At 42.6% G+C, this 144,179-nt stretch overlaps 4 protein-coding genes, 1 non-coding gene and 2 pseudogenes across 10 annotated transcripts; 3 read left to right on the top strand and 4 right to left on the bottom strand.

The window, feature by feature from the left end:
* Window positions 1-9,886: 9,886 nt before the first annotated feature.
* On the bottom strand, window positions 9,887-9,962 carry TRNAA-UGC (transfer RNA alanine (anticodon UGC)). Its single transcript has one exon. It is a non-coding gene; the product is annotated as a tRNA-Ala (tRNA).
* Window positions 9,963-16,952: 6,990 nt separating this feature from the next.
* Window positions 16,953-43,870, top strand: PIGZ (phosphatidylinositol glycan anchor biosynthesis class Z). Of its 5 annotated transcripts, none has more exons than XM_066240971.1 (4): window positions 16,953-17,162; window positions 20,897-21,039; window positions 38,636-38,846; window positions 41,574-43,870. In XM_066240971.1, exons 3-4 carry the CDS (start codon window positions 38,729-38,731, stop codon window positions 43,127-43,129), a joined length of 1,674 nt encoding a protein of 557 aa, XP_066097068.1. In that variant the 5' UTR covers window positions 16,953-17,162; window positions 20,897-21,039; window positions 38,636-38,728; the 3' UTR covers window positions 43,130-43,870. The 5 variants fall into 5 exon arrangements, with proteins under 5 accessions (XP_066097068.1, XP_066097065.1, XP_066097069.1 ...); XM_066240968.1 differs by having other exon boundaries at window positions 20,812-21,039; XM_066240969.1 differs by lacking the exon at window positions 16,953-17,162 and adding an exon at window positions 17,194-17,685 and having other exon boundaries at window positions 20,812-21,039.
* On the bottom strand, window positions 19,660-20,750 carry LOC136311690 (eukaryotic translation initiation factor 3 subunit J-like; annotated as a pseudogene).
* An 11,882-nt stretch (window positions 43,871-55,752) lies between the features above and the next one.
* NCBP2AS2 (NCBP2 antisense 2 (head to head)) lies at window positions 55,753-56,556 on the bottom strand. The gene has a single exon (XM_066240986.1). It carries the CDS (start codon window positions 56,480-56,482, stop codon window positions 56,183-56,185), a length of 300 nt encoding a protein of 99 aa, XP_066097083.1. The 5' UTR covers window positions 56,483-56,556; the 3' UTR covers window positions 55,753-56,182.
* Window positions 56,557-56,624: 68 nt separating this feature from the next.
* On the top strand, window positions 56,625-66,658 carry NCBP2 (nuclear cap binding protein subunit 2). Its single transcript, XM_066240985.1, has 4 exons — window positions 56,625-56,782; window positions 61,578-61,759; window positions 64,678-64,816; window positions 65,394-66,658. Exons 1-4 carry the CDS (start codon window positions 56,705-56,707, stop codon window positions 65,463-65,465), a joined length of 471 nt encoding a protein of 156 aa, XP_066097082.1. The 5' UTR covers window positions 56,625-56,704; the 3' UTR covers window positions 65,466-66,658.
* Window positions 66,638-143,275, bottom strand: SENP5 (SUMO specific peptidase 5). 2 transcript variants are annotated; one of them, XR_010726830.1, is made up of 11 exons: window positions 143,086-143,275; window positions 116,591-118,131; window positions 104,637-104,742; window positions 104,355-104,493; window positions 103,014-103,061; window positions 100,760-100,837; window positions 76,634-76,771; window positions 73,852-73,935; window positions 72,403-72,446; window positions 71,530-71,580; window positions 70,526-70,562 (listed from the first exon to the last, which is right to left on the bottom strand). XR_010726830.1 is itself a non-coding variant. In XM_066240966.1 (10 exons), exons 2-10 carry the CDS (start codon window positions 118,098-118,100, stop codon window positions 70,452-70,454), a joined length of 2,265 nt encoding a protein of 754 aa, XP_066097063.1. In that variant the 5' UTR covers window positions 118,101-118,131; window positions 143,086-143,274; the 3' UTR covers window positions 66,638-70,451. The 2 variants fall into 2 exon arrangements, 1 of the variants encoding a protein (XP_066097063.1); XM_066240966.1 differs by lacking the exon at window positions 72,403-72,446 and having other exon boundaries at window positions 66,638-70,562; window positions 143,086-143,274.
* On the top strand, window positions 86,907-87,582 carry LOC136312173 (nucleophosmin pseudogene; annotated as a pseudogene).
* Window positions 143,276-144,179: the final 904 nt, after the last annotated feature.

Raw genomic sequence — 144,179 nt, 5'->3', positions numbered from 1 at the left:
CGAAAGAAAAGGGAAGACAAAGGGAGAGGAGGGGGACCGAGGATGGGAGGAGGGAGGCTGGGTCCTCCTCTGGGAAGGAGAAGGCCTCAGGGTTACCTGATTACAGCACAGGCTTAGGAAGGGCTTTAGACCAGGCTGCTGTTTCTCATGTAAGCTTTGAGCATCCATCTAAACTTTTTAAATTACACCCATATATTACTTTGATTAAAATGCAAATTAAAGCAGGAAAATCTTCAAATAGACACAAGGAAACTGAAGGAAAACAAACCATTGTCTTGGCAACTAGAGAGATGAAGGTCCCCAGGGGTCAGGGGCCTGAGAGAGGGGCCAGGGTGGGGAATAGGCCTTGTCCCTCCTGCCCAGCAGCGTCCTAGGGCTCCACCATTGTCTTTAGCCTTTGTGGAGCCATGGGCCCTTTTGAAATTAGAAACCGTAATTTGCTCCAGGAAAAATAATATACATATATGTATATACACAAAATTATCCATATAATTTCTTGAGTCCACAGACCCCAGGTTAAGAGCTCCTGTTTCATGACCAACCAGACTGTTTTTCCAAATTCACCCCCTTTTTTTTGAGGTTCAAACCCAAACATTCAACTGTCTTCTGCAAACCTTCATGGAAATCTCCAAAGTGTCAGGTAACCAAAACCAAACATTTTCCCCATAAATCTACTCTAAGAACTGGGACGTTTCCCCAGCTGTCCAAGCCTGAGACCTGCCATCAACCTGGACCAGCAGTCCCTCAGTGCGGGCTGCGCCTCAGAACCCACTGTGGAGAGTTATTTATTTACTTATTTACTTATTTATTTATTTGTTCGCCTTGTGTTGGTATTTTGTTTTTTCCTGATAAAGCTTACTTATCCAAGCTATTTAATTATAAAAGAAATATACAGTTGGAAAAAGTGTAAACATGGTTAAATAAGTTTAACAGCCAAAGGTGAATTTTTTAAATACAAGAGTCAACCAATGAACGCATAAATAAGCGAACAACACCGTAGAGTTTTTTCAGTCACAGAGCCCTGGCGGCACCCCTGCTCTCCGGACGCAGTGCCTCTGGGCGTGAGCCCCCCTGCTCTCCGGACGCAGTGCCTCTGGGCGTGAGCCCCCCTGCTCTCCGGACGCAGTGCCTCTGGGCGTGAGCCCCCCTGCTCTCCGGACGCAGGGCCTCTGGGCGTGAGCCCCCCTGCTCTCCTGACGCAGTGCCTCTGGGCGTGAGCCCCGCCTGGAGAATCAGAGGGTGGCTCTCTCATGCAGAACATCTCAGCCTCGCTCCAGCCCCACACCCTGTGGCTTCAACCTACAGAGTTCACTTCTTTTGAATAAGTAATTCTTAAACATTGTACTAAATCAAAGGTCAAAAAAGATAATCGAGGAGAATTACCCTCAGAACTACCACCATCTCTCAGTTACACTACTACAGCACCCTCCCTGATGGTCTGCCGGCCTTCAGTCTGACCTCCTCCAATCCTTCCTCCGTAGCCAGAGCAAACGTTCTAAAATGCAGACCCGACTCCATCATTCCCCTGCCTGAATCAGCCCGGTGGTCCCCTCATCTCTCCCAGGATAGAGTGTACACTCCTTAGCAAGACACACAAACGCCGACCCCACTGTAGTCCGGCTCCTGCTTACTTCTAGCCTTATGCTTCTCACTCCCCACCACACCCACGTGAATTAAGTCACAGCAACACCGTAACTCATGAGTCTACTAACAGGCTCTCTGCCTGGGGTCCTTCATCACCACTCTAGTGAGCTTTCTTGGATCATACCTGGCTGGGTAAGTTACCCTTTCTCTCAGTGCCCAGAGAGACCCTCCTGCTTATCTCTAGCACTAGACTAACCACAGCTGACTTTCTACGAAGGTACCACGGTAATCCAAAGTCTTTTCAATAGATGGCGCTGGAAAACTGGATGTGCGAGGGGAGGCGGGGATGAACCTTGAACCTCAACTCACATCATACATAAAAATTAATTTGAATATGGGAGCATTTGAGATTTTTGTTCACCTGCCTATGCTGTTAGCTCAGCTCAAATAAACTTTTATAAAAATTCAAAAAAAAATCACACACACACACAAAATTAATTTGAATATATTATAGAGCTAAGGAAAAGCTAAAAGTATATAATTTTAGGAAAAAATCTTGGTGACCTCACCTTAAGGTAAGCAAAGATTCCTTAGGACAAAAAGCATAAATTATCAAGGAAAATTTTTAATAATTTGGACAAGGTCACAATTAGAAACACTGGCGTTTTACCACTAACAAAATAAAAAGACAGACTTCCAGTCAAGATGGCACATAGGTAAACATAGTATTCTCATCCTCCCACAACCACATCAAAAATATACCTAAACTACAGAACAACCATCATTCAGAACTGCCTGAAATCTGGCTGAATGGAAGTCCTACAATTAAGGATTTAAAGACAAAGTCACATCAAGACTGGTAGGAGGGTTGGAGATGTGGAACAGGCTGGTCACACACTCAGGTGTGGCGATTGAAAGTATGTCTAGGCGATGAAGGAGTGAGGGGTCCCAGCTCCATACTAGGCCCTCAGCCCAGAGTGCAGTGTCAGGAACAGAAGGTCCACAACTTCTGGCTGTAAAAACCAGTGAGATTGTGGCTGAGGAAGAAGGAGGACTGCAGGAGTCCCAGGAAGCTCCTCTTAAAGGGCCCCCACATGGACTGACGGGGACTCCCTCCCTCTGAGCTCTAGCACTGGGGCAGCACCTTGAAAGGAACCAGGGACAAACAGGGAGGAACCGCACAGTGAGCATCAGGGAAAGAGTGACAGCTTTCCGCCAGACGGAAGTGCTGGAGAGGCTGTTCCTTTTCTGAGGCACCTCCACCCCACCCCGCCACCAACAGAGCTGGCAGGTGGATGCCATTTCTGAATTTCCATCAACCTGGCTCACAGTTTGCCCCAGCCAGGTAATTCCCTCAGATTCCACCCCACCCAACTTCTGGGCCCACCCAAGCCATTTTCAGTGTTTTTTCCATACAAATGGCCTGTCGTGATCCATGCTTTGGACTTCTTTAAAATCTCTCAAATAAGCGACGTCTGGCCTCTGCGTACCCCATACCTCTTGCTAAGTGGCCCCAGGCCTGGCAGTAGTGGCAGTTGACCTTGGTTGACAGCTTAGCCTCTCCTGGGCACAAGTAGCAGCCATCTGCACGTCGTTCTGTAGCTCATGCTGGGTGGTCCCAGACAGGGCACAAACAGTGGCTGACTTACACCTCTCGGGAGGTCCCAGAGCCAGTGCACCGGTAGAAAGCTCCGGACCATGCTGGAGTACAACCCTACCACCTCCACAAGTGACACAAGGGGCAGACTCGGTGAGCACCAAAGCCTCACTGAAGCAAGTCCTGGCTGGACGCCTACACGGCAGCTCCTCCACTGCAGTCACAGCCAGTCCTCAAAACTGATGGGCCTTGGGGTCCATCTCTCCCAGTGACGCCCACAGCAAACAAGACTGGGCTATGGCAGGACAGTATACCCAGCCCACACAGGGGCATGCCTGGTGTGCCCAGCTCGGGTGACTGGGTGTGGCAGAGACAATGACTACTCAGAGACCACGTGGAGTGCACGGAGGGGCCTGGGGAGACTGCCACACAACCCCCTATACAGGTGTCATGAGAAAGGTCTCAAGCCCCAGTCCCTACGGGTATTTATTGATACACACGAATAGAAGCAGAAACGAGAATGAGGAAGTCAGGAAGGGAGATTTCTTCAAAGCAGACAAAAAGGCAAGAGAAGTAGCTAGCCCGCCTATTGATTAATCAGAATTGCTGATTCTATCCCTATTATGTGCTGTGGTCAGCGCGTACTGTGTGCAGTACTTTCTATCAGTGATACAGACCACCGTGGCTTTCACCTCAGGGCACTGACCTCTGTCCCTGTTCTGTGTTCCTACTCAGGGCCTCTACAAATGGGGAGGCTGTGCCACTGGGCCCTAAAGGATACCTGCTACACAAGGCCACTTCTCAAGTCTGGAAGATGCAGCAGCTCTACCTAATGCATAAAAACAAACAGGAAAGCTGCCAGAATTCAGAGGCAAAAAGACATGTCCCAAATGAAAGAACAAGAGAAATCTCCAAGAAAAAAAATTATGTAAATAAATAAATAAGCAAAATGGGCCTGGCCTGTGGTGGCACAGTAGATAGAGTGTCAACCTGAAACACTGAGGTCGCCAGTTCAAAACCCTGGGCTTGCCTGGTCAAAGCACAAATGACAAGCAACCAATGAACAGCTAGAATGAAGTGACTACTTCTCATTCTCTCCTTGCTTCTTTCTGTAAAATCAATAAGTAAAACCTGTTAAAACAATAATAAATAGCCTGACCAGGCGATGGCGCAGTGGATAGAGCATCGGACTGGGATGACTGGGACCGAAGTCGCCAGCTTGAGCGCGGGCTCATCTGGTTTGAGCAAAGCTCACTAGCTTGAGCCCAAAGTCACTGGCTCGAGCAAGGGGTCACTCAGTCTGCTGTAGCCCCATGGTCAAGGCACATGTGAGAAAGCAATCAATGAACAACTAAGGAACCACAACAAAGAATTGATGTTTTTCATCTCTCTCTGCCTTCCTGTCTGTCTGTCCCTATCTGTCCCTCTCTCTGACTCTCTCTGTCTCTGCCACAAAAATAATAATAATAATAATAATAATAATAATAATAATAATAAATAGGCTTTGGCTGGGTTGCTAAGTGGATAGAGCATCAACCCAGCATGCAGACATCCCAGGTTCAATACCCAGTCAGGGCACACATGAGAAGTGACCATCTGCTTCTCTCTCCCTCTCTCTCCCCCTACTCTCTCTTCCCCTCACAGCCAGTGGCTCGATTGGCTGGAGCATCGACCCCGGAAACTGAGGGTAGCTCAGTTGATTCGAGCATCAGTCCCAGATGGGGGTTGCTGGGTGGATCCCAATCAGGGCACATGTGGAAATCTATCTCTCCTTCTGTCACTTAAAATAATAATAATACTAGATAAAATGGAGGCAAGCAAACTGCCAGATACTTAGTTCAAAACAATGTTATAAGGATGCTCAAGGAACTTAGTGAGAACATCAACAAAGAAATAATAAGAAATAATAAACATAAAAAAATGGCATAGAGACCATGAAAAAGAGCCAGTCAGAAATAAAGGATACACTAACTGAAATGAACTAATTTACAGAGAAGCAACAGTAGAGTAGGTGAAGCTGAGAATCAGATCAGCGATTTGTAATATTAGAAAGTGCAAAACACCCAATTAGAACAGCAAAAAAAAAAAAGGAAAAAAAAGAATAAAAAAAAATGAAGATAGTAAGGAGCCTCTGGGACAACTTCAAGCACACCAACATTTGCATTATAGGGTGTGAGAAGGAGAAGAGAGAGAGCAAGAAGTTAAAACCTAAAAAAATAATGACAGAAAAATTCCCTAACTTGGTGAAGGAAACAGACATAGTTTCCAGGAAGCACAGAGAGTCCCAAACAAGATTGTTAAGTTTAAGTTAGCTCTTTTAAATCCAGAGCCCCTTTAAAACTCGAATTTCCCTCACCCAACTTTCCACTAGACTAGGGTCACTTCAGTAAACATCTCCCTCATCCAACCTCCCCTCCCCTTAAGCAACTCCCCCACCCTGGGAAGGTTCTGAGAAATGTCCATGGCACAAGGCCATCATGAGGGACCTGAGGGCTGGGAAAGGGGAGACAGTCTGTAACCAAGGCAACAAACCCCCATATGCTAATCTAAGTATGTCCAGGTGCAGGAAACCCCAGGCCAGCAAATTCCTGCAGCAACCCCTATATCTAACGCTCCCTCCTGCAGCTAAGTGCTGACACCCTTTGCTGGTCTCAGCCCACTTGCATCCAGGTGCTTTTAAAATAAACTTCTCTTTTGCCTAACCAGGTGGTATGGCCCAGTAGATACAGCGAGGACCCAGGTTCAAGACCCCGAGGTCGCCAGCTTGAGCGCAGGTTCATCTGATTTGAGCAAAGCTCACCAGCTTGGACCCAAGGTCGCTGGCTGGAGCAAGGGGTTACTCGGTCTGCTGAAGGCCCACAGTCAAGGCACATATGAGAAATCAATCAATGAACAACTAAGGTGTGACAACGAAAAACTGATGATTGATGCTTCTCATCTCTCTCCGTTCCTGTCTGTCCCTGTCTATCCCTCGCTCTGACTCTCTCTGTCCCTGTAAAAAACAAACAAACAAACAAAAAAAAAAAGCTTCCCTTTTGGAACACACAAGCCTCGTGTTTTTGGTTTGTCCCGCAGTTTCTGCCTTTCATTCTTGGGCGGAAACACGGAGGTGTGTGTGCCAGAGACAGGTCGAGGGTCTAACCCCAGCACCGGGGAGGGTGAGGTTTGCTACCCGGGGAGCAATGGGCAGAGGTAGCTCATCCCAGGCTAAGCCCGGCATCCTGCCTCCTTTGCTGATGGAGTTGAGGGGCTAGTTCCCCCTCTCACCACGCCTCCTGAACCCACCCAGAAAGGGAAATCCCTTCCCTAGGTGGAGAGGAACTGAAAACCAGACACCAAGATCCGCCTTCTTGTTTCACCTTGCCACATTCACACCGGGCAACAATCACACTCAGGTGAGTGAATTTAGCGGCTCTTTAATCGAGAACTTTCCAACCTCTCTTGCAGCTCATTCCACTGTCCAGGACGGTCCATTCTAAAAACCCAACGTTGGTCAGGAGTGCATTCCAGGCATTTGCCAGACATTTGCCTCCCGCTGGATTGCCGGACGGGGATGGGACACCTGGAAAGCAGCCAGCCTCCGCTTCTGGTGAGCCTGAGACAATGGGGACACCTGCCTCGTCCGAACTCACATCCCACCGTCCAGGGCGCCCCATTCCCTCCTTGTAGACTGCTAGACACTCACCCACCACATCGTGGGGAGCTCTCAAGCCATCATCCCCAGGACAGCCCCTTTGGGTTGCCTCCAAAAGACCCTCCAAACGCGCAGTCTTACAGCAGATCTCAGACTGTCAGCAAAACGAGAAGGGTCCCCTATGCCCAGGCCTTTTTGCACTCAGGTCACAACCCGCTCTGTGATTCTTGCTCTCCTTCTCAAATATTTCTTCCTCCTTCGATCCTGCCAACCACAGCCCCCCAGCCCCCCTCCTCCTTCTGCTGCCTCTGCTCCTCAAGCTCCTGATTCCCAGGACACCCCCCTAGCCCACCCTTCCCCCCACCCCCACAACCAGAGCCCTCTCCCTGTTCAGTGCCTCCGCTCTCCCCACCTCTTCCCCGGTTTTCCCAGCCACCCACCCTTTCTGCCCCAGCGCATGCCCACTCGAGGATGGTCTTCAGCCCTGCTCCCTCCCCTACCTCAGCCCCTTCCCCATCTAAGAGTGCCCATTATGGGAGGTGGCTGGGCATTGTCCGAGTCCATGTCCCTTTTCCCTTGACCGACCTATCGCAGAGATATACCACCCTAGAGCCCTCTAGCACAGAAGGGCAACTAGTCCTTCACATGAATTTCATTTCCCAATCAGCACTCAACATCAGGCACAAGCGCAAAAACTGGAAAATAGCCCTCAGACTTCCCAACGAGACCTTTAAACCTGGCCTTCAAGATCTTTAGCAATAGAGACAAAGAAGCCCCAAACAACAACTAGCTCAATCTCAACGGTAGCCTCTGCCATCAAGACCTGCAGACCCAGCCCTGGAACACTAAGGCGGTCCAAGTAGCAAAGTCATCCTATTAACGCCCCACCAGATCCTTGCTTTAAGTGCGGCAATAGAGGTCAGTGGGCCAACAAGTGCCCTAATCCGGGCGAACCCCCAGCAGAGTCCCCTCTGCAGAGGAGTCCCCTCTGCAGAGGATGCACTGGGAGTCTGACTGCGGACGAGCCCATCAGGGCAAGGCCCCATCACTTCCCGAGGCAGCCAGCCCATCTCACCCGGACCTCACTGGTCTCCTCGCTGAAGACTGACAGCGCCTGGAGTCAGGTGCCCACATCTTCTGAGCCTTGGGCAAAACTTGATGGTGGCAAGTATGCCAATTTCTTTCCTTTTCAATACAGTGTTAACCTACTCTGTTTTACTAGAGTACAAAGGTCCCCTCCAACAGTCTGCGGTCTCTGTTGTGGGGACTGATGGCCAAATTTCTCAACCCATGTCGACCACACTCCTCCAATACACACTAGGGTCCCTCACTCTCACATACGCCCTTTTACTTCTCCCCTCCTGCCCACCCCCGTTACTGGGCTGAGATGTTCTCACTGCACCCGACAAGCTACTACCCATATCCCCCCCTTATCAGAGCTGCAATAGTGTCTACATTATCAGTCTAGACAGCAGAACCCCAAGAAAAGAGCACACCTCCCTATCCTCTTTCTCACCTCTTCTCAGTTCATCTCTCTCCCTGCCTAACACAACAGGAAATACTTTCCCTCTGCAGTAAGGATGTCTACCTTTGCCTTCCTACTAACTGGACAGGAACCTGTACTTTAACACAGCTCTCTCCCAGCGTTGATACAGCCCCCAACAACCCGTCTCTCCTCGTTCCAGTGACCCAGCAACTCCGGCACAGAAGGGCACTGCAGTGCGTCCCTCTCTTAGTAACATTTGCCATAACTTCAGGGGTTGGGACAGGTATAGGAAGACTAGCCACAGCTCTGCAATGCTTCAAAACCCTGTCATAAGATCTATAAGAAATCCTAGATAATATTGCAAAAAACTTACTCAACTTACAAGACCACACAGACTCTCTTGCAGCTGTTGCCTTACAAAACAGGTGAGGACTAGGTCTCCTCACAACCAAAAAGGGGGACTTTGCCTCTCCCTAGAAAAAGAATGCTGCTTCTATGTCAATCAATCAGGCTTAGTTAGAGATGCAGCTCATAAACTAACTTAAAAGGCAGCTAAGATAAGAGAACGTCAGTCCAACACCTGGGACACTTGGTTAAACAAGATTAATTCATGCGCATGGCTACTCCTTTCATAGGTCCGTATTCCACCTCATACTTGCTCTAATTTTTGGACCTTGTCTTGTATGCCTCTTTTGTCTTTCCTCCAGGACCACTAAGGGCATTTTCAAACCAGTCCACTGGAGAGATTATGTTACTTCAAGCCACCACCCCATACCAGGCTCTGGCCCAGACCTCAGAAAATCACTATCAATGACCAGCCAACTCCCATCCATCCTCTTGCCCATAAATACTTCACCTACCCTAACCAGCAGGAAGCAGCTATGGAAGAGGAGACCTTCTACCCTTTTCCTTAAACAACAAAGGCTGGAATGTTAGGATTAAGTTGGCTCCTTTAAATCCAGAGCCCCCTTTAAAACTCAAATTTCCCTCACCCAACTTCCCACTAGGGCAACTCCAGTAAACATCTCCCTTGCCCAACCTCCCCGCCCCTTAAGCAACTGGAAGGTTCTGAGAAATGTCCCTGACACAAGGCCATCATGAGGGCTGGGAAAGGGGAGACAGTCTGTAACCAAGGCAACAAACCCAATATGCTAATCTAAGTATGTCCAGGTGCAGGCAACCCCATGCCAGCAAATTCCTGCAGCAACCCCTATAGCTAACACTCTCCAGCAGCTCGGGCGGACACCCTTCGCTGGTCTCAGCCTGCTTGCATCCAGGTATTTACTTTTTTTTTTTTTGTATTTTTCCAAAGTGAGAAGCTGGTGGAGGCAGACAGACAGGCTCCCGCAAGTGCCCGACTGGAATCCACCCAGCATGCACCCCAGGGGGCGATGCTCGGCCCATCTGACACATTGCTTCACTGCAACCTGAGCCATTCCAGTGCCTGAGGCGGAGGCCATGGAGCCATTCTCAGTGCCCGGGGCCAACTTTGCTCCAATGGAGCCTCGGCTGCGGGAGGGGAAGAGAGAGACAGAGAGGAAGGAGAGGGGGAGGGGTGGAGAAGCAGGTGGGTGCTTCTCCTGTGTGCCCTGGCTGGGAATCGAACCCAGGACTTCCACACGCAGAGCCGACGCTCTACCGCTGAGCCAACCGGCCAGGGCTTCATCCAGGTGCTTTTAAAATAAACTTCCCTTTTGAAACATACTAGCCTCGTGTTTTCGGTTTGTCTTATAGTTTCTGCCTTTCAAAGATGAACCCAAGAGGCCCACAATAAGACACATCATAATTAAAATGCAAAATGTTGAAGTCAAAGAGATAATCTTTTTTTTAAATTTTTTTAAAATATTTCTTTCATTCTTTTTATTTATTCATTTTAGAAAGGAGAGAGAAGGGGGGTGGAGCAGGAAGCATCAACTCCCATATGTGCCTTGACCAGTAAGCCTAGGGTTTTGAACCTGCGACCTCAGAGTTCTAGGTCGGCTCTTTATCCACTGCGCCACCACAGGTCAGGCCTCTTTTTTTTTTTTTTTAAGTTCAGAAAAAAGAGACAGACCCACAGCAAGGGAGAGAAATGAGAAGCATCAACTCGTAGTTGTGTCACTTTAGTTCATTGATTGCTTCTCATGTATACCTTGACTGAGAGGCTCCAGCTAAGCCACTGACCTCTTCCTCAAGCCAGTGACCTTGGGCTCAAGCCAGCGACCATGGGGTCATGGTCTATGATCCATGCTCAAGTCGGTGACCCTGCACTCAAGCTGGTGAGCCCTCACTCAAGCCGGATGAGTCTGCACTCCAGCCGGTGACCTCAGGGTTTCAAATCTGCGTCCTCAGTATCCCAGGTTGATGCTCTATCCACAGCACCACCACATGGTCAGGTTACAAAGAGAGAAAAGCAGCAAAAGAAGAGAAGTTAGTTACCTACAAGGGAGTTGTTAAGACTGTCCGATGATTTCTCAATAGAAACTTTGCAGGCCAGAAGGGAGTGACAATAAATATTCAAAGTGATGCAAAGCAAGGACCTACAACCAAGATTACTCTTCTCAGCAAAGCTATCATTTAGAGTCAAAGGAAAGATAAAGATGTAGTCCCATTCATTTATCTTTGCCTTCACTTCTCTTGCCATTGGAGTCAAGTTCATAAAATGTTCTTTAAAACCCAGGTCCATGAGTTTAGTACCTATGTCTTCTTCTATGTACTTTATTGTTTCAGGTCTTATATTTAGGTCTTTGATCCATTTTGAATTAATTTTAGTACACGGGGACAGGCTGTAGTCGAGTTTCATTCTTTTGCATGTGGCTTTCCAGTTTTCCCAACACCATTTGTTGAAGAGGCTTTCTTTTCTCCATTGTATGTTGTTGGCCCCTTTATCAAAGATTATTTGACCATATATATGTGGTTTTATTTCTGGGCTTTCTATTCTGTTCCATTGGTCTGAGTGTCTATTTTTTTGCCAATACCATGCTGTTTTGATTATCGTGGCCCTATAATATAGTTTAAAGTCAGGTATTGTAATGCCCCCAGCTTCATTCTTTTTCCTTAGGATTGTTTTGGCTATTCGGGGTTTTTTATAGTTCCATATAAATCTGATGATTTTTTGTTCCATTTCTTTAAAAAATCTCATAGGGATTTTGATGGGAATTGCATTAAATTTATATATTGCTTTGGGTAATATGGCCATTTTGATTATATTTATTCTTCCTATCCAAGAACAAGGAATATTTTTCCATCTCATTGTATCTTTTTCGATTTCCCTTAACAATGCTTTGTAATTTTCATTATATAGGTCCTTTACATTCTTTGTTATGTTTATTCCTAGGTATTTTATTTTTTTTGTTGCAATCGTGAAGGGGATTATTTTTTTGAGTTCGTTTTCTAATATTTCATTGTTGGCATATAGAAAGGCTATGGACTTTTGTATGTTAATTTTGTATCCTGCGACCTTACTGTATTGGTTTATTGTTTCTAATAATCTTTTTGTGGAGTCCTTCGGGTTTTCGATGTATAGGATCATATCATCAGCAAAAAGTGATACCTTTACTTCTTCTTTTCCGATATGGATGCCTAAAAGTTTTTGCTCAGCAAGAGAAACTGATATAAAAATAAACAGACAGCCAACTAAATGGGAAATGATATTTACAAACAACAGCTCAGATAAGGGCCTAATTTCCAAAATTTACAAAGAACTCATAAAACTCAACAACAAACAAACAAACAATCCCATAAAAAAATGGGAAGAGGACATGAACAGACACTTCTCCCAGGAAGAGATACAAATGGCCAACAGATATATGAAAAGATGCTCAGCTTCATTAGTTATTAGAGAAATGCAAATCAAAACTACAATGAGATACCACCTCACCCCTGTTAGATTAGCTATTATCAACAAGACGGGTAATAGCAAATGTTGGAGAGGCTGTGGAGAAAAAGGAACCCTCATTCACTGTTGGTGGGACTGTAAAGTAGTACAACCATTATGGAGGAAAGTATGGTGGTTCCTCAAAAAACTGCAAATAGAACTACCTTATGACCCAGCAATCCCTCTACTGGGTATGTACCCCAAAACCTCAGAAACATTGATACGTGAAGACACATGTAGCCCCATGTTCATTGCAGCACTGTTCACAGTGGCCAAGACATGGAAACAACCAAAAAGCCCTTCAATAGAAGACTGGATAAAGAAGATGTGGCACATATACACTATGGAATACTACTCAGCCATAAGAAATGATGACATCAGATCATTTACAGCAAAATGGTGAGATCTTGATAACATTATAAGGAGTGAAATAAGTAAATCAGAAAAAAACAAGAACTACATGATTCCATACATTGGTGGAACATAAAAATGAGACTAAGAGACATGGACAAGAGTGTGGTGGTTACCAGGGGTGGGGGGAGGGAGGACATGGGAGGGAGGGAGGGAGAGAGTTAGGGGGAGGGGGAGGGGCACAGAGAACTAGATAGAGGGTGGCAGAGGACAATCTGACTTTGGGCGAGGGGTACGCAACATAATTTAATGACAAAATAACCTAGACATGTTTTCTTTGACTATACCCTGATTTATTAATGTCATCCCATTACCATTAATAAAAATTTATGAAAAAATAATAATAATAAACTAAATATTATATAAAAATATATTATTAAATATTTCCTAATATTTAAACTAAGATTTCAACATTATAGGGCTATGAAATAATAAATAAAAATAATTAATAAAAGATCTTTGAAATATTAAAAAAAAAAAAAAGGAAAGATAAAGAGCTTCCTAGAGAAGAAAAAGCTGGAGTTTACTACCACCAAACCAGTATTATATGAAATGTTAAAGGGTCTTCTTTAAGCAGAAGAAAAAATAAATATCAAGAATATAAATAATAAAATGGCAATAAATGCATATGTTACAACAATTGAATCTAAAAAACAAAATAGCTTGACCTGGGTGGTGCAGTGGATAAAGTATCAACCTGGAATGCTCAGGTCACCAGTTCAAAACCCCAGGCTTGCCTAGTCAAGGAACACATGAGAAGCAACTACTATGAGTTGATGCTTTCTGTTCCTCTTCCCCTTTCTCTCTCTCTCTCTCTCTCTCTCTCTCTCTCTCTGTGTCCTCTCTCTAAAATAAATAAATAAAAGTTTAAATTTAAGAAAAGGGTCCTGGACACTGGCTCAGTAGATAAAGCATCAGCCCAGCATATGGACGTCTCAAGTTTGATTCCTGGTCAGGGCACACAGAAGAAGCGACCATCTGCTTCTCCCCATCTCCTTCTCCTCCTTCTCTCCCTCTTCTTCTCCTATAGCCAATGGCTTGATTGGTTCAAGTATGGCCCTAAGCACTGAGGATAGCTCAGTCAGTCTAAACATGTCAGCCTCAGGTGTTAAAAATAGCTCGGTACTTGAGCATCAGCCCAAGACAGGATTGCCAGGTGGATCCCAATTGGGGCATATACAGTAATCTGTATCACTATCTCTTCTCCTCTCACCTAAAAAAATAAATTAAAAAAATAAAATTAACTTTAAAAAAAATAAGAAACAAAATAATCCAGCAGAACAGAAACAGACTCATAGTTTCAGAAAACATTTTGGTGGTTGCCAAATGGGAGGGAGGTTAAGGGGATGGGTGGGAAAGGTGAAGAGATTAAGAAGTACAAATTGGTTGTTACAGACTAGTCACGGAGATGGCTGTAGAGTACAGCATTAAAAAAAAAATTGGCAAGCCTGACCTGTGGTAGTGTAGTGGATATAGCATCAATCTGGGGTGCTAAGTTCCCAGATTCAAGACCCTGAGGTTGCCAGCATAAGTGTGAGCTCATCTGGTTTTAGTACAAGCTCACCAGTTTGAACATGGGGTCGACTGGCTTGAGCATGGGATGATTGACATGATCCCATGGTTGCTGGTTTGAGCCCAAAGGTCGCTGGCGTGAGCAAAGGATCGCTGGCTCAGCTTGAGCCCCCTAGTCAAGGCACATATGAGAAGCAATCAATGAACAACTAAAGTGACAGAACTACAAATTGCTGCTTCTTATCTCTCTCCCTTTCTGTCTTTCTCCCTTCTTCTCTCTCTCTCTCTCTTTTCCTAAAAAAAAGTCAGTATTACTCTAATAACTGTGTGGTGTCAGATGGGTACGAGACTTATCAAGATGGTCGCTTAGTAACTTATATACTGGCTAATCACTGGATTGTACACAAGAAACTAATATAATATTGTATGTCAACTATAATTGAAAAATAAAAAATAAGTTTAAAAAAGTAGAGCCTGACTAGGCGGTGGTGCAGTGGATAGAGTGTTGGACTGGGACACAGAAGACTCAGATTCGAAACCCTGAGGTCGCTTGCTTAAGCACTGGCTCACCAGCTTGAGCGCAGGGTCACTGGCTTGAGCATGAGATCATACACATGACCCCATGGTCACTAGCTTGAGCCCAAAGGTTGCTGGCTTGAAGCCCAAGGTCACTGGCCTGAGCAAGGCGTCACTCGCTCTGCTGGAACCATATGAGAAAGTAATCAATGAACAGCTAAGCTGCCACAGTGAAGAACTGATGCTTCTCATCCCTTTCCCTTCCTGTCTGTCTGTCCCTCTATCTGAATCTCTCTCTGTCTGTATAAAAAAATAGAGAAAAAACAAAATCAAAAGACAAACCACAGTTTGCAATGAACTCTCATGAATTGCTGGTGGTAATGTAAAATAGTATAACCATTTTGCCTGACCAGGTGGTGGCGCAGTGGATAGAGCGTCAGATTGGGATGCCGAGGACCCAAGTTCGAGACCCCGAGGTCGCCAGCTTGAGCGCAGGCTCATCTGGTTTGAGCAAAAGCTCACCAGCTTGGACCCAAGGTTGCTGACTCCAGCAAGGGGTTACTCAGTCTGCTGAAGGCCCGTGGTCAAGGCACATATGAGAAAGCAATCAATGAACAACTAAGGTGTTGCAACGCGCAACAAAAAACTAATGATTGATGCTTCTCATCTCTCCATTCCTGTCTGTCTGTCTCTGTCTATCCCTCTCTCTGACTCTCTCTCTCTCTGTGTAAAAAAAAAAAAAAAAAAAAAAAAATTATACATGGAAAAGAAAAAAAATAGTATAACCATTTTAAAAAACAAGTTGGGAGCTTCTTATAAAGATGAAAACACCATACAACCAAGCCATCCCATTCACTTGTATTTTACCCTACAAGTGAAATGGAAACATATGTCCACAAAAGCACTTTATAGGAATGTTGGAGGCAATTTTATTCACCATATTAAAATCAGAAACAACCCAAATGCCCTCCTTTGGGATCCTGAGAAGATAACCCCCCATCAGCACAGCGACTAACATCCCTACTAATATCCAAACGGATAAACAGCATATGGTATATGCATACAATGGACTACTACTCACCAATGATAATAATACACATAACCACACGGATTATCAATAGCACTACGCTAAGTGAAAGAAACCAGGCACAAAAGACCACATCCTGTATGGTTCTATTTATATAATATTCTGGGAAAGACAAACAATAGTGATAGAAAGGAGATGAGTGTTTCTCTGAGGCCAGAGAAGAGGGAGGATGAAGGATTGACTGCAAAGGGGCAGAAGGCAACTTTTGAGGGGAATGGAAAGGTTCTATATCTTGAACTGAACAGTGGTTAGCCTAATGTTTTCATATCAAGTCATAAAACTGTACATAGCACAGGTTTTTTTGCTTGTTTGTTTGTTTTTAAAGTGAGGGCTACTGTGAACATGAAAAAGGAACATGGGTGACGGAATTCTGCTCAAGACCTTCCCAAAAAACATTGATTTGGGAGGGAGGAAGCAAGGGAAGCCCTCCTCTGTGCCCTGTCAGCCTCACCCAGAGGCTTAGCACGATATTCCCTCGCCAGGGGGCAGTATTGTAATCGGCCGGCCACCACGTTCTATTCATCCGCTACGGGGGTGGGGACCCTGAGGGACCCGGGAGGCGATGAGCCCCACCTTGGCGCGCGGAGCTACCCCTCCAGCCCCGGGGCAGTGCGGTTGGGGCAGCTGTGCGCTCACAAGGCTGAGGGACCGTGACCCGGAGGGATGGTGGCAGCGCCGCGTCTTACGCTCTTCCATTCCTTCCACTGGCATCGCCCTGCCGCCTCCGGGGTCCTGGCATCGGAGAGGGGAGCCTGGGATCCTGGGCACACAGCCCTGACTATCGGATAACCCTGGACCAGTCACCTGCCCCCACTTGCAGAATGCAGAAGGGAAGCTGTGCCTGCCGAGGACTGTTTCCAGCGCGAAATGCGCAGCGGCCAGCAGCTGCCCTGGTGTAACCGGACCCGCCTCTGGCTCTGCCCCTCCAGCAGGGCCTGCAGAAAGACTTGCCGGCGCCTCGTTCTCCCTGACCTCTTCCACTCAATGAAGCAGTTCATCGGAGCTTTAGCAAATCTCTATCCACACTGAACGCAGAAATTTATTTTGAATGACAAAAGAAGTATGACCTATTTTAGTTAATCGTCCGTGATGCTAACAAGGCTCACCAACCGTGGCTCGCCAAGAAGAGGGCTGCTAGGTGAATGAGCTGGAGTGCGGACAGGAAAGAGATCAGTCACTGCCCAGCGTGCCACGGCCCGGAGACGCGGGACGATCCGCATCTTCTATAATCCCCCCCAGCCCGCCATTGGGCCGCGGGGGACGCGTTCGGCAGCCCCGCCCGCCCGCTGGCTCACTCGTTTCCAGCCTCCTCCTCCGCCCCGCCTGCCGCGCTGCGCGCTTTGCCCTATCCCCTTCACTCTGCAGAGAGGCGGCCGCGTGGAGGACTCGCCACCCCGGTCTGGCCCGAGACTCCTCACGCAAGCTCTAGCCTGGCCGGACGCCGCCAGCGCCGCAGGTGCAGCCAGCGGCAGCGCGCAGGTGAGTCGGCCCCAGCAGCTCGGGAAGAGCAGGCGTCCAAAAAAGAAGGCAGCCGGGGTCAGACCTTCCAATGCTTCCAGGGTGGGACTCCCTGCTGGGCTTACTGCAGCCCCGGAGAGGAGGTGAGAATGAAATGCAACACCTGCCAGGAAAAGGACTTGGAGAGCCACTCTCGCCCTCTGCCTCTGGGACGAACCCCGGAGTCTGGAACAAGATCTTGGCCTTGAGGGACACGGTCTTGGCGCGTTTGGAGAGAAGACGCTGTTGATCAGGGACCACCCTCCTCCTTCTACAGCCCCCCCCCCCCCCAGTCTTTATTGATTTTAGAGAGAGAAGAAGGGAGGGGGATATGTGCCCTGATCAGATCGAACCCCAACCTTGGCGTATCAGGACGATGCTCTTACCAACTGAGCAACTCGGCCAGGGCACCGCCCGCAGTCTTTAAAACCTGCTCCAATGCCGGATCCCTGAGAAGGGGCAGAGCCTTGGGCTCGCTATTTTGTCACGAAGTTTAAGTTTGAAGGTAGGACCATTCCTTGGAGGGAGCCACCACTTGGTGGCTGCCATTCTGGATCATACTCGTTCACAGCTGTGTCCTGGAGCCGACATGGTGCTGCACACGCAGTGGGCGAGGGAGAAAGGCGGGGCACCCGGAGACGCCCTGGGCCCTCTGACTCACTTGGGGCTAGGCCAGAAGTCTTTCTTCCATCCCCCGCGCCCTTCCCCGAGCCCTGCGGGTGTGTTTTTGCTTCGTTGTAGCCCTGCCTTGGAGATGGTCCCTCTCTGCTGCCTGCTGTCACACATTCCCCCCGCACACGCGCGCAGGATGGCCTGGTCTGTGGTTGTCAGCACATGCTCCCCTGCCCTACAGCCGAATCCGCGGCTTTGGGTGCCATCCATTTATTCTAAAGCTTCCCGCTCCCCTACCCTCCCAAGACTGAGACCCAGCAGGCCACAGCACCAGCAGGATTTGGACCCCGCTGAGGCAGCTCAGTGTGCATAAATGAGCAGGCTCGCATGCTGATTAGGTTTAGGTGAGTAGTTGCCACGCCCTGTGGTGTTGGCCCTACACCCTGGACACCTGGCCGCTCCTCAAACCAGGCCTCAGCCCTGGAAGCCCCAGGATGAGCAGCAGACCAGTCTCTTTCTAGAGAACACCCTCACTTATTCAATGGCCCATTATAGAAGCACTTCCTCTGGGACCTCGACTCTCCTTGACCGTGGCCCTTCAGTGGGCCCAGCTAGGCGGACCCCAGGGACTGATGGATCTGAATGGATCCCACACCTGGGATACATCAGCCAGACTGGACAGGAAAACAATCAGAAGGCCCCAGTGGTCAGTGCATCACAAAGTGCAAAGCACAGGGTTCTGCGGAAATGGAGTTAAGGAGGACTCTCCTAGTCGGGCAGTTGAAGCAAAATAGATAATGAAGTGACAGCAAGGATTTGAAACCTGGTCTAGTCCAGGGGTCTCAAACTCGCGGCCCACGGGCCGCATGCGGCCCGCCGAACAATTTTGTGCGGCCCGCAGACTAATCCACGAAGTTCAAAATATTTTGGATAAAATTAAGTAAGCCTAGGGGCCTACTTGTATTTTTCATTTCTCTAGCATCCTAGCTAGATATTAGCTTAGTTAACAGCCGTTGTGATGCGAACTACAGTTTCTGGTCGTTTTGTGACACTGAGTAAACTGCATGTACGATTGTGCTTGTTGTACTGATTTTTTTTTTGTTTTCAACTGCAGTGAGAAAAGTGTTGCGTAACAGTTGCCTTTCGTAGACCTAGTGCAACCCGCCAAACGGCTGTGATCTTGCTCTGCAGCCCACATGCTGAGTTGAGTTTGAGACCCCTGGACTAGTCAATGCCAAAGCTGGTCTTAACCTCCCTATTATCAGCATAGCTGGCATAGAAAGCAATGTGAGCAACTGTAAAGGCCACCTTGGAACTCAGTTGAATTTAGTAACACAGCATTGATGCTGAGAATCAGAATGCCACCATCACCAGAGTGTGTCACCACACCCACAAAGCTGGCACTGGGCCCTGGAGAGCTGCTGCAGGAAAGGCCTGCCTCCATGCTCTGGTTTGCCAGGGAAACAATGACAACTACAAAAGTACGGTCTGTCTCACATCTGCTCTCCAAATTCTTAAAACCAAATTTGCATAACCAAACTTCTAGGGAATCTACAAATTGTAGTTGTTTGGATTTTTTTATTATTAAAAAAAAAAAAAGCTTTTATTGCCTGACCTGTGGTGGCGCAGTGGATAAAGCATCGACCTGGAACACTGAGGTTGCAGGTTCGAAACCCTAGGCTTGCCTGGTCAAGGCACATATAGGAGTTGATGCTTCCTGCTCCTCCAGAGTACCTTCTCTCTCTCTCTCTCTCTCTATCTCTCACTCTCTCCCTCCCCCCCACCTCTCTAAGATAAATAAATAATAATAAAAATATGCTTTAAAAAAACTCTTATTTATTAGGGCTTTAAAAAAGTTTTTAAGACAAAACAACTTTAATATTAGGTGCACAATACAGTCTCTTGCTGCAAACTGCTTTTCTTGACAAGTTATGAAGTATACCGCTCACAAAAATTGGAGGATATTTATCACTTCATATGAAGCAGTATAGTTCGAGGAGGTATGATTAAGGCTATATTACTGAACAGTGCTGGTCAATGTTACTCTATTTTTTGCCATGTTGCCACCTTTGTTTCCAATTTAATGACTTCTGCTATAGAATCAGATTAGTTTTTTTTAACTATGATTTAGTAACAACTGGGGTTCCCAATTTTAACCTCTTGGCAGCAAGATTCAAGTTTCCTCATTTGCACATTAGCACCTGAGTGTCCAGGGGTTAAATAGCCAGCAGGAGAGATACTGCACTCCTGATTGTAGCATTTGGCAGAACTGAAAGGAGTGGATGTTGTGCTACATTTTGAAGGGATTGTGGGCAACAGAAAAGACACCAGAAAAGAAAATGTCACATGAAATCTTCATAGTTTTGTACATATTGTCCATCACAATCACCATAATCTGCAAGGTTGTCTTTCATGGAGGTCTTTAATCTCCATCCAGGAACCACACATTTCTTTTCTCTTTTTTCTTTTTTCTTTCTTTCTTTTTTTTTTTTTTTTTTTTTTGCGTGGCTTAGCTTCTCTTTCTCATTACAAAGCACAGCCAATAAATTGGTAATCTTTTTCAAGTCATCAATTTTCAATGAAATACACACCTCTCTGAGCTAAGGCTTCCAAAAAACTGGCATAATACAGTGACTTTTCATACTGTATAATTTTGTCTTTTAGCAATTTTCCAAACTATGAATTCATCTCTTGGAGATGGGTTCATAGTATCTATTGTATACACTGTATTAGTAACACCAAAAGTTCCTTTTGCTAATTCGAGGTCTGATTCTTCCTGTAATTTCTTTAGCTGCAGTTTATCTGCTCATCGTTCTTCTGGTGTTAGCACTTTAGTTTCTTCAGGTTTTTCTAACCTTTTGAAAATTTCTTCTTGTCTTTTGCCATTCTTTCTCTTTTATCTTCTCTGTTATTTTTTTTTTCTGAAAATTTGATTTCTGCTTCCTCTTTCTTTTCCATTATCATTGTCATCCTAGTTAGCCGTTATTTTTTAATTTTTATTTTTATTTATTGACTTTAGTGAGGGAGAAAGAGAGAGAGAGGAACATCAAGCTGCTCCTGTATGTGCCCTGATTGGGCTCAAACCGGCGACCTCTGCGCTTCAGGGTGATGCTCTAACCGACCGAGCTGTCTGGCCAGAGCCACCCTAGTTATCTTTGATGTCCTTGTCAACGTCTTCACCTTCCCAGTGATCCCTGAAAACATGTCCACATCCCAGCAGTCGGAGTCCCCCGCCTTAGCAGCTAAGGTGAGTCACTGGATTTTCTTACAGAATATTTAAAGAGAGAGGAAAGGAGGGAGACAGAGAAAAACACCAATTTGTTGTTCCACTTATTTAGGCATTCATTGGTTGATTCTTGTATGTGCCCTGATGGGGGATCAAACCCACAACCTTGACATATCAGGATAATGCTATAACTAACTGAGCTACCTGGCCAGGGTTCAAAATAGTTTTTTGTTTCTTAGACTCTATAGTATAGGAAGACACTCTAGAACAGGGGTCCCCAAACTTTTTACACAGGGGGCCAGTTCACTGTCCCTCAGACCGTTGGAGGGCCGGACTATAAAAAAACTATGAACAAATCCCTAAGCACACTGCACATATCTTATTTTAATTTATTTATTTTTTTATTCATTTTATGGAGAGGAGAGGGAGAGACAGAGAGGAGAGACAGAGAGAGAGAAGTGGGGGAGGAGCAGGAAGCATCAACTCCCATATGTGCCTTGACCAGGCAAGCCCAGGGTTTCGAACCGGCGACCTCAGCATTTCCAGGTCGACGCTTTATCCACTGCGCCACCACAGGTCAGGCAACATATCTTATTTTAAAGTAAAAAAAACAAAACAGGAACAAATACAATATTTAAAATAAAGAACAAGTAGATTTAAATCAACAAACTGATCAGTATTTCAATGGGAACTATGGGCCTGCTTTTGGCTAATGAGATGGTCAGTGTCTGGTTCCATATTTGTCACTGCTAGCCGTAACAAGTGATATGACGCGCTTCCGGAGCCCTGACGCGTGCGTCCTGCATCGCTGCGCTTTGTGGCGCCACCACATACAGCACACAGGATGCATCCTGTGCTCTCTCACTGACCACCAATGAAAGAGGTGCCCCTTCCGGAAGTGCGGCGGGGGCCGTAGTTTGGGGACCCCTGCTCTAAAAGGTTATAGGAATTGTGGAAGGGACCCCTGTTGTCAAATGCCTTGTATTGTAGGGGCCTGAAGTGACCATTGTGTTTGACAATTGGAAAACCTAGGAGGCTTTTGAGACAGCTGTGTCAGTGCAGGGGTGGCGGGAAAACCAGACTGTATTGGGCAGAACAGTAAACAAGGCGGGAGGAGTGAGTTCAGTGGGTGTGGGTGGTTTGAGGGCTCTTGCAAATGCGAGAGGAGAGAGAGAGAGAGAGAGATAGCAGGTAGAAGGGCACATCCAGTTTCAAGGAGAGTTTCGGTTGATTGTTTTTCTAAGAGAGGTACAGAGCCCAACACGTTTATAGATGGAAGGGAAGGTGCCAACAGAAGAGAAAAGAAGGAGGAAGTGGATACTTGAGGATGAAGATCTTGGAGCTGGTCAGAGGGATGCTCCTGATGAATGGAAAGACGCTTATGATATTTTGCTAAAGTGATAAGAACATATTATGAAGCAAACATTGTATGATTCCTTTCCTGTTTTAAAACTATATTAGATATGCTGAAAATACTCAATGAGTTGTCCAACAGCCCTCACAGAGACAAAATTCAATTCCACTTTGCAAGCAAGGCTGCACCGCTGAGGTGGGGCAGCCCCAGCCAATGGCACAGGCTTGGGCAGAACGTGTCGTAGCTAGAGGGGCAGGAGGAGAGTGAGAGACCGGGGATGGAAGACAGCAGACCTATACTCTTACAGGCTATACAGGCATAGGCTGGCTTGCTCCCTAAACCTAGTGCTCAAGTCATGATCCTAACTCGGCCACCTCCCATCTGCTGAGGAACGGACTGCCAGCAGCTCTTCCAGAAGCAGCTTCAGAGGGCTCCTCATAGCATCTCCCCATCCCATCCGGCCACAGCATGAAAAAAATCACTAATGTGTTCATAGCACAGTCTATTTCTTATGCCAAACATATATATGCATAAACAGAACTATAAGCTAATATGTTCCATGGAATCCCAAGAAAATCATGTGTCAAAATGTTAATGGTATTTTCCTTAGTGATAAGAATTGAATTTAAGTTCTCTTTTCTTATTTTTTGTTTATTGTACTTTCTTTTCCACAACAATCTTGTATTACTTTTCAAAATTAATTTATTTATTTATTCATTTTAGAGAGGGGAGAGAGAAAGAGAGAGAAGGGGAAAGAACAGGAAGCATCAGCTCCCATATGTGCCTTGACCAGATAAGCCCAGGGTTATGAACTGGCGACCTCAGCATTCCAGGTGGACACTTTATCCACTGTTTCACCACAGGCCAGGCAGCTTGTATTACTTTTATAAATAGAACAGAAAACAATGAAGTTGTTTAAAAACATGCTAGTAGAGAATTGTCCTTGAATTATGAAATAAGTTGCTAAAAATAACTAAAATGTTGTATAAAATAATATGTGAGCAGAGCAAAAGGCAAGGAAAACTCAAGCATAAAAGCAGGGGCCTAAAGCAAATAAATAATAAAATCAGGGGCCAAGAGAAGTATGCAGATCACTAAAATCGGATTTGGACTCAAGGACTGGACGCATCTGAGTGTCTGGTTTTGTTAATATCTCAGGACTAACAGGACAGAAGGTAAAGCCTGTGCTCACCCTGAATCCTAATAGGAGACCCCTTCGAAGCTGAGACTCTGTAAGGCTACATTTTCAATATAAAGATGACCTAGAAATAAACTCTTCCATCCCTAGAGGACTACCACAAAAGCTGCCTTTCATGGATCCTGATACTAATCGAATTAGATTGGAGAGGGTTCTCTCTTGAGAATTTGTATCCACAAGCCAGCCCTCATATAGGTTTTTAGCTTGGATTCACATAATTAGGCACCACCTTCCCTCAAAGGAAAAAATAAAACTTAGAGCCAATAATATGATTAAAAATGGTCTCACTACTGACTGGTGGTGGCGCAGTGGATAGAGCGTCCTCCTGGAATGCTGAGGACTCAGGTTTGAAACCACAAGGTCACTCACTTGAGTGCTGGCTCATACGGCTTGAACACAGGTTCACCAGCTTGAGCAGGGGTGGCTCGGCTGGAGCCCCCCTTCTGCCCCCTTCAAGGCACAAATGAAAGGCAGTCAAGAACAGGTAAAGTACTGCAACTACAAGTTGATGCTTCTCATCTCCCTCCCTTCCTGTCTTGTCTTTCATTAAAATAAATAAATTAAATTAAATTAAATAGTCTCAGACTTTTAATGCCCCTAGGTACCTGACAGAACAGTGGAACTCAAAATTTGCCTTCGTCCTTGGCCTCAAAAAACTCTCACAGGTAATGTTCATAAAAAGTGAGCAGTCCCAAACAAAATACTTCACTAAATACACAAATAAACAAGGCAGTATGAGTAAGAACCAGGCAAAACAAGACATCAGATATGGACCCCCCTGCCCTGGCCAGTTGGCTCAATAGATAGTGTCAACCCAGAGTATGGATGTCCTGGGTTCAATTCCTAGTCAGGGCACACAAAAGAAGCGACCATTTGCTTCTCTCCCTCTCCCCCTTCTCTCCCTTTTCTCCTCCCACAGCCAGCAGCTCTCTTGGTTCGATCATGGGCCCCTCACTAAGGATAACTCGGTTGGTCTGCATGTGTCAGCCTCAGGCATTAAAAACAGCTCAGTTGATTTGAGCATCAGCCCCAGACAGGGGTTGCTGGGCGGATCCTAGTCGGGGTGCATGCAGGAATCTGTCTCACTATCTCCCTTCCTCTCACTTAAAAAAAAAGATTTGGACCCCCTCAAAACTTCAGATGTTAGAATAATCAGATATAGTATATCAAATAAGTATGCTTAATATAATATAATAAATAAAAGGGAGCTTTTATAATATGACAAAAGAGCAGACAGATGTGGAAAAAAAATTAATTCCTAGAAGTAGAAAATACAAAATTGAAATGTAAAATTCAATAGATAGATTTAACAGCTGATTAAATACAGCTTGAGCCCTGGCCTGTTGGCTCAGTGGTAGAGTGTCAGCCTGGCGTGTGGGAATCCCGGGTTTGATTTCCAGCCAGGGCACACAGGAGAAGCGCCCATCTGCTTCTCCACCCCTCCCCCTCTCCTTCCTCTGTCTCTTTCTTCCCCTCCTGCAGCCAAGGCTCCATTGGAGCAAAGTTGGCCCTGGGCACTGAGGATGGCTCTGTGGCCTCTGCCTCAGGCGCTAGAATGGCTCTGGTTGCAACAGAGCAACGCCCCAGATGGGCAGAGCATCGCCCCCTGGTGGGCATGCCGGGTGGATCCCGGTCGGGCGCATGCAGGAGTCTGTCTGACTGCCTCCCCGTTTCCAACTTCAGAAAAATACTAAATAAATAAATAAATAAATAAATACAGCTTGAAGGGATAATTAAGGACATGGGAGACAGAACAGAAGAACTTTCTTGAAATGTAGCCCAGAGATCCAAAGATATGAAAATATAAAGTAGAAGCTGACATGGATGATCGACCAAGAAGGACTATCATACATTTCATCATAATTCTAGAGAAAGAGTAACTAAAGAAGAGAGAAGAGGCATCATTTGCAAAAAGAGTGAAGGATGACTTTCTATAAATGATAAAGGACCATAATCCACAGAGTCAAGAAGTCAAAAAAATTTCAACTATGATAAAAAGAATGCACACCCAGAATCATCATAAACCACAGAACATAGCATATTAAATATTAAAATATTAGATAATATACTGCATTTTATAACATAATGGAAATGGAGTGTATAACTTCCAAACTATTAGAAAGATAACAATAAATCAGGAAAAAAAGTCAATCCAAAAGAAGGCAAGAAAGGAGAAACAAAAGAGAGAAAAGGGAATGGTGTTGGTGCCAACTTGGACTTGGTGAACATGTTAAGGACACTACTCTTTTAAGGATTCTTGCTGTATTGGCCAAGAGTTTGCTTAAAGGCTTTAATCACTGTAAAAAAAAAAAAAAAAAAAAAAAAATATATATATATATATATATATATATATATATCCGGATAAAGAAGATGTGGCACATATACACTATGGTATACTACTCAGCTATAAGAAATGATGACATCGGATCATCTACAACAAAATGGTGGGATCTTGATAACATTATATGGAGTGAAATAAGTAAATCAGAAAAAACCAAGAACTGCATGATTCCATACATTGGTGGGACATAAAAACGAGACTAAGAGACATGGACAAGAGTATGGTGGTTATGGGGGGGGGAGGGGGAAGGGGAGGGGGGCACAAAGAAAACTAGATAGAGGGTGACGGAGGACAATCTGACTTTGGGTGATGGGTATGCAACATAATTGAATGACAAGATAACCTGGGCATGTTTTCTTTGAATATATATACCCTGATTTATTGATGTCACCCCATTAAAATTAATAAAACGTTATGTATAAAAAAAAAAGCGAGCCCTGGCCGGTTGGCTCAGCAGTAGAGCATTGGCCTGGCGTGTGGGGGACCCGGGTTCGATTTCCGGCCAGGGCACATAGGAGAAGCGCCCATTTGCTTCTCCACCCCCCCCTCTTCCTCTCTCTCTCCCCCCTCCCGCAGCCAAGGCTCCACTGGAGCAAAGATGGCCCGGGCGCTGGGGATGGCTCCTTGGCCTCTGCCCCAGACGCTAGAGTGGCTCTGGTTGCAGCAGAGCGACGCCCCGGAGGGGCAGAGCATTGCCCCCTGGTGGGCAGAGCGTTGCCCCTGGTGGGCGTGCCGGGTGGATCCCGGTCGGGCGCATGCAGGAGTCTGTCTGACTGTCTCTCCCCGTTTCCAGCTTCAGAAAAAAAAAAAAAAAGCCAGAAAAGGCACGAAGTCTTTGCCACATCTACTGGGAGGATGTAGATTATTCTCAGCACTCAGACTCTCACTATCCCAGAAAATGTTAACATCACTCTGAAAGGATGCACAGTTATTGTGAAGTCCCCAGAGGCACCCTGCAGAGGGACTTTCGTCACACTGATATAGAGCTCATTCTCCTCGGAAAGAAAACCGACAAGTTGTAGGGAAACAGAAAGGAACTGGCCATGGTTCACACTGTCTGCAAGTCATGTACAGAACGTGATCACAGAGTGTTACACTGGGCTTCCGTGACAGATGAGATCTGCGTACTCTCACTTCCCGTCAATGTTGTTATTCAGGAGAATGGTTCTAGTGTTGAAATCAGAAATTTCTTGGGGGAAAAATACATCTGCAGGGTTTGGATGAGGTCGGGTATTGCTTGTTCAGTATCTCAAGCTAGAAAGACAAGTTGATTCTTGAAAGAAACAACTTTGAACTTGTATCAAATTCAGCTGCTTTGATTCAGCAAACCACAACAGTTAAAAACAGGGAAATGAGGAAATTTTTTTTTTTTTTGACACAGGATCTCTTTTACTTAATTTGGACAGTTGAAGCTACATTATTCATTAATTTGGCATTTTTCTCTGTTTTCTTTATTCTCCATAGTTCCTGTCTTTGTAGGTAGAATTGAGAGCCAGATGGCTTACCTTTTCTTTGATCGGTGGACTTGCATCAAGAACTGGTTTCTGAGAGAGGTGGAAGCCAACAGTCCTTGGTCTATTTGAAATTCAGTTTAGTCAAAAAATATTAAGAAAACCTGGGTAAATGCCTGAACCTTCCCAGGAAATTGAACTCTCTTCCGGGGTAAAGCTGTCATATGCTAACAGATTGTAACACTATGTCCAAACATGGAAATGAGGAAATTTTTGAGTGGTGTTTGTGTTTCAGAAAAAGGAACAGTTCAGCAGGCTGGTGAATAAGATCTAAGTTGTCCAGCTACAGAAATAGCAAGATGCTGAATGATTCCTCAGACTTATTTGCGATATTTTAAAGATGCAATAAAAGCCATTTGTGACTTTTTATCTTAAACTGATCATTTTTTAACTGTTTGGAAAGTAAACAGTTAAGTTCCTAGTAAGAAAGTAAAGGCATAAACCACAAGCTAAGGCCCTCTGTGGACTGCAGCTCCTGCTCCTGCCCAAGTTGCAGCCTGTCCTTCCTGCTGGTCTCCCTCCCAGAGTTCAGACTTGCCTGGCAACGCTCCACAAAGGCATAAGCCAATGCCTTGCAATGAATTTTAATGTTATCTCCTACTGTATCTCTTTCTCTGTTCAAGCCCGGACTGATACAGATTTTGGAAGTGATTCTAGAGAAGCAAGATCTTAAGGATGAGTTTTCTGAACAGGTTCTGGGTTTTCTGGAATTGGTTCTCATGCTTGATTAGATCTAAAGGCCTTAATGACTCCACTCAAGTGGTAGGTAAAGAGGATACTAACCATCCACGGAGCGTGCGATGTGGCGTTAGAGATATGAACAGCATCACATTCAGTACTCCTGGCAAGGCTTTGGCGACCATGTATATGATACCTTCAATCATTTTCGTCAAACTAAAAAGTATAATGAGATTGGCTGGTTGCTCTTCATTGTGCTGGACAAACTAGAAAAGAAAAAGATAACACCCTGGCCCTACAGCGCAGCTGGTTAGAGCACCATCCCGAAGCACAGAGGTGGTCGTGCAATCTCTGGTCAGGGCACACACAGGAACAGCGCGATGTTCCTGTCTCTTTCTCTCGCTCTGTCTCTCTTCCTCTGTCACTGAAATTAATAAATAAAAATTTTAAAAAAAGAAAAGAGAAAGATAGCTCAGGGCTTCAAATTCTCAGCTCAAAATCTTCACAAAATGATCCGAAAGCTTCAATGTCTCTCCAGAAAGAAACCCTTGTCTCCTGCAAGGACTGAAATTGCTGAAAACTGAACCCAGAATCTCATTCCGGGAGTGGCTACACTACAAGGCAAATTGAATTTCCAGCCTCAGGGGACGTCCCCTGTTACAGTGAGAATATTGATTAGGAAGGAATGACACCATGAAAGTTGGAATGGAGATGTGAGAAGACAGAGCTGTGGACATTGAGTTCCTGAATTCTGAAGCATCCCGGCCACTCCTGTTTGAGTGAACTAACCCTGCATCACCCGTGGAAATGGTAACGGCCTCTCCTGAGGTAGCTGCTTGGCGAGACAATGCTTATTCTCCTCAGGCCCCACCCCCACACCCTCCTTCGCTCCCAGACCTATAACTAGACTCCAGTCCTAGCAGGTCCCTAAAGATGAGGAACAAAGTATAACCCCCCACAAGGACTGAGTGATTTTCCCAATTTATACCAATAGAAATCCAGGGGACTCTAACGCTGGGATGTTAGTGTAGAGTTATAAGTAAGACCCACTCACTCACCCCAGACGGGTCCGGAGAACATACTTCTCATGGCAACACCCACCAAGTCCAGCACAGAGAAAAAGGACATGACCTTTCATGTAAACAAAAGTCTGGAAATACCTTTATAAAGAAATTTAAAGAGAGTTTGTAGAGATAATGATTTGCAAACTGGGAAATGTAGTTCTCGGTATGAACCAAGAATGCATTCCAAAATGGAGGGGATACGAACGGTTTAGAAAAGCAGAAGTTGCCAGGAGCTGTTGATTAAAGAGATGAGTTGCTAGGGGAAACAAGACCTTAAACTTATATCGGTTGTCTTCTGATTGGTGGGGGCAACTGGACTTTTGATGGCTGGCTGACCCAGTGACCAAGCAAGTGGGGCCATGAGGTGTAAACAATGGGTTAAACATTTATCAAATCCTAGTTTTGGCTCAGGCCTTGGAACAAAAAGTTGTCTTTGATCACACACAGTACAGGGAATACTTTTTGAACAGTGATGCAAGGAGTACAAGTTATTAAACAGTACAATGAGCACAGGGCAATGCTGGCTCTGCAGGCAGTGACAGAGCCCAAAAGGACAAAGTTCTGCTCTGCAGACAGCTTCAGAGCTCAAGCTGTAAAAATCCTAATATCGAGCCACAAATTATGAAATTTAAGTTCTTATAACTCCTTTCTTTTTTATATATATATTTTTTATTTGTTGATTTTACAAAGAGAGGAGGAGGGAAGCAAGACGTATCAACTCATAGCTGTTTCACCTTAGTTGTTCATTGGTTGCTTGTCATATGTGACTTGACGAGGTAAGCCAGGGTTTTGAACCAGTAACCTCAGCATTCCAGGTTGAAGCTCTGTCCACTGCACCACCTTGACCGGGCAACCCCCCCAGGCTTTTGAACCAGCAGCCTTAGCATCCCAGGTTGATGCTGTATCCACTGTCACCACAGGTCAAGCACTCTTTACTTCTTTACCAGTATTTTTCCTAGTTCCTCTGCTCTGACCAGCTTGTCACGTGCCCAACCCTAAATTAATTAGTGTGGCCATGGGATGGAAAATATTATTTGCCTTAAACCATTCAGGATCTCTCCCTTTGTTTAGGGATGGGATCAAATCCCAGGCCACATAACTGATGTCAATCATAAAACAAAAGTAAACTGGGTTTCCATCACCAAAAGTAGTTGCTTGAGAAAAAGAGAAGATTGCAATGTTGGCAGCAAGAATGGCACCAGATGTTATACTCGACCTTGGCTCAGCAACCTCTGTACTTTTTCTTACCTATTCTAGGTAAGACTCAAACTATAAGAATTTGTTGTTGTTTTGTGACAGACAGAGACAGAGAGAGGGACAGATAGGGACAGACAGACAGGAAGGGAGGGAGATGAGAAGCATCAATTCTTTGTTGCGGCACCTTAGTTGTTCATTCATTGCTTTCTCATATGTGTCGTGACGGGGGGGGGGTGGCTACAGCAGACTGTGACCTCTTGCTCAAGCCAGCAACCTTGAGCTCAAGCTAGTGAGCCTTGCTCAAGCCAGATGAGCCTGCACTCAAGCTGGTGACCTTAGGTTTTTGAACCTGGGCCCTCTGCATCCCAGTCCAATGCTCTATCCACTACGCCACCACCTGGTCAGGCTCAAACTATAAGAGTTTATTTAGAAAGTCAAAGAGGTAGAAGTGAGCAGTAGAAGAAATCAGTGTAGGAAACAAGTTACAGAGGCAAACAATGAGGGGAGCTTGGAGCTTAAGAGAGAGAAGGGTACAAGTAACATGCCTGGGGGAGAAGAGGAGGAGGACAGAAAAAGACTGGCGTACTCCAGAGAGGGAGAGCATGCTGGGTCCTCGTCCTTATGGGACCAGGACACTGGCCCAGAGCGGGTCTGCGTCAGGCCAGCCAGTAGTGTGTGGGTTCTTGACTTCATGTTGGAAAGATTTCACAACATGTATCCAGGTGATTTTGAGACTAAATGTATTACAGCTTGGAACAGTGCAATGAAGGAAGGGCTTAGGATAGAAGAAGAAACAGGAGAGAGTCTGGGCAGGCTGCTTTGGCTTTTTAGAAATACAGGAAAGAAGTAGGCCAAGCTGAGATAATATGAACTCATTGAGAAGTAAAAGTCACAGCAACCGAAGTAAGCCAAGGCTGGCTGCTGTTAGCTCACTGGCAAGTCAGAGAAAAAGGGAGCCTTGGAGACAGGCTCAGGGGTTCATCCAGGACAGGCTGCTGCTGCCAATGCCCCACTGGTTGCAAGTCTCGTGAGAACCCTTAGAGTTTAGGAGGAGAGCAAAGACACACGCTTAAGGGAGAATAGTGCGGTTGTGCTCTAGAGAGAGCACTCACTGGGTCCTGAATCCTGAGGCTTTTTATCCTTCTTTGGCCGTGGAAATCCTAGGGGAGGTCTCAGGGCAGGGTCTTAACAGAATACTCATTAGCTTTCCAGGTGTGTCCTTCAATACGTGGAGAAATATTTATCAAAATGTATGCATAGAAGGGTAAGGGTTGTTTTCTGGTTAGTTTCATTTTTAAAGAACTTGATTGAAGAGGGACCCAGACTAAGGCTGATCTGTCCTGGGAAGGTCTGGAAATGTGTGGACCATTTGCTTCTAATTGTCCTTGGTTAGCTAGCTGTGAATTGCTCAAATAGTTTGGCCTTGTTTAATTATTTTGTCTCAGTTTCCCTTATTCCAGTTTCCTGGGAATTTCCCCAGCTTCGTACTGTCCTGCCTCACTCAAGGTTTTTAAGGGTGAGATCTTAGGGGGGTCCTAGGGGAGGATCTCAATAGAATATCCCTCAGTTCTCCAGGCGCGTCCCCTTCAGGGCTGTGGTCTCCACTGGTTGGTCTGCACCAGGGCAGGGGTCATTAGTGCAGCTGGTCCTGTGGTCAGCCGGCATTGCTTGTCTGGTTTTGCTGCTTTTCTAGGCCTGGAGCTGAAACACTAAATAGAGGCCTAGATGTGTTTGATGTGATTCATAACCTTATTGTCTTGGTAGTTTAATGCTTAAGGGCTATTCTGCAGTCTTTTTATTTGTTCCCTCTCTAAAAGGGTATAACCTGCATGACTAGCAACATGCCAGGGGAGGAAAGGTCAGGGCAGGGTCCATACCACATGCCCATCAATATGAAAGGCTGGGGGGTCTAAACTATGTGACCAGCAATAGCTGGGGCAGAAAAGGCTACCCTGGGAGCGAGGTCATTGTTTTCCCAGTTTTGCCTGTTGCTAGGCACCTGGGACTTTCCACCCCGAGTGACTTTCTATCCCTGGCCCATCGCGCTGCTCTGCTCATGTCTGTGTAACTGCCTGCCGCAGAAGGCACAGCAACCTCAGACTGGTGAGTTGTACATGGAAGCTCTGTATACTTAGTGCCCTCCATGCATCAGCTCTTTAAGTCTCCCTTAACCCCATGAGGTTGATATTGTCATCTGACTTTCCCAGTGAGGAACCTTACATTTAGGGATAGAAGCAGCTGGCCCAAGGTAACACAGCTAAAAATGGCAGAGTTGGGATTTGAATTAGGCCTGCAGAACGCCAGAGTTCATGCCCACCATCCTGCAGTAGTATAACTGGCTGCCAATGAGGGAAAATACTGTGACTCAACCCATTGCATCGCAGCACTAAGTTTGGCCTTACCTTGTATCTGAAAACTCCACTTTGCCTGACCAGGCAGTGGCGCAGTGGATAGAGCATCAGACTGGGATGCAGAGGACCCAGGTTCAAGACCCTGAGGTCTCCAGCTTGAGCTCAGGCTCATTTGGTTTGAGCAAAAAGCCCACTAGCTTGAACCCAAGGTCACTGGCTTCAGCAAGGGGTTACTCAGTCTGCTGAAGGCCCACGGTCAAGGCACATATGAGAAAAGCAATCAATCAACAACTAAGGTGTTGCAACGTGCAATGAAAAACTAATGATTGATGCTTCTCATCTCTCTCCGTTCCTGTCTGAATGTCCCTGTCTATCCCTCTCTCTGACTCACTCTCTGTCTCTGTAAAAAATAAATAAATAAAATTAAAAATGAAAACTCCACTTTAAAAGTCAGGATATTCATGGGCTCTGGAAAGACAATCTGTACAGTTCAGCTGGAAAGTTTAAGCAAAAGCTGCAAAACTTATCTTCCATATTCTATGAGGTTTTAGTGAGTATTGTCAACATATGAAATGTCCAAGCCTGTGAAAAATTTTTATAAGATTTTATTTGAGCCAAACTGATTACAATTGATGGAAAGTAAGATGCTCCAAAGAAATGACAGCTTACAGTTCCTTTTATGCATTTGTAATTAAAGAGGGAATTAAAGGAAGATTAAATGAAAGCAGGAGGAAGCAAGGCAAGGGTTGTATTGTAGGACAGTGAACAAGGTCATATGCTGCAGAGAGTGGTTACACCTTGGAGGGGCATTTCTTCTGATGTTTCGAAGATGTGTTAACCTAGATGCACAAAGACAATGGGTAGGAATTTATAATGTATTACAGTACCCCTTTTCCATCCTTCTCAACACCGGCCAGATTCCTGTTCTGTTGCTTCACTTGTCTTGTTTCTTCCGTTATGATATATCGCACTTAATAACAATAGTTGTTTAAGGTCAGGTTTTAAAATCTCAAAGTCAAGTTTGCCAGTTCTATCCCCAAGTGTTGGCAGAGGGGAAGAGAAGTCAGGAAATGGTCACCATATGTATTTCTGGAGGAGTGACAGACTTGTAAAACTTGTTTTTCTATTCATCAGAAATGATATATAGGTGCTGATGTACAGGTCCACTAAGCAATGGGCTCAGATTCTTATTGCTCTTTGAGTCAAGGAAGTAACAATCCCTATCAACAGTTATATAAAGAATAATGGCCTGACCAGGCAGTGGCGCAGTGGATAGAGCATCGGACTGGGGATGCGGAAGGACCCAGGTTTGAGACCCCGAGGTTGCCAGCTTGAGCGCGGGCTCATCCAGTTTGAGCAAAAACTCACCAGCTTAGACCCAAGGTCACTGGCTCAGCAAGGGGTTACCCAGTCTGCTGAAGGTCCGCAGTCAAGGCACATATGAGAAAACAATCAATGAACAACTAAGGTGTCGCACAAAAAACTGATGATAGATGCTTCTCATCTCTCTCTGTTCCTGTCTGTCTGTCCCTATCTATCCCTCTCTCTGACTCTCTCTCTGTCCCTGTAATAAAAAAATAATAATAATGGCAGCATGAGAGATACTCTTGACCTCTCCCCTTGAAATTTCAACAAATTGAACAACTATATGGGAACCCCAGCTGGGCTCGCAGGCACACCTGAAAGATCTGCCACCAAATTGACTAAAGGAAGAAGAAATCTAATACCATAGCTACACAAGATAGACAAGCAGTTCAGAAAGAAAATGAAAAATCTCCAGAAAGCTATCTCAATCACATGGAAACATTGGAGTTAAATGATAACGAATTCAAAATTGAAGTTCTGAAAATACTCAATGAAATGAGAGAAAACACTGATAGGCAATTTTATGAGCTCAAAAAGCAAATTAATGAACAAAATGAGTACTTTACCAAGGAGATTGAAACTTGAAAACAAAAACAGCCTGACCAGGTGGAGGCACCTGACTGGGACACAGAGGACCCAGGTTCGAAACCCCGAGGTCACTAGCTTGAGTGCGAGCTCATCTGGCTTGAGTGCAGGCTCACCAGCTTGAGTGCAAGGTCGCTGGCTTGGGCACAAGGTTGCTAGCTTGAGCAAGGGGTCACTTGCTTCACTGGAGCCCCCTGTTCAAAGCACATATAACAAAGCAATCAATGAACAACTAAGGTGCTGCAATGAAGAATTGATGCTTCTTATCTCTCTCCCCTCCTGGCTGGCTGTCTCTATCTACCCCTCTCTCTGTCTTTTCCTGTCTTTGTCACACACACAAAACAAAGATGAAGAACTCAATACAGTTGTCCCTCGTCTATTGTTCCAGAACCCCCTGTGAGAGGCAAAAATTTGCTAAGTAGCGACCTTATATTTAATTTACTATTTATATATATTTTTAAGGCTTTATAAACTCTCCCCACACTCATAAACCTTTTCCACATTCTTATAAACACTTCCTATGCTCTTAAACACTTTCTACACTCTTAAACTTATGTAATTTTAACAACATATAAAATTCTATATGGGTACTCACCAGTGAATATACAGTAATATTCTTTTAATATTTTTTATCTTGTTTTCATTTTTTAGGCTAGAAAATACTTATTTTACCTCAAAAATAATTAAGATAATAAATATATAAAAATACCTATATACTGCAAAATCCCATGATATAGTGAAAAATCTGTGATACAAAATTAGATATATACAATACACAATGAGTCTGTGAAAAGTGAACCATGATATGGTGAGGGATGAGTGTATATCAAACTAAAAAGCTTCTGCACAGCAAAAGATACCAACAACAAAACAAATAGGCAGCTCTGGCCGGTTGGCTCAGTGGTAGAGCATTGGCCTGGCGTGCAGAAGTCCTGGGTTCAATTCGCAGCCAGGGCACACAGGAGAGGTGCCCATCTGCTTCTCCACCCATCCCCCTCTCCTTCCTCTCTGTCTCTCTCTTCCCCTCCCGCAGCCAAGGCTCCATTGGAGCAAAGATGGCCCAGGCGCTGGGGATGGCTCCATGGCCTCTGCCTCAGGTGCTAGAGTGGCTCTGGTCACAACAGAGCGATGCCCCGGATGGGCAGAGCATCGCCCCCTGGTGGGCGTGCCAGGTGGATCCCGGTCGGGCGCATGCGGGAGTCTGACTGCCTCCCCGTTTACAGCTTCAGAAAAATACAAAAAAAACACACAAACAAAAAAAAAACTAAATAGGCAGCCAACCAAATGGGAGATGATATCTGTAAGCAACAGCTCTGATAAAAGGTTAATATCCAAAATATACAAAGAACTCACAAAGCTCAGCAACAAACAAGCAAACAATCCAATTAAAAAATGAGGAGAGGACCTGAACAGACACTTCTCTCAAGAAGACATATAAATGGCCAACAGATATATGAAAGGATGCTCATCTTCACTAGCTATTGAGAAATGCAAATCAAAACTACAATGAGATACCATCTCACACCTGTTAGATTGGCTGTTATTAACAAGACAGGTAATACCAAATGTTGGGGAGGCTGTGGAGAAAAAAGAGCCCTCATTCACTGCTGGTGGGAATGCAAATTAGAACAACCATTATGGAAGAAAATATGACAGTTCCTCAATAAATTAAGAATAGAACTACCATATGACCCAGCAATCCCTCTACCCCCAAAACTCGAAAACATTGGTTCATAAAGACACATGCACTCCCACATTCATCGCAGCATTATTCACCATGGCCAAGCCATAAGAAATGATGACATAGTTACATTTATGACAACATGGATGGACCTTGAGAACATTATACCGAGTGAAATAAGTAAATCAGAAAAAGCTAAGAACTGTATGATTTCACACATAGGTGGGATATAAAACTGAGACTCATGGACATAGACAAAAGTGAAGTGGTTACCAGGGGAGGGAAATGTGGGGGGACGGTGGGGGGAAGGGAGTAAAGAGGGAAAAATATAAGGTGATGGAAAATGATTTGACTTTGGCTGATGGGTATACAACATAACCAACAATTCAAGTGCTATAGAGATGTTTACCTGAAACCTATATACTCTTATTGATCAATGTCACCCTGTTAAATTTAATTTTCTAAATAAAAATTTTTTAAAAGAGTTATATAAGTAAGTGTCTTAGTCTGTTTGGGCTGGGTGGCTTATAAACAAGAGAAAATTTTTTTTGTTTGAGAAATGGATTATTTATTTTTATTTAGAAATTTAAATTTAGGCCTGACCTGTGGTGGCGCAGTGGATAATGCATGAACCTGGAATGCTAAGTTTACCTGTTCAAATCCCTGGGCTTCCCTGGTCAAGGCACATATGAGAAGCAACTACTATGAATTGATGCTTCCCATTTCTCCCTCCTTCCTTTCTCTCTCTCTCTCCTCTCTCTAAAATCAATAAGTTAAATCTTTAAAAAAGAGAATTAAATTTAGCCTGGCCAGGTGGTGGCGCTGTCTATAGAGCATCACCTTGGGGTGCTGAGGACCCAGGTTTGAAACCTCATGGTCACCAGCTTGAGTGTGGGCTCTTCCAGTTTGAGCACAGGCTCACCAGCTTGAGCATGGGGTCACTGGCTTGAGTGTGGGATCATAGACATGATCCTATGGTCAATGGCTTAAGCCCAAAGGTTGCTGGCTTGAGCAAGTGGTCACTGGCTCAGCAAGAGCCCCCCAGTCAAAGCACATATGAGAAGCAATCAGTGAACAACTGAAGTGCCACAACTATGAGTTGATGCTTCTCATCTCTTGCCCTTCCTGTCTATCTCTCTCTCTCTGCCTATTGATAATAATAATAATAATTTAATGGGGTGACATTGATCAATAAGAGTACATAGGTTTCAGGTAAACATTTCTATCGCATTTGAGCTGTTGATTGTGTGTGTGTCCATCACCCAAAGTCAGATAATTCTCCATCACTGTGTATTTGTCCCTTTACTCCCCTCCCCACTACCACCCTCCCCCTGGTAACCACTTCACTTTTATCTGTGTCCATGAGTCTCATTTTTGTATTCCACCTAAATGTGAAATCATACAGTTCCAAACAAGAGAAAGTTATTTCTCACAGCTCGGAGGGTGGGAAGTCCAGGATCAAGGTGGCAGCGTGGTGAAGGACCTCTTCCTGGTTCAGAGCCAGCACTTTCTGGCTGTGTTCTCACATGGTGGTCGGAGTGAGGGGGCACTGTGGAGGCTTGTTTATAAAAACACTCTCCCTTTCAGGAGGGCTCTACCCTCATGACCTAATCACATCCCAAAGGCCCCATTTCCTGATACCTTTACATCAGGCATTAGGATTTCAGTGTACGAATGCAAAAGGAGAGACACAGACATTTAGACCCTAGCAGTAAGCTCCCATATCTCTGAAAGGTAGATTTCATGATAGGTTCCACAGTGTGTGAAAGGTGGAGGGAGTGATTGAAAACGACAGCAGAATGCAGTGCGTTTTTGCAGAGAATTGGATGAAATCTATTGAGGGTTCCCAAGCTGTCAGAACTGCAAGAGACAGGCTGCCACGCTTGCCTGTGGAGAGGAGCTGTGAGCAGGATTGGGGCTGCGAGACCCAGATTTGGAGGGCACCCTAATCCTACTTGCAAATGTTACACTTACACACTTAGCAAAATGTCACACTAGCAAATATCATATTTAGCAAACAAACATCACGTTTAGAAACTTAGCAAATGATTAGCAAGTAGCCAGGTTACACAACAGAAGTCTCAGTTTCCCCATTGGTAAAATGTCCCAGATTGTGGAAAGAATTAAATGAGATATGCATATGATCTTTCTGGCTCTTAACAGGCACTTAGTAAATAGCAGCTGTTATTATTATCATTGTAATTGTACATTGTTCCATTTTGAGGTTTTGTTTAGATGATTAAATGTATTGTTATTTTCACTATAATAACTAACAAATGTTATCCTTGGCAGATGCAGACCTGTGGATCCAGAATAGCATCTGTAGTAGCTGAGAAGTCATTCTAGGCTCTTGGCCCAGTGTCCTGGCAGCAATTTGGTCTGAAGATGGCGTCCAGGGTGCTGTGGGGCAGCCTCAGCCTGCTCCGCCTGGCGTGGTGTCTCCTTCCACAGTCAGGCTACGTGCACCCTGATGAGTTCTTCCAGTCACCCGAGGTCATGGCAGGTAAAGCACCCCGTTTGTGGTTAAGTCAAAGCAAAGTCTGGATTGGAGCTAACTGGGTATTTAGTGGGGAAGGGGAAACATGTCTGTGCCAATGAGCAGTAAACCCACGAGCCCCTCTGAAATAAGAACTTGGGAGTGAGGACTCCTTCCTGCGTGGTGGCACTGACCTTCTGGACAACACTAATGAAATGCCAGCCTCTTTGATATTTTTCTGCTTGGACCGACAGTACTGGTTATTTGGAGGAAAGGCTGTTTTGTACTTCTCAGTGAAAGAATCCAAGTTGGACTTCCCCAGGAGCGGGGAAAACTAACACAGTGTTGTAATCTGAGATAATGAAACTTTTCTTCTCTAGACTTCCATGAGGGCCGCCGAGGGAACCCAGCTCACTTGTTATGAATGCTCACTTGTTAGTATTTACCTCCTAGGTAGTGTAGGACACATCAGAGAATGGTTGCGCAGGACCTTGAGTCTTTTCAAATGCTGTGGGCTCAAGGCTTCCTCTTCATGGTTCAGTGTGTCTGCTTGAGCTCCCAGCCATCACGTCTAACACCAAGTTTTTCAAGCCATTAAAGAAGAGATGGGCCCTGGCCGGTTGGCTCAGCGGTAGAGCATCGGCCTGGTGTGCGGGGGACCCGGGTTCGATTCCCGGCCAGGGCACACAGGAGAAGCGCCCATTTGCTTCTCCACCCCCCCCCTTCCTCTCTGTCTCTCTCTTCCCCTCCCGCAGCCAAGGCTCCATTGGAGCAAAGGTGGCCTGGGCGCTGGGGATGGCTCCTTGGCCTCTGCCCCAGGCACTAGAGTGGCTCTGGTCACGGCAGAGCGATGCCCCGGAGGGGCAGAGCATCGCCCCCTGGTGGGCAGAGCATCGCCCCTGGTGGGCGTGCCGGGTGGATCCCGGTCGGGCACATGCGGGAGTCTGTTTGACTGTCTCTCCCCGTTTCCAGCTTCAGAAAAAAAAAAAAAAAGAGAGATGGACATGCCCGCTCTCTTATGCATTTTTTTAATAATTTTATTTTTTAATGGGGTGACATCAATAAATCAGGTCTTATGCATTTTTGAGTCACGTACCTTTTGCCCATTTTCATCCCATTAGTGAGAATGTATTACATGACCACACCTACCTGCAAAGGAAGCTGAAAAACATAGTCTTTACACCTACCCAAATGTCCTGCTAAAGAGACTAAGGAAGACGAGGGAAAGGATATTGGGAAGACATTCAGCTATTTCTGCCACAGGCTCAACAAGTAGATTTAACTCGAAAGGTCCAATCTTCTTTTCTACACTTTTTAAAACCTGAACAGGAAAAAGCAGCCAGATCAATCTGATCTTAGATTTTCATTTTCACCTGACCTGTGGTGGCACAGTGGATTAAAGCATCGACCTGGAACGCTGAGGTTGCTGGTTTGAAACCCTGGGCTTGCCTGGTCAAGGCACATATACGAGTTGATGCTTCCTGCTCCTCCCTCGTTCTCCCTCTCTCTCTTCTCTCTAAAATGAATAAATAAAATCTAAAAAAAAAAACTCTTAAAAAGATTTTCATTTTCCCTTTTACCATCTGACATCAAGAGAGAAAATGGCTAAAAGGCTGGAGAACTAAGTAGGAGAAACAAAGAGCCCTAAACAAACCCAGCGAAGTTATCAAGCATAAGTTGTGGGCTTGGAGCTGAGATGCAGGAACTAAGAGTTTGTTTCCTTCACCCCCACTCATCAGAGCTCTGGGACTCGGGGCACAGGATCACAGACCAGGCCCAGGCAGCAAGTATTCTTTTAATTACCTAAGCACTGCTTGAATATATTCTTCTTATAAAAAAAAATATCATAGACAAACTAAGGTCACTTTTGACCATAGCTACAATTGCTCATTCCCTTTCCCCTGCTCACACTGCCTCTGCTGCGTAACAGTCCTAATTACAGCGATGCGTCTTTGACTCTGACTTCGGAGACTTGAAACCCTGAGGAGAGGAGTGGAACCTCCCCCTGCTCCTCCCCACTCACCCTGTGCAGGGCACATTGCCGTCTCCAGTCCCAGGTGTGGTTGCTCCAGCCCCCTTCACAGGTGGGGCCTCAGCAGGGCTGAACTCCCCTACATTCGTTTCTGTTGATGCACAGCAAATCACCACAAACCTAGCAGCATAAAACTGTTCACAGATCTGAAAATTAGAAGTCTGGCATGGGCTCTCTTCTCAGGGCATCACAATGTTGAAATTAAAGTAGGGGGTGAGCTGAGTTCTTGTCTGGAAGCTCTTGGGGGAAAACTGCTTTCCAAGCTCATTCTTCTTGTTGAAAGAAGTTACTTTATTTCGGCTATGGACCTAAGGTCCCCATTTCTTTGCTGGCTGCCAGTCAAAGGCTGCTCTCAGCTCCTAGAGACTACCCACATGCCTTGCCACTGGCTCCCTCCATCTTAAGACAGCAATAGTGCATCAAACCCTTCTCATGGCTTGAGTCTGATGTCCTTCTCTGTCACCAGCTGGAGAAACGCTCCGCTTTTAAAGGGCTCATGTGATTATGTAAGCCCCATCTGGGTTATCTCTCTATCTTATGGTCAGTTGTTCCCTGCAACATAACCTCATCACAAGGGTAAAATCCATCATCTTCACTGTCGTAAGGATTATGCGGGGAGTGTACATTAGGGTGTTAGAAAATCTTGGGGGCCATCCTAGAATTTTGTCTACCATATTCTCTGAGCTTGGAACTAGTGCACCTCTGCTTCTCTCTCTCTGCAGAGGACATCCTGGGCATAGAGGCCGCCCGGCCCTGGGAGTTTCATCCCAGCAGCTCCTGCCGCACGGTGGTCTTCCCACTGCTGACCTCTGGCTCTGCCTTCTGGCTGCTCAGGCTCTGGGAAGAGTTGGGACCATGGCCTGGCCTGGTGAATGGCTACATGCTGCTGGTGGGGCCCCGGCTGCTCCTCACGGCCCTCTCCTTCGCCCTGGATGTGGCTGTGTACCACCTGGCTCCACTGTGGAGGGCGGAGCGCTGGAACGCCCTGGTCCTGCTGGCTGGTTCCTACGTTACCCTGGTCTTCTATACAAGGACCTTCTCCAATGCCATCGAGGGACTGCTTTTCACGTGGTTGCTAGTACTGGTATCCCCCCGCATAGCTTGGAGCGCTACAGCCAAGACGCCTGCTCCAGGCCCCTGGTGGCGCAGCTGGCTTCTTGGGGGCATTGTGGCTGCTGGCTTCTTCAACCGGCCCACATTTCTAGCCTTTGCTCTGGTCCCCATCTCCCTCTGGGGCATTTGCGGAGCCACAGACCCCGCCTTCAAGTCCCTGACCAAGGCAGCCCTGGGGCTCCTCCCAGGAGCAACCCTGACAGCAGCAGTGTTTGTGGCTGCGGACAGCTGGTATTTCTCCAGTCCGTCTGGATCCAGTACCCTTGTCCTTACACCTGCCAACTTCTTGCGCTACAACCTGGATCCTCAAAACCTGGCGAGGCACGGCACACACTTCCGGCTCACTCACCTGGCGGTCAACGGCTTCCTGCTCTTTGGGATGCTGCATGCCCAGGCCCTGAAGGCTGGGTGGCAACAGCTGCAAGTCTGCCTCCAGGCCTCTGTACAAATGGGCTTCCTGAGGGTGCTGGATGCCAGGAACCTGCTGTCCAGCCCCAGATCTCACCTCCTGCTCCTCTACTTCATGCCCTTGGCCCTCCTCTCTGCCTTTAGCCACCAGGAGGCTCGGTTCCTGATCCCCCTTCTGGTCCCCCTCGTCCTGTTTTGTAGTCCACAGACCCACCCTGTGCCCTGCAAGGGCACCCTGGTCCTTTTCAATGCCCTTGGTGCCCTATTCTTTGGCTGCCTGCACCAGGGGGGCCTAGTGCCTGGCCTGGAGCACCTGGAGCGGGTGGTTCATGCACCTGTGCTCCCAAGTGTGCCCATCCATTACACACTGCTCTTCACCCACACCTACATGCCCCCCCGGCACCTCTTACACCTCCCAGGGCCGGGCTCACCTGTGCAGGTGGTGGACATGGGTGGCACTGAGGACCAGGCCCTGTGTCAAGCCCTGAAAAACTTCACCAGACAACCAGTCTGCCAGGTGGCTGGTGGGCCGTGGCTCTGCCGCCTTTTTGTGGTGACCCCTGGTACCACCAGGCCTGCCATGGAGAAGTGCAACTTTCCCCTCAATAGCGAGACACTTGTGTTTCCCCACTTGACCTTGGAGGACCCACCTGCCCTGTCCTCCTTGCTGAGCGGGGCTTGGAGGAATCACCTCAGCCTTCACATCCTGGAGCTGGGGGAGACGCCTGACAACATGACGGAAAGTCTACCGCCATAGGTGAAGGCACCGCCGCACCTTCTGTGTGGGTAGCGGGGCTGGGACAGAGCCCTGGTTCTCTTCCTCTCCTTTCCCTTCCGGAACTCCCACCACTGCCTCCTCGACACACCCCTCAACTGCTTTACCTTCTGGGTGATCTGGCACTCTTTTTCCTCAAAGACCAAAGATCTGACCGGTCATGGTCCTGATGCCAAGATCTCCAGAGAACCTGGTATAACCAATGGCCCTTAACGTCTGTTCCTGTCCTATTCCTTCCAGCCACTGTGATGTTTTAAAGGTATGGTAGATAGCACCTGGTTGTGAAGAGACAATGATCTGCTAATGACATTCCTGAATGACCTCCAGACCTTCCAGGATGCCTTAACTCTTGTGGTCATGACAACCCTCTGGCTTCCTAGACATCTAGAAGGAGGCAGTGTGGGGATGTAGACAGAGCAGGTGGTTCAGATTCAGGGTCCCTGGTCCCCTGGCTGTGTGATCTTAAGAAAGCACCCTCCCCTCACTCAGCCTCAGTTTCCCAACCTGTACAATGGATCAAAGGATCTCTGACGTGTCTGCCAGCCAAGCCTGTGTCATTCTTGGGTCTGCAGTACATGTCTCGTGGCTGGACAGAGATGTCTCTCCCAAGACTCTTTAAGCATAAAAGTGGTGTGGTGGTGTATTTAATTGCACTTTGATGCCTGCTGTCTTAGTGTTTATTACTATAAAAAAAATAAGAAGTAGTTCTGGAGTATTTCTCTATACTCTCTTCTATTCCTGACCCTGAATGGTAGTGGGACATTTCAGCATCTCATCCTTTAAGGATCATTGTCCCAGACAAACTAAACCTCCAACATGCTCCTTCTGAGGGAACTAGAGTGGAAGATTCTGGCAAAGACTGAGTGGTTTGGCTCTGGAGTAAGGGCCACTTTTCCCTCGTTGAGCGGCTGACTGCATGACCCCCAAGCAGGGGGCCCACTAACCCTGTCCTCTCAACACTGACTGCCTTGCCCTACTGAGTTCACAACCTGTGGAAGGGTCTGTGGGTCAAGGCCAGCCTGGGCCCACTCTAGAGTCTTTTTTTGGAAGGCTCTGGGGGAAGACCAGGTAACCTTGAGGAGGAGGAGGAGCTGATGTGGAGGTGGACCTCAGGGAGCCTCGGTCCTTTTACAGATATGCTCCAGCTCTAAGCTGGAAGAAGCGGTCCTTATACACAGATGGCCTGTCCCACACACACCCAGGCCCACTAAGTGCAGCCACAAATAGTGAACAGCCTGGTAGTTCCAGATAAGTAGCCCAAGACTGGTTACATATGTCTGACACCTGTACCTTCAACTTGTACCTGAACTCTGCCCAACTGGACCCAGAACCAATATGACTAGTAGTAGGCTTCAGACCACACCAAAGCTCGACCCATACAAGCAGCACATCCAAAGAGAAATGCTGGCAAGCACCAGACCCTGATGGGAACAACTCCACCTCAAGGGGAAGTCCTTGCAGAATATTTCATACATTGTGATAAAAAGGTTTATTCTTATAGTCAGCTAGCCTGAAGGGTTAACTCCACCCATGAAAGGGCCAACAGCACTCAAGACTCAACTACAACAGGAGGGTGCGTATAACCCACAAGAAACATTCTTGGAGCGTGGAGCTCAGATGATCTGGAAGATTGTGCTACTGAGTGAAACAAGACACTTTCAACATAAAGCCATCATAAAAAGTTTGAGACTCAGCAGATCTACCTAATACACAGAAAAGAAATGGAGATACAAAGGAATATACCCCAAATGAAAGGATAAAAACCCCCTACCCAAGAAAATGAATTAAATGAAATGAAAACAACTGGCCCTGGCCAGTTGGTTCAGTAGTAGAGTGTTAGCCCAGCGTGTGGATGTCCCAGGTTCAATTCCCAGTCAGGGCACACAGGAGAGGGAACCATCTGTTTCTCCACCCCTCCCCCTCCCTTTCCCTCCCTCTTTCTTCACCTCTTACAGCCATGGTTTGATTGGTTTGCATGCATCTGCCCTAGGCACTGAGGATGAATACTGGAGCCTCTGCCTCAGGAGCTGAAAATAGCTCAGTTGCGAGCAGGACCTGAGATGGGCAGAGCATCCACCACAGATGGGGTTGCTGGGTGGACCCCAATCAGAGTGTACACGGGAGTCTGTCTCTCTATCTCCCCTCCTCTCACTTGGAAAAAGAAGAAAAAAAGAAAGAAAGAAATGGAAGTAACCAAAATACCAGCTGCAGAGTTTAAAACAATGGCTATAAGAATGCTCAAAGACCTTAGGGAAAGAATGCATGATCTTAGTGAAAACTTAAATAAAGAGACAGTAAGCATTAAAGAGGAAATAAAAACCATAGAAAAGAATCAATCAGAAATAAAGAATAGGCCCTGACCGGTTGGCTCAGTGGTAGAGCGTCGGCCTGGCGTGTAGGGGACCCAGGTTCGATTCCCGGCCAGGGCACATAGGAGAAGAGCCCATTTGCTTCTCCACCACCCCCCTCCTTCCTCTCTGTCTCTCTCTTCCCCTCCCGCAGCCAAGGCTCCATTGGAGCAAAGATGGCCCGGGCGCTGGGGATGGCTTCTTGGCCTCTGCCCCAGGCGCTAGAGTGGCTCTGGTCGCGGCAGAGCGACGCCCTGGAGGGGCAGAGCATCGCCCCCTGGTGGGCAGAGCATCGCCCCTGGTGGGCGTGCTGGGTGGATCCCGGTCCGGCACATGCGGGAGTCTGTCTGACTGTCTCTCCCCGTTTCCAGCTTCAGAAAAATACAAAAAAAAATGAAAGAGAAAGAAAGAAAAGAAAGAAAGAAAAGAAAAGAAAAGAAAAGAAAAGAAAAATGTCCGAAATGAAAAATACACTAGAAGGAATCAATGCAGGTTGAATGAAGCAGAGGATCAGCGATTTAGAGGACAAGATAATAGTAAGCACCAAAGCAGAGCATCAAAAAAGAGAGAGAGAGAGAGAGATTTGTCATTCCCTTTATTTCCACATTCAATGGTTGATTCTTGGAGATTGAACCCCCAACCTTGGTGTGTTGGGATGATGCTTCAAGCAATCTACCCAGCCAGGGCTGAATCATGTTCTCCTATCTATTCAGCTACCTTATGTTTCTTTATTGGAGCATTTAATCCATTTACACTTAAGGTGATTATTACAATTATTAATTATTATTTTCCATGCATGAGAGAGAGAGAGATGGAGGAACAGAAGGAATAGACAGACAGGAAGGGAGACAAATGAGAACATCAACTCATAGTTGTGGCATCTCAGTTATTTATTGATTGCTTTCTCATACATGCCTTGACTAGAGGGCTCCAGCTGAGCCAGTGACCCCTTGCTCAAGCCAGCAATCTTGGGCTCAAGCCAATGACCTTGGGCTCAAGCCAGTGACCATAGGGTCATGTTTATGATCCATGCTCAAGCCAGCAACCCTGCACTCAAGTTGATGAGCCTGCACTCAAGCTGGTGACCTTCAGGGCTTCAAACTTGGGTTCTCAGCATCCCAGGCTGACACTCTATCCATTGCACCACCACCTGGTCAAGTTAAAGTTATTATTGATAGGTACTTATTTATTGTCATTTTTTCCCATTGATTTGAGGGGGGGAAGGGAGAGAGAGAGAATTATCAACTTGTTTCACTTGGTTGTCCCATTTAGTTTTGCACTCATTGGATGCTTCTCATATGTGCCTTGATCAGTATAGAACCCACAACCTTGGCACACCATGGGATACTCTAGCCACTTCGCCACTTGCCAGGGCACCATTTTATTCTTTATATCTATGGTTCTTTCAATATATCTTTTTCTTTCTTTTTCTTAAAGCAGGGCCTTTAACATTTCTTGCAATACTGTTTGGTGAAAATAAACTCCTTTAGCTTTTTTTTGGGGGGGGGGTGTCTGGGAGCTCTTTATTCGACCTTCAATTTTAAGTAATGGCCTTGCTGGATAGAGTAATCTTGGTTTGGTTTTAGGCCCTTGTTTTTCATCACTTTAAATATTTCACACTAATCCCTTCTGACTTAAAGTGTTTCTGTTGAGAAATCAGTTGACAGTGTTATAGTAGCTCCTTTGTAGATAATTACTTTTTTTCTTTCTGCTTTTAAGGTTCTTTCTTTGTGTTTAATTTTTGGCATTCTAATTATGGTATGTCTTGGTGTAGGCCTCTTTGGGTTCAGATAAGGGCTTACTGTGCTTTCTGAACTTGTATGACTTTTTCTTTCACCAGATTAGGCAAGTTTTCAGCCATTATTTCTTCAAACAGTTTCTCTACCCCTTGCTCACTCTATTTTCCTTCTGGTACCCTTATGATTCAGATGTTGTTACACTTGACATTGTACCAAAGTCCCTTTTGAAAGGAATCAACAAATGAATGTATAAACAAATGGAATGACAAATCTCTCTCTCTCTTTTTCAAATCAATAAATAAATATTTAAATTTAAAAAAAGAAAACATGACCTATATAGATGCTGTCTACATGAGAGTCACTTCAGAACAAAAGATATACACAGACTGCAAGTGAAGAGATGGAAAAAAAATATGCCATGCAAATGGAAATAAAAAGAAGCTAGGGTAACAATACTTATATGTGAAAAAATAGACATCAAAACAGAGGCCATAGCAAGAGACAAAGAAGGCCACTACCTAATAATAAATGGATTGATCCAACAAGAGGATATAACCCTTGTAAATAACATAGGAGCACCTAAATATATAAAGAAAATCTTGGTGGATATTAAGGGAGCAATCAACAGCAATACAGTAATAGTGGGGGATTTTAACACCCCACTATAATCAATGGATAGCTCTTCCAGACAAAAATCAAGGCAGCAGTGACCTTAAATGACAAAATAGATTGAATAAATTTAATTGGTATTTATAGAACATTTCATCCCAAAGCAGCATAATATACATTCTTCTCAAGTGCACCTGAAACATCCTCAAAGATAGACCACATGTTAGGACCCAAAATAAGTCTTAACAAATTCAAAAAGATTGAAATCATATCAAGTATCTTCTCTGATCACAATGGTATAAAACTAGAAATAACTACAATAAAAGAACAAACTGGAAAACATTCAAACACATGGAGGCTAAGTAGCATGCTATTAAAGAATGGGTTAACAATGAAATCAAGGAAAAAATCAAAAGCTACCTGGAAACAAAATGAAAGTGAACATGAAACAACCCAAAATTTATGGAACACAGCCAAAGCAGCCCTGAGAGGGAAGTTCATAGCATTACAAGCTTATCTCAAGAAGCAAGAAAAGTCTCAATCTAACCTTACACCTAAAACAGTTAGAAAAAGAACAAACAAAGCTGAGAGAAAGTAGGAAGGAAAAAATAAAGGTCAGAACAGAAATAAATGACATATATATATTATATGTATTTATATATATTATATATATTTATTTAAAATATTACATATATATATATATATATATATATGATCAATGAAACCAGGAACTGGTTCTTTGAAAAGATAAAAAAGATTGATGAACCTTTAACTAGATTCATCAAGAAGAAAAAAGGATCCAAGTTTTAAAAATAAAAAGAGGTAACTATTGACACCACAAAAATAGAAAGGATTCTAAAAAAGTACAATGAACAACTATATGCCACCAAATTCGACAACCTGGGTGAAACAGACAAATTCCTTGAAACATACAATCTTCCAAAACTGATTCAGGAAGAATAAAAAACCTGAAGAGACCAATTACAACTAATGAAATTGAAGCAGTAACAAAAAAAAACTCCAAGCAAACTAAAGTCCTGGACCCAATGCCTTCACAGGAAAATGTTACCAAATGTTCAAAGAAGAACTATACCGATACTTCTCAAACTACTGTATTCCAAAAAATTAAAGAGGAGGAAAGACTACCAAGATCTTTTACAAGGCCAGCATTATCCTAATTCCAAAATAAGATAAAGACACTACAAAGAAAGAAACTTATAGGCCAATATCCCTGGTAAGCATACATGCTGAAATATTCAATAAAATATTAGCAAGCCAGATCCAGCAACACACTAAAAAGAACATATACCATGATCAGATGGGATTTATTCCAGGGATGCAAGGTTGGTACAATATTTGAAAATCAATAAATGTGATACATTACATAAACAAAATGAAGAATAAAAATCACATAATCGTATCAATAGATACAGAAAAAGCATTTGATAAAATCCAGCACCCATTTATGATAAAAACTCTCAGCAAAGTGGGAATAGAGAGATCATACCTTAATATAATAAAGACCATATATGACAAACCCTCAATAGGCAAAATCTAAAAGCTAAGTTTTTGTTTCCCTTAAGATTGGAAACAAAACAGGGATGTCTGCTTTCACCACTGTTATTTAACATAGTACTAGGAGCCCTAAGCACAGTAATCAGACAAGCAGAATAAATAAAGGGCATCCACATTAGAAAAAAGGAAGTTAAACTGTCATTATTCATAGATTACTTGATATTATACATAGAAAAAACCTAAAGACTCCACCAAAAAACTACTAGATCTAATAAATAAATTTGGCAAAGTAGCAAAATACAAAATTAATGTTCAGAAATCAGTAGCATTTTTATGCAACAATAATAAACTATAAGAAAGAAAAATTAAGGCCCTGGCTGGTTGGCTCAGTGGTAGAGTGTCGGCCTGGCGTGCAGAAGTCCCGGGTTCGATTCCCAGCCAGGGCACACAGAAGAAGCGCCCATCTGCTTCTCCACCCCTCCCCCTCCTTCCTCTCTGTCTCTCTCTTCCCCTCCCGCAGCAGAGGCTCCATTGGAGCAAAGATGGCCCAGGCGCTGGGGATGGCTCCTTGGCCTCTGCCCCAGGCGCTAGAGTGGCTCTGGTTGCAACAGAGCAACGCCCTGGAGGGGCAGAGCGTCGCCCCCTGGTGGGCGTGCCGGGTGGATCCCGGTCGGGCGCATGCGGGAGTCTGTCTGACTGTCTCTCCCCATTCCCAGCTTCAGAAAAATACAACAAAAAAAAAAAAAAAAAGAAAGAAAGAAAAGAAAAGAAAAATTAAGAAAATCTCATTTACTATTACAACAAAGAAATAAGTACCTAGGAATAAATTTAACTAAGGAGGTAAAACATCTGTATTTGGAAAATTATAGGATGTTGAAGAGAAAAATTGAGGAAGATACAAATAAGTATAAGCATATACCATGTTCATGGATTGGAAGAATTAACATTATTTAAATGTTCATACTACCCAAAGCAACCTGTATAGTCCATGCAATTCTTATCAAAATTTCACAGATCTAGAACAAATATTCCAAAAATTTATATGGAACCAAAAAAAGATCCCAAAATAACCTCATCGATCTTGAGAAAGAAGAACAAATTTGGAGGTATCAAAATACCTAATATCAAATATACTACAAGCCCACTGTAATCAAAACAATGGTACTAGCATAAGAACAGGCATATAGATCAATGAAACAGAACAGAGAGCCCAGAAATAAACCCATGTCTTTACTGTCAGTATTTAACAAAGGAAACTAGAGCATACGATGGGGTAAATTGGGAAAATTGAACAAGTGCAAGCAAAAAAATGAAACTAGACCACTAACTTACAGCATACACAAGAATAAACTCAAAATGGATCAAAGATGTAAGTGCAAGTCAGAAAACTATAAAAAACCTAGAAGAAAATATAGTCAGTGCCTGGCCTGTGGTGGCACAGTGGGTAAGGTATCGAACTGGAATGCTGAGGTTGCTGATTCAAAGTCGCTTGCCTGGTCAAGGCACATATGAGAAGTAACTACAAGTTGAGGCTTCCCACTCCCCCTCCTCACCTTTCTCTCTCTTTCTCCTATCTCTAAAATCAATAAATAAAACCTGCCCTGGCTGAATAGCTAAATTGGTTAGAGTATCATTCCAAAGCACAGAGGTTGCTGGTTTGATCCCCAATCAAGGCACATACAGGACAGCTTGATATTCCTGTCTTCCTTCTCTTTCTCTCTCTTCCTTCCTCTCTCACTGAAATCAATAAATAAAAAAATTTTAAATAATAAAATAAGAAATAAAACATAGGCAGTAAATTTTCAGACATCCCTGTAGCAATATTTTTTCAGCTATATCTCCTTGGGCAAGGAAAAACAAAAAATAAACAAATGGGACTACATCAAACTAAAAAGCTTTTGCACAGCAAAAGAAACCATCAACAAAATTAAAAGGGAATCTACTAAATGGGAGAACATAATTGCCAATGATACATCTAATAAGGGGGAATTTCCAAAATATATAAAGAAGTTATAAAACTCAATACCAGGAAGACAACCCAATTAAAAACTGGGCAAAGGGCCTAAATAGATATACTGTATCTCCAAAGAGGACATACAGATGGTCAATAGACATATGAAAAAGTGCTCAATGTCACTAATTAGAGAGATGCAAATAAAAACCATAAAGAGCCTGACCAGGCGGTGGCGCAGTGGATAGAGCATTCGACTGAGATGTGGAAGACCCAGGTTCGAGACCCCAAGGTTGCCAGCTTGAGTGAGGGCTTATCTGGTTTGAGCAAGGTTCACCAGCTTGGACCCAAGGTCTCTGGCTGGAGCAAGGGGTTACTCAGTCTGCTGTAGCCCCACAGTCAAGGCACATATGAGAAGGCAGTCAATGAACAACTAAGGTGTCGCAATGAAAGACTAATGATTGATGCTTCTCATCTCTCTCCGTTTCTGTCTGTCTGTCCCTATCTATCCCTCTCTGTCTCTTAAAAAAATTATAAAGAGATAACACCTCACACTTGACAAAATGGCTATCACCAATAAATCAACAAACAACAAGTGCTGGTGAGGATATGAGAAAAAGGGAACCCTTGTGCACTGTTGGTAAGACTGCAGCATGGTACAGCCACTGTGGAAAACAGTATGGAGTTTCCTCAAAAAATTAAAAACGGCCTGACTAGGCGATGGCACAGTGGATAGAGCATCAGCCTAGGACACTGAGGAGCCAGGTTCAAAATCCTGAGGTCACTGGCTAGAGTGTTGGCTCATCTGGCTTGAGCACGGGGTCACTAGCTTGAATGTAGAATCATCAACATGACCCCATGGTTGCTGGCTTGAGCCCAAAGGTCACTGCCTTGAAGTTTAAGGTTGCTGACTTGAGCCCAAGGTCTCTGGCTGGAGCAAGGGGTCACTGGCTCATCATCTGGAGCCTCCCAGTCAAGGCACGTATGAGAGAGCAATCAATGAACAACTAAGGTGACACAAATATAAGTTGATGCTTCTCATTTCTCTCTCTCCCTTTCTGTCCCTTACTATCTGTCTCTCTCTTGAAAAAAAAAAAAGATATTAAAAATGGAACTTCCTTTTGACCCAGTAATCTCATTTCTGGGATTTTACCCCAAGAAACCCAAAACACTAATTCGAAAGAATTTATGCACCTCATGCTCATTGTAGCATTATTTATAATAGCCAAGATCTGGAAACAGCCTAAGTGCTCATCAGTAGATGAGTGGATAAAAAAGTTGGGGTACATTTACACAGTGGAATACTGCATGACCACAAAAAATAAGGAAATCTTGCCTGACTAGTGGTGGTGCAGTGGATTGAGCATCAACCTGGGATGTGGATCACCCAGGTTTGAAATCCCAAGGTCACTGGTTTGAGCACAGGTTCATCTGGCTTGAGGACAAGTTCACCAGCTTGGGCTCAGGGTTGCTGGCTTGAGCATGGTATCATCGACATAATCCCATAGTTGCTGGCTTGAGCCCAAGTCACTGGCTTGAGCAAAGGGGATGGAGATTAGGTGGAGGTGGCCCATGGTAGGGGAAATGGGGATGGAAAGAGACTTCGTTCAGGGTTATGAGTGCATAATGTAGTGTGCAGGTGGTCTTCTTGAGTTGTACACTTGAAAGCCTGTATGGTTTTGCAAACTAATGTCACCCCCAATAAATTCAATTAAAAAAAAAAGAACTACACCCCTCACAGGCATGCTGCTCTGTGACTGCTGCTAGAGTGTTAGTGCCACATCTTCCTCATGATTCCAATCCCAAGGAAGAGGAAAGTTAATGGTATGCTGCTGAATGTGTAGCAACCTGTTCTCTGGGGCAAAAAAGCCCCAATTTGTACCATCTGCCAATTGCTGTGATGTAACTACTCCCACATGTCTCATTTAAAACTACTAAAATGATGTTACTGAACTCCAAGTTGGGAGGAGATGCCAAGAATCTACTCTCATGAAACAGTATAAGCTGGCCCTGGCCGGTTTGCTCAGTGGATAGTGTCAGCCCAGTCTATGAATGTCCCGGGTTCAATTCCTGGTCAAGGCACACAAGATAAGTGACCATCTGCTTCTATCCCCTATTCTCCCTCTTCCCTTCCCGCAGCCAGTGGCTTGACTGGGTCAAGCATCTGCCCATGTGCTGTCAGCCTCAGGTGCTAAAAATAGCTTGGCTGATTCTAGCCATCGACCCAAGATAAGTTGCCACAAGACAAGTTGCCAGATGGGTCTTGGTCGGGGCACATGAAAGAGTCTGTCTATATCTCTTCCTCTCACTTAAACAAAAGAAAGAAAAAGAAAGAGTATAAGCTGTCTCTAGCACACTATTGGACATTTGCCTCCTTTAAACTCTAGAGATGCACTCGTGAAAATTCATTATTCTTATGGTTTATCTTTCTATGAACCTCTGGTTTGTCTTCCTACCCTACCTCGTAGTGCTTAACATCATCTATGGCAAACGATAAGCACTTATTTTGCAGCCAAGATGGCATTTCAGTCCAGACATAAAACCAAGTGCCACCTTGGAGACACTCAAGACTCTAGAGTCCCAAACTCCTCTGGGCTTCTGCCTCTTCCCTTCCCCAGTCAGGTCCACAACCCCAGAATTCCCTGGAGAAACTGTTGTTGTAGCAGTCCATATAGATTGTGGTGGTCTGAGCTCTAATAAATTTGTCTGTAAAGTGTTTGTATCTGTGCAGCATCAAAAGGTGAATTTGAATCGCCCTGCGGATACAGGGGGTGTGTTAGGGGACCCTAAAAGGCATACTGAGAGACTGCTGTCTTTAGGGAGTGGTGGGAAGAATTTGGTCTGTTTCTTTAGTAATAAGGTAACTAATGAGAAGGCAAGCCACTGACTACAAACACCAGATTTTTACAATGAGGTGGGGAGGCACTTCAGTCACCTCTAGTTGGAGCAGAAAGGACCATTTTCTCTCTGCTCCCAGACTCCTACAGAAATGGAAGGAACTTAGTTCTTATACACTCCTTCCACAAAAAATAAGCAAATACCCTTTTCTCTCGCTTTCCTCCCTTCCTAAATGGCCTAGAAATTTCATTGCTTTCTGCACGTCTTCCTTTTTTTGTCTCTTCTAGAATAGGACAGTGAGTGTGCTTGTTCATGTTGAGGGTAGGGGTTTGGGCTGGGGACTGCTAATATTGTACTGCTCTGAAATCCTCAGAACAATGGGTGGGACTGAGACCAATGAGGCAGACAAGAGAGTAAACAAACTCAGACTCCTCACTGACAGGCTGCAAGGAGAATCAGTAAGTTGCCTCCAATCTGGGAGAAGAAAGATTTTTCCTCTTATGGGAGGAGAAGAGGGTAGGATGCCAAACTAGGACTTTGGTCATTAGGGGACTGCAACTTCTGGCCTCTGATTGGGAAGACTGGAGGGTCAGATGCCAAATCAGAAGTTTGACCATTAGGAAAGTGGCAGACAAGCTACTTAATTCCTCCACCCCCAGGGTATGTCTCCAGCCCTATCCAGCTCCTTGTAACCATTAGAAAAACAAGATTAGCCTGACCAGGTGGTGGTGCAGTAGATAGAGCATCAGACTGGGACACAGAGGACCCAGGTTCAAAACCCTGAGGTCGTCAGCTTGAGTGTGGGCTCATCTGCTTTGAGCAAGGCTCACCAGCTTTAGCCCAAGGTCGCTGGCTTGAGCAAGAGGTCACTCGGTCTGCTGTATCCCCCCCCCCCCCCACTCCCCATCAAGGCACATATGAGAAAGCAATCAATGAACAATTAATGTGCCACAACGAAGAATTGATGCTTCTCATCTCTCCCTTCCTGTCTTGTCTATCCCTATCTGTCTCTATCTCTAAGAAAAGGTTATACACTGCTTGGTTACCAGCCAGTCTAAAAGCTTCTGAGCGGCTTTGAGCTTTCTAGAATGCATGAATAACTGTGTAACCTAATTAGAAGTGATCAGAAATCAGTTGGAAGCCTCAAATGACAGGACATTTCTGTATAGAATGGATTTCCTATCGGGCGTCCACTAGGTGAACCGTATTCTTTAGATTGTATCCCTGATTCTCTAAAATGGGGAATAGAAATCCAGGTTGCTTGTCCCATGGTAGGTAGTAGTCCTAACACCCGGTGGTGGGGGCGGGGGGCTGTGGAAGCAGGCACTGACCGTCAGGGTAAATGCTACAGAGAGCTGATTATGGACTTCATGGACTTTGGCCCTGGAGTCAGACGCATCCCGCTCTGTAAAGGCACGAGCAACTTAAGAAGTAGCCTACACTTCCCCTTATGAAAGTGGTTATAAGGATCAAGTGAGAAGACCCACATAGAGTGCAATTAGCAAGTGTCAGCCGAGTTAAGAACACAGGATGTGTTAAATAGTACTACCACGGGCTTGCCCAGGGAATCCTAATTCATCTTGCCAGAGAAGTACCACACTCATACCCATTTCTCAGCTCGCACATTTAATCAGAGAATTTTGGCATTTGCTGGGTTGTCTTTCCATTCATGATCTCCCCTACTACATCAGGGCAAGGCAGCATGATCTATCACGAGTTTTAGTCCCATTCGCAGAGGACAAACTCTTCCGGGCTGTGGTATGGTCCGTGGTTCTCCATACGTGGTGTATCAGGGCCTAGCCTATCTTCATTTCTGTTAGGCTCTGCGGACCTTCTTCACACACTGTGTCCTGTCCGATCACTGGGCCGCACCCGGGATGTCCGTTTGGCCTGCGCTCTCTGATGAGTGGACCTCTGCAGGCCGACATGAGTCAGGATTCGAAGCCGGCGTGGTGACCGGGATGACTCCTCAGCGCCGAGGCCCGTGTCCAGCCAAGAAGGGAAAGCAGGAGATCTCGGCCGGCCCAACACGGCTTCAGGGGTTTGCGCCAGGGCCCCTCTGGCTACCTGGTGGTGACCCCGGGCGTTCCCGGAGGCCGCGGCGTAGCTCCTGGGTGAAGGTGTCTCTGAAGCGGGCAGCGCGTCGACCCAGGGAACCCGGGGGCCCAGCCGCGAGGCCTCGCAGACGCCGGGCCGCGTCCTGGCCACGCAGCTGGGCTTGCAGCAGTGCAAAGGCTGTAAGCTGCGCGGCACGGCGGATAGGCCGCGATTCTGACAAGCGTTCCACTAGCCGCGGACTGTGCAGCAAGAGGGCCAGCAGCCGCCTCAGAACCATCCTTGGAGTAAGTCGGAACCCGGCGCGCCGCTCCAGCTTCTGATCGGCGGCGCTAGATATCGGACCACATCCGAGTCCGCGCCGCTGGGTGACGACACTGCTGCTCTGGGATTGGTTGGGAATACTCCGACTTTCTGTAACCGTGGCGTGTTTCCGGTTCCGCCACCTCTGCGGCGCCGGTTTTCCCGGGAGTGGCGGCGTCCTCGTCCCCCTGTCTGCACTATGTCGGGTGGCCTCCTGAAGGCGCTGAGCAGCGATTCCTATGTGGAGCTGAGCAGGTACCGGGACCAGCACTTCCAGGTAAGGGAAGCCTACCCCGAGAAGGCGAGGCCCTGGGCCAGAACGCTAAGAATTGGTTTTCTCTTGTCTCATTGTGTCGTTTCGCCTTCTCTGGTTTCCCAAAATCCGGAGACCCCCAGTACCTGCTGGGGAACGGATGCTGAAATAGCGTTTGGATATCACTGAATGTCTCTCTCACAGAAAGGGAATTTGAGGCTCGCTCTGCAGTACCTTTGCAGCCGCTCCCTGTTGCCCCGCCAATGCAGAGGAATTGAGCGGTAGTGGTGGTGGCTCTCGTTTTCATGGGCTCCGCCTCCGTAAGGTCACTTTGAGGTGTCAAAAGGGGTGTCCTTTTAACATCTGGATTATGTGGAGGCGGCTTCCTGACTCAGATATCGGGGCTTTCATTAGCCAAACTCCTCTTTGGCCTGGCGGTCCTACCGAGTTCTAGGCGGTGTGTGGGAGACACAAAGTTGACCCGTCTCCACCTTAGGGAGCCCTCCTCAGTGGAGAGGTGGATCAGCCTACCTAAGCGTATTATGTGTAGATCAGTGATTTTCATCCTTTTTCATCACGTCACACACCAAGTAATTACTAAAGGTCTGTGGCACACCAAAAAATATTTTTGTTGCTCTGACAAAAAATTAGGTATAATTTTGGATTCATTCACATCAGGTGGCTATTGTTGTTTGACAATCTAAGGGAAAAGAGGTAAGTGTCCCTTAGTGTAGGTATTGCGTGTTTTTAAAATTCTTGCGCGGCACACCAGTTGAAAAGCTTGTTGAAAGTCGTTGGGCTAGGTGTTAAGATCAGAGGACTGCTGGGTCTCAGAAAGGGAAAGTTTGAGTCTGGCCTATTTCATAGATTTTGTGGGGAAAGGGAAGGCAACAGATATTCAAGTTGGGTTTTTCGGTATCAGCAAAGTTGGGGGCAGGGACGCCAAGCAGCTTGCTGAAACATTCTGCTAAGCCCTAGAGGGAGAGGGAAGACAGTTTCTGCATTCATAATCCTATAGTAGGGACTGAAAATGGAGACAGGTAATCAACCTAGAGCAGAAATGAGCGGTGAGGGAGGGGCTGTGAGAATTTAGAAAAGGGATAACCCTTAAACTTGGGAAAGGAGGGAGCCCATTTAGAAGAGAATGTGTGAAAGGGGTTATTCCAGTAGCAAAAAAGAAATTTTGTTTGAAGCCAGTTGGATGAAGATTTTAAATTTATTTACTCAGCCAGTTTTAAATGCTTAGCATATGCCAGCCATGATCATAGTTCTCATTACTTTAGAAAGTTCCACATCATAACTGTCTTGAATTTCAAGCATCCTGAAACTAAAAGGAGTCATTGTTTGCTATTATAATCCTCTGCACTCTAAAGCCTGTAGCTTTATTTAGATTAGTAAGATAACTGTCATGCAGAATTTCTAGTGTCCCCTGAATGGAATCCACATTAATATACCATAAGTAAACATGTACTGACACTTAGAACACAGTTGTCTTAAGCCATAGGCTATGTGTTTGGATATTACTTACATGCGAGTGAAGTAGGAAGAAAAAAAAATGCCTCCTGACCATAATTTTAACAAATAAAATTTTATATTACAGCAGTAATACTGGGTTGGCAAGAAAGTAATTTTGATTTTATAGTGTGAAAAAAACTCACTTGTTTTATACAAAGAATAAACTTTAATCAATTATATATTTTCCATTTTGTTCAATGACCTTTTGCCATCTTTCTTGCTTCATGATTCCATGCTTCTAGAAATTTTGGTCCTGCCTGACCAGGCTGTGGCAGAGTGGATAGAGCGTCAGACTGGAATGTGGAAGGACCCAGGTTCGAGACCCCGAGGTCACCAGCTTGAGCACAGGCTCATCTGGCTTGAGCAAAAAGTTCACCATTGGACCCAAGGTCGCTGGCTCAAGCAAGGGGTTACTCGGTCTGCTGAAGGCCCATGGTCAGGGCACATATGAGAAAGCAATCAATGAACAAACTAAGGTGTCGCAATGAAAAACTAATGATTGATGCTTCTCATCTCTCTCCGTTCCTGTCTGTCTGTCCCTGTCTATCCCTCTCTCTGACTCTCTCTCTCTGTCCCCTGTAAAAAAAACAAAAAAAGAAATTTTTGTCCTTATCAGCAAAAACTGAACTAAGTGCGATTTAAGGTCATCATCATTTGTGGAAGTTTTACCATTCAAAGAGTTTTGCAAACTTCAAAATAAATGGTAATCAGATGGTGCAATGTAAGGGCTGTGTGGGGGATGCAACATCACTTCCCAACCAAGCTCCAATAATTTCCCACAGATTACTAAAGATGTGTGAGACTCTTATTAATTATCATGGTGGAACACAATTCCTTGACAGTTTGCCAATTCTGGCCTTTTTTCTTTGATTGCTTCATCCAGTTTCATTAGTTGTTAACAGTAAACATCTGAATTGATCGTCTGGTTTCTTGGAAGCAGTTCAAAATACACACCACTTTGTAGTCCCACCAAATTGACAGCATGGCCTGTTTTTGATGCAGTTCAGCTTTAGATGTGGTTTGTGCTGGTTCATCACGCTTGGACCATGATCGTTTTTGAATGATGTTACTGTAGATGACCCATTTTCATCACTAGTGATGATTCTTTTCAAAAAAGGGTTGGTTTCATTGCGCTTGGATGTATATCGCAAATATTGATTTGTTGTGTTAAGTGAATCTCTCAATTCATGCAGAACCCAAATATTGAGCTTCTTAGTGAATCCAAGACATTTTTAAGTGATTTTCAATTGTTTTGTGCGATACATTTGACCTCTCTGCAATCTCTCAAACAGTTATATGCGATTCTCTTCAGTTATGGCTTTGATTTGGTCATCAACTTCAGTAGGTCGACCAGAATGTTGGTCATCTTTGAGTGAAAAATCTCCAGAACAGAAGTTTTAAACCAATTCTGACACATGCATTGTTACGCAATCAACACCATAAATGTCACATATCTTTTTGTGAGCCTCGGCAGCTTTCTTTCCTTGACAGAAATAAAAATGTATGCTGAAAATGTTCATTTCTGCACTCCATGTTAAAATTGACCCCAAACTAACAGCAACAAAATTATTCACAACTTGCTTCTAAAGTAACCTAAATGTGACTGATACCAAATGTCAAAAGGAAAAAACATGACAAGAAGTCCTTCAAAACAATTACGCTATGACATCCGAAAATACTTTCTTGCCAAACCAATGCAAATAAAAGTGCGCCTTTGTTTTATTCCAAAGTTCTAAAAACCTAATGCCCTGAGACTTTTTAAGGAAGTATGAGATTGGGGATAGGACTGGGTTTATATTCCAGCTACAACTACAGAGTAGCTGTGTGATTGGACAAGTTACTTAACTGTCCTTACTCAGGTGTAAAATGAGGATAATAAATTAGGACCTACCTTTCAGTCCCGAGAATTAAAAGACTTCATACATGGAAGTCTCTGACCTGCAGACCTCATTGTTTCATACTTTTTTTCACTTTGCTCTCTATTTTGGAAATGTTCTATATCACTGTATGTGGATGTACATTTTTCTGGGGTTACATAGTTTTTTACTTATTGAGGTACCATGATTACTTAATCTTTTATTTTTTATATATATTTTTTATTTTTTTGTATTTTTCCGAAGTTAGAAGCAGGGAGGCAGTCTGACAGACTCCCGCATGCGCCTGACCAGGATCCACCCAGCATGCCCAACAGGGGGTGATGCTCTGCCCATCTGGGGTGTGGGACTTCCACACACTGGGCCGTTGCTCTACCACTGAGCCAACTGGCCAGGGCCTCATTTTTCTTTTTATTTGACTTTAGATGGTTTCTCTATTCTGTCACTGAATGTGAACATGAGACCTAGTTCTCTGAGCCCTGTGCTACAAAGCATTCAAAGATGAGTAATGCAAAGTCTTCTCAGAATGAAGAAACTGGATCAGCATTCTGTGTGAACTAGTAAATGAAGAAGGGATGCTCTAGGGAAAGTGTCCTGATTCTGCTCAGCTTTCCAAGTTAGAATAACACTGTGTGGCCAATATTAGAGCCCAAACAGGGTCTGAGGGCCTGAGAGGAGGTCAGCTGGGTAGGCCTTCTATTTAATCAGCATTAACCTCCCAGCATGGAGTTTAGGATTGTCTCCTAAACTCAGAGAAAATATATGAGCATGTAATCTATCTGAGCAATTGTAGTTCTGAACATTCTTTGTGGGAATATTACAGGGGTACCCTATCTCTGCAAATCCATATATTTTTCACTACAAAGGATAAAAAGGCCCTTTCTAATATATTGGTTCAAAGTCTTGAAATTAAACTTGGACAATTAAAGAAGGATCCAGTGCTGAGGATATGGAGGGGCAGGAAAAAGACATGTCACTTGGAGAGCATTATGGTACAGGAGGAGGAGGGCTATATATATACAATATAACTTTGAAGCTGTGGCCCTGTACTAAGCAATCTGGGGGGGCCCTGGCTGGATGGCTAACTTGGTTAGAACATTCCAATACACCAATGTTGTGAGTTCGATCCCTGGTCATGGCACATACAAAAATCAACCAATGAATGCATAAATAAGTGGAACAAAAAATTGATCCCTCACCCCTTCCCTTTCCCGTCTGTCTGAAAACAATAAAAACTAAAAGCAATCTAGAACTTGTTAAAGTGCTTCATGGATTGTGAACATCTTTTGGGGGGGGGTATTTGTGATTGGGACTATGAGAGAAGCTGACTCCCAAATCAGAGTAACTGAAAACTTTTCTCATATTAGGAATACTATTTAAGCAGGACTCTTAGATTGTGTTGCTTACTTTTTCTATATTTGAAATTCTAGGGTAACATTCACGAACAGGAGAAATTACTCAAAAAAAGCTGTACGTTGTATGTTGGAAATCTTTCCTTCTACACAACTGAAGAACAAATCTATGAACTCTTCAGCAAAAGTGGTGACATAAAGAAAATTGTTATGGGCCTGGATAAAATGAAGAAAACAGCATGCGGTTTCTGCTTTGTGGAGTATCCTTTCTGTGTGTGTCATACAGCTGTTGAATGAGGGCGGGGCCTAGAGTGGTTAGTCACCTGTTTTTGTTTTCTTTTTTCTTTTAAATGAGGATATTTGCTAATTAGCATGCCTATACTTATCTCTGTCTCTCCTTCCTTCTATACCTCCTACCCCTATCCAGGATGTCTACAGGTAAATTGTGAAAGTTAGCAACATTTACATTCTGTTCTTAAATCCATGCTTTGTTTATAGTTAATTATTTATTTAAGAAACACAATCTTTCACCTGGCCTGTGGTGGCACAGTGGATAAACCATTGGCCTGGAATGCCAAGGTTGCTGGTTCGAAACCCTGGGCTTCTCTGGTCAAGGCACATACAACAAGCAAGGAATGAACAACTATGAGTTGATACTTCCCATTCCATGATCCCCTCTCTCTCCTGTCTCTATAAAATCAGCAAAGTTTTTTTCTTTTTTTAAAAAGGTCTTAAGAACTTTAAAAAGAACAACACAATCTTTTAAGAAGAATATATGCACATGGAGTTAAAATAAAAATAAGTTAAAAAATCCCTGTACCATTCTAAGCCCAGAAACAATCAGTCAGCAGTCTCTTGGGTGTCTTTCCAGAAGAAATCTTGTGGATGTGTGGTGGCTTATTGGCATCTACTATTTTTCCCCCTTAGAGACTGTTCCATGTTAGCACATGTTGTAAGTGTACCTCTTATTAAAATGGCTGTATAATATGTACCTCATTATATTAGATGTATATAGCTTTATTTTCTTAAAAATTTATGCAGTTTTATATTTATAGGTCAAAACCATATTTGTGATCATTTTTCTCCCTGATACTATAAATATTAGAACTCTTGGATTTATCCTGTTTTTCTTCTTTTTTTTTACCATTTGTTTATATTCTACCTAATTTCCCAGACCACATCTAACATGACTTTTGAAATTTTTTTTTGTGTCCTGAATTATCTGGTTCTTTTGGTTGTGTTTATACTATAAATTTTCCATAAAGGTCTAGTGATCCTTGTGTTTCCAATTATAATCAGGGAAAAGAAGGCTGATATTGTGGACCTAGACAGAGCTGCTCTCTCAAATTATTGTCTTACATTTGGGATATATGGATTTCCCAAGTGCCAAAAAGGTAGATTGTATTTTGGACAGCTAACATCAAGACAGTACCCTCAGTTCCTCCAGTTTGTTCAAAACCCTATCACTTTATTTGTACTTGCCTGGGATTAAATACTATCCTGCTAGCAAGTCTTCCCACATAGAGACTCTTAGTTAAACCCTACTTACAGCCTAACGTCTTATTCAACTTTGTATCAAGAGTCTCCTGGATTTGCTGTCTCCTTTAGGCTTCAAAATATTTCAGACTGTGACATTGCCTGTGATCCCACGCTCTAGCTGGCAATCCTGTGCTCAAGCCACACAAGTTGGTGACCTCAGGGTTTGGAATCTGGGTCCTCAACGTCCTAGTTCAATGCTCTATCCACTGTACCACCACCTGGTCAGGCTCTGCTTTCCCTTTAAGCATGCATTTCATTCTTTCAACAACAAAAAATTATCGAATGCCCATATATGCTAGGCATCTTATAGGTGCTGGACACTGGAATTTCAGCAAGTGTTTTCGGAAGAAAATGTCTAGATCAGCATTTAAGTCTTTCCTTCTAATGAAAGACAATTCCATATGCACTGTGACCTTCTCTTTTATTAAGGTTGTTCTTGCCTGATCAGGTGGTGGCACAGCAGATAGAGCGTTGGACTGGGACATGGAGGACCCAGGTTTGAAACCCCGAGGTCACTGGCTTGAGCAAGGGGTCACTTGCTCTGCTGTAGCCCCCTGGTCAAGGCACATATGAGAAAGCAATCAGTGAACAACTAAGGAGCTACAACAAAGAATTGATGTTTCTCATCGCTCTCCCTTCCTGTCTGTCCCTATCTGTCTCCCTCTCTCTGTCAAAAAATTGGAAAAAAAAGTTTTTCTTGAATATAGAGCTCCAGGTTTGGGTGCTATCAATTCCTTGGCTAAGTGTGCATTTTGTGGCCTAAACCTACCCTGAATATATTATATATATATATATATATAAATATATATATATATATATAAATTTTTTTTTTTTTTTTTTTGGTATATTTCTGAAGCTGGAAACGGGGAGAGACAGTCAGACAGACTCCCGCATGCGCCCAACCGGGATCCACCCGGCACACCCACCAGGGGTGATGCTCTGCCCCTCCGGGACATCGCTCTGCCAGGACCAGAGCCATTCTAGCGCCTAGGGCAGAGGCCAAGGAGCCATCCCCAGCGCCCGGGCCATCTTTGCTCCAATGGAGCCTTGGCTGCGGGAGGGAAAGAGAGAGACAGAGAGGAAGGAGGGGGTGCGGTGGAGAAGCAAATGGGCGCTTCTCCTATGTGCCCTGGCTGGGAATCGAACCCGGGTCCCCCGCACGCCAGGCCGACGCTCTACCGCTGAGCCAACTGGCCAGGGCCATATATTTTATATTTTGCAAATCAAAATATGGGGAGAATGGGACCAAATAATTATTAACAGTATTATTCAGGAAATCAAGATCAATGTAGCCATTGCTAAGTGTCATATTTGACTAATGCTTCTGGACCAACCTCAAACAGTCATGTGCAAACCAAATTATTGTCTAGAAACTCCATCTAGGTCAGCGGTTCTCAACCTGTGGGTCGCGACCCCAGCGGGGGTCGAACGACCAAAACACAGGATGGCTTTAGGCGACCCCTGTGTGTTTTGGTCGTTCGACCCCGGCGGGGGTCGCGACCCACAGGTTGAGAACTGCTGATCTAGGTGGACTAATTTTTACGCATTTTCTTAACAGCCTCATATAGTTGTTGCTTCCTGTATTTCCAAAAATGTTTGGAGAAATGCTATGTCATGTTCCTTAATACTTATACTTAAGGTACTATTCAAGAGCAGATGCAGAAAATGCCATGCGGTACATAAGTGGAACTCGTTTGGATGACCGGGTGATTCGCACAGACTGGGACGCAGGCTTTAAGGAGGGCAGGCAATATGGCCGTGGATGGTCTGGGGGCCAGGTATGCAGGAAGGTTCTGTAGGCTTGGCCTTACCTGGGATTCCAGTCCTAATGACTAGTGTTTTGTCTGTTTGTATTTGCTCTTATGAAAATAACTTTATATCTATAACTTTGGCTTGAAGTGAATCTCAAATCACCCATTGGGATTAGTAAGTTATTTTCCTAACCAATGAAATGGTATGTTTTGTATATTTCCACAGCAGCTATTACTGGATTTTTGCTAGGGGCAAGCTGTTTTACACCTCAAAAGTGTATAGAACAAAAGCAAAATGAACTGTAATGTGTTTTGTTTTTATTTAAAATAGCCTGATTTAAGTACTCTGGAATGTGCTCGTATTGAATGCTGGTGAATGAGTATGTGCGTGATGCTTGGTAAAACAGAACAAAACTCTAGGTTGTCTCAAATAATTCTGCAAGGCAGTTAAAACTTTATATCAGTTTTTTTTAATTATGTGCCTCTTAAATGTTTGCTCACATTATGACATCTGAAAAGGCTTAGCTGTTTATCTGACATATTTGTGAGAGGCATTTTTATTACACCAATCTCTATACTATAACTTGTGTTCTTTTCAATTAAGGTACGAGATGAGTATCGGAAGGACTATGATGCTGGCAGAGGCGGCTATGGAAAACTGGCCCAAATCCAGTGAGCAGGAAGAACCCCATCGTGCAAAACTTAGTCCTTTGGCCTGTTGAATTTGACCATATTACCCAAGGTCTGCAAACCTGCCATTTTTACCAAGGTTTGATCAGTGTCTCTATTGAACCAGAAGCCACTTCATGGTTTTCCTTTGAAAATTATTAAAGGACAAAATCCAAATTGGTCAGGTATCTGGTTACCAGAATGATTTTCTTACTAGGTGAAAAATTGTGTTCCTTGGCAATAGATTTTATCTATAATGTTCATCTATCAGCTAAAAACCATACTTTTTAAAGGAAAATTGGAAAACTTTAAAATTTTGTTTGCCATGTTTGCATCTAAGTAGGTTCATGGTCTACATTGGGGCCGGGAATTACTATTTTAAAACTTAAGTTTTCTTGAGATAAAGTTTAGTAAATGGAGTTTTGTGTATTTTATAGCTTTGCTCTAAATTAGGAACAGATGTTTGACAACTGAATTTATTCCTATGTTGAATTCTAATTTCTAAAGGTAAACTTTTAGGAGAGAACTTCCTAAATAGTTGGTACAAAAGTAAGCCCTAGACAGTCCCAGGGGATACCATCTGCTTACATGCTTTATATTATCAGGAAATCAGGTACAGGACTTGAAGGGTATTTACTAAACGCATTTTTTCAAAAGATGTGTTTTCCTAAAACCTGAAAAAGATGTGTTTTCAAGGCCTGAAAAAAACAAAAGCAAGGGTTGGTTTGAATTACCAAGAACTTCAAACTAAAGGAAGTGGGGGCTGGTATCACTGTCAGTAGGAAATGGGATGAAAGATTAGAGGGCATGAGTTAAAACATTGCTTTGACCTGTTGAAGATTGCTGTGAGGGCTATCAGACTTATCCTTCTCATTTTCAGTGTGATCTTGGGGATGGAGTTGGTATAAAAGAGAGCTAAAGATTGAGAAATGCTTCCCCTCAGGAAATGTGTTTTGGCCAGTTCTCATGTGTAAGTCAGTCTGTCTAGTTTTTTCACTAGTGTGCTTACTGAGTTTCAAGCCTTGATAGCAATGGTATCCACTGAGGGAATCTAGAGTATTTCTTGCATTTGTAAGGCAAGAGATGATTTCTCTCTAATAGTATATTGAACTATTGCTCATTTAAAACTGCTAATCTAGTTTCATTTTCCTTGACATAAGTGACATTTTTTCATCTAACAATAAACTTATCTCCAAAATTCCTGTGTCTCATGAAACTTGGGGCTGAAGTATCTTGAATGTGAACATCTTCAAAGCTATAGTTAAATGTAGATTTTCTCATTAAATTGAAACTGGTTATTTGAGTTTTTAAACTTGTAAGCACGTAGGGAAAAAGATATTTGCAAATATTTAATTTCATGAGGACATACTATTCCTTAAAAAAATTTTGTTTTACACTATAGTTTGAATTTCATATATTTTATATTCTTTTGTAGTAAAACATAACTCAGATTTCTACAGGCCTTAAAAACCATAGACAGTGGTTCTATTTGGAATTGTGTCTTCTGTAACTGATTTCAATAAAGTTGGACCAACTTCTCCTTGTCTGCCCATTTCCTCACCTATAAAGAAAGACATTGGAACCCTCTTTCTCTGTAATACTTATGAATGTACTTTGGGGGAATCTGTGAATAAGCAGAATTTGCATGTCCATTTTCATTTGACAGTGACCTATTATGGTAGTCACTAGCCACATGGAGCATTAAAATGTTCAGTTCCTCATTCACACTGGCTACATTTCAAATCCTACTCAGCCACATGGGGCTAGTGGCTGTTGTAGTAGATGCAAATATAGAACATTTTCATCACTGCAGAGAATGCTATTGGAGAGTGCTGTTTTAAGGGTAGGCTGCTTAGTGCCTATTGGTCACTGTTCGTAAACAAGCCCTGTCATGGCTGGAACGTCCCTGGGAAAAATTACTACTCACCAAACAGCACATGTTATTCAATACAAGAAAACACACATTTATAAAGGTATTTAGTTTATTTTTCAAAAAAATATTTTTGCTAGAAGGTCTGAGTCATTTTACATGATCACAACCTTTAAATAAATTCTTTTTCTGACCAAAGGTACCACTTAAGTGAACAGCTTGTCTAGGTCTGCTTTTGTAATACCCAAATACAATTAGCACTTCTCTGATGGTATTCCCTAGGTCTTAATTGTTTACAGGCCAGGAGGCAGAGCCCAGCACATACAGTATGTGCTTTGTAACTGCAGATTAGTTTGGTTTCTTAACATCATTAAGCAGAGCAGGTAGTCAATATATCTAATTCACACTATTAATACACTGTTTCTCGCCTGAAGGGTCTGATCGACCCAGAGCTCCTAGTTGTCTCTTTAACCCAGTGAACCACAACTGCAGAGAAAAAGGGCAGCTCAACTTAGGCTACTGCTGGCTATGTCCCAGTTAGGTCTGTTACTGTTTCGTTCCAACTATTTAACAATAAGTAGAACATATAAATGCAAAGCCAGAAAAAAAAGGATTCAAGGGGACTTGGGAGCAAGTGCTTCTTTTCCTTAGGAGGTTCCCTTAAGTTGGTTCTCTATAATTCTTGAGAGAGCTTAACTAAAAGCTGAATTAAATCTATATTCATTGCTATACATTTAACAAAAGGAAAAAAATCACTGGACAGAAGCAACTACAGACTGGTAAGTTTGCTGATGGAGAGAACTGGACAGCTTGTTGAAGGCACATCATACGTAGCTTTTAGTTTGTACAAGGCCTCCACTCAACCCCAAAAGCATAAGGTCTGCCCACCTGGTGGGCAATAATTCAGTGCCAAGCTAGTGACAGTAAAACAGTGTCTTCCACCAACAGCCCAGACTATATTTCAAAACTCTTTGTTGCAAGGAAGCAATTATTGCAAACATTAGGACAATGGCCATTCTAATGTAGGACTTGGGCTAAACAGAGTTTTTAACCTAATCACAAGATGAGGGGAAATGGCTATGTATGCTAAAACCAAGTTTCACAAATGCAGAAAAACATTTTAACCAGACTTAAAATATTTGTAATTTAGGCTAAAGCATGCTGAACAGTGCACATCAAGGTGTCCTAGAAAGCTGGAAGTGAATGAGAGACTGAACTTGGACAGCTCACTTCAGGTTCTCTATAACATCGCTGCAAGCCTAAAAGCAGAGATGATGACTACTACTCATGGAGGAAATGGCAACTCAAGCTTTGGGCAGTAATTAAGATTCTTGCCAGAAGAGAGTCCTGTCTCTTCTGCACGCCTCATTCTGCCAGTAAGGAAGTGAGATATGGAGGTCTAAAGTATAAGACAGACATTCTGAATCAATAGCCTGGTCACGGGCTACTTTATATAGCTACCAAAAAAAGGCAAATGTATCACATATAAATTTGAAAAATCTCATTTTGCATACTTATGTCTGAAAACTGAAAAGCTCAAGATGTCCTCCCCATTTAAAATTGTCATCTTTCCTAATGTAGACACAATCCTATCTATAGCAGCATAAAGTGCCTCTAATCTCAGTCTTTTTTAAAGACATGAAGCACAATAACAAATACTGACCTGGTTTTATACTAAGGAGTTTGAATCTGGGGAACTTAGGAAAGTGCTGGGGCTGTTTACAATGTAAACACTGGTGTTGGTGCTTGGAATGTCTGGGGAGGAAACCCTGCATGTAAACGTGTCTGACTCCACCCTCAGTTGCTGGCAGTCAGCCTTACCCTATAACTGCACATTTTAGCTTTTTATTTTCAACACCTAATTAGGTATCTTCTGCCATTTTCTTGGTACATTTCTGTATAAGCTTCTGAGTTTCTTATACAGCTCAGAACAGGTAACTGAGTAGTTTAACATGCATCTTTTATTTCCTTTCAAATACCACAAAAAGCTAGATTAAAGATGCAAGACACATTACACTAACCCTGATGCAGCTAAGTGTAAGGACAGGGCCACCTCTGCCTTTCTCCAGAAGCTGAGGTTCATAGAAAAAAAAGGACTCCTGTGCCAGAGTCTCAGAGTTGGTCAAGCAGAGGCCAAATGAGGAGCCCTGCATATTGCTGAGATCACTAAAGAGAAGATTAAAACACTTATCAACACTTGCTGTACTCCTGAGGAATCAAGTCTTCTCTATTACCTTTCCTCTTCTCCCCACCCACCTGCAAAAGACCTGAAGCCAGTCTTAGGTTTTGAATGTTTATATTTTAAATATGTTTGAAATAAAAAGGTATCTGTCAAATCTTAATTTCTTACGGGAGATAACAAGGGATTATCAACTTGTAAATTACTCTTATGCTGAATTCTCATTTGACCACTTGTGTGACAGATAGCAAGTTTTTTAATGAGTCAAAACCAAAAATCCAGGGAATTCAAAGTTTCAGCAAAAGCCTTGATAAGACTTAGGCATTTATTATAATTCTCAAATGTGCCTCCATAAATAGAACACACCAGTTAGTTTATGGCCACTTCCTTCTCACTCTTCAAAAGGAATGCAACTCACGCTCCAAGACTCAGAGAAGTCAGTGAAAGGTACTGCTGGTAAAAGTTAAGACAAGACTGGCTTTGTCGAAAGAACTCCTAGCTACCCTTTATGCCCAGGGAACACTATTACTCTCAGTTATGTTTTATCAAAAACATCCCACATTTTTAGGTTCTGGGATTAAAATTTAAACCTGTATTTAATTCACATCTAACTAAGTTTCAAAAGCTGCACCAAATCTACTAGGCTTTTTTTTTTTTAATACTCTGCACTGCATGCTCTGTCTATATGCATGCGTTTGGATAATAAATATTAAATATAGGGTGGGGTGGGGACATGTGGAATCCATAATGTTAAAACTGAAACCAAACTGAACATTAAAAAATAGTACATGGTAGCTAGAGAAATGAATAAGGGCTAAAAAGAAACTTGAGGTAACAATAGTGGCCCAATACCACTGATCTGTAAAAATTCAAATAAGTGTTTGGAGGTTCAAGTAACAAACCATCTGCTCCAACTTGGTCAGACTTCCCAGCCTTGCTGAGGGTTAGTCCATGAGCCGGCACTCACATAGCTCTTTGTAAATCCTCTTCCGTACTCGGGGCATGTCTTCTTGGGAAAACTGGAAAGGCTGCTCTAAGGCGAGGCACTTGCAGTACTGCAAAGGTCCCAGAAATTTTAAATGGCATGTGGAGTTACGTACCAGCCCAATTATTTACCAGATGCAGACCTAACGGAATAGAGTCTAAGACAGCATTGTAAAATTTGTTTAAACTTGTTATAAAACATTTACCTCCAAAGTATAGTCAACTTTGGAGTACAGGGTTGGGTGAAAGTAGGTATATAGTTGTGAGTACATGAAACAGTTTATTCTTGTATTATTATTAGTGTATTATTTTTCCATACAGACAACTGTAAACCTGCTTTTGCCCCAAACTATATGGCCTAGGATCTCCTCCAAACTTAATACTGTGAAAAGTGGAAACTGATGAAGAGGCTCTACTTCTCATGCCTGCTGAGAAGGCAGCTAGACCTAACTAGGCCTCTCAGTGAGAATTTAAATTTGTTTACAAACCCCAGACATTAATGAATCATAAATGAGCCCATCTTCCAAGATCTTTGCAATTCTTTAAATTCATGGACAATATGCTATAATTTCATTCATAAATAGAGTACGTAACAAAATTTTCAACAGTCTTTGACCACTAAGGAAATCTACTAATATGAGAAAGCACAGTTTTGAATGTGGCCACTTTTTAAAATCTAGTTTTAACTGGCTAAAGACCATTTGCCACTGGTCAAAAATTATAGTTAATTCTGTAAATGCCAAAGGTCTATGATACAAATTCAGATCAGCCTCCAGTGTGGCTTACTAACAACCTCAGATTAGACATGGATGATACCAATTATTCATTCTTGGCCTTCAAAGGAGGTGTTACTAATCACAACATCTGAAAGTACAGAAACTACTACTTCTCAACCAAAAGGAAGAGAGGAAGGAAAATTACCCCGTTAACTGGAGCTAGTACCATGTACACATCACAGGGACTCCCATCTCTCCTTTCTTAACCCAACAAATTTAATTCACACATTGTAAATTCTGAAAAAACACAGTATTTCTTTACCTGGAGCACAAAGACTCCACAGTCACTGTCATTTTTCTGTTGTGGAATACACTGAAGGAAAAAAACAAAAATGATCATTAAAATAAGACCAAGTACTAATCTTCAGATAAGAAAAATTGTTTTTATGGAAAAATGAGCAAAAGACAGGAAAACTGTCTCTACCCCGGACAACTGGAGTGTGTACCTCTCTGCTATTTAAAATGTTTGATTTTGTGCAAGCATCTGGCCACATGAAAGAGCTATACATCAACCACAATTATAGAAAAAAATTTGCCTAAATATGAGAAATGGGAAAGCAAATAAAATCCTACTTAAAAACTTATTTTGGATAATTAGTTTTGCTATGAATTCCATTAACAATGGAATTATGGATCTGAGAATGTGTGCCCAGACTCTGAATACTCAGTAACAATCTGCTTCACTTCTCTTATTTACAACTCTGTCCTATTCTTTGAAAGAATTGTAATGATAGTATCAGTATGTTTTCAAAACACCTGGTTACTGTATCCTGCTTAAAGTGGGAATGTGAAGATCCTGATTAAATTTAGAATACCTGGATATTCTTGATGGGTAAATTCAGAAAAATTCAAGTTCAATTTCAGTTTGAACTAATACACTGTTATTTAAGACATATAACTTAAGCTTAAATTTAAAATTTAGCATTTGGTTCAGTTTAAGGGTGAACAAAAAATCTTGTTCCTTTGAGTTTGAGTTAATGGTTTGTTTCAAGACTGCCTTTTTAACATTGTATCAATGATCCAGACAGACCTCCAATTCAAGGACTTTGATGGCCTTTGGGGAAGGTCACACCTAGGCTTCAGGTTTCTTATCTATAGAATAAAGATGATGCTTATCCCTAAATGACCTACTTACCTCACAGGCTGAAAGGATCAAATGAGACCACACAAGCAAAAACCCTTTGAAAACAAGAAAGCAGTGACCATAAAATGTCATTGTGCTCACACAGAAGCACTCAGGCCACTGTCTTCCCCAAATGCCCCAAAAGTAGCTCACCCAAACAGTCATTTCAGTATTTCTCTGGATCTATATGGGTCACCTGGAAATAAGAACTAAGGGCTATATATAAGGCAAGAAGCAGATGCCACCAAAACATTTATATATATTTATCTTTTTCTCAATAGAGCTACCATATACAGTGTGTCTGTAAAGTCATTGTGCACTTTTGACCGGTCACAGGAAAGCAACAAAAGACGATAGAAATGTGAAATCTGCACCAAATAAAAGGAAAACTCTCCCAGTTTCATACCTATTCAGTGCAGTTCGATGTGGGCTCACGCACAGATTTTTTAGGGCTCCATAGGTAGCTGTCCCATATAGCCTCTACAGACTCGTCACTGACTGATGGCTTACCAGAACGGGGTTTCTCCACCAAACTGCCGGTTTCCTTCAACTGTTTATCCCACCAAGTAATGTTATTCCTATGTGGTGGCGCTTTGTTATAAACGCGCCGATATTCACGTTGCACTTTGGTCACGGATTCAAATTTAGTCAGCCACAGAACACACTGAACTTTCCCCTGTACTGTCCACATCTTGACTGGCATGGCCGTGGGCTGCTCCGCTATATACGCGGTGTTACGTCATCATCTGCGCATGCGCACATGCTGCCACATCATCCTACAGAAACTGGGAGGGTTTTCATTTTATTTGGTGCAGATTTCACATTTCTATCATCTTTTGTTGCTTTCCTGTGACCGGTCAAAAGTGCACCATGACTTTACGGACACACTATATATCATTAGCAGCTCCTCCAGGGCTGAAATGACTAAACTTATTTGTTCCCAGCAAGCACTGGGAAACAGCAGCCAGATGATGATCACTAAGGTTTTGAGCTAACTCTCAGCTCATTTCACCACCAGTCTAAAAATGCTTTTAGCCTGACCAGTGGTGGCGCAATGGATAGAGCAGCTGGTCCAGAATGCAGAGGTTGCTTGTTCAAACCTCGAGGTCACCAGCTCTGAGTATGGACTTGCCAGCACAGGGTCGCTGGCTTGCAAGGGGAACTGTCTACATGATCCCAAAATTCACCAGCTTGAACCCAAAAGTCACTGGCATAACAAGCCCAAGGTTACTGGCTTGAGCAAGGGGACACTGGTTTGCCCAGTTCAAGGCACATGAGGAACAACCAACATACAACTAAAGTGAAAGCAACTATGAGTTGGTGATTCTCTCACTCTTTCTCTCCCTTCCTAGCTCTCTCGCAAAAACAAACAAAAAAAACCCCAGCTCTTAAAGACATCCACCCCTTTGATAATTCCATCCCCTTAATATGCCTGGGTTTTCAGTTTTATCACATACTTACCTTTGTAACAGCAGTCTGCCAACCCTGAAGAAAATCAGGTCTGTTTTTTTCTCTGGCTTCAGTCAGCAAATACTTTCTTATATTCTGGTTAAAAAGAAACCACAACAGAGGTGTATGTTCCATTAGTTGGTGAAAAATGGAACCTGCCTACATTGGATAGAAGCAAAAGAGAAGGCTGTGGCCCTACCACTGGGCAGAGTATGCATGAATAAGTTTAAAGCTGGAACTCTACTTCAGACCTTCCACTTCATAATGTTAAGGACTTGGACACTCTGTACTCAGGTTTGCACTTAGACTGTGGACATTGATATATGTTGTAATAAGAACTTTTTTTTATTGGCCCTGGCTAGTTGGCTCAGTCAGTGGGAGAGTGTCAGCCAGCATGTAGATGTCCCAAGTTCGATTCCTGGTCGGGGCAAACAGGAGAAGTGCCTATATGCTTCTCTCCCTCCCACAGCCATGGCTCGATTGCAGCAAGTTGGCCCTGGGTACTGTTGATGGCTCCATGGCCTTTGCCTCAAGTGCTAAGAAGAGCTCAGCTGCTGAGCAGCAGAGCAACGCCCCAGATGGGCAGCACATCACCCCCCAGTGGGCTTCCCAGGTGGATCCCAGTAGGGCACATTTGAGAGTCTGTCTCTGCCTCCTCTCACTGAATTTAAAACAAACAAGCAAAACACTTCAAAATTCTTTTTTATTATTGATTTTTAGAGAGAGAGAGTGTGTGGGAGTGGAAAAAGTAATTGCTTCCCATATGTACCTTGATCGGGCAAGCCTGGGGTTTTGAACCTGCGACCTCAGTGTTCTAGGTCAATGCTTTATTCACTGTGCCACCACAGGTCATGCGGTAATAAGAACTCTTTATAAGATGGTCAACTTTTTTAGCAGTAAGTCAACCTGCTGAATTTGAAACTTAAAAAAAATTACTGCTGCCTGACCTGTGGTGGTGCAGTGGATAAAGCGTCGACCTGGAAATGCTGAGGTCGCCGGTTCAAAACCCTGGGCTTGCCTGGTCAAGGCACATATGGAAGTTGATGCTTCCTGCTCCTCTCCCCCTTCTCTCTCTCTCTCTCTCTCTCTCTCTCCCTCTCTCTCTCCTTTCTAAAATAAAATTTAAAAATTACTGCCAATGCTCAACAGGGAAAAAAACTCATGGCAGAAATCATTAACTGAAACTAAATGAAAACATTCCTGTTTCCATATTTTTGAGGACTGATGGTACGGGTATCATTTAATTTGTACAGTTAGAAGGAAACCCATTCTAAATACTCTAATAGAGTCAGATCCACTGCTCAAGTCTCTACCAAAATGAAGCCTATTAGAGTTTCAATTTTCCCATAAACCTTCAACCTCTTCATGCATATCTCTCTCTGCATATCCCTTCTTAGGGTGAAGTCAGAATTTACATTAATTAAATTAACCACTCCCCCTGAAAGTGGAGAAGATGTGTGTATACGTGTGTGTGTATTCACATACATGTATGTATATGTGTATTTTATTTCCATAAACATGCTATACTATATCATTCCTGCAACCTGCTTTTTTAAAACTCAATGTCTTAGAGAAATTTCCATGTTAGGACAGGGAGATCTACTACATTCTTTTTAACTGCTCTGGTCAGTTTAACAGTATGACTATACTGTAGTGTACGTATTTAGCTAATCTGTTGGTAGAACTAAATTTAGGTGGTTTTGATTTTTCACTATTATCCATATGACCCATCCTTGTGTGCAAATACACATCTTTATGGAGTAGATACCAAGAAATAGAATTGGTATGCAATCATTTATAAGGCACTTAGAACTGATTGGAACTACAATTGTTCAAGTATACATTCCACCAGAAAATATGAGAATTTGTTTCCTTACACCCACATAAATGAATACCAACAAAACTTTTCCTAACAGGCAAAAAATATTTGCATCTTCTGTTTTTCTGGTGGGGCTGAGCATTTCTCCATGTGTTTTATTTATTTTATCTTTTATCTATTTCTATTAGACCTTTCTTTTTCTTATTTATTTGTAGTTCTTTATATGTTCTGGACAGTGACTATCTAATAAACCCAAGTATTCCTTCTTTCACTGTTCTACTTCAAAACACTTTAGATGTTCATGCATATGAATTCCGTGATGAGCTGATCAGGTTTCATTCAAAATCCTGTTGGGAAACTAATTAGGATAAAAATTGGTATATATTAGTTTGGGAAGAATTCATCTCTTTCAAATATTGAGTGTGTCTATATTGCCATCTATTCATATTTCCTTAAAATACTTTAGTTTTCATCTTTAAAAACTTCCATTTTTTGCTAGGGCATATTCCTGGGTAATTTCTGGGTTTTTTTGGTTTTGAAAATGGAATTTTTCTGTTTTCAGTAAACATTTCTAACTGGTTCCTGCTAGTGCAGAAAAATTAAGAAACCTACTGAGTTTTTTTGCGCTGTATCCTACCATCTTGTTGAACTCTCATATTTACCAGCAGAATCTCTTGGTTATAATTCATTCTACAGAAGTTATTTTGAAGATACAAGCAAATTTTAGCTCTGTGAGAAAAAAGAAAATGATTTCTAACCATTTCAAAATAAAGTGTTAAGGGAAAGGCATAATGAAATCTGATGAAATCCAAATAAGGAATGTATCTCAGAAACGGACCGAGATTACAGAAAGGTTTTATGACAGAATTTAATCCTCTATAGTACTGACTTATGCTGTTGTATCTAGAATTAAGATAATATGTGGTCAGTCACAAGATAAATGAAAAAAATAAAATAGGCAACATATTAACTCACCTCTACACAAAACTTAAAATGAATGCCTTGGGAATCATAAAATGAAATAATCCGGTTGGAGAGTGTCACAGTAATGAGAGACCAGTGGACTTCCAGGTGAATAGGAATCAACAGAAGACTCTTTTGAAACAAATCCACCTAATCAAGAAAAGAAAAAGAAATGCAGCCATCACCACAGGCTATTCAAATCAACAACTATAAATAGCAACTATCATTTCCTAACCTTTAACTTCCCCAAAATCATAAAACTAGGAAGTTGTAAAGACAGAATTTGAACCCATGTCTTAGTCTGAAGCCCATGTTGTAATTGCTAAGCTATATAATACACAGTAAGAAAACGGATGACATAGAAAGCACCATTTTCCATCTAACCTGCTACATCTGTGCACATTAACTGCTAAATGTAACTTGGTCCCCATTTTTATGCTTACCAAATTTTCATGTGTACATATTTGACCTCAAATCAATCTTATTTAGGAAAGAATCATGGTATTAAAAAAGAGCTATCAGGCTTCTATCTTTCTACAGACTCCTTATAGGTAGTTAAGATTGTGGACTCTGAAGTAAGTCTGGTCAAGTTCAAACTGTGGCTCTTTCATTTACTGGCCAGATGACTGACAATTTTCATAGCTTCTTTGTACTTTGATTTCCTCAATATAAAATACATATAATAGTAACTACCTTATGAAATTGAGTCATAATAAATGTAAAATGCAGAGAACTGTGCTTTAGCACATTATATGTAGCCAATAAACCTATTATCATTACTACCTCGGGTCTTCCAGATGTCACAATGAGAAAAATATCCCTGAAAATACTTTACGTATCCTTTATATCCTAATTCATCCTTTATATCCTGATATATCCTTTGCAAATCTAAAAATAACTGCTATTCCACTCAAAATCCTAGTCATCGATGAAGTAGTATGTGTTTTATAAAAATTTTTACAGTTAATTTCTTTTTTTCAGGTATTTTTCAGGTATTTTAGTGATTCCTTGGGTTAAAACAATTTCAAGGCTATTTTTTTTTCTCCTTTTTCCAAGTGAGAGGAAGGGAGATAGATTCCTGCACACACTCCAACTGGGATCTACCTGACAACCCCCATCGGGGGCCGATGCTTTGCCTATCTGGGGCCAGGCTCACAACTGAGTTGTTGTTTTTTAGCACCTGAAGCGGAGGCTACATGGAGCCATCCTCGGCACCCAGGCTGATGTGCTTGAATCAACTGAGCCATGGCTGTGGAAAGGGAAGAGAGAGGGGGAGGGAGGCGGGAGAAGCCAATGATTGCTTCTCCTGTGTGCCCTGACCGGGAATTGAACCCAGGACATCCATACACCAGGCTAATGCTCTACCACTGAGCCAACCAGCCAGGGCCTCAAGGATATTTTAAACTATATCCGATTCTTAAAAATGTTCTCAAACTTTCCTTGCTTTCTGATATTCAGATAATGTCCTGCTCTAGATGAATCTTCTGCTAATCTACATAACCTTTGGAGAAAGCACTTCAGCACTTGTGCTTTTTCGTTTCTGTATCCCTAAACCTGGGGAGGTGGATAGAAGGAAGTATTAGAAAGAATTGACATTTGGTTTCTTCCAGCTCAAAAACTCTTGACTATCACCTGGCCTGTGGTGGCACAGTGGATAGAGCGTCAACCTGGAATACTGAGGCTGCTAGTTTGAAACCTAGGGCTTGCCCAACTTTCCCACTCCTTCCCCCTATTTACTTTCTTGCTATCCTCTCTCTAAAATCAATAAGTAAAGTTTTTTTTTTAATTTCTGAGTATCTAAATCAAGGAATCATATTTAAAATACAATATTAAATTACACCAAATTTATATTCTTCTCAAAAAAGAAACATTTTTGGGAGGAGCATACAGCCATGCTTTGAGCTTTCTATGAAGAGGGTTTTAACCTCTAGAAGCTGTGGGTCTCAGTACTGTCACTACAAGGAACTGAATTCTGCCAACAACCTGAATGAGCCTGGAAAATGAGAATGCAGTCTGGCTGACACCCTGACTGCAGCCCACTGAGACCCTGAGCAGATGACCCAGTTAAGCCACAGGTGGATTAACTGAAACAGAGACAATAATGGAAACATCTCCGCATATAAATCTGGGTGTCAGATAAACAGACGAATGAAAGTGGCCCTTCACTGTTGTTCCCTATGTGGCCTTTTAAAGATTGGTTGGTTGCAGATTGGAGAATGTATTCCATCCCAGCCAGAAGTTCTAGAGCAGGGGTCCCCAAACTTTTTACACAGGGGGCCAGTTCACTGTCCCTCAGACCGTTGGAGGGCCGGACTATAAAAAAAACTATGAACAAATCCCTATGCACACTGCATATATCTTATTTTAAAGTAAAAAAACAAAACAGGAACAAATACAATATTTAAAATAAAGAACAAGTAAATTTAAATCAACAAACTGACCAATATTTCAATGGGAATTATGCTACTCTCACTGACCACCACCCTTCCAGAAGTCCGGCGGGGGCCGAATAATTGCCCTAAGGGGGCCGCATGTGGCCCGCGGGCCGTAGTTTGGGGACCCCTGTTCTAGAGAGTAGTACAGCGTGTCATCTGAGGTTCCCAAAGCATCCCCAAATACCCTGAATTGGATAACCACAACAGAAATGGAAGGGCCGACATCAAGACCCTCCACAAACACACACAGGCTAAAAAAACATTCAGTGTTTAGTATCTTCCCAAACACTGAATCATACAATTTGAGAAACTCTAGAAACTGAACCACCAAGGTTCCCAACATCCATAACAGAACCTGAAAAGAACCTAACTGGAAGCTCTTTATAAGTATTTAATGATTTTTAAAAAGTAACATTTATGGAAAATATGGAGAGTCCTCAAAACATTAAGAAGAGAACTACCTACCATATGGTTTAGCTATTCTACTTCTGGGTATGCACCCCATGTTAATTGCAACACTATTTATAAGAGCCAAGATAGGAAAGCAACCTATGTGTCCATCAATGGAGGAACTACTAAAGAATATGTGGTGTATATATAGACTGAAATATTATTTAGCCATAAGAAAGAATAAAATCTTGCTCTTTGCAACAACATGAATGAACAGAGAGGGTATTAGGCCAAGTGAAATAAGTCAGATGGAGACAAACAAATACCACGTGATTTCACTTATATGTGGAATCTGAAAGAAACATAGATACAGAGAACAGACTGGTGCTTACCAAATAGGAAAAGGGTTGGGGGGTGGACAATATGAGTGAAGAGGTCAATTATGTGGTGATGGATAGTAACTATATTTTTGGTGGTGATCAATTTGTAAATAGATGTCAAATTATACTGCATACCTGAAATTTATGTAATGTTATATACAGTGTGTCTGTAAAGTCATGGTGTACTTTTGACCGGTCACAGGAAAGCAACAAAAGATGATAGAAATGTGAAATCTGCACCAAATAAAAGGAAAACCCTCCCAGTTTCTGTAGGATGATGTGGCAGCATGTGCGCATGCACAGATGATGACGTAACACTGTGTATACAGTGGAGCAGCCCATGGCCATGCTAGTCGAGATGTGGATGGTACAGTGGAAAGTTCAGTGGGTTCTGTGGTTCACTAAATTTGAATCCGTGACCAAAGTGCAACGTGAATATCGGCGCGTTTATAACAATGCACCACCACATAGGAATAACATTACTTGGTGGGATAAACAGTTGAAGGAAACCGGTAGTTTGGTGGAGAAACCCCGTTCTGGTAGGTCATCAGTCAGTGACGAGTCTGTAGAGGCTATATGGGATAGCTACCTAAGGAGCCCTAAAAAATCTGTGCGTAAGCCCACATCGAACTGCACTGAATAGGTATGAAACTGGGAGAGTTTTCCTTTTATTTGGTGCAGATTTCACATTTCTATCGTCTTTTGTTGCTTTCCTGTGACCGGTCAAAAGTGCACCATGACTTTATGGACACACTGTATTTTACCTCAGTAAAAAAACCAAAAAAGTTTTCTTCATTTTTTTATTTTTACTTTTTTTTTTAAGTGAGAGGAGGGGAGCTAGAGAGACAGTCTCCCACATGCACCCTGACCGGGATCCCCTGGCAACCCCTGTCTGGGGCCAATGCTCAAATCAGCTGAGCTATCCTCAGTGCCCAGGCCAACACTCAGACCAATCAAGTACCAATCAAGTCACTGGCTGCGAGAGGAAAAGAGAGAGAGAAAGGAGAGATGGAGGGGAAGAGAAGCAGATGGTCAATTCTCATGTGTGCCCTGACTGGGTATTGAACCTGAGACGTCTACATGCTGGTTAGACACTCTATCCACTGAACCAACCAGCCATGTTTGAAACTTTTTTCTTAATTACAAAAACAATTTTTAATATAAAAATTAGAAAATACAGATAAAAAGATACACATCAGTATATATCTTTCCAGGTTTTTTGTTGTTGTTTTTTGAGAGAGAGAGAGAGACAGAGACAGGAACATTGAACTGCTCCTATGTATGCTGCCCTGACCAGGGAATCAAACCTACAACCTCCGTGCTGTGATGATGCTCCAACCAACCGAGCTATTTGGCCACGGTTTTTATTTATTGATTGATTTATAGCGAGACAGAGAGGGGAAAGGGAGGGAAGCATTCATTTGTTGTTTCAGGCAGTCACTGGTAGCTTCCCCTGTGTGTCCTGACCGGGTATCAAACCTGCAACCTTGTTTGGGACAATGCTCTTAACTATCTGAGTTAATCAAACAGGGCCTTTTAAAAAAATATAATATTAATTTTCACACACACACAACTTTATACATATAATTAAGAGTGATGTGAGAGCCATATGTATGCTGCCTACATGACACTTCAGAACTACATACCATAAAGGGACAAGGAAAGGTATTTCGTGAAAATGTAAATGAAAAAAAAGCAGGGTAGAAATATTAGTATCGGACAAAATAAACTTTAAGTTTTTAATAAACAAAGACTGGCCTGACCAGGCGATGTCCCAGAGGATAGAGTGTCAGACTGAGATGCTGAGGACCCAGGTTCAAGACCTCGAGGTCACCAGCTTGAGCGCGGGCTCATCGGGTTTGAGCAAGGCTCACCAGCTTGGGCCCAAGGTCGCTGGCTCGAGCAAGGGGTCACTCCATCTGCTGTAGCCCCCCCCCCCCGCCCCGTCAAGGCACATATGAGAAATCAATCAATGAACAACTTAAGGAGCCGCAACGAAGAATTGATGTTTCTCATCTCTCTCCCTTCCTGTCTGTCTGTCCCTATCTGTCCCTCTCTCTGACTCTCTCTGTCTCTGCCATAAATAAATAAATAAATAAATAAATAAATAAATAAATAAAACAAAGACTGTAAGAAGAAGACAAAGATTTTATGTAATGATAAAGGTATCAATACAACAAGAAGATATGGCACTTGTAAACATCAATGCACTCAACATAGAAACACCTGAATACATAACGTAAACTTAACTGGCACAAAGGGAGAGAGTGACAGTATTACAATAATAATTGAGGACTTTAACACAACACTTACCATAATGGATAGAAATAACAAAAAATGTCTGTAAATGACACCTTATACTTACACATGGATTTAATAAATATATACAAAACATTCCATCCAAAAACAACAGTACATACATTTTTTTCAAGTGCATATGGGAACACTCTACTACATGTTAGGCCACAAAAAAATCTTAATAAACTTAAAACTGGAATCATACCAAACATTGTTTTCAACCATAACACTATGGATCTATAAAAACAATTACAAAATGAAATCTAGAAAAAACCCACAAACACAGAGGCTAAAAAAAATGCTATTACATAACCAATGGGTGAAAGAAGAAATTAAAGAGGAATTCAAAAAATATCTTGAGACAAATGAAAATGAAAACACACATTCTAAAATATATGGAACATAGCAAAGACAGTTCTAAGAGGGAATCTTATAGCAATACAGACCTGCCTTAAGAGACAAGAAAAATCCTCATCTAACCTTACACCTAAAGGAACTAGAAAGAAAAAGAGCAAACAAAGCCCAAAGTGGGTGGGAGAAAAGAATAAAGATCAGAGTGGAAAAAAATAAAATAGAGACAAAAAAAATAGAAAAGATGGATGAAACTAAGAACTGGTTCTTTTTAAAAATACACAAATTGACAAACCTTTAGCCAGACTCATCAAAGAAAAAAAATCCAAACAAAATCAAAGCAGAAGTGATAACCAATACCACAGAAATACAAGGGATTATAGGAGAATACTATGAACAATTATAAGCCACCTAATCGTACAATCTGAAAGAAATGCATAATTCATGAAAACATACAATCTTTCCAAGACTGAACCAGGAAGAAACAGAAAATCTGAACAAACTGATTACTAATAAAACTGAACCAGTATTCAAAAAATTCCAAATAAACAAAAGTTCAGGGCCAGATGGCTTTAAGGTTAATTTACCAAACATTCAAGGCAAAATACCTATCATTCCCAAACTATCCCCCCCAAAAAAAATTTAAGAGGAAGGAAAGCTTCTAAATGGGGCCAACATTACCCTGATATCAAAGCCAAAGACACTACAAGGAAATAAAATTACAGGCCAATATCCCTGATTATCACAAATGCAAAAATTCTCAACACAATATTAACAAATCAAATTCAACAAAACATTAAAAAAGATCATACACCACAAAAAAGCAGGATTTATTCCAGAGCTCTAAGGGTGGTTCAATATCTGCCAATCAATCAAAGTGATACTCCACATAAACAAAATGAAGGATAAAAATCAAAAGATCAGCCCAATCAATGCAGAAATAGCATTTGACAAAATTCAATATCCAATAAAAGGTCAACAAAGTGGGTATAGAGGAAACATACCTCAAGATAATAAAGACCATAGATGACAAACTCACAACTAATATGATATTCAACAGTGAAAAGCTGAATATATTTCCTGTAAGATCAGGAAAAAGACAAGGATCCCACTCTCACCACTTTTATTCAACACTATATTGGAAGTCCTAGCCACAGCAAAAAATTGTTGCATATGCTAATAAATTATCAGAAAGAAATTAAGAAAACAATCAATTTACAATTTCATCAAAAAGAATAAAATACCGGCCCTGGCCGGTTGGCTCAGCAGTAGAGTGTCGGCCCAGCGTGTGGAAGTCCTGGGTTCGATTCCCGACCAGGGCACACAGAGAAGCACCCATCTGCTTCTCCCCCCTCCCCCCTCTCCTTACTCTCTGTCTCTTTTCTTCCCCTCCTGCAGCCAAGCCTCCACTGGAGCAAGGTTGGCTGAGGCACTGAGGATGGCTCCACGGCCTCTGCCTCAGGCACTAGAATGGCTCCAGCTGCAATGAAGCAACGCCCAAGATGGATGCCGGGTGGATCCCAGTCGGGTACATGTGGGAATCTGTCTGGCTGCCTCCCCACTTCTAACTTTGAAGAAATACAAAAAAAAAAAAGAATAAAATACCTAGCAATAAATTAAACCAAAGAGGTAAAATACCTGTATCTGGAAAATGGTAAGACACTGATGAAAGAAACTGGAGAAGATACAAATATACGGTCTACTGAAAAGTTCTGTCCATTTTTGGAATAAAACAAAATACAAATTTTTCTTACCGTCAATAAACTTTATTAAATAATATAATTGCCACTATTATTGATTTCTTGCCAGCATGAGGGCAATTTGTATGTCCCATTTTTGAAAAATGTCTTATCTTTTGATGCGAAAAATTAAACCAGTGCTTGTTTGATATCTTCTTAATTTTTGAATTTTTTGCCCTTCAAAAAATTTTGTAAGGACAAAAACAAGTGATAGTTGGAGGGTGCTAAGTCCGGGGAATATGGTGGATGCGACAGAATTTCCCAGCCTAATTCTGCAATTTTTTGACAAGTCCTCAAAGCAGCATGTGGCCTGGCATTATCATGATGCAGTATGATGTTCTTCCTATTTAACATCGCTGGCCTCTTTTCTTGGACTGCTGTCTTTAAATTATCCAGTTGCTGACAATACTTCTCCAAATTGAGCCTTTCATTCGGTTTTAAAAGCTCATAATGTATTGGTCCTCAAATGTCCCACCACATACACAACATTCTCTTATTCAGAGTCAAATTTGGTTTAGAGGTGGAAGGGCTAGGTTTTCCAGGTTCACAATATGCCCTTTTCCTTACGATGTTTTTGTAGGTAATCCACTTTTCATCCCCAGTTATCATCCGGTTCAAGAGTGCTCGATTTTGTTCCGAGCAAGCAGAGATGTGCATATGAGACTCGATCATCCAAATTCTTCTGACTTAATTCATGTGGCACCCATCTTGAATATTTCCACACCAATCCTATCATCCAAATATGGTCCGAAATAGTTTGCTGAGCTGAATTAAGCCTTTCTGCGATCTCCGATGTTGTCAGAAAAGGATCTTGCTCCAACATGGTCTTAATAACATTGTCATCGATCAAAGATGGTCACCCAGAACGTGGCTTATCAGAAAGGTCGAAATCACATGTTTCGAATTTTTCGAACCATCTTCTGCATGTCCTATCAGAAACTTTACCTTCACCAAACACTTTCAATAAATTTCTACATGCTTCTGTAGCATTTCTTCCTTGTTGAAATTCGTAAAAATTACGTGGCGTAAATGAACTTTATCAGTAGCTATGGGTACACTATTACTTCACACATAAGACTAACATGAATCAACTTTGTTTTAGTTAATTTGCTACGTCAGTATGTATACATTAAGTGATAAAAATAGAGAGGCACACACGCGCCAAATAAACATGTGCTTACGTGTCGAAACTTGTTGTGATAAAAACGGACAGAACTTTCCGGTAGACCTGATAAACAGAAGGCTATACCATGCCCATGGATTGGAAGAATATTGTTAAAATGTTCATGCTAACCAAAGTAATCTACAGATACAATGCAACCCTATCAAAATACCAATGGCATTTTTCATAGAACTAGAAAAAATAATCTTAAAATTTATATCCCAAAGACCCTCAATAGCCAAAGCAATCTTGAGAAAGAAAAACAAAGTTGGAGGTACCACACTCCCTGATTGCAAACTATACTACAAAGCTACAATAATGAAAACAGTATACTGGTACAAAAACAGACACATTGGTCAATGAAATAGAACAGAGAGCCCCAAAATAAATCCAACACCCATATGGTCAATTACTCTATGACAAAGGAGGGAAAAAAATATATACAATGGGGAAAAGACAGTCCCTTCAATAAATGATGTTGGAAAACTGAACAGATACATGCAAAAATTGAAACTAGACCACTTTATTACACTATGTAAAAATGAACTAAGGACTTACATGTAAGTCTTGAAACTATTAAACTCCTAGAAAAAATCATAGGCAATAAATGTGTTGATGTCACTCTTAGCAATATTTTTTTTGGATGTGTCTCCTCAGGCAAATGCAACAAAAAAAATTAACAAATAGGACTACATAAACCTAAGAAGCTTTGGCACAAGAAAAACATCAACAAAACTAAAAGGCAACCTACTGAATGGGAGAAGATAATTTCAAGTAATAAGTCTAATAAGAAATTAACACCCAAAAATATATAAAGAACTCACACAGCCTGACCAGTGGCACAATGGATGGAGCATCAGCCTGGGACGTAGAGGACCCAGGTTTGACACCTCGAGGTTGCCAACTTGAGCATGAGTTCGTCTGGCTTGAGAACAGGGTCGCTGGCTTGAGTGTGGGATCACAGATATGACCCGATGGTTGCTGGTTTGAGCCAAAAGTTCACTGGCTTGTACCCAGGGTCACTGGCTTGAGCCCAAGGTTGCTGGCTTGGGCCCGAGGTTGCTGGCTTGAGCCCAAGGTTGCTGGCTTAAACAAGAGGTCACTGGCTCAGCTGCAGCCCCCTCACTCAAGGCACATATGAGAAAGCAATCAATCAAAAACTAAGGTGCCGCAATGAAAAATTGATGCCTCTCATCTCTCTTTCTTCCTGTCTGTCTGCCCCTATCTGTCCCTCTCTGTCACACACACAAAAAAGGGCAGAGGATCTGAACAGACATTTCTCCAAGGAAAACATACAGATGGCCAAGAGACACATGGAAAGATGCTCAACATCACTACAAATCAGGGAATTCCAAATCCAAACAATGAGATACTACCTCATACTTGTTAGAACGGCTACTATCAAAAAGACAAAAAAGAGAAAGTGTTGCTTTCCCCTGGAGTGACTCTGCCCTGAGAATCTGTATTGCGGGACAGTGGTCGTTTATGTCTGTCTGCTTTCTCTCCCATGTAATTGCATGCCACCATGCCATGGAATATTCGATGGCCATGGAAACGAGTCCCCTGAGGCCCCGGGACTCTCTATTTAGTTTTTAACTAAAGATCAACATAGATTATCACTTTAAGGTGGATAATGATGAAAATGAACACCAATTATCTTTACTTACAGTCAGGCTAGTGCAAAAGATGAATTAATTGCATACTGTTACACACTGTGGAAGCAGAGGCAATGAATTATGAAGGCAGTCCAATTAAAGTAACACTAACAACTTTGAAAATGTCTGTCAGCCAATGGTTTCCCTTGATGGCTTTAAAATACCACCACTTGTGGTCTTACGGCTGAAGTGTGGTTCAAGGCCTGTGCATATAGTGGACAGCACTTAGCAGCTGGGGAGCAAGATGCAGAGTCAGAAGAAGAGGAGCATGAGAAGCTTTTAAGTATACATGGAAAGTGTTTTGCCCTGGAAGTGGTAGTAAGTTTCCACAGAAAAAAGTAAAATTTGCTACTGATGAAGATGATTTTGATTATGAAGAGCTGAAGAAAAACCTCCAGTAAATAAATCTGTATGAGATACTCCAGCCAAAATCAAACCAGAATGGAAACTGAAAACCATCAACACCAATTCCAAGATGGCGACGGAGTAGGCAGATGGAACGTTCCACTAGTTTCTTCCCAGGATCAAACTGGAGTTATAACCAAATTTAAGACCAATTGTCCTGGCCTGACCTGTGATAGTGCAGTGGGTAAAGCATTGACTTGGAACACTGAGGCCAACCTGGGTTTGCCTGGTCCAGGCACATATGGGAATGGATGCTTCCTCTCTCCCACTAAATATTTCTTCTCTCTCTTTCTCTCCTCTTTAAAATGAGTTAAAAAAAAAATCATCCTGAAAAAACAACTTAGGATTAAATGAAGAGGAGTCTATTACCAAGGATTCACAGAAGCAGCCACCTTGAGACTGGTAGAAAGGGTGGAGATGTGAAAAGGGCTGCCCAGCTTCCAGGAGTGAGCGGTGGCCGAGGGTCCGGAGAGACATATCAGCTTCAGGTAGGTTTCCCCCGAGAGGTGTGGGTCCTAAGCCCCAGACCAGACACCACAGCCCAGAGTACTAGACTCGAAGAGGTGGCCAAATAGCATTTGGTGGTGAAAAGATGTTAGATTTCTGTCTGCAAGAAATAGACGAGAGATCTCAAAGACGCAAGCACCCTCTTAAAGAGCCAACACAGAGCCACTTACCCAGAGCTCCGGTGGAGAGAGGGCTGAAAGGACTAGAATGGCATGAGGAAGAGTGAAACTGGCGACCCTAGGCAGAGACAGGGTGAGGGACAACCACTAGAACCCCTGTGCTGAATCACTCTCTAGTAGCGCAGTCGCCATCTTTCCTGGGTGGAGCAGTCCCCTCTGTGCGGCATCAGCCTGGGGGAAAGCAACTGCCCCACCCTCGGGAACCTCTCTTACCCCACCCTGTGGAGATTGGGCCCTGCTGAGAAGCAAGCAGCCTTGGCCAGGAAGGAGTGGGCTGAAGACTCAAGGGGTTACAAATGACTGTTTTCTGGCATTGAGTTCACCCCCCTCACACTTTACCAAGAATATGACTGGTGCTTCTACCGCAAGGGTGATTCAGTAGAAACTGTCTGGACTGAGGGCAGACTAAATCTCTGGGTTTCAGAGGCTACACCCACCAGTCCTAGTGGCTACACCCTATTGAGGACTGTGAAAAGTCAGGACAGATTGACTGACACCTGGGGCCCTGGGGTGGGAGGCACACCCACCACCTTCCCTGATGCCTGATTAACCAGCCTCTATACTCTACCAGAAGTTTTTTTCAGGGACCAAGCCCAACAGGCAGCCAGCAGACAGAGGCAGTAGGAAGTAGATCTCAGGGAACATGGGGTCTTTTGCTGATTTGCTCTAGGTCTGGTAAAAGCCAGCATAGGTATGCAGCTTGGTCCTTCCATGTGCAACTAAGCCCAGCAGAGGCAGCTGAAAACTCTGGATTGCGACAGCTCCAAAAAGGTTGCTGAGTGCCCATCATGGGCAGTGTCTTACACTGGGCTGCACCAGGCTTCTGGGTTAAGAGGCCCAGAACCAAAGCATCCAGCGGCCAGCTACAGACAACATCAGAGCAGCACCCAACTAGTGTTACTGGCAGCATATCCAAAGGGAGAGCTTGTCAAGCACCAAACCCAGCGAGGCAAATTCTGCTTTCTGTGATCAGCGCCCACACAGCACCTCACGCACACTGGACGACATAGAGCCTCACCGTCTGCCAGCCCAAGTCCTGGACACCCTGCCCCGCTGAGCTCGAGTCCACAGGGGGAAAGGAGAGAGGCTTAGAGCACAGACATTCAAAGTCTGAGTTTCTTGGAGCCTATTTCTGGGACCAGTTGAGGAGCCTAGACATTTTCTGGGGGGGCACAGTCAGCCCCAGTGGAATACTCAATCTTCCTCCCTGAGACCAGTGACTCCACAGCTGAAAGAACTTCTGCAGAGGTAACTGTCAGCCCCACCCAATCTGAAACTGCTGTTCACCTCGCTGAGGAGAAATAGAATTAGAGTATCCAGTAGTGTTTAAGGGATTAGACTCTGGAGTAGGGGTCCCACTAATGTTGTCAACCGACCTCAGATGCCCTAACCCACCAAACTTGCAACATGTGGAGGGGTGGGTGGGTGAGGCCAGTCTGAGCCCACACTATCGTCTTTCTACAGAAGACTCTGAGGGAAGACCAGGCAGCTGCAAGAGCAGGTGGAGCAGCTGAAAAATGGAGGCAAATCATAAGGAACTTGGACTCTTTTACGGAGCTGCTGTCTACTCTAAGCAGGAGGAATTTGATCCTTATACATGAGCTGGCCCCTTCCACACACACCCAGGCACAGAAAACACAGACACAAAGTGTGAACAGAATGGTAAGCTCCAGACCAGCGGTTCTCAACCTGTAGGTCGCGACCCTGGCGGGGGTCGAACGACCAAAACACAGGGGTCATCTAAAGCCATCGGAAATACATACTTTATTTAAAAATGTATTGTATAATAAATATGTATTTTCCGATGGCTTTAGGCGACCCACACACAGGTTAAGAACCGCTGCTCCAGACAGTGGGTTACAAACATCTGACATCAATGCCCAAACTCTGCCCAAGAAGACCCAGAACCACAACCAGTAGTGGGTGGCAGACAGCACCAATGCTAGACTCAGCTAGCCACAGAAGCAGCACGCCCAAAGGAAGAGTCCAGCAGACACTAAACTCTACTGACAGTAACTACACCTCACAGGGCAGTCACCACACAGCATCTAATAAACATGATCAAGGTTGACCCTTAGCGACAGTCTTCCTGAAAGGCTAATTAACTCCATCCATGAAAGTACCAACAGAATTCAAGACTCACATACAACCGCAAGGTAAATATAACCCACAAGAAACATTCCTACAGCAAAGAGCTTAGGTGACCTAGAGGTTAGTACCACTGAGCCCATCTTCCTCATAAAGACATCACAAGAAATTTGGGAGTTAGAACAGAGCTACCTAATACACAGACAAAATGGGCAGACAAAAAAAAATTGCCCCAAATGAATCAAAAAGAGAGACTCCCCAGGAAACTAAATGAAATGAAAGCAACCAAACTACTAGACATAGTTTTAAATAAAGATTAGGATGTTCAAGGATCTTAGAGTAAGAATGGATGATCACAGTGAGAACTTAAAACAAGGATATAATAAGCATTAAAAAGGACACTGAAACCATTAAAAAAATAAAAGTTAGAAATGGCAAATACAGTATCTGAAATGAAGACTGCACTAGAAGGAATAAGCAGCAAGTTGGATGAAGCAGAAAATGAAATAGCAATTTAGAGGACAAGATGAACGTAAGCACAGATGCAGAGCTGCAAAAAGAAAGGAGACTCAGAAAGACTGAGGAAACTCGAAGAGACCTCTGTGACAACATTAAGGGAAACAACCACCACATCATAGCGGTTCCTAAAGGAGAAGAGAACAAACAAGGGCCAGAGAACTTTTTTGAACAAATCATAGCTGAAAACTTCCCTAACCTGATGATGGAAAAAGTCACACAAGTTGAAGAAGTACAGAGAATCCCATTAAAGATGAACCCAAGGCCCTGCCGGTTGGCTCAGTGGTAGAGCGTCGGCCTGGCGTGGAGTCCCGGGTTCGATTCCCGGCCAGGGCACTCAGGAGAAGTGCCCATCTGCTTCTCCACCCCTCCCCCTCTCCTTCCTCTCTGTCTCTCTCTTCCCCTCCCGCAGCCATGGCTCCACTGGAGCAAATTTGGCCTGGGCGCTGAGGATGGCTCTATGGTCTCTGCCTCAGGTGCTAGAATGGCTCTGGTTGCAACAGAGTAGTGCCCCAGATGGGCAGAGCATCGCCCCCTGATGGGCGTGCTGGGTGGATCCCAGTCGGATGCATGCGGGAGTCTGTCTGACTGCCTCCCTGTTTCCAACATCAGAAAAATACAAAAAAAAAAAAGATGAACCCAAAGAGGCCAATACCATACCAAGATATGTCATAATTAAAATGCCAAAAATAAGAGACAAAGAAAGAATACTGCCTGCCCTCTGGTGGTGCAGTGGATAAAGCATCAACCTGGAGCACTAAGGTCGCCGGTTCAAAATTCTGAACTTGTCTGGTCAAGGCACATATGAGAGTTAATGCTTCCTGCTACTCCTCTCTTTCTCAAAAGAGGGAAGGGAGGGAGGGAGGGAAACTAAAAGCTGCAAGAGAACGCAATTACCTACAAAGGAGCTCCTATAAGGCTAACATCTAATTTTTCAACAGAAACACTTCACACCAGAAGGGACTGGCAAGAAATATTCAAAGTGATGCAAAACAAGAACCCACATTCAAGACTACTTTATCCAGCAAAGCTATCATTTAAAATTGAAGGAGTGGCCCTGGCCGGTTGGCTCAGCGGTAGAGCGTCGGCCTAGCGTGCGGAGGACCCGGGTTCGATTCCCGGCCAGGGCACATAGGAGAGGCGCCCATTTGCTTCTCCACCCCTCCGCCGCGCTTTCCTCTCTGTCTCTCTCTTCCCCTCCCGCAGCCAGGACTCCATTGGAGCAAAGATGGCCCGGGCGCTGGGGATGGCTCTGTGGCCTCTGCCTCAGGTGCTAGAGTGGCTCTGGTCGCAACATGGCGACGCCCAGGATGGGCAGAGCATCGCCCCCTGGTGGGCGTGCCGGGTGGATCCCGGTCGGGCGCATGCGGGAGTCTGTCTGACTGTCTCTCCCTGTTTCCAGCTTCAGAAAAATGAGAAAAAATAAAAAAAATAAAATAAATAAATAAATAAATAAATAAAATAAAATTGAAGGAGAAATAAAGACCTTCTGTAATACAGGTGGCCTCGGTCAGGCAGATTCACATTGGATTTGGGCAAATGAGCGGAAAAATTGTGGAGCCAGAAAGTGTTAGGCCATTCCGTTTAATCAAGTCTCACAACAGTGGACGAGAACCCAACCAAGGGAAACCGCCTCTCAGTCAAACAAATAGCAAAATGGCACCTCAAAGTGGCAGGCAGGCAATCCGCCATCCACAATCCCCCTGAGCACAAGCACCCATAGCCTTACATAGGCTATGCACGTGCCTCTGCCATGGGCTCACACACTAATCAAGCAAAGTGCTTGCAGCCAGTACACCAGCGAGCAAGCCTAACACAGCCGCTTTCCCAACGGCTTCCCTGACAAAAAAGGCTCAAGGAATTCGTTACCACCAAACCAGTACTGCAAGAAATGTTAAAGAGCCTGCTATAAAAAGAAAGAAAGAAAAAAAGAAATAGAGAGAAAGAGGACTGTAGGTCTAAAGAATAAAATGGCAATAAATAAGTACATATCAATAATAACCTTAAATGTAAATGGATTAAATGCCCCAATCAAAAGACATAGGGTAGCTGCATGGATAAGAAAATGAGACGCATATATGTGCTGTCTACAAGAGACACACCTCAAAACAAAAGATACAAATGGACTGAAAGTGAAACAATGGAGCAAATGGAATGAAAAAAAAAGCTGTTGTAGCAATACTTGTATCTGACAAAATAGCCTTTAAAACAAAGGCTATATAGTAAGGGACAAAGGTCATTACATAATAATAAAGGGAGCAATCCAACAAGAGGTTATAACCATTGTAAATATTTATGCACCCAATAGAGGAACACCTAAAATATAAAGCAGATTTTGATGGACAAAAAGGGAGAGATCACAGCAATACAATAATAGCAGGGGATTTTAATACTCCACTGACTTCAATGGTTCGATCCTCCAGAAAGAAAATCAACAAAGAAACAGTGGTCTTAAATGACACACTAGATAACTGAATTTATTGATATCTTCAGAACATTTCACCCCAAAGCAGCAGGATATACATTCTTTTCAAGTGCTCATGGTACATTTTCTAGGATAGACCACATGTTAGGACACAAAACAAGTCTTGATAAATTTAAGAAGACTGAAATCATATCAAGCATTTTCTCTGACCTCAGAGGCATGAAATAAAAAATCAACAACTGAAAACACTCAAACACTTGGAGGCTAAATAGCATGTTATTAAATAACGAGTGGGTTAACGAGATCAAGAAAGAAATAAAAAATTTCCTTGAAACAAATAAAAATGAACATACAACAAGCCAAAATCTATCGGACACAGTGAAAGCAGTCCTGAGAGGGAATTTCAGAGCACAGGCATACCTTAAAAAGCAAGAAAAATCTCAGCACACACCAACTAGCTCAGTGGATACAGCATTAGCCCAGTGTGCAGACTTCCCAGGTTCAATCTCTGTTCAGGGCACACATGAGAAGTGACCATCTGCTTCTCTTCCCCTTCCTTTCACCCTTCTCTCTCTCTTCCCTTCTCACAGCCAGTGGCTCAACTGGTTTGAGCATCATCCCCAGACAGAGGTTGCCGGGTGGGTTTTGATCAGGGCACATGCAGGAGTCTGACTATCTCCTCTCCTCGCACTTAAAAAAAAAAAAAAAAAAGAGGCCCTGGCCGGTTAGCTCAGTAGTACAGCATCAGCCTGGCATGCAGAGGTCCCGGGTTCAATTCCTGGCCAGGGCACACAGGAGAAGCGCCATCTGCTTCTCCACCCCTCCCCCTCTCCTTCCTCTCTGTCTCTCTCTTCCCCTCCCGCAGCCAAGGCTCCATTGGAGCAAAGATGGCCCGGGCACTGGGGATGGCTCCTTGGCCTCTGCCCCAGGCGCTGGAGTGGCTCTGGTCGCAACAGAGCAACGCCCCAGAGGGGCAGAGCATCACCCCCTGGTGGGCAGAGCTTCACCCCCTGGTGGGTGTGCCGGGTGGATCCCAGTTGGGCGCATGCGGGAGTCTGTCTGACTGTCTCTCCCCATTTCCAGCTTCAGAAAAAAAAATAAATAAATAAAAAAAAAAAAAAAAAAAAGAATCTCACCTGACCAGGCAGTGGTGCAGTGGATAGAGCATCAGACTAGGATGCAGAAGACCCGGGTTCAAATCCCCGAGGTTGCCAGCTTGAGCGCAGACTCATCTAGTTTGAGCAAGGCTCACCAGCCCAAGGTTGCTGGCTTGAGCAAGGGGTCACTCAGTCTACTGTAGCCCCCCAGTCAAGGCACATATGAGAAAGCAATCAATGAACAACTAAGGGCCCGCAACAAAGAACTGATGCTTCCCATCTCTCTCCCTTCCTGTCTGTCTGTCCCTATATGTCCCTATCTGTCTCTCTCTCTGTCTCTGACACAAAAAATAAATTAATAAATGATAGAAAATAAAAGTATTTAAAAAAAAGAATCTCAAATAAACAATCTAACCCTGCACCTAAAAGAACTTTAAAAAATAACAATAAACAAAGCCCACAGGAAGTAGAAGAAAAGAAATAATAAAGTTCAGAGCAGAAATATATGACATAGAGGCTAAAAGAACAATGCAAATGATCAGTGAAACCAAGACCTGGTTCTTTGAAAAGATAAACAAGATTGGCAAACCTTTAACCAGATTAATCAAGAAAAAAAAGAAGACCCAAATAAATGAAATTGGAAATGAAAGAGGAGAAGTAAAAACTGACATCAAAGAAATACAAAGGATTCTAAGAAAATATTAGGAAGAACTATATGTCAAAAGTGGACAACCTGGTTAAATAGACAAATTCCTTGAAACATATAGTCTTCCAAAACTGAATCTGGAAGAATCAGAAAACCTGAGTGGACTAATTAGAACAAATGAAATTAAAACAGTGATAAAAAAATTCCTAGCAAATAGAAGTACTGGACCAGATGGCTTCACAGTTGAATTTTACCAAACATTCAAAGACTTAACACCTATCCTTCTAAGCCAGTAGTTCTCAAACATTTTGAAGTCAGGGTGCATTTTAAATCCTACAAATAATTGTAGGCACGCTATATACAAATTTCTGAGAAACATGTTATAACAATTAAGTCAAATATTAAAGAAAAAAATATAAAGTCCAAGCGTGCTTTTATGGTAATTAAACAAAATAAATACGGCAAAATTAAATTTATTTTGACATTAAGAAACATTTTGCCTGACCAGGAGGTGGCACAGTGGATAGAGCATCGGACTGGGATGCGAAAGACCCAGTTTCGAGACCCCGAGGTCACCAGCTTGAGCGCAGGCTCATCTGGCTTGAGCAAAAAGTTCACCATTGAACCCAAGGTCACTGGCTCGAGCAAAGGGTTACTCGGTCTGCTGAAGGCCCGTGGTCAAGGCACATATGAGAAAGCAATCAAGGAACAACTAAGGTGTCGCAACGAAAAACTGATGATTGATGCTTCTCATCTCTCTTCATTCCTGTCTGTCTGTCCCTGTCTAACCCTCTCTCTCTCTCTCTCTCTCTCTCTCTGTCCCTGTAAAAAAAAAAAAAAAAAAAAAAAGATCAGGAACAAGACAGGGGTAGTAGCCCTTTTCACCACTCTTATTCACCATAGTTCTAGAAGTCTTAGCCTCAATAATTAGACAAGAAGTAAAAATAAAGGCATCCAAGTTGGAAAAAAAGTAGAACTGTCATTATTTGCTAGTGACATGATACTATATATAGAAAACCCTAAAGTCTCCGCCAAAACACTACTAGACCTGATAAATTATTTTGGCAAAGTGGCAGGATACAAAATTAATTTTAGAAATCTGTGGCATTTTTATACACCAATAATGAATTGTCAGAAAGAGAAATTAAGGAAACATTCCCATTTCCTATTGCAACAATGAATAAATAAAGTACCTAGGAATAAATGTAACCAAGGAGGTAAAAGACTTGTACTTGGAATATTGTGAAACATTGAAAAAAAGAAACTGAGGAAGATATGAACAAGTGGAAACATATACTTTGTTCATGGATAGAAAGAATTAAAATCAAAATGTCTATACTCCCCAAAGCAATCTATAAATTCAATGCAACTCCTATTAAAATATCAAAGGCATACTTCACCGATCTAGAATATTCAAAAAATTTATATAGATCCAAAAAAAGAACCTGAATAGCCTCAGCAATGTTTAAAATGAGAACAGCCCTGGCCGGTTGGCTCAGTAGTAGAGCGTCGGCCTGGCGTGCAGAAGTCCTGGGTTCGATTCCCGGCCAGGGCACACAGGAGAAGTGCCCATCTGATTCTCCACCCCTCCCCCTCTCCTTCTTCTCTGTCTCTCTCTTCCCCTCCCACAGCCGAGGCTCCATTGGAGCAAAGATGGCCCAGGCTCTGGGGATGGCTCCTTGGCCTCTGCCCCAGGTGCTAGAGTGGCTCTGGTCGCAACAGAACGACACCCTGGAGGGCAGAACGTTGCCCCTGGTGGGCGTGCCAGGTGGATCCCGGTCGGGAGCATGCGGGAGTCTGTCTGACTGTCTCTCCCCGTTTCCAGCTTCAGAAAAATACAAAAACAAATAAAAATTAAAAAAAAAAGAAATAAAAAAAAAAAGAAAATGAGAACAAAGTGGGAGGTATCACACTTCCTGATATCAAGCAATACTACAAGGCCATTGTAATCAAAACAGCCTAATACTGGCAAAAGAACAGGCATACAGATCAATGGAACAGAACAGAGAACCAAAAATAAATCCATACCTTTATTGGTCAATTAGTATTTGACAAAGGGGGCAACTGTATACAATGGAGTAAAGACAGTCTCTTTAATAAATAGTGTTAGAAAAATTGGAAAGGTATAGGAAAAAAAAATAAAACCAGACCACCAACTTTCACCATTCATAAAAATACACTCAAAATTGATAAAAGAACTAAATATAAGTGGGGAAACCATAAAAATTCTAGAAGAAAATACAGGCAGCAGACCCTCTGACATCTCTCAAAGCAATATTTTTGCCAATATATCTCCTCAGGAAAGTGAAATAAAGGACAAAATAAACAAGTGGGACTATATCAAACTAAAAAGCTATTGCATAGCAATACACCAGTAATAAAAAGATAACCCACTATGTGAGGGAACATATGTGCCAATATGTGTGATAAGGGGTTAATAACCAAATTTATAAAGGACTTCTAAAACTCAATACCAGGAAGGTAAACAATCCAATTAAAAAATGGGCAAAGGACCTGAACAGACACTTCTCCAAAGAAGATGTATAGATGGCCAAGAGGCACATGAAAATGATTAGAGAAATGCTAATTAAAACCACAATGAGATATCACCTCACACCTGCCAGAATGGCTTTCATTAACAAATCAGCAAATAGCAAGAGTTGGCGAGGGTGTGGAGAAAAGGGAACCCTCCTGCACTGCTGGTGGGAATGCACACTGGTGCAGCCACTGTGGAAAAAAGTATGGCACTTCCTCAAAAAATTAAAAATGGAACTGCCTTATGACCCAGCCGTCCCCCTTCTAAGAATATATTTAAGAATTCCAAAATATTAATTCAATAGAAGATATGCACCCCCATGTTTACTGCATTGTTTACAATAGTCAAGATCTAGAAACAGCCCAAGAGTCCATTAGTAGATGAGTGAATAAAAAAGCTGTGATATGTTTACACAATGGAATACCACACAGCCATAAAAAAGAAGAAAAATCTTACCTTTTGTGACAGCATGGATGGAGCTGGAGATTATTATGCTAAGTGAAATAAGCCAGTCAGAGAAAGAAAAGTACCATCTGATTTCAGTCACATATGGAATCATAGTCAATAATATCATAAGAACTATGTAGAGCAATAGTTACTAGATTTATCATGGTGATCACTTCATTAGGTATAAGAATGTTGAATTATTATGCTGTACACCTGAAATGAACATAATATTGTATGTCAACTGGTATATATTTTTAAATGTGTGGCAGATTGTATTATTAATCCCAATTATTTGTAGCCCTCCCAATACAGGAAGAGGATTATATAGAGCTTCCTACTGCCATGTGGCTTTAGTGCTCTTCCCAGGGGTAGAAATGTATTCCTGTTATGTGATTTGCTTTAACAATGTGGTGTAAACAAAAATGAAGTTATGTCATGACCAAGCTGGAGCTTCAAGAGCTATCATATGGCCCTGAGGCTGAACTGTCTCAAGATTCGGTACTGCTCCTTCAGCCTGAGCCCCACTAAAAGAATAAAGATGAGAAACCAAGGATCATCTCCTCAGATGCAGGAAAACCATCTGATAAAACTCAACATTAATTTATGATTAAAAACTCAGCAAACTAAGAAGAGGAGAAAACTTTCTTATCCTGATAAAGAGCACCTACAAAACACCCACAGCTGACATAACAAATATTAGTGGATGATTCAATGCGTTCCTCCTAACACTGGAACATGGCAAAAATGTCCTCTCTTGTCAAGTACTTCTATCAACACTGTACTACAAGTCCTAACAATAAGACAAGGAAAAAAATGGCACACAGTTTAGAAAGGAAGAAATAAAAGTCATTACTTTCAAACATGATTGTCTATAAAAATCTCACAGAATCTACAAAAAAAAACAAAAAAACAAAAATACTTCTAGAACCAGTGAGTGAGTTTGGCAAGGTCATAGGAAGGATGCCAGGCCAACCAACATACGGATGGATTCAACTGTATTTCTACATACTGACAGCAAACAATTGAAAGATAAACCATTTTTAATTCTGTTTACAGCAGTTAAATGCTCAGGAATACAGTTTAAAAATGTGTACAAGACATGCACACTAAGAATTACAAAATATTGCTGAAAAAAATTAAAAGCCGAAACAAGTGGAAAATATGCCTTGTTCATGGACTGGAAGACTCGATATTGTTAGGATATCTATTCTCCCCAAATGAACATGCCAATTAAACATAATCCCAACCATAATCCTGAAGGCTTAAAATACAAAACAAAAACAAAGAGATTGGCAAACATTGTTCAATTTCTATGAAAATGCAAAGGACACTGAATTGCCCAAATAATCTGGAAAAGCATGTATAAAGCTGGCCAACTTATACTGACTTCAAGATATACAATTGGGGACATAAAAGGAATGGCAGCAGGAGAGTTTCAACATTTGAACAACTATTAACTCAACAAAGGATTCCCTGCTCAATGCACGAACATGCCTGAGAGATCTATCTGTGCATTGAAACATCTAATGGTGGACAAATGGGAGCAAAGGGGAGAGGTGAGAAAAGGGAAGGGCTGAGACGAGCTACGGACACAGTCCTGTAACAGGGAGCTCAAGCCTGGTGAGGGCAGGAATCCAGTTGTGCCTGATGCTCCCTTCAGATGGCAGGAGCAAAGAGATTTGGTGGGCATTTCTTTGGGAGTGCACTGTATGAGCCGCAGCTGAGCCCAGGAACCTGAGCACAGCACTGGGGTGCAGCAGCAACTGTCAGGAGGTTGGAATACCACAGAGAGAAACAAGACCATGAAGCCCTGCAGCCCTGTAGCCTTCCAGAGCCACCTCCCTTCACCTTTGCTATAGGGTTGTGGAGTATATTATCTTCAACCCAGAGAACTGGTACTACAGAATCACTTTTTTCCCCTGAGAAAAGGGTACATTCTGTAAATAGTTCCTGGCTCAAGACGCAGGGAATACCCTGTGAAGGTCCAAGGTCACCCTTATCAGGAGGGCAAAACAACAAAGAAACTGGCTTGTTCTTCCCAGACCACTCCATTCCTATGCACTGCATCACAGCTACACTGATATGTGTCTGGCTACATACGGTGTCTGGCTGTGGGGGACAGCATGGGGATTTCAGAGTTAAAGCACTCGTGATTCAACACCACCTACTGGAAAATAATAGAAAGACCTTCCATATTAATTTGCTAGAGAAGTGCCACACATACACATATCATTAATCTTGGTACTACTGAGGATGTTTGCAAAGCAATATTCAATCAAGTGTTTTTGTATTCTGCAAAAAGTTATTTCCACCCACAACTACTTAAAACTTACTCTTAATTTTTATAAGCCATCCAGTATAAAAAGTAAAAAGTTATACTATCTCTAGACACTTGACTGTGGAATTTGAACTTATGGTAATTTGTCAAAATATCAAAAATAGAATATAAATGAACTTTTAAAATATTTCTGGCATAGTCATTGAACACAGAGATAAATTAAGATTGAAAGTAACTTAGGGATACTCTGATTTATCAATTTGATAAATTAGCAATCTCAAAACCCAGACAAATTAAGTGTCTTTTGTCCAAGTTATATATTAAGCTAATATTAATGCAAACCATTAACTTCCTGCTCCGTACTTTGTTACAGCATGTTCCAATCAATGGATAGACTCAGTTTTACTAGTGTCTTATCTTTTTTTGTGTGTGTGTGTGTCTTATCTTTTGAACAAGATTTAAAAGAAACAATAAAAACCAACTGTCACATTAAAAAGTCTGTTTCTAATTAACATCATATTGATAATAATGTTCTTATCCTTCCACTCAAAGTGGCTTATCATCTGCATTCCATATTTAGAATAAAAAGAAATAAAGAGAATACCTTTTTAGTCCATCTTTTTACTCCATTATATCCTTTGGTTACCAGCTGTCTATGAAAAAAGCTGTTGAAGAAGTGAACCTAGAAGAGACATCAAATACAAGCACCCAGATTTAACTTAAAAAATAAAATTTAAAAATTCTTGAATATAAGATAGACAGAAAAGTGAAAGGAAGTTTCTTCTTTAAAATAATAACCAAAAATATAGAAAATACATTATATGGTTCACAAAAGATTCTGTTCCAAAACTTTGATTACAATGACCTTGCAACTGTGATCTATAGTTTGAAGTAGAATGGGCAGCAAACAGATTACCTGAATCCAATCAAGTAGAGAAGCAACCTAACAAATTTCTCCAAATCAAGTGATAAAGTTGAAAGAGGCTATGAAAGAATGAGGTAATGAAACCTTGAACTCATGGGATATGGATTACAAAACTAACCTCATGGAGAATGTGAATTTGTTGTCATAACAACTATAAAAAGGCCTTAGCTTAATCATTTCTAACATCGAAAGAATTACTCTGGTGATATGGAGCATCATGTCCTACATCCTTAGCTTTAAAATTCTGGCTTATAAATTAGTGTCAGCTCACCTGAGGCAGTAAACCACTGTGGTCTTAAAAGCGTTTACTAAGTAACTTTGACTCACTTAAGATGATAAAATTATTCTCTTACTGCTGAGATTCTCAAGTTGTGGTCACCAGGCTGCATGCATTATCAGCATCACCTAGGAACTTGCCAAAATGCAAATTCTAAGGCCCTACCCCTGACCTACTAAAGCACAAACTCTTTGAGGCTAGGGCTCAGCAATCTGGTTTTATAAAACTTCAGAGGATTCTGATGCACATTTATTTTGAGAACCATGTAGCTGCAGGGGTCGTCCAAGTTTTCATAAAAATCGCCCACTTTTGCAGTGCTGGTCAACCTGGTCCCTACCACCCACTAGTGGGCGTTCCAGCTTTCATGGTGGGCCAATCGCAGCACTGTTTGGTTGCTCTGCTACCGCCCACCATGAAAGCTGAAATGCCCACTAGTGGGCGGTAGGGACCAGGTTGACCAGCACTGCAAAAGTGGGCAGTTTTTATAAAAAGTTTGACGACCCCCGCTGAGAGCAAGGATGCTCAAACTGTATGCATCAGAATCTGGAATGCAATCTGACAGATTATCCTTATGATTCCAATTTAAAATGCATAACTATTTGTGGAAAGATATGATATACTGTCTATATAAAGTGTTGCAATCTGAGATTCATTACATTATCTGTTTAAAACTATTGGACTTATGAAAGTTTATAAATAAAGTACTTTGAAAGGCTTTGCTTTTTGAAATCAAAGGCAGCTCACCAAGTAATTTGAGTACTCAGAAAGAAATTAATATATTAAATTTATAATATAGTTTTAATTTTAAACCCTGGGCTTGCCTGGTCAAGGAACATAGGAGAAGCAACTACTATGAGTTGATGCTTCCTGCTGTCCCCCTTCTCTTTCTCTCTCTCTTCTCTCTAAAATAAATAAAATCTTAAAAAGTAAATAAAAATAAATAAAATATAGTTTTAATATGTAACTAAGCTCTTAAGGAAGTTTTATAATGTAAGGGGGGTTAGTTTGTATTTGAACTATCAAAGATTAATCCAAGAGAAAGATAAATACTACTTTACCACTTTTTAAAAGAAAGACTAAGTTAAATTTAAAAGCTTAAAGCAAATAGTCACCATTTGTGCATCTCCCACTAAAAACACAGGTTCCTTATCAACAACCGGCCTAACTGGCGGTGGTACAGGGGATAGAGCATCTCCCTAAAATGCTGAGGTTCCAGGTCTGAAACCCTGAGGTTGTTGGCTTGAGCTCAAAGGTCACTGGCTTAAAGCCCAAGGTTGCTGGTTCAATCAAGGGGTCCCTGGTTTGGCCTGAGCCAGCCACCTGGTCAAGCAAGGCATGTATGAGAAGCAATCAATGAACAACTAAAGGTGACACAACTATGGGTTGATGCTTATCTTTCTCCCTTCCTGTCTGTCCGTCTCTCTACAAAAACAAAAATAACACGCGTACCCACTTTGAAACAAGTAAGCAGGAAAACACTAGCATTTCTTATGCAGAAGTGACTTTGTAGAATGCATGTCCAACCCTAGGCACATGATCAAGTCAAAATCTAACCCTTTTTAAAAACCTAAGAATATTAAATACTTATAGTTCCTTTTTAACCTTCTTTTAATATACAAGACTCTCTCTCCTAAAGAAGAGTAAGTTTTCACTTACTTTTTCTGGTACTGCATCCATTATCAGCTCACCGTACATATTAATAACCTATAAAAAGTCAACATAAAACCAGCTTACTAACCCTATACAGTCAATTCAGAACATCCCACTCAGAATAAATAATATTGATACTGGTAACAGTAATCAAACCTTTTAGATAGTGGGGTTAGTGAATAAATCATTTTAGTAAAAAATAATTCTGCCTGACCAGGCAGTCGCACAGTGGATAGAGTATCAGACTGGGATGCAAAGGGCACAGGTTCAAAACCCCGAGGTCACCAGCTTGGGTGCGGGCTCACCAGTTTGAGCGTGGGATCATAGACATGAGATCCCATGGTCGCTGGCTTGAGCTGGAGCCCACTGTTCAAAGCACATATGAGAAAGCAATCAATGAACAACTAAGGTGCCGCAATGAAGAACTGATGCTTCTCATCTGTCTCCCTTCCTGCCTGTCAGTCTCTCTCTCTGTCTCTCTCTCGTTAAAATAAAATAAAATAAAATAAAAAATAAAGAATCCGGCCCTGGCTGGTGGCTCACTGGATAGAGTATCAGTCTAGTGAATGGACGTCCTGGGTTCGATTCTTGGGCAGGGCACATAGAAGAAGCGACCATCCACTTCTCCCCCACTCCCGCTTCCCCTCCCACAGCCAATGATTTGATTGGTTCGAGTGTGGCCCCAGGCACTGAAGATAGCTCTGTCTGAGAGCAACAGCCTCAGGCACTAAAAATAGCTCGGTAAATGAGCACTGGCCCCAGATTGGGTTGCTGGATTGATTCCAGTCAGGGTGCACATGAGAGTCTGTCTCATTATCTCCTCTCCTCTTATCTAAAAATAAAAAAAATAAAAAAAAGAAAGAAAAGAAATAAAGATTCCTTGAGTCCACCCTGGCCAGTTGGCTCAGTAGTATAGTGTCAACCCAGCGTGTGGAAGTCCCAGGTTCGATTTCTGGTCAGCGCACACAGGAGAAGCAATCATCTGCTTCTTCTCCCCTCCTGCTCCCCCTTCTCTTTCTCTTTCTTCCACTCCCACAGCCATGGCTAGATTGATTCCAGAGCATTGGCCCTAGGCACTGAGGATGGCTCTGTGGCCTCAGGCACTAAAAATAGCTTAGTCGGAAGCATGGGCCTCAAACTGGCATCACCAGGGGGATCCAGTCAGGGGTATTGCAGGAGTCTGTCTTTCTATCCCCACCCCCCTCTCACTTAAATAAAAAAAAGAAGAAAAAAAGAAACGAAACCTTGATTCCAAAATATAGCTGTGAGGCCAATGCAGAAGTTATTCTTTTTATTGTCTAACATCCTCTGCAACTTTTCCTTGATGAGAATCTATAGTTCACCAACCTGGTCATTCAGCCAATTCTGACCATCCAGTGTTGCCAGATCATCCATATCCAGCATGTGCTTATTGTAGAAGACACGGAAGTTGCATTTTTGATGTCTGGCCCGATAGTTTGTTATTTCCCTATTGATAAATGGTTTCCTGAAACAGAAAATTTGAAAATAAAAGATTAAAAACAAGAGTTCTACTCAACGTATTGCTAAGTATAATTTTTTAACCAAGGAAAAAGTCATGGATGTAAAGAATTTTTTTCCCAGGACTTAACTTGAGCATTATCTACAAACCTATTAGAAAAGTCTTCATTAAAGACATCTTTCAGTCTTCCAAGGACATCTTTTTCACTGAGTGGGACCAAACTGCCATACTTCTTCATAACCTCGTCTAGGAATCCTTAAATAAAGGAAGAAAGAAAAATTAAGATGGGTAAAACCATTTTCAGCAAAGTCATTCTTCCAATACCTAACCTATCGATACATAATACTTAACACACATTTAACCTATATTACTACATATTTATACTATTAAAACATCTTTTAGCCTGGCCTGTGGTGGCGCAGTGGATAAAGCGTCAACCTGGAATGCTAAGGTCACCGGTTCGAAACCCCAGGCTTACCAGGGCAAGGCACAAACAAGCAATCAATGAACAACTAAAATGAAGCAACTATGAATCAATACTTCTCACTCCACCTCTCTCTGTAAAATCAATAAACAAAATCTTTAGAATAATCTTTTAAAAGTTATGTTTAAAAAAATAAAAATAAATAAATAAATAAAAGTTATGTTTTGTAAAATAATAAAATTAATCAGGCTCTCGCTGTTTCAATCTATAGAGAAATGCTTTAAGGCAAAATTTCACACTGGATTTCTAAGCCAGTGGTCCCCAACCTTTTTTGGGCCATGGACCAGTTTAATGTCAGAAAATATTGCCTGACCAGGTGGTGGCGCAGTGGATAGAGCGTTGGACTGGGATGCAGAAGACCCAGATTCGAGACCCTGAGGTCGCCAGCTTAAGCACAGGCTCATCTGGTTTGAGCAAGGCTCACCAGCTTGGACCCAAGGTCGCTGGCTTCAGCAAGGGGTTACGCAGTCTGCTGAAAGCCCACGGTCAAGGCACATATGAGAAAGCAATCAATGAACTAAGGTGTCGCAACAAAAAACTGATGATTGATGCTTCTCATCTCTCTCCATTCCCATCTGTCTGTCCCTAACTATCCCTCTCTCTGACTCTGTCTCTGTAAAAAAAACAAAAAACAAAAACAAAACAAAAAATTTTCACGGTCCAGCATTTAAGATGGGACAGATAAATGTATCACGTGACCGAGACAAGCGTCAAGACTGAGTCTTAGACAGATGTAACAGAGGGAATCTGGTCATTTTTCAAAAATAAAACATCATTCAGACTTAAATATAAATAAAACGGAAATAATGTAAGTTATTTATTCTGTCTCTGCAGACTGGTACCAAATGGCCCATGGACCGGTAGCGTTCCGTGGCCGGGGTTTGGGGACCACTGTTCTAAGCTATTAACTCATTGTTAGGAAATCGCTAGCTAAAACTAAAGATTGACATCTTTCAGTAGCTAAACCTTGCAGTAGAATCCTATCACCTTCTGAGTGAAATCTAAAGGGCTTAATTACCCAGTTAAATGTGTCTATCACATTTGGTAACTAAAGGAATTACCTTTTTTAAAAAAAAATCACAATTAGAGGGAATTAATTGTTAAGTATCAACTGGTAAAGGTGTGTGATTTCTCATCTCACAGCAAAGGACAAACTCTAAGGCATTTTTAATATACAATTTGACACCATTATTATACTCAAAATAACACTATAAGGTAAGCTTAACTGGTAACAGGTTGTGAAGCATTTTTTTTTTAACTTTTTTTTAAATTTTTTTATTTATTTATTCATTTTAGAGGAGAGAGAGATTGAGAGGGGGGGGGGGAGAGAGAGAGAGAGAGAGAGAGAGAGAGAGAGAGAGAAGGGGGGAGGAGCAGGAAGCTTCAACTCCCATATGTGCCTTGACTGGGCAAGCCCAGGGTTTTGAACCGGCAACCTCAGCATTCCAGGTCAACGCTTTATCCACTGCGCCACCACAGGTCTGGTGTGAAGCGTATTTTAAAGAAGGGAATGAATTAAGGATGACTTCTTGGCCAGAATATCATAGTCTTCAGGTCAATTTAGGTAATATGTACATGAATTTTTCTGGCTTCCAAAATGATTTGAATATACCTAAAAAGGCACTAGGAAATAAAATCACAGCAAATTATTTCTAAGTAAATTCAAAGAAGCTGAAGGGAGGCTGAGATGCTCACTAAAGTGCAGACATGACTTGTGCTATTCACTAATGCTGAAAGGGGAGGGCAGCAGCCTCAGAAGTGGATTTTATGGTGGGCTCATTGGGCCCCAACTTTTTTTTTTTTTTTTTTTTGTATTTTTTCTGAAGTTGGAAACGGGGAGAGACAGTCAGACAGACTCCCGCATGTGCCCGACCGGGATCCACCCGGCACGCCCACCAGGGGCGATGCTCTGCCCCTCCAGGGCGTCGCTCTGCCGTGACCAGAGCCACTCTAGCGCCTGGGGCAGCAGCCAAGGAGCCATCCCCAGCGCCCGGGCCATCTTTGCTCCAATGGAGCCTCGGCTGCGGGAGGGGAAGAGAGAGACAGAGAGGAAGGGGGGGGGGGGGTGGAGAAGCAAATGGGCGCTTCTCCTATGTGCCCTGGCTGGGAATCGAACCCGGGTCCCCCCGCACGCCAGGCCGACGCTCTACCACTGAGCCAACCAGCCAGGGCCTGGGCCCCAACTTTGAAGGGCCCGCAAAACCCCAACTTTACACTTTTTTCTAATGACACCAAGTTTGTTTCATATGCGCAATTTATCATTAATAGTACATAATATTTTAAATAAAAATATGGTTAACATGTATTTTTATTTTCCCTCTCTTTTTTTTTAAGGGGCCCAATATTTTCTTCTGCACCTGGGGCCTCAACCGACCTTAATCCGCCTCTGAGCAGCCTAATCATCAGTCTGACAGTTTAGTCTAGGTTAACATGGGAAAGTAAGGACAACTTTCTAACTTTAAGAGTGGTCTCTGCAATACATCATTTCAAAATGAACAGGAAGGACCACAACAATGTTACTGTCTTAGGAATGGAGTCTTCTGTATGGGGGGGAGGGGCAGAAAAAAGTGTGAAAAACCTATTTAAATCTCCTCCTGTTAGTCTCCCATCACGGTGGCTCCCAATTGGAAAGGCTTAAGAGAAAAGGTCAAGGTACAGTAAACAGCAAAGAGTTCTTTGCTTATGCCTGGTTCTGGTCTAGGCTTTAGGCACACAGAAGAAAGAAAAGGGGTATCACATTCGAGCTTAATCAAATTAGAAGATAAGGGATTTGGGGCTTCAAAAGTAGGAATAGAGCATATAACATTTGCCTACAGTGTTTACTAAACCATATCTTATAGTTATCTAAGCATAACCTTGTATCTACGTGAGAGAATGGGCCCAAACAGAAGATAGAAATCCTAACATTATAAACTGCATTTAAGGAAAAAATTTTATACAAAAATAATGCCCCTCTCATAACAAAAGATTAAACTTGAAGCCCAGCAACCTTAACTGAGATTTCCCAAGGAAGAAAGCAGGCTCATCTAACATGGGATATGGGCTCCAATTCCCAACTAGTTATCACCAGAAACAAGTGTCCTTGTTAATAGTGTTATTTCTGGATGGTAGCCTTTTGGATCTGTACTTTTGTTTTCACTTTCAGGTGATAAATAAGGACTCTTAATGCACAGAAAGGTCCTATCTGAATCTTCAAGGAGAACCCTAGATGATAAGGTCTCACTGATGCACACCATTAACTCACTGGTACCAGAAGTAAAATAGTAACAAGCACTTTTACCATAAGCCGAGCTCTAAGTATATCTCACTTCATCCTTGTAAACACCCTATGAGGCCATTTATCCAGCCCCCACCGCATTTCTGGAAAGGGCACCTCTTTCATTGGTGGTTAGTGAGAGGAGCATAGTTCCCATTGAAATACTGGTCAGTGTGTTGATTTAAATTTGCTTGTTCTTTATTTTTAATATTGTATTTGTTTCCATTTTGTTTTTTTACTTTAAAATAAGATATGTGCAGTGTGCATAGGAATTTGTTCATAGTTTTTTTTATAGTCTGGCCCTCCAACGGTCTGAGGGACAGTCAACTGGCCCCCTGTGTAAAAAGTTTGGGGACCCCTGTGTTAGACAGTATTCCTACTTTACAAATGGAGACAGGAAGCTTAGGGAGGTTAAGCACTTTCCCAAGGACCCTTAACTAGCATATGTCAGAACTAATATTCTGATCGCAGGTTACGACACCACCACAGAAACGGAGCAATTAGCTCTTATGCTATGCACATGAGAAATACAACCACTTGGTTCCCCAACAAAATACAATACACGCCTGACTTGTGGTGGTGCAGTGGATAAAGTGTCGACCTGGAATGCTGAGGTCACTGGTTTGAAACCCCAGATTTGCCTGATCAAGGGCACTAATGGGAGTTGATGCTTTTTGCTCCTCCCCCCTTCTCTCCCTCCCTCTCTCTCAAAATCAATAAATAAAACTTTTTTAAAAATTTTTTTAATTAAAAAAAAAAGCCAAAACTCAACAATAGAGAAGACATGACCTATAAGGATAAACTGAAGGATTGTGCAAAGCCTAAGTAAAAAGCACTATATAATTATTTTAAGGAACACATAGGTCAATAAATGGAGTCTTTGTTTTTAGACAGGAAAACTCAAATATTGTAATTTTTCCCTAAATTACTCTAAAAATGTAACACAATATCAATTAAAAGGACAAAAATGTGAGAAATTTCTTGAAGATTTTGAAAAGAATTAAAGGGGAGCAGTGAATAAGGGACAAGGGAGGAAAAAGAGGGCCTAGTCCCATCAAATTACAAAATTAATCACAGTAATTAAAGCAGAATAGTGCTAATATAGAAACAGACCTAATAGCAGGCAGCATCTTATAACCCTGCAGAGATGAATCAATCAATAAATGGTAATATAACTAGTGACTAAACTTTTCATTCTCAGCTGGAATTCATTTTGGTGTCAAGAACAAAGTAGGGATCCATCTTTATTTTTTCCCAATGGCTAAATGTAAAAATAACACATTAACAACAGTCTAGAAGAAAATAGGGTTGAACATTTTTAAAGAATTAAAACAAGAAGAAGCTTTAATTTTAAGTTTTTCCTAATACATGACCATGAACATTTTAAATAAAGTGGCAGTTACCCTTTAGAACTTTTATGCCCTTATAAACATGTACTTCTTAAACATGTACGTAGCACACTATACCTACTCTTCTTAAAGCTGCTTTTCTTCCATTCATTACATGTTAATTTCTTACCTAAGTCAATTCAAAACAACCTAGTAGTCCATTACATGAGTATTTTAACCAATTCCCTCTTGATGATTATTTATTAATTTTTAGCTCTTTAAATATGTCCTAATTAAAACCTCTGACATATCTTTGTTCTATTATTTCCCCAGACAACTTGCTAAAAGTCAAATTTCTGGGTCAAAAGACATGTATACCTAAAACTTCAAATTATCACTTATGAACTCTGGCCAAGAAGGTCAGCTAGCTAGAGGGTTTTCTGATTACGCCAAGGCTATGGGTTTGATCTCCGATCAGGTCAGCGCACATACAGAAGTCAACAAGTGAATGCATAAATAAGTGGAACAACAAATCTAATGTGTCTCTCTATCCCTTCCTCTCTCTCTCTAAAATCAATCAATAAAATTTCTAAATTTTTCATTTAAAAGTTTTGTTATATATAAGATTTTAGCAGATGAAGTCAATCTGGTATATTTTCATTGCCCGAGTTTCCTATCATGCTTGATTATTAAATTGGTTTCTTTTATTTAACAGCTTTATTGAACTGTGATTCACATACCACAAAATTCAACCTCTTTTATGTGTACAATTCAATGTTTTTGTATATTCAGAGTTATGCGACTATTACCACTACCCAATTCCAGAATATTTGCATTACCCCACAAAGAAATTTTGTGCTTGTTAGCAGTCACTCTTCATTCCTACCTCTCCCCAGTCCTTGGCAACTTTATATTTCTAAATATTTGCTTTAACTCTGGATATGTCAAATCAATAGAATCAAACAGTGCATTACCTTTTTGTATCTGGATTCTTAGCATATTTTAAGGTTCATTCACACTGAAACATATATAATTATTCCATTTTTTATGGTACAATATTCCATTGAATTGGCATATCAAGTTCTATTTATCCATTTGTCAGTTTATAAGCATTTAGGTTGTTTCCACATTTTGCTATTATAAATAATGATTTTGTGTCTTTACTTGTTTCTAATTAAATTTTAATCCATCTAAAATACTTTGTGGCATAGGAATCTATTTCTTTCCCTCCAAAACAGTAGCTAATCTGAGTACAGACTCCTAGATTTTCTTGTTTTCCTTCACCTCTTTTAAAGTTATCTTGTACAAGCAAAACTCAGTACTAATTTTTTTCAGCAACTTAGAGTTTTGCAAAGCATCCAATTTGGGTTTTTGGGTTTTTTTTGTATTTTTTCTGAAGCTGGAAACGGGGAGAGACAGTCAGACTCCCGCATGCGCCCGACCGGGATCCACCCGGCACGCCCACCAGGGGCTACGCTCTGCCCACCAGGGGGTGATGCTCTGCCCCTCTGGGACGTCGCTCTGCCACGACCAGAGCCACTCTAGCGTCTGGGGCAGAGGCCAAGGAGCCATCCCCAGCACCCGGGCCATCTTTGCTCCAATGGAGCCTTGGCTGCAGGAGGGGAAGAGAGAGACAGAGAGGAAGGGGGGGGTGGAGAAGCAAATGGGCGCTTCTCCTATGTGCCCTGGCCGGGAATCGAACCCGGGTCCCCTGCACGCCAGGCCGACGCTCTACCGCTGAGCCAACCGGCCAGGGCCCAATTTGGTTTTGAAGAGAGTAACTTTCTACGCTCATGTTTTATTGGTTAATGCAATATTTAATAAAATTATGAAATGCAGTAAGTAATTTGAAGTGTACAACTGACTCATGATAAATATGTAAATTCACAGCAATGAGCATAACGTGCAGTTATACAGTGTGTCCGTAAAGTCATGGTGCACTTTTGACCGGTCACAGGAAAGCAACAAAAGACGATAGAAATGTGAAATCTGCACCAAATAAAAGGAAAACTCTCCCAGTTTCTGTAGGTTGATGTGGCAGCATGTGCACATGGGCAGATGATGACGTAACACCGTGTATACAGCGGAGCAGCCCATGGCCACGCCAGTCGAGATGTGGACGGTACAGGGGAAAGTTCAGTGTGTTCTCTGGCTTGCTAAATTCAAATCCGTGACCAAAGTGCAACGTGAATATCAGCGCGTTTATAACGAAGCGCCTCCACATAGGAATAACATTGCTTGGTGGGATAAGCAGTTGAAGGAAACCTGCAGTTTGGTGGAGAAACCCCGTTCTGATAGGCCATCAGTCAGTGACGAATCTGTAGAGGCTATATGGGATAGCTGCCTAAGGAGCCCTAAAAAATCTGTGTGTGATCCCACATCGAACTGCACTGAATAGGTGTGAAAGTGGGAGAGTTTTCCTTTTATTTGGTGCAGATTTCACATTTCTATCGTCTTTTGTTGTTTTCCTGTGACCGGTCAAAAGTGCAACATGACTTTATGGACACACTGTATAGGAGAAGAGCCAGTATTCACCATACCATGGAACTTAATATTGCCTACTGCTATAGAAGTCAGTGAAGGGAGCATCTACTATACTGCTTGTCCTATGTTGATTCCTATTCTGATGGCTCTATTAATCCTGATTATTCAAGTTTAGTTCTTTCATTTGTTAAATCGGTCTCTTTCATTGCATTGGCTTTTCTCAGATGTTTTGTGATAAATTCTGGGCTCACTTCTACTTGGGTAATTTGAGTAGAGGAAGGGCTATGACATGCAGTAACTGTTGCTTTGCCCTGAACTATTTTCAATGGGAATGCTGATACTAAGAACTCCAAAAACTGTTCTTAGAAATGGCCGTTCCTTGCCTGACCAGGCGGTGGTGCAGTGGATAGAGCATCAGACTGGGATGCGGAAGACCCAGGTTCGAGATCCTGAGGTTGCCAGCTTGAGTGAGGGCTCATCTGGTTTGAGCAAAAGCTCACTACTTGGACCCAAGGTCGCTGGTTCGAGCAAGGGGTTACTCGGTCTGCTGTAGCCCCACGATCAAGGCACATATGAGAAAGCAATCAATGAACAACTAATGTGCCACAATGAAAAACTAATGATTGATACTTCTTATCTCTCTCCATTCCTATCTATTTGTCCCTATCTATCCTTCTCTCTCTGATTCTTTCTCTGTCTCAGTAAAAAAAAAAAGAAAGAAAAAGAAATGGCCGTTTCTAATTCTTGCCAAGTGTTACAAGTAATGGAGCGGGGGAAAGGGGGCCACAATGTCCTCTCTCCCCATCAATCTCCTGCTCTTCGAATTTCAATGCTGAATGAAACTTCACTACACAGTTTGATTCCATACACAAAAACTATTTCAAAATGAATCAAAGATCTAAATATAAGATCTGAAACAATAAATTATATTTTTCACTCCAAAAGATAGATGCACCTGACCATAAGACACACCTAAGGTTTTAAGGAGAAAAATTAAAAAAAAAACACCTCTGAATCAAATGGTATGTTCAAATATTTAATAAAATACTGTATTTTTCGCTCCATAAGACACACAGGCATTTTCCCCTCCACTTTTTTGGGGAAAAAAGTGCATCTTATGAAGTGAAAAATACGGTACATAGAAGAAAACATAAGTACTAAACTTATGTACCTTGGCCATAGAGAACATTTTATTAATTCGATCCCAAAGGCAAAGGAAGTAAAGACAAAAATAAATAAAAGGGACTATATCAAACTAAAAGGCTTCTGCATAGCAAAAAGGCAGCCAACCAAATGAGAGACGATATTCACAAACAACAGCTCTGTTAAGGGGTTAATATCCAAAATATATAAAAGAACTCACAAAGCTAGCAACTAACAAACAATCCATTTTAAAAATGTGGAAAGGACATAAACAGACACTTCTCCCAATAAGACATATAGATGAGCAACAGATATATGAAAAGATGTTCATCTTCACTAGCTATTGGAGAAATGCACGTCAAAACTACAATGACCGCCCTGGCCGGTTGGCTCAGCGGTAGAGTGTCGGCCTAGCGTGCGGAGGACCCGGGTTCGATTCCTGGCCAGGGCACACAGGAGAAGCGCCCATTTGCTTCTCCATCCCTCCGCCGCACTTTCCTCTCTGTCTCTCTCTTCCCCTCCCGCAGCCGGGGCTCCATTGGAGCGGGATGGCCCGGGCACTGGGGATGGCTCCTTGGCCTCTGCCCCGGGCGGGCGCTGGAGTGGCTCTGGTCGCAACATGGTGACGCCCAGGATAGGCAGAGCATAGGCATAGCGTCGCCCCATGGTGGGCGTGCCAGGTGGATCCCGGTCGGGCGCATGCGGGAGTCTGACTGTCTCTCCCTGTTTACAGCTTCAGAAAAATGAAAAAAAAAAAAAAACTACAATGACCCTGGCCGGTTGCCACAGTGGTAGAGCATCGGCCTGGCATGCAGGAGTCCTGGGTTCAATTCTCGGCCAGGGCACACAGAAGATGTGGGGCTACTACTCAGCCATAAGAAATGATGAAAGCTCTGGCCGGATAGCTCAGTTGGTTGGAGCCTTGTCCCGAAGCACAGAGGTTGCCGGTTTAATCTCTCCCTCGTCAGGACACATACAGGAACAGATTTATGTTCCTGTCTGTCTGCCTCTCTCACTAATATCAATAAATAAATTTTTTTTAAAAAAATGATATATTGCCATTTACAACAACATGGATAGACCTTGAGAACATTATACTAAGTATAACTTAGTATACTAAGTATACTAAGTAAATCAGAAAAAGCTAAGAACTATGTGGTTTCACATATAAATGGGATATAAAATTGAAGTGGTTACTGGGAAGGGAATGGGGGGGGACAAGGAGGGACAAATATATGGTGATAGAAAATGAGTTGACTTTGGGTGATGGGCACACAACACAATCAACAGTTCAAAAGATTTACTAGGACACTATACTATGTATTTTTTTTGTAGTTGCGGGGGGGGGGGGGACTTTTTATACCTACTTAATGGTTGGGCAACTAAAGTGCTCAGAAATGTTTAAACCACCAAGAAGTAACTCTCCTAGCTCCCCAGAAAAAACCATTTATAACAATTTCATATACCGGTCCAGATATGTTCTATACAAATATGTGGACACATATATACATATACTTGTCCTACATATGTGCCTATATATATTTAACAAAACAGCATCATTTTGTTTTACAATTTGCCTTTTTCACTTTATATAGAAAGCTTTCAGTATCAAAATATAGGTCAAATTTATTCCTTAACAGCTTCATAGTATACTATTACTTGGATGTGCCATACTTCATACTTCCATAGAAAGATTTGTTATTTTGTTTGTTTGTTTGTTTGTTTAGGTGATAGGAGGGGAGATAGTGAGGCAGACTCTCACATGTGCCTTGATCAGGATCTACCCAGCAACCTTGTCTTAGATCGATGCTCAAGTACCAAGCTATTTTTAGTGCCTAAGGCTGACATGCTGGTACCAACCAAGCCATCTTTAGTGCCTAGGGCCACACTAGAACCAATCAAGCCACTGACAGTGGGAGAGAAAAAAGGAGAGAAAGGGGACAGGGAGGTAGAGAGGGAAGGTGGGAGAAAAAGATGGTCACTTCTTTTGTGTGCCCTGACCGGGAATCGAACTGGGACATCCACACACTGAGCTGACACTTGTATCTACTGAGCAACTGGCCAGGGCCAAAAGATTTGTTTTGTTTTTCTTAAGTAATGTCCCTGTACAAATATATTTGTACTCTTTTAAATCATGGATACATTACAAGATGACAAATGGATCAAAGGCTGGTAATACCATATTGTCTTCCAAAATGCTTATGACAACTTACTTTATGGGGTAGATTTTGACAACTGGATTTTAAAACATGATATAATAACTTAAAGCCATAGAGTAGATGAATTTTACTATGTAAAAACTAAAAATTTCTGTTAAGCAAAAATATCATACACAAATCAGGGTACTAAGATTTTCACCTTTTGGGAGAGAAAAACTTTAAATTCTTATTTATGACATTTATAGTTTAAATTTAATTTAACATCTTTATAACCAGAATGATGCTAAGGCCTATGAAGGTAGGAATCAGTGTATCCTGTTTGATGCTACATTCTTAGAACTAGCATACTACCTGCTACATTGAAGCTTCTTGTATATTAAATAAAATATAAATAACCCAATAGAAAAATAGGCAAAGGAAAATTATATACAAACAAAAATTAGTCAAGAAACAGAAAAAAACATGTTCAATCTTTAAACTCAAAAACACAAATTAAAAAAAAACTCTCATGATCCATAAGGCTGGCAAAGTTTAACAAGTATAAACTGGTTCAACTTCTGGGAGAATAATTCAATAATACTCTTAAAATTTAAGTATGAGTATTCTACCATCAATTCTACTACGAGGAATTTAACTTATAGAAACAATTGTAGAAGTATAAAGAAGTAGTTTCACCGCATCATGGTTTATAGAAGAAAACAACTGGAAGAACACAAGCATCCATCAATTAAGAATTAAATAAACTATGGGACATCTAAATAATACAGCAGCACAAAGGACTTCAAGAATGTGTAGCCTGACCAGGCAGTGTTGCAGTGGCTAGAGCGTCAGCCTGGGATGCTGAGGACCCAGGTTCAAAACCGAGGTAGCTGGCTTGAGCACAGGCTCATCCAGCTTGAGCATGGGCTCACCAACATGACCCCATGGTAGCTGGCCCAGGTTGCTCACTTGAACCCAAGGTGGCTGGCTTGAGCAGGAGGTCACTGGTTCAACTGGAGCCCCCAGTCAAGGCACATGTGAGAAAGCAATCAATGAACAACAAAAAGTGATGCAACAATGAGTTAACGCATCTCACTTCTCTCCCTTCCTGTCAGTCTTTATCTCACTTAAAAAAAAAAAAAAAAGAAAACAAATGTCTAATGCTTAAAGGAAAATCCATGTGAGGGAGGGGAAAAATATTCTCCTAGAAATGCAAACAGGCAGCAAGTGTGGGCTGGAAGTTGGAGGAGAATAAAGGAAGAGTGCATACCAGAAAGGCAGATTGACAGCTGTTCATCATCCACTGGAGACGCTCTTTGACTGTTCTTCCCACCTCCCACTTGATTTTCTAGTTTGAGTCCACTGCACATCACAGGAGCCTCCAATGGACTTTTACAGTAAGGGTGGTCCAGCAACTTAGAACTAAGAATGTCTTGCTTGAGAGATCCAACCTCCTCCATCTGGCACGAGGTCTCTTTCTGAACAGTCTCTTCGGACACAAGACCATCTACACTATTTACAGACTGATCTACCCCAGACACTGACAATTTTACCCTGTCATCATTGACGGTACTTGTCCGATTTTCCAAACCTAGCGTCATAGTTTCTCTTTCGGTTTCTGAGATAAACACGTTACTGGAATTATGGTCTGACAAGGGGATGTCATGACTCAGCTCTGGAAACTCCCACTTAGGAGAGGAACAGGGTGACTGGTCCCAGGTGTATGTGGCACTGCCATTCTGTTGGTTAGGGAATGCTTCATCTAAACTAAGCTCCTTGCCCAAGAAAGGGCTTCCTTTAGTGTAGCCATCAGGCATATGAGAGTTCTTTCCCTTCACCACAGCACTGTTGTCCATATCCGGAAAGTACGGTTGATGCCGACAAGAAGGGTCTTTAAGTTCTGGGGACAGGAATGAACTACAATTGCCACCCTCACCGTTCTCCCTAAGGGTCTCTTGATGGTCCCCAGTGATCTGCACCCAGCTTTGCTGGGCTTTTCTTAGCTTGCAAACTTTGCTTTTTGTTCGGAAGTGCTGGGATCTGAGAATCCTGTACCGAAATCTAATCATGGATAATTTCTCATACATCATAAGAGAAGATACCTTTATTCTTCTGTGTTGGTTAAGTTGGAACTTTTTCGGAGTCAAGGGTCCCTCGTTTCTGTGTTGCTCCAGCCGTTGGTAGCAGCCATAACAAAAGCGCTTTCGTTTATGGTTGCTCAAGGTGACCACAACTGTGCCACTCTCACCTGAACTCTGGCTCTCCCCATTGAACTTCATGGGAAAGTCAGAAGCCTGCAGCTCCGTCCTAGGTCTGTGACCAATGGCCTGACCTAAAACATTATTTGCCGGTAAGTCAGCAACTGCCTTCAAGAGACTTTTATCTCCGCAGTATTCATGGTCACAGTTCTTCGTTGATGACAGCAATTTGTCTGCTCGGAGTTTCAAGAGGGTCCTTGAGGAGGAAATGAAGTGTTTAGTGCCCTTTTTTTTCACTTTAGAGGACAAAGCACTAACATTTTCAGCAGTGACATTCAATTTTGTCTTAGCAAAAAGGGGTTCATCCTGGATCCACTGTTTCTGGATCTGAAGGGCCTTCCTTCTGCACTGGAAAAGCCTCAGCGGCCTGCTGCAAGTAACTGGCCTTCCCAACTTGGCCTTCAGGATGCACAAGTGCTGGTGAAAGTAGAACTTCTTAAAGCCTCCAAACCCAGTGTTCCATTTCTCAGAAAAGGCTAAGTGGATTCCTTTTCTCCATAGAATTATCCTCTGTTTTTTCATTTTTCTGATGCATAATGAAATCTGAGTGTAGCTGTAAAGAACAGAAAGAACAGTTACATATCTATCCTAAAAATGAGGTAATTATAAATTTATTCACAAAAATATGTTAGAAAATTTTAAAAAAGAGAGCACATGAAATTCAATTTAAGACTATTAGATATAATGAAATCCTACCTAATCAAGAAATTCTCCACAATAAAAGTTGAGGAGGGAAGACATGAGTACTCTTTTTTTCTTTTTTTTACAGAGACAGTCAGAGAGAGGGACAGATAAGGACAGGCAGACAGGAATGAAGAGAGATGAGAAGCATCAATCATCAGTTTTTCGTTGAGACACCTTAGTTGTTCATTGATTGTTTTCTCATATGTGCCTTGACCAGGGGCTACAGCAGTCTAAGTAACCCCTTGCTCAAGCCAGCGACCTTGGGTCCAAGCTGGTGAGCTTTTGCTCAAACTAGATGAGCTTGTGCTCAAGTTGGCGACCTCGGGGTCTTGAACCTGGATCCTCCGCATCCCAGTCTGACGCTCTATCCACTGCGCCACCGCCTGGTCAGGCAAGACATGAGGATTCTTAACCTGACCCTGTTTGCTGTATACTTGCTATGATAAAATAAGTTTTGAGAATCACTTCCCAATATGCAGTCAGTTTCTGATGGAACAGACAAGGGCACGGAGTCAAAACAGAATTTCTAAATGTTAGCCCTGCTTCTCATTTGCTAAGTGACTTTAAGCAAGTCACCCAAATTCTGTGTTCTCATTTGTAAAATAAATAAGCAGGGAGAGGGGACCAGATGCCATTTAAGACAGATTCCATATCTAAACAATTTGTTCCATGTAGCAAATTTTAGAAAGGGCTCTATACAGTCATCCCCAGGCAGATAGACATTCATTATGTGATACCAGTCTACCCTTCACCAATCAGTGACTTTCTGAGTGACTATGCAGGGATAGGACTCTTATCAGATGCTCTCACCCAGTTATGCTCTAAAGTAAATATAAGGAAAAAGAGCCAATGTAGCAGTGTGTGTGGGTGTGTGGGTGTGAATGTCAGGAACACACATATGAAAAATGGTCAATGAAAATGATAGTCAACATAATTTCCCTTAGATTTAATAAGATCTAATATTACCAAAGGCTCTCTAGCCAGAAAGAAAGGCACCAGCCACTGCAGATGAAGTAGGAGAAATACCAGACTATGAATCAGAAAAGCAATATTCTAATTTCAGCTTGCTAGTAACTTATCAAGAAAAGTTGTAGGGGAACTATAAAAAACCCCGAATAGCCAAAGCAATCCTAAAGAAAAAGAATGAAGCTGGGGGCATAACAATACCTGACTTCAAACTCTATTATAGGGCCACGACAATCAAAACAGCATGGTATTGGCAGAAAAATAGACACTCAGACCAATGGAACAGAATAGAAAGTCCAGAAATAAAACCACATATATATAGTCAAATAATTTTTGATAAAGGGGCCAACAACACACAATGGAGAAAAGAAAGCCTCTTCAATAAATGGTGCTGGGAAAACTGGAAAGCCACATGCAAAAGAATGAAACTGGACTACAGTCTCTCCCCCTGTACAAAAATTAACTCAAAATGGATCAAAGATCTAAACATAAGACCTGAAACAATTAAGTACATAGAAGAAGACATAGGTACTCAACTCATGGACCTGGGTTTTAAAGAGCATTTTATGAATTTGACTCCAATGGCAAGAGAAGTGAAGGCAAAAATTAATGAATGGGACTACATCAGACTAAGAAGTTTTTGCTCAGCAAGGGAAACTGATAACAAAATAAACAGAAAGCCAACTAAATGGGAAATGATATTTTCAAACAACAGCTCAGATAAGGGCCTAATATCCAAAATATACAAAGAACTCATAAAACTCAACAACAAACAAACAAACAATCCAATAAAAAAATGGGAAGAGGATATGAATAGACACTTCTCCCAGGAAGAAATACAAATGGCCAACAGATATATGAAAAGATGCTCATCTTCTTTAGCTATTAGAGAAATGCAAATCAAAACGGCAATGAGATACCACCTCACACCTGTTCGATTAGCTGTTATTAGCAAGTCAGGTAATAGCAAATGTTGGAGAGGCTGTGGAGAAAAAGGAACCCTCATACACTGTTGGTGGGAATGTAAAGTAGTACAACCATTATGGAAGAAAGTATGGTGGTTCCTCAAAAAACTGAAAATAGAACTACCTTATGACCCAGCAATCCCTCTACTGGGTATATATCCCCAAAACTCAGAAACATTGATACGTAAAGACACATGCAGCCCCATGTTTATTGCAGCATTGTTCACAGTGGCCAGGACATGGAAACAACCAAAAAGCCCATCAATAGATGACTGGATAAAGAAGATGTGGCACATATACACTATGGAATACTACTCAGCCATAAGAAATGATGACTTCGGAACATTTACAGCAAAATGGTGGGATCTTGATAACATGATACGAAGCGAAATAAGTAAATCAGAAAAAAACAGGAACTGTATTATTCCATACGTAGGTGGGACATAATAGTGAAACTAAGAGACATTGATAAGAGTGTGGTGGTTACGGGGGGGAGGGGGGAATGGGAGAGGGATAGGGGGTGGGAGGGGCACAAAGAAAACAAGATAGAAGGTGACAGAGGATAATCTGACTTTGGGTGGTGGGTATGCAACATAATTGAACGACAAGATAACCTGGACTTGTTATCTTTGAATATATGTATCCTGATTTATTGATGTCACCCCATTAAAAAAATAAAATTATAAAAAAAAAAAAAAAAAAAAAAAAGAAAAGTTGTAGGATGTGAGGGCGATCTGGCTGCAATATGTCACCCCAATGATCACCAGGGTAATTTGGCTGATCTGGCTGGCTAGGCAGGTGTCCCATTCCTCCCTCACCGATCTATATGCGAACCCTACTGAAGCTACTTGCTCGGCTGAAGAGGACGACCTTCCCTGATAGCGGAGAGGACGTTCTTCTGTCAAGGGTATATGAGTACCTGTGCTCCCCTGCAAGAACGTCCAAACAAGCTGTCCAGAAAAGTTGTATTACCTTTTTCTGCATCAGTGTTGTCTGGGGGGAAAAAATACATTTACCTCAATTCCCTGTCTAATCCCATTAAGATGATAAAAATGGGGTTTTAAAAAGGTATAAACACTCAAGGACAAAGATAATAAAAAGGAGACAAGTACAATAAAATTTCTGACAGATAAAAACAGGTGAATGAGTGTTAACAGACTTAACAGACCCAAAGAGCAGAAACTAAGGGGAAGCCAAGAAGCAAGTTACTGGACCTTAGAAAGGCTTAGGAATTACGAAGGCCAGAGTATGAGGGGAGTGCAAAAGAAAGGACTGGCTCAAAGTCCAAATAAAGAACAGCTAGATCCTAATATCCCTTCTCCTACCCTGGCAGATAACCAAAGTTTCACTTTTGGGGGAGGATGACCCAGAATAGAAACACCATGCATAACTGAGGGCAGGGGTACAATAAGAGGATACTGAATTAAGTTTACATAGTGGATTTCCTCCCCAACCTCTTTTGTCACTCAGTTCCCAGAAAGATATACACCCCCAAGGGTAAAAATCTTCCCAGGGGAGAAGGGATCAAAGAGGAAAGATCAAAACACATTGCTATTTTAGGATGCCTCTACTAAACAGGCCTGAACAGTTACTCTGCAATATATCCCAGAGTTTAAGAAGCAATGAGACCTCAAACTACTCCCCAACTCCACACAGCAGGTAAGTGCCCCCCCCAAGATTAGTTTATACTTCAGAAAGTGTAAAATAGAAGCTATGCAAAAGGGGATCCCAGGCATAATTTGAAGATGGAATTATATACTGAATATAAGACCCCTCCCAACACTTTCCTGCTCATCTCCCAGAACCTGGGGTAGTCTGCTTCATCCATCCAAGCAGGACATGGGAAGATCCTTCTCTAAAGAATCTGATTAGTCCACAAGAAAATACATATATACAGATACTCATCCCCCAAAATGGCCCATAATAAACTCCAAAGTTGTTAAGTCCTAGAATTTCCAAACAACTTCTTAGTGATCTTTCTTTTAAAATGACAGGATAGGCCCTGGCCGGCTGGCTCAGTGGGTAGAGCGCTGGCCTGGCGTGCATATATCTTGGATTCAATCCCCTGTCAGGGAACATATGAGAAGCGACCAAGTGCTTCTCTTTCCCTCCCTCTCACCCTTCTCTCTCTTTTCCCCTCTCGTATAGCCAGTGGTTGGCCCCAGCTGAGGATAGCTCAGTTGCCGGGTGGATCCTGGGCAGGGCGTATATGGGAGTCTGTCACACTACCTCCCCTCCTCTCACTTTAAAATAAATTAAAATAAAATAAAATAAAATGACAGGATAACCAAGAATCACCAGAAGTCTAGGGATCAAAGTAGATAAAATAAAAAAACTTATATAGAGGAATTTTAACTTTAAAAGACTAAGTGAGGGAGGGAAGGAGAATAATTGTTTAATGGGTGCAGAATTCAGTTTAGAAAAATGGGAAAGGTTCTGAAGATGAATGGTGGTGATGGTTGCACAACAATGTATCTACTGCCCCTGAAATGTACACCTAAAAATTATTAAAACAGTAAATTTTGTTATCTGTATTTTATCACAATAAAAAACAAGAAGGAAGAAAAAATCAACACAGTCCTCAAAGAGGTAAAAGAAAATTCACTAAGAAAAAAAAATGCTATATATATTTTTTACAGACACAGAAACTTGTCATTTTTATTCAGGTAGGATGTTAATTTTTTTTTTATTAAGGTTTTGTGTTTTCTTTTCCAGAGACAGAGAGAGAGTCAGAGAGATGGATAGACAGGGACAGACAGACAGGAACGGAGAGATGAGAAGCATCAATCATTAGTTTTTCATTGCGTGTTGCGACATCTTAGTTGTTCATTAATTGCTTTCTCACATGTGTCTTGACCACAGGCCCAGACTGAGTAACCCCTTGCTCAAGCCAGCGACCTTGAGTCCAAGCTAGTGAGCTTTTGCTCAAACCAGATGAGCCCACGCTCAAGCTGGCACCCTGGAGTCTCAAACCTGGGTCCTCTGCATCCCAGTCCGACACTCTATCCACTGCGCCACTGCCTGGTCAGGCAGGATGTTAATTTTTTTTTTAATTTTTTTTTTTTTACAGGGACAATGAGAGAGTCAGAGAGAGGGATAGATGGGGACAGACAGGAACGAAGAGAGATGAGAAGCATCAATGATCAGTTTTTGTTGTGGCACCTTAGTTGTTCATTGATTGCTTTCTCATATGTGCCTTGACCGTGGCGTCTACAGCAGACCGAGTAACTCCTTGCTCGAGCCAGAGCCAGGGTCCAAGCTGGTGAGCTTTGCTCAAACTGGATGAGCCCGCGCTCAAGCTGGCAACCTCAAGGTCTCGAACCTGGGTCCTCCACATCCCAGTCCGACACTCTATCCACTGTGCCACTGCCTGGTCAGGCAGGATGTTAATTTTTAAAAAAGGAATAATTATAAACACTTATCTCAGTGAGAATTTTAACAAAAAGAACCAGTTAGAAATGGAAACATAGTAACTGAAATAAATAATATACTAGAAGAAATCAATAGTAGGATATATGAAGCAGAGGACTGAATCAGCAATTTGAAAGATAAGGTAACAGTAAATAATCAGAAGAGAAAAAGAAAAAAAAATGAGGCTAGTTTTTAAGGCTTCTGGGACAATATTAAGCATACCAATATTAGCATCATAGGGGTAAAAAGGAGAAGAGAAAGCAGGCACTGAAAACATATTTGAAGAAATAATAACAGAACTTCTCCAACCTGGCCAAGGAAATAGACATACAAGCCCAGGAAGTGTAGAGTCACAAAGAAGATGAACCAAAGAGGCCCACACCAAAACACAACATAATTAAAATGGCAAAGGTTAGCCCTGGCCAGTTGGCTCAGTGGTAGAGTGTCAGCCTGGCATGCAGGAGTCCCGGGTTCGATTCCCGGCCAGGGCACACAGGAGAAGCGCCCATCTGCTTCTCCACCCCTCCCCCTCTCCTTCCTCTCTATCTCTCTCTTCCCCTCCCGCAGTCAAGGCTCCATTGGAGCAAAGTTGGCCCGGGCACTGAGGATGGCTCTGTGGCCTCTGCCTCAGGTGCTAGAATGGCTCTGGTTGCAACAGAGCAACGCCCCAGATGGGCAGAGCATTGCTCCCTGGTGGGCGTGCCGGGTGGATCCCGGTCGGGCGCATGTGGGAGTCTGTCTGACTGCCTCCCCGTTTCCAACTTCAGAAAAATATAGATAGATAGATAGATAGATAAATAGATAGATAGATAGATAGATAGATAGATAGATAGATAGATAGATAGATAGATAGAATGGCAAAGGTTAAAGACAGGAAGAGAATCTTAAAAGCTGCAAGAGAAAAAAGCAGTTAGTTACCTATAAGGGAGCTCCCAAAGACTGTCGGTTAATTTTTCAACAGAAACTCTGCAGCCCTGAAGGGATTGGCACAAAATATTGAAAGTGATAAAACCAAGGACCTACAACCAAAATCACTCTACCCACCAAAGCTATCATTTAGAATCAAAGGACATCTTATTCTGCCGTCTTAGAGTCTGTGGAGACCTGAAGGGAATAGGACTTCTACAACTATCAATATAAATGTCTGAAAGGCTGACGTCCAAGGCCATTTTGCTGGTTATTAGCTGAGTCTCCAGAACCAGAGGGAGCACAGAGCTCCTCTTAAAATTGAAGGTATTTATGCTCAAGATGAAACTGAATTCTATCTAGGCAAAAGATGTGCTCACGGGTACAAAGCAAAGAATACAGTGACTCTGGTGGCAAACCAAACAAAATTAAAATAATCTGGGGAAAGGTAACTTGTGCTCATGGAAAATAGTAGCATGGTTGATGCTAAATTCCAAAGCAACCTTATGCTAAGGCCACTGAACACAGAATCCATATAATGCTGTACCTCTCAAGGATTTAAACTTATTGAAAGGTAAATAAATAAAATGGTTAAAAAAAAAAAAAAAAAGGAGTCAAAGGAGTGATAAAGAACTTCCCAGAAAAAAAAAACTAAAGGAGTTCATCACCACCAAACCAGTATTACAAGAAATGTCAAAGGAACTTCTTCAAGAAAAAAAATATATATGTGAATAATAGAATGGTATTAAATACATATCTATCAACAATTACTTTAAATATAAATGGATTAAAAGTGCCAATCAAGCCTGGCCTGTTGTGGCACAGTGGATAAAGCATCAACCTGGAACACTGAGGTTGCCTGGGCTTGCCCATTCAAGGTACATATGACAAGCAATAAGCAAGGAATGAACAACTGAAGTGAAGCAGCTATGAGTTGATACTTCTTGCTCCACCCACCTCCTCTCTGTAAAAATCAATAAATAAAATCTTTTTTTTTAAAAGTGCCAATCAAAAGACACAGGGTAGCTGAATGGAAAAGAAACAAGACCCTTAAATATGCTGCCTACAAGAGACTCACTTCAGATCAAAAGACACACACAAAGTGAAAGTGAAGATAACATAACATAAATTTAGGAAAAATCATCCCAGTAACTCATGCTTGGAAGGTTTCAATGACTGATACTGTGTAAGAAATACACAGAGCTTGCTCGAGCTGGTGTCAGGATGTTCATCAGGAATGTTTGAACTGTGGGCCAAGGGAATCTGTTGGACTGTCACTGCCTGCCTGCCTTCCCACAAAAATGAAGCTCTGAACCTTTCAACTAGAGGTCTTCTTGACTGGCAGTCTTAAAGACTACGAGGCTAACTGTGGATATACTCTGATTATTGCTAAGGTACAGGTATCCTGGCCCATTACTACTTCTACCATTGGTTGGGTATTCTGTTTTGTTTATTGATTTTAGAGAGAGGAAGAGAGAGAGGAAGGGAAAGAGAAAGGGAGAGAGAAAGGGAGGGAGGGGGAGGAAGAAGGAGAGAGAAAGAATAGGGATAGGGAGGGGTGAAAGAAACATCAATCCGTTCTTGTATGTGCTCAGGGGATCGAACCCACATCCTGTCTCCAGGTTTGGGCCACTTCCTAAAAATAAACCCTTTCTTTGCTGCAAAAAAAGAAAAAAGAAATAAAAAGATGGAAAAGTGCCTGACCAGGTGGTGGCACAGTAGACAGAGCGTCGGACTGGGATGCGGAGGACCCAGGTTCAAGACCCCGAGGTTGCCAGCTTGAGCACGGGCTCATCTGGTTTGAGCAAAAGCTCACCAGCTTGGACCCAAGGTTGCTGGCTCGAGCAAGGGATTACTCAGTCTGTTGAAGGCCCATGGTCAGGGCACATATGAGAAAGCAATCAATGAACAACTAAGGTGTCTCAACATGCAACGAAAACTAATGATTGATGCTTCTCATCTCTCCGTTCCTGTCTGTCTCTGTTAAAAAAAAAAAAAAAAAGATAGATATTAAAAAGATGGAAAAGTTATTTCATGAAATGAGAGGGGGGAGTAAAAAGCAATACTAAATAAGACAAAATAGATTTTAACACAAAGGCTATAACAAGAGACAAAGAAGGACCCAGCAATTCCAGTTCTGTGTATTTATCCAAAGAAACCGAAAATACTAATTCAAAAAGACATATGCATTCATATGTTCACTGCAGCATTATTTAATTTACAATATCCAAGATATGAAAGCAACCTAACTGTCCATCAATAGATGAATGGGACATACTGTATATACAACGGAATATTACTCAGCCATAAAAAATAGAATTAAATCTTGCCATCTGCAACAACATGGATAGACCTAGAAGGTACAGGGGATCCTCAGGTTATGCCAGTCTCAACATATGATGTTTCAAGTTTAGGACACTCACTCACATAAAAACTTTAAAAAATTGAGATGTGTTTCAGCTTATGCCATCAGTGTCGTACTTATGGACTACATGGGCAAACTATATAGTTTGTGTTTGGGTATAGTGGTAGAGTACGCAGTACATTGTACAGTACAGTATATCTATGTCCTTTTCCTTCTTCTGTGCCTTAGTTGTGTTTTTATGTTCTAGATTATGATTTTACAACTGTTAGAATAGGTAAGTGATTTAGGCTAGGGTGTGTTTCGACTTACATCAAAATCAGGTTACATCACTGTCCTAGGAACAGAACTGTGTCGTAACCCAAGGACCCCCTCTATTATGCTAAGTGAAATAAGTCAGACAGAGGAAAACAAATACCGTATGATCTGACTTCTATATGGAATCTAAAAAACAAGTGAACAAACCAAACAGAAATAAACTCATAAATACAGAGAACATTTTGATGGTTACCAGATGGGAGGGAAGTGAGGAATTGAGTAAAAAGGGGAAATAGATTAAGAGGTACAAATTGGTAGTTACAAAACAGTCATGGGGTTTTAAAGTACAGCATAGGGAATATAGTCAATAACAACGTAATAAGTATGTGTAAGTATGTACAGTGTCAGATGGGTACCAGATTTAACAGTGCGATCACTTTTTAAATTATATAAATATCTAATCACTACATTGTAAACCTGAAAGTATTAAATATTATATTGTATGCCAACTGTAATTGAAAAAATAAATTATTTTTTAAAAAAGAAAAAAGAACACACTGAAAAATGTAGTATCAACCTGACCAGGCAGTGGCGTAGTGGACAGAGCATCGCACTGGGATGCGGAGCACCCAGGTTTGAGACCCTGAGGTCGCCAGCTTGAGTGCAGGCTCATCTGGTTTGAGCAAGGCTCACCAGCTTGGATCCAAGGTCGCTGGCTCGAGCAAGGGGTTACTCGGTCTGCTATAGCCCCATGGCCAGGCACATATGAGAAAGCAATCAATGAACAACTAAAGTGCCACAATGAGAAACTGATCATTGATGCTTCCCATCTCTTTCTGTTCCTGTCTGTCTGTCCCTATCTATCCCTCTCTCTGACTCTGTCTCTAAAAAAAAAAAAAAAAGTAATATCGTATTTCCCCATGTATAAGACACACCCTTTCTCGAAAAATTTGGGGTCTAAAAACTGGGTGCATCTTATACAGTGGTTATAGGGGGTTTTTTACTTGCATTTCCCATTTTTTCGCACTTGTTTCTGTGCTCGTTGTAGATGAATAAAACTTGTTCAATAACTTTATGTAATACATTTTTTTTCAAATTTCAAGCCCCAAAATTAAGGTGCATCTTATATATGGGAGCATCTTAAACATGGGGAAATACAGTATTTATAGTTATGGCTTCTTGTAGCTGAAGTATATGGATTAAAATCAGCCAAGTGAAGAAGTAGATAGGGCAGAGTCCAAAAGTAAGAAATGCAGAGCTTCTAGTTTTCTCTCCTAGGAGCAGGACAGTGTTACACGCCCAGCATCAATGTGTGACAATAAGCAGAGTACTAACAGTCAGGAAAACTCACCAGAGCGCTGATATTCAGAATTTTATTGGGGTTTATAGGCATAACTGTCCACATAACTAAGCTCAGTCTTATGCCTTCTGGAGAGCCACAGACACTGAAGTCATAATTCTCAATCAAACTGGTCTTGCTCAGGCCAGATATAGCTCAGTTGGTTAGAGCACCATCCCAATATACAAAGATTCCAGGTTCAATCACCAGTCAGGGCACATGAAGGAGCACCCAATGAATGCATAAACAAGTGGTACAACAAATTGATGCTTCTCTCCCTCTCTCTCTAAAAATCAATCAAAACATTTTTCTAAACCACACTGGTCTTTCTGACACGGGCCACCCCATCCTAAATTATACTCTTAAAACGATCGGTGACCCAAGGCCCTCAAGCAAATAATCTCTAATCAGGTACAACATTCCAAAGGTTTAGAGAATACCTCCCAGAAGGCAAGGAAAAAGGCTTTCTTTTTCCACAAAGCTAAATTCTTGACTATACAACCACCTTTCATTAAATAAAAAATAAAATATACCTGAATCTCTGCTTCTGTGCCCCCCCAAAAGATATACTGTAATAAAAATCAAAGCATAAAAAGGATAAACCAGAAACTAATGAAAATAATTACCTATAGGGCATGGGTGGGAAGAATAAAGACTAGGAAAATTGTGGAAGGAATGAGTAGGGCGTGGCACTTCTCTGAATATGCCTTTTTGTAGTTCTGACTTTTAGGACCATATTAATGCTTCATTTAAAAAATATACAAATAGTTAAACAGACAGAGGAAAAATACAAAATAAAATACAAACAATAACAAATGAACCTAACTGTATTGCAAATAAATAACATAATCACACTGAAAGAAGTAGACCAGAAAAGAATTAGTCAAAGTGACTTTGGAAAACATTATTTTAGCTGTACAAGATGAGAAACTAAAGGACTATACAAATATTGTAGTTATCAAATTTGTTTTCAAAGAGTAGTGAATTAGTTCTGAAACCACTCTGTCAGTATTCTATTTTTTATTTTATTATTTTTTTGTATTTTTCTGAAGTGAGAAGCAGGGAGGCAGAGACACACTCCTGCATGTGCCCAACCGGGATCCACCCAGCATGCCCACCAGGGGGCAATGCTCTGCCCATCTGGGTGTTGCTCCATTGCAACCGGAGCCATTCTAGCGCCTGAGGCAGAGGCCATGGTGCCATCTTCAGCACCCAGGCCAACTTCGGTCCAATGGAGCCTTGGCTGAGGGAGGGGAAGAGAGAGAGAGAAAGGAGAAGGGAAAGGGTGGAGAAGCAGATGGGTGCTTCTTCTGTGTGCCCTGGCCAGTTATCAAACCCAGGACTTCCACATGCCAGGCCAATGCTTTTACCACTGAGCCAATTGGCCAGGGCCTGAAACTACTTTGTCAGTATTCTAAAACTAAATAAGCACATATGTTGGGATAATTAGATCAAGGTTTTGCACTGCTGAAGTTACACAAAGAGACAAAATGAGATAGCTTTAAATCCATGGTGATAGCCTAAAACCAGAGGTATTCATATGAACTCATGGTGATACATACACACACACACACACACAGAGAGAAATCTAAAAAGTGTGTATACACATATATTCTTTCCTAGCTCTGTCCATTTAGCCTAGAAGCAATAACATCCAGTAGCAATGGGGGCTCTAGCACCCAAGACCTTGGTTTCTAAACATTACTCTCCCTTTAAAAGAAATGGCTAGCCCTGGCCAGGTAACTCAGTTGGCTAGTTTGTCCCAATATGCTAAGGTTCCAGGCTCAATCCTTGGTCAGAGCACATACAAGAAATCAAAAATAAGTGGAACAACAAATTGATGTTTCTCCTTCCACCCCTCACCTCCAAAATCAATTTTAAAACCTTTTTTTAATTAAAAAGAAATGACTGATTCTTGCCTGACTAGCAGTGGTGCAGTGGATAGAGCATCGATCTGGGACGCTGAGGTCCCAGGTTCGAAATCCTGAGGTCATCAGCTTGAGCACAAGGTCACTGGTTCAGCTTGTGCCCCTGGTCAAGGCACATATGGGAAGCAATCAATGAAGAACTAAAGTGATAACTACAAGTTGATGCTTCTCATCCCTCTTCCTTCCTGTCTTTCTCTCTCAAAACAAAGGGGGGATAAGGAAAAAAGAAAGAAATGATTGATTCCAGAGCTGGGGCAGAGGAAGTATAAGATAAACCTGGAATATTATTATAGTGCCAGAAAATAACTGACAGTACAATACTTCTGAAATGTCTGAAAGCAGGCCCTGGCCGGTTGGCTCAGCGGTAGAGCGTTGGCCTGGCATGCGGGGGACCTGGGTTCGATTCCTGGCCAGGGCACAAAGGAGAAGCGCCCATCTGCTTCTCCACCCCCACCCCCTCCTTCCTCTCTGTCTCTCTCTTCCCCTCCCGCAGCGAGGCCCCATTGGAGCAAAGATGGCCTGGGCGCTGGGGATGGCTCCTTGGCCTCTGCCCCAGGCGCTAGAGTGGCTCTGGTCGCAGCAGAGCGACGCCCCAGATGGGCAGAGCGTCGCCCCTGGTGGGTCCCAGTCGGGCGCATGCGGGAGTCTGTCTGACTGTCTCTCCCCGTTTCCCGCTTCAGAAAAATACAAAAAAAAAAAGAAAGAAAGAAATGTCTGAAAGCAAAAACAGGAGATACAGACACTGAAAGACAGGAGGAAGATAAATTAGTACTATATACAGAGAACACTAAACAAAAAAGACAACTGTTAATTTCAGGGACAACAAAAAGTTGTACAAGAAAGAAAAAAGTCATTATAAATCATACTATACTACACAGCTTAGCTATGACTACTGATCTAAACCAGTGATTCTCAACTAGATACCCCATACCACATCCTCAACTTGACATTTAGAATTTTGTGGGGAATTCATAGAATTTGCAACAAAGTCATGCTGGTACTGATGTTTAACGCATGAGGTTAGGAATGTTAAATATTATGTAATGGGTAGGATAACAAAGAATTGTCTCATCCAAAATAACAATACTGACCCCCATAGAGGGAAACTGATTCTAGCCAAAATTATAGTATCGTTATATTGATAGATAGGTGGGAGGGGTACCATAAGAAGTGTTAGTGTATACAGAAGTGAGGAGCAGATGTAAAAGAACTAAATCTTCTTTTTCCATAGTCAATAGATAAAGCCTAAAATAAGGAAATCAATGACATTATAAAAAGGTAATTCAGAGCTGTTAGTCAAATAAGTCTGTAAATATGATGTATATGTTTGCTCACTTTTCCCTTTTGAAATCCTTTATATGTATAAAAACTTGTAAATTAAACAAGCGGGGACTAGCTTATTAGGGTTTCCTAATACGTTAGCCCCAAAACTTTTAGCAAAGGTAATTTCATTTAGCTTTTCTCCTTATCCTAAACTAAACATTTTGTAGCGACAGGGATGGGGGTAGACACTAGAAGATTTGGGAATGTCTTTGCCAGGTATGTAAAACAATTATCACTGTGTTATCTTGTGGTCTTGATGTGTAAGAATGATTTTTCCTTTTAATAGATCCTATAGATAGATGTTGTAAGCTTGTTAGTAATTGACTTTTTTTTTTTTCTTAAAACTGGAAACGAGGAGGCAGTCAGACAGACTCCCGCATGCGCCCGACCAGGATCCACCCGGCACACCCACCAGGAGGCAACGCTCTGCCCATCTGGGGCGGCGCTCTACCACAATCAGAGCCATTCTAGGACCTGAGGCAGAGGCCACAGAGCCATCCTCAGTGTCCAGGCAAACTTTGCTCCAATGGAGCCTCAGCTGCGGGAGGGGAAGAGAGAGACAGAGAGGAAGGAGAGGGGGAGGGGTGGAAAAGCAGATGGGCGCCTCTCCTGTGTGCCCTGGCCGGGAATCGAACCTGGGACTCTCGCACGCCAGGCCAATGCTCTACCACTGAGCCAACTGGCCAGGGCCAGTAATTGACTATTGTACCATGCTCCCTTCTTACCCACCCCAACCGGTATGTGATTTGGTCTATAAAATCAGCCACAGAATGGTAGAGACTGGCTACATGATTTGGGATTGTGCCCCGTGTAGCTAGCTAGCTAATTAATAAACTCAAAAATTCATTTGGACTCGGTGTCTCTAAGTAACTCGCGGATTAAGGTACAATACTTTACAACAATATCATATTTACAAATTTATTTGACCTACAATGGTATTCCCCATTCTTAAGACTGTTTTACCCTCTCCATCCAGATACTAAATCTCTAATTACTATGTACGGAAAGAAAAGGTCACATCTCAAAGTAGTTTATTTATTTATTTTTTTTAGGTGAAAGGAGGGAAGATAGTGAGGTAGACTCCAGCAAGTGCCCCAAACAGGATCCACTGGCAACCATGTCTGGGTCATGCTTGAGTAACGAGCTTTTTTTTTTTTTTTTTTTACATCATTTATTGATTCTTGGAGAGGGAGAGCGGGAGGGAGGGAGGAAGAGAGAGAAAGAGAGAAGGGGGAGAGTGAGAGAGAGAGAGAAAGAGAGAGAGAGAGAGAGAGAGAGAGAGAGAGAGAGAAGGGAGAAGTGGGAAGCATCTACTGCTAGTAGTTGCTTCCCGTATGTGCCCTGACCAGGCAAGCCTAGGGACTTGAACGGGCAACCTCAGCATTCCAGGTCTTACCCACTATGCCTGGGGATACCGAGCTTTTTTTAGCACCTAAGGCTGACTTGCTATTCACAGCGCTCAGGGACTACACTAAAACCAACTGAGCCACTTGCTGCAGGAGGAGGAACAGGGAGAAGGGGGTGAGGGAGGGGAAGAGAAGCAGATGGTCGCTTCTTTTCTGTGCCCTGGCCAGGAATCAAAACTGGGACACATCCATTTGCCAGGCCCACGTCCTATCCACTGACTCACCGGCCAGGACCTGAAAGTATTTTTCTTAAATAGACTCTCACATAACTGCTTATATTTTCTGTCCCACATTCACCTCTACAGTACATGACACCACTAATCCTGAAATTTTTAAAAGGTCCTGAAACACAAATATGACTACTTGTTGATTTTTTTCAAGTCTGCTAATCAGTTACCACTAGCGCATTCTGGCTTTCCAGCTTCCAAAATTTTGTTCTAATTCTCACTGCTCCTATTCTTTGTCACTTGTGTTCTTAAAAATAACAAAAACAAAAATACTTTTCTACTGTTTTAATGGAGTTCTCAGGCTGGAATGGAACTAAATATGTTTGACCAATGTCTTTACATATTATTGAATGAAAAAAAAACCAAGCTGTGGCCCTGGCTCGTTGGCTTAGTGGATAGAGCGTGGACCCAGCAAGTGGATGTCCCAGGTTCAATATTCAGTCAGGGCACACATGAGAAGCGACCATCTATTTCTCTTCCTCTCCCTCTCCCCCTTCTCTCTCTCTTCCCCTCTCAGAGACAATGACTCGACTGGTCCAAGCATTGGCCCCAGGTGTTAAGGATAGCTCAGTTGGTCTGAATGTAAGCCTCAGGTGCTGAGGATAGCTCAGATGATTTGAGCATCAACCCCAGACGGGGGTTGCTGGGTAGATCCTGGTTGCGGTGCATGCAGGAGTCTATTTCCCCTCCTCTAACTTAAAAAAAACAAGTTGCTAAAGATTATGCATGAGCCCATTTTTGTTAAAGTGAAAAATGTATGTATATTTTGAATATTTATAGGGAACAAATCTCTAAAAGAATTTATACCAAACTATTAACAGTATAGACCCACTGTTCTTTTTTTTAAGTGGGACACTAAAACCAGCCAAGCCACTGGCTGAGAGAGGGAAAGAGAGAGAGAAGGGGAGAGACAGGGGAAAAGGAGCAGATGACCACTTCTCATTTGTGCCCTGACTGGGGATCAAACCCGGTACTTCCACACACAGGGCCAATGCTCTTCACTGAGCCAACCAGCCAGGGCTGACCCACAGTTCTTAAACTGGGTGCCAAGGCACCCTTGGATTCTGCAGTATATTCACAGGGATGTCATAAGATATTTCAAATCAAAGGGAAATAACGATATTCTTTACTGTCAAGCACCTAACCAGTTTAAGATAGTCCAGTTTCAAATTAGACCATGCTATATTCTTCTTTTAAACTGTTTTACTGAATTTATTGGGGTGACATTGGTTAATAATATTGGTTTCAGATGTACAATTCTGTAATATATCTATATTCTTTTTGATATCATACTCTGCAAAGCTGGTTTTTGGTTGCTGTTATTTCTTTTTAAATAACAGAATATATACACACTTACACATACACTCATATGTATACATACTGTCCTGGCTGGGAAGCCCAGTTGGTTAGAGCATTGTCCTAATAGGCCAAAGTTGTGAGTTTGATCCCCAGTCAGGGCACATACAAGAATCCACCAATGAATGCATAAAAATCTAGAACAAAAAGTTGATATTTCTCTAATTAATAAATAAAAAACTATTACATGTGACAAAAAATACATTATATAAAAAATATTGTGCAGAAATCAATTTGGAACAGGAAATGGAGGTGTCAGTGATTCCAAAGTTTGAGAAGTTTAGTGCTCAACACTCAACAAGTGCTTAAAAGTAATTGTGGTTACTTAAGAATAAAATAAAAATACTATTTTTGTCTTTCAATGTATGTGTGTTCTTTAAAAACTATTAGGTTGTTAGAACATAATTACATATTAAGTTGTTCAAATTCAATTATTTAAACTGTTAGGCCTCAGGATACTATAAAAAATATTCAGTAAAGGGCTTTAAAAAGATCAAGTTTGGGAACCTCTGGTGGAGGGTATTGTATTTTGTTACTTTATCAATGGAAAAAGCACTTTAAAATAAACTTCTTAATATGAAATTCAAATATATTCTCACTGTGTGCTACCAATTATAAAAGATTTGAAATTTATTCTTTATAATATTAAAGGTAACAATTCCTAAGAAATCTTGATGTTTATTAATATCCCACAAAAACACACATTAAGTCCCCAACAAATTTTGAATTAAGGGTAAAAAAGCACATAATTAAGTCTGACTTGTGATGGCAAGGTGGATAGAGCATCAACCTGGGACACTGAGGTTCGACCCTGAGGCCACCAGGCTCATCTGGCTTGAGTGTGGGATGATCAACAGAATCCCATGGTTGCTGGCTTGAGACCAAAGGTCGCTAGCTTGAAGCTCAAGGTCACTTCAGCCCATGGTTGCTGGCTTAAGCAAAGGGTCACTGGTTTCTCTGGAGTCCTCCCAGCCCAATCAAGGAATGTGTAAGAAGCAATCAATGAACAACGGAAGTGCCACAACTACAAGTTGTTCCTTCTCATCTCTCTCCCTTCCCATCTGCCAGTCTGTCTCTTTCTCTCTAAATAAAGTAAATAAATATTTAAAAGTATATGATTAAGTTCTTAAAAATCATACCCAAAAGAGCTCAAATCTTTCTGATTAAGCCCCTCTTGCCCCTCAAAATATCCTCCCTGAACTAGAGAACACAAACTGGGCTATGCCTTAAAAATTCAAACTAATATAACATATTTCTGGTGGTGGTTATATCACCAATGATGCTGACATTATAAAAATACAGAAGTATCTATTAAATTTCAATTCAATAACTATTTGAGTTTCCACAAATAGAAAAGGTGCTGAGCTTTCAAATATTTGTAGTCTGGCCTGACCTGTGGTGGCACAATGGATAAAGCATCCACCTAAAAGGTTGAGGTCACCGGTTCGAAACCCTGGGCTTGCCCAGTCAAGGCACATAGAGAAGGAACTACACACTACAAGTTGATGCCTCCCACTCCTTCTCCCCCACTTCTCTTTCTCTCTCTCTCCTCTCTCTGAAATCAATAAATAAACTCTTTTTAAAAAATTTATAGTCTGATGGGAGGGTCATTTGGAAAAAGTATTAACAAATGTGATGCATATATAAAAGGTAAAATCCAGAGTACTATGGGAGTATCTGGCAAGAAGGTCAGGAAAAAAAGTCCTCTGTGATGAAATAATTTTTAAGCTGAGACAAAGGATGAGAAGAAGTTACTATGCAAAGGGAACAGATAAACAGAAGCCCAGGAGAGGAAATATAGTTATCCAAGGAACTAAAAAAAAACTTGAGCATCACTTAAAAGAAGAGCTGGAGAGGTAGACAAGGAACAGAAAAGTTAAATGAATGACTCTGTTATTTCACATAAAGTAAGATGAAGCCACTACATGACAAAGAAGAGTTCAATGTGCAGAAAGGCTGGAAGAAGGCCAAAGTAAAGGAAACCCCTATGAGGCTGTTACACATAAACATAGGCAAGGTTCAACAGTCTCTTGGAGAAATCAATCAATGAACAAGTAAAGAACCTCAACAAAGAATTGATGTTTCTCATCTCTCTCCCTTCCTGTCTGTTTGTCCCTCTCTCTGACTCTATCTCTGCCACACACACAAAAAAAAAGAAAAAAGTCTCTTGGATTAAGGATAAGGGAGATGTAGTAAAGGAAGTTGATCTTGAGATTTTTAAGGACAGAAATAACAGAACTGGGGAGAAAGCCTGTATGTGGGGGGTGTTTTGGCATGAGCTACTGGATAGATGGTGGTATAATTTACTATATATGAAACAAATGAGAAAGACAGGAGAAAGGTTATACTGGCTATGCCTTTAGTTTTAGACATGTTAGATTTGAGGTGACTGTAAGATATCCAAGTGGATGTGTACTGTTGTGTAGTCTGGAACTCTGAAAAGAGGATACCACAGTAATTCCAGTTTAAGTCATCAGCTTATAGTAACCAAAGCTGCAGAATAGGATAACCTCACCTAAGGAGAATTTGTAAATAGGAGAAGAGAAGGCACCCTAGGGCACTCTCCTGAGGAACTCCAGGATGGAAAAGTGAAGTACAGTAAAAGAAAAAGACTACCAAGCAAATGAAAGTGAGAAGTAATGATCAGGAAAATCAGGTTAAGTGAGGTGTCAGGAAGTTTCTGAAAGGAGGGAAATAGTCAATCAAAGGCTATTGAGAGGTCAAGCAAGATAAGAATTAAAGTGTTCTGTAGCCTAGGCTACGGTTGGTGCAGTAGATAAAGTGTCTACCTGGAATGCTGAGGTCACCAGTTCAAAACTCGAGGCCTGTCCAGTCAAGGCACATACAACAAGCAAGCTATGAACAACTAAAGTGAAGCAATTATATGAGTTGATACTTCTTGCTCCCCATCCTCTTTCTCCTCTCTCTGTAAAATCAATAAATAAAATCTTACAAAAAGAAAGTTTTCAGCCCAGCCCTGGCCAATTAGCTCAGTTAGAGTATGTTCCAATACACCAAGGTTGCAGGTTGGATCCCTGGTCAGGACACACACAAGAATCAACAAATGAATGCACAAATAAGTGGAAAAACAAATTGATGTTTCTCACCTTCTCTCTCCCTAAAATCAATCAACAAATTAAAATAATTTTAAAAGTGTCCATTCTCATGATATCTGCAAGAGAAATTTTAGTTTCATGGCTATTCTGTTATGTGTTCATATTCACCAAATACCAACATTCCTTCAAAGATAAAAATACACGAACAAGAAAAACAGAAGTGGGCTTTCAACTCCTATTAGATACTCACTGACCCTAAGATAGTACAAATTCTGAACAATCTTTAGGACTTACATTGGACTAATATTGAACTTTAAGGGGTCCAATATTTGGGTAAAAGTTTGCAGGGTAGCCACTGGACAGGTTAACTCAAGCATTACTATGAAAAAATTATTTTTTGTGTGTGACAGAAACAGAGACAGAGACAGGGACAGACAGGGACAGAGAAGCAGGAAAGGACAGAGATGAGAAGCATCAATTCTTCGTTGCATCTCCTTAGTTGTTGATTGATTGTTTTCTTATATGGGCCTTGACTGGGGAGGGCTTCAGCAGAGTGAGTGACCCCTTGCTCAAGCCAGCGACCCTGTGCTCAAGCCGCTGAGCCCGTGCTCAAGCTGGTGAGCCCATGCTCAAGCAAGAGACCTCGGGGTTTCGAACCTAGGTCCTCTGCATCCCAGTCCAATGCTCTATCCACTGCACCACCGCCTGGTCAGACGAAAAACTTCTTCAACTAGACATAAAAAGACAGTGATGAGAATATCTGTTGTGTATTAAATAAACAGGAGTAGTATTACCCAGCTCAAAAAATAGTAAGATAGAACCGTTTGTCATAGGAAACAAGATTAAAAACAAAACAAACAAAAAAGGTATTTCCCTACTGGCATCATAGGGCATGAATGAACCATAAAAAAAGTCAAGATTGAGAAATGGAAACCTGTACATTTATGAGACCTACTGATGATACGTTCTTCATATTCAGCCACCAGATATAAAGTGGACTAAGTATCCAGTTTTAGTCTCAAGTCCTTTCAGACACAGAAGAGTGCCTCAAAGACCAGTGAAAAGTGGACTTCTAAACTCCACTTGTCTTCAAGTTATTACACCACCACCCCTGCCTTTGTTTCTATGTTAAATCTGTAGTATCAGTTTACATTAAAATTGTGACCCTGGGTTCATATTTATCATTTCTAAATACCTCTACTTGAAAAGTTTACTCTATCAGAATCTGAAACTCAACAATTTTTAAAATTTCATAATTAAGATATTTTGAACTTACAAAAATAAAAAATTTAGAGACTTAGCAACTTGGTCTTCATCTGAGTCACATTCTATGCCTCTCTAGACTTAATTCATAGACTACCTACCTGTTAACATGGATTTTTAATCAGCAAATTTAGAATGTCCTCTGTCATCTGGTTGTAGGAAGTTAACATGCTATAAACTGGGTCATCTTTAGAAAGAAAATAATTCAGCATCTTCTTCTAGAGGATTTGTGATGTAGGGTCCAATTCTGGCTTTACTACTAACACAGAATAGGAATTACTGGAGCAATGAGAAATCAATCAAAGACTAATCTGAGAGTGAATGTATTTCCCTGAAAGAGAATGTTCAACTAATCTGATGGCCTATTTCTTTAATAAGATTTCCCTCCCCCACAAAAAAAACATGAGGTTTTTATGATAAAATACACTAGGCACTGTTACCACCACATCAACTGATATTTTCTAGGCATCTACCAAATTCTTTTGGGGGGTGGGTTGTGTTTTTTTGTTGTTGTTGTTGTTTTTTGTGACAGAGATAGAGACAGGGACAGATAGGGACAGACAGACAGGAAGGGAGAGAAATGAGAAGCATCAATTCTTGGTTGCGGCACCTTAGTTGGGGTTACAGCAGACCAAGTGACCCCTTACTCAAGCCAGCGACCCTGGGCTCAAGCTGCTGAGCCTTGCTCAAACCAGATGAACCCATGACCTGGGTCCTCCACGTCCCAGTCCAAAGCTCTATGCACTGCGCCACTGCCTGGTCAGGCTAACAAATTCTTTAAATCAGTGGCACAATTTAACCAACAAATTGTGGGGACTAAAAATTGAAGGACAAGCTTAAAGCAAATACTAAAAGCCTTTAGTTAAGCCTGACCTGTGGTGGCGCAGTGGATAAAGCTTCGACCTGGAATGCTGAGGTTGCTGGTTCAAAACCCTGGGCTTGCCTGGTCAAGGCACATATGGGAGTTGATGCTTTCTGCTCCTCCCCCTTCTCTCTCTCTCTCTCACACACACACACTCTCTCTCCTCTCTAAAATGAATAAATAAATAAAGTTTTAAAAAAAAAAAAAAAAAAAAAAAAAGCCTTTAGTTAAATCAGGTTTTTATATGACAGTACAGAGCTCAGTTATCAAATAGTTCCACAGGAAGCAGACAAGAAGTACAAAGTTGAGTGGTCATGCATACCAGAATGCAGGAGTGGGAGGAAGCCTGTGTATAGTGCACTAGGTTTTACTATACGCCAATACAAAAGCAAATCAGTCTTAAATTGCCCTGGCGGGTTGGCTCAGCGGTAGAGCGTCGGCCTGGCGTGCGGGGGACCCGGGTTCGATTCCCGGCCAGGGCACATAGGAGAAGAGCCCATTTGCTTCTCCACCCCCACCCCCCGTCCTTCCTCTCTGTCTCTCTCTTCCCCTCCCGCAGCCAAGGCTCCATTGGAGCAAAGATGGCCCGGGCGCTGGGGATGGCTCCTTGGCCTCTGCCCCAGGCGCTAGAGTGGCTCTGGTCGCCGCAGAGCGACGCCCTGGAGGGGCAGAGCATCGCCCCCTGGTGGGCAGAGCATCGCCCCTGGTGGGCGTACCGGGTGGATCCCGGTCGGGCGCATGCGGGAGTCTGTCTGACTGTCTCTCCCCGTTTCCAGCTTCAGAAAAATACAAAAAAAAAAAGAAAAGAAAAGAAAAAAAAAAAATCAGTCTTAAATTGGACTTTTCCCCTGGTTTATAGGGGCTTGACACAAAAGCCTACTGAAAAAGTGATAAAATTTTTATATAGTTCGACCAACAAACAAACCTAAGAAATATTTAGTAAGAAATTTCACTGTAAAATATACTTTCATCAAAAAGCATTAAAGAGTCTTACAGCATAGAAAACTATACAAACAATTAGGCATAGCTACTGACTTAAAGAATTTGTTTTTAACCGCTGGGCTCGAGGCACTACAAAACCTAAAATAGTACTACTGATTCAAGTAAGGTCAGAGAGGAAAAGAAAGAAAAAGATTAAGAAAGCAACAAATTATTTGGGCATGGCACTCATCTTTGAGTATGTTTATAAAGTAAAACATGAAACCTGATCTACATCTATGTTTTCAAACCATGAGTCACCTGAGCTTTTTAAAAACCACAAATACCCAGGTCCCTCTTCAGATCCACTGAGGTAGTGTCCAGGCATCTGAGGTTTGGTTTAAATTCTCCAACTGCTTCTGATGCCCAGCCAGGTTTTGAAATCACTGGACTGATGACCCTCAAGGTCCCTTCCTTATCTTGGGCTTAAAATTCCAAATTGACAATTCTGTGTCAAAGGACCTGAAGATTGCACTTAGTTGCATAATGCACAGCAGCCATCATCATGTTCCACCCAGGAAAAGAAAACACCCTAAATTTGTCTGAGCAGCAATTATAAGAACAGAAGCTACTCACTCAAGTCCCTGACTCAATCCCCCACAGCAAACACTTTCTAACTTAAAAGTCTATTAAATTGCACCTGACCAGGTGGTGGCGCAGTGGACAGAGTCGGACTGGGACACGGACAACCCGGGTTCGAGACCCCGAGGTCGCCAGCTTGAGCGCAAGCTCACTGGGTTTGAGCAAGGCTCACCAGCTTGAGCCCAAGGTCTCTGGCTAGAGCAAGGGGTTACTCTGTCTGCTGTAGCTCCCCCACCCCCGCATGGCACATATGAGAAATCAATCAATGGACAACAAAGGAACCGCAATGAAGAATTGATGTTCTCATCTCCTTTCCAGCCTGTCTGTCCCTATTTGTCCCTCTCTCTGACTCTGCCACAAAAATAAGTCTATTAAATTTCATAGTAGTGAATGCTCTTCTCTCTCCAATACAGAAAAAGGAAAGGGATCTCCTCAGATTGACTTAGAACTGTAACGCCCAGCAACTCAAAAGATTCAAGTTCCCATGTTTAATCTGTCCATACTTTCAATTATAATGAAATGTTTTTGAGGCAAAGTAAGGGGTCCTCGGAAATACATGCAAAGCAGTCCTAAAATGAGTCAATGTGTAAATGAAAGCCCTCCCAACTTTTCTCCTAGAGAAGGGCCCAGTGAGCAAAGTGATTTGGGTCATCCCTCATACACTAATAACGTTTTATCAGTAATAATGAGACACCCAGGTGACACCAAGACATTTCTTCTTAATGCTGGCCAACCCAAAGCAGCGACTGCAGTAGGTTCTAACCACACAAGATCCTTGTATATCTCCTCTGGCTCCTCTCCTACTAAGCTTAGTTATTCTGGGTAAAAGATATAATTAGGAACCAACCATTAAGTGTCCCCGATATTCTTAAACTGAGTTTAACTAGATTCCAAACACATTTCATGATTAATTTAACGTTCGCTTTCTTCATTTCGTTTAATTCTCCCTAGTAATTTATATAGGTATGAGAAAGCTCCACTTTACATACACCCAAAAATGTCGAAGTGTCTAGCACGATATTAAAACCAGTGCCAAATGGCAGGCTAGGATTTCAATTCAGCTCTTCTGACTCAAGACCAAAACGCTTCCCACATCCTCTTCCGCATCCCTCATCTCCCAACAGCATGGCCACACAGCAACTGTGCCTAGCACAGATAAAGCAGAAAAGCAGGCTTCCCACCACCCGAACGTTCAATTGTGCCATATCCGTCTACCAGAACAGGGTCCCAGGAGTGTGAGAGAAGAAACCAAAGGCAGGAAGGAGGCAGACTGTCCGAACAAATAAAAACCCTTGACTTTAGAGACGGCAGGGGCTGGAGGTCCTCTAACAACAATTCTTCCCCTCAAGGCTTTCCCCGGCTGCTGGAGGAGCGGCCGGGGGCGCTAGTTTTCTCAGCTTCTGCGTGGTGCAGCTCCAACTAGAAAAGGGGAGGTCCGCGGCCCCTAGGGACGAGCTCCTTCCCCGCCACCAGAGAGGGACAGAGGCGGCCAAGGGAAATCTGCGGGCGTGGGAGGAAGGCAGCGCGCGAGGCCTCCAGGCCCGGCTGCTGCGCTGGCGCGCACAGGCGCGGGGATGGGTAGGCAGCCGGGTCCGCAAGTCATTCGGCCGAATGGACACTCGCACGCCCGCTTACCTCCGTCCGTCGTTGCCCTCGCCAGCCCCGCCGCGGACCAAGACACTGCGGCAGCTCGGACTGCGGCCCCGCCTTCGCCAGCTCTAGTAAAAGCTCCGTCCGCGAGGAGGTGTCGGCCTGCTCCCGCGGCCACAGCCGCTAAGCTTCCTTTGGAGCAGCCGCCGAGGTCGGCGCTCACTTACATCGTCACCTCCTTCCGTGCCCTCCCGCCTCGGCCCCGCCTGCGCCGCGTGGGGGTGGGGGCGGGAGAGCCGGCGGCGCCGGGCTGGGGGGCGTGGCTCCGCCTTCCTTCGGCTTCCGGGGCCGTGCGTCGCCCCCTCCACCCACCGCCGACGTCCGGCGGAGGCGCTTTGCCCGCAGGGCCCGCACTCGGTTGTAGCCCGCCGGGCGCCTGCTTCTGATCGCTGAGCACTTGTAGAAACTGTGATCTAGAAATTGCAGAGGCCCAACAAAGCAGATTTGAGACTTCTCTTCAGCCCGCTCTGGAGTTTTTACCTTAAGAGGGCTAGACAGGGGAATTCTCGTGGATTTGTCTTTTCTATGTGATCTCCCATGTGCATGTACTAAACTTGAATTTTTCCTGTTAAAAAAAAGGCCCTGATCGGGTAGTTCAGTTGGTTAGAGCGTCAGAGTTGGGAGTTCAGTCCTCCGTTAGGGCACATGTAAGAATCAACAAATGAATGCTTAAATTGGTGGAACAACAAGTCCATGTTTCTCTTTTTCTCTCTCTCTCTTCCCCCTCTCTCTAAAATCAATCAGTAAATAAAAACTTTTAAGGAAGGAAGGAAAGGGAAGGGAAAGGGAAAGGAAAAGGGAAAGGGAAAGGGAAAGAAAGGAAAGCAAAGCGCCTGACTAGGCAGTGGTGCAGTGGGTAAAGCGTTGGCCTGGGACACTGAAGACCCAGGTTCGAAACCATGGGGTCACTGGCTTGAGTATGGGCTCATTCAGCTTGAGCCCCGGGGTCATGGGCTTTAGCGTGAGATCAGAGACGGGACCCCATGCTCGATGGCTTAAGGACAAAAGTTTGCCCAAAAGGTTGCTGGTTTGAGCGACAGATCACTGGCTCAATTGGAAGGTCCCTATTTCTCTACCCC

Source organism: Saccopteryx bilineata, chromosome 8 (genome assembly GCF_036850765.1).
Source record: "Saccopteryx bilineata isolate mSacBil1 chromosome 8, mSacBil1_pri_phased_curated, whole genome shotgun sequence".
Taxonomy (NCBI): Eukaryota; Metazoa; Chordata; class Mammalia; order Chiroptera; family Emballonuridae; genus Saccopteryx; species Saccopteryx bilineata.
Note: the sequence above shows the minus strand (reverse complement) of the source record. Positions and strands in the feature narration are given on the sequence as shown.

Excerpts from the sequence above, each read along its gene's own strand:
- PIGZ (XM_066240972.1), top strand. The coding sequence starts at position 38,729 with ATGGCGTCCAGGGTGCTGTGGGGCAGCCTCAGCCTGCTCCGCCTGGCG. Across the intron at positions 38,847-41,573 it reads GTCACCCGAGGTCATGGCAG|AGGACATCCTGGGCATAGAG; the intron begins GTAAAGCACCCC and ends CTCTCTCTGCAG.
- NCBP2AS2 (XM_066240986.1), bottom strand. The coding sequence starts at position 56,482 with ATGGTTCTGAGGCGGCTGCTGGCCCTCTTGCTGCACAGTCCGCGGCTA.
- NCBP2 (XM_066240985.1), top strand. The coding sequence starts at position 56,705 with ATGTCGGGTGGCCTCCTGAAGGCGCTGAGCAGCGATTCCTATGTGGAG. Across the intron at positions 56,783-61,577 it reads ACCGGGACCAGCACTTCCAG|GGTAACATTCACGAACAGGA; the intron begins GTAAGGGAAGCC and ends TTGAAATTCTAG. Across the intron at positions 61,760-64,677 it reads TGCGGTTTCTGCTTTGTGGA|GTACTATTCAAGAGCAGATG; the intron begins GTATCCTTTCTG and ends CTTATACTTAAG.
- SENP5 (XM_066240966.1), bottom strand. The coding sequence starts at position 118,100 with ATGAAAAAACAGAGGATAATTCTATGGAGAAAAGGAATCCACTTAGCC. Across the intron at positions 104,494-104,636 it reads AATGAAGACTTTTCTAATAG|GAAACCATTTATCAATAGGG; the intron begins GTTTGTAGATAA and ends TTTCTGTTTCAG. Across the intron at positions 76,772-100,759 it reads TAAAAAGATGGACTAAAAAG|GTGGATTTGTTTCAAAAGAG; the intron begins GTATTCTCTTTA and ends TTTCTTGATTAG.